General features: G+C 44.4%; 1 long non-coding RNA gene across 7 annotated transcripts; it reads right to left on the bottom strand.

The window, feature by feature from the left end:
• Nucleotides 1-16,672: 16,672 nt before the first annotated feature.
• On the bottom strand, nucleotides 16,673-109,330 carry LOC126042069 (uncharacterized). 7 transcript variants are annotated; one of them, XR_007507055.1, is made up of 6 exons: nucleotides 78,154-78,338; nucleotides 66,703-66,781; nucleotides 37,332-37,365; nucleotides 23,139-23,203; nucleotides 19,326-19,401; nucleotides 16,673-16,836 (listed from the first exon to the last, which is right to left on the bottom strand). It is a non-coding gene; the product is annotated as an uncharacterized LOC126042069 (long non-coding RNA). The 7 variants fall into 7 exon arrangements; XR_007507058.1 differs by lacking the exon at nucleotides 78,154-78,338 and adding an exon at nucleotides 109,218-109,330 and having other exon boundaries at nucleotides 16,673-19,401; XR_007507057.1 differs by lacking the exon at nucleotides 78,154-78,338 and adding an exon at nucleotides 103,443-103,535 and having other exon boundaries at nucleotides 16,673-19,401.
• Nucleotides 109,331-144,179: the final 34,849 nt, after the last annotated feature.

Below are 144,179 nucleotides of genomic sequence, written 5' to 3' on the forward strand. Positions count from 1 at the left end.
ACAAATTTAACACAGAAATTCTTACATAGACTTTGAATTTCATAGAGGTGTGACTAGGAGAACTGCAAGTAAAAATAATGATCCTTTGTAAATGTGTTCACTTGAAAGCAGATCTGAAGCCTTCAAAAAAGTAGTGCTTTTGTCACATGGCAGACAAGACCCTCCATCATATCAGTTGCTATTTCCACATCTGTACCTTTTATCCTGCTTTACCTGGATGTAAAGAAAGCAATGCTAACTAAAAGTAACCACAAACTGTCGTTCATGCAGTTAATGCATTGAGAGAGAGAGAGAAGGGAAGTCTCACAGAGAGTTGTGGAGAGTCTCTCATGCAGAGAGTCTCACACGGGAGATTAGAGTGCACAGCTTGTATATCTGACAACTGAGAGGATTACTTGTCACAACTCTCAGTTGTCTGTGTGGACAAAGTTCAGTAATTATTGCTAGACCACGATGCCTTTCTGACAGCTCATTGTTCTCAAAGCAGTTCCTTAGCTGATGGCCTTTTCAGAGAGAGAGGTGGATTCTCCACCTGCAGCCTTTCCTGCTCCTGGTGCTTTTCACTGCTGTTGACTTTGTTCAATACGTGATTTAACTCAGCCAGCGCTCCCTGACAGCATCAGTTCTGGATGTTCTCAAGCAGTGATCTAAGTACAGCATTATGCCCTGTAAGTCGCAAATGACTTGGCATAGATGTGAGTGGGCATTAATCACATGGAATTTTCCCAGTTCAGGGATAGTTTTGTTTGGATACACTCACACACAAACACCCAAACATCTATTTTTTTTCATGGGCTTGAGCATCTAGCACACTGAACATCATTCAGTCCAGCCATTTCGATGGCAGGGCTCTTCCCATTGAGAAAACGCAGAAAATAGTGTCATTGTTTGTCATTCCACTTTTGATCATTTTTCACAAAGGCATTTACCAACTATTTCCATCCCAGTGAAAAAAACAGATATGTTCTTCTTCATCTTCCTTTGTCTGATGGTGACCCTAAAATGTTGCTCATAGAGTAAAATGAGTCAGAATAGCCAAAAGCTTAGCTTTCATCCCCAGGGAAAATTTGATTAAGTGGTGCTCAGCTGGGAACCTGTTCAAACCATTCTGGATCCATATATTGCTTATACTTGTTTGATTCTATTAGATAGAGACCACGTCTCACCCAGTAGACATCACCACTCACTATTTTAATCTTGCTTAAAAATGTATTTTTACTGTATTCTCATGAATGGCTACATTTTCCATGGCACATATATTTTTACGTGGATTTGAAGTATCACCTTCGTTTCGGTAACAACATGATGCATCATTTCTTCAGTTCTCACTAAAGACCACTGTAAATTAGTAAGGTCAATTTAACATTTCAACACATCCCTTTAGGCCATTCTCGTTTCATTCTATAGATGGTTCAAGTCTTCTGCATCATCAGCCTGTTCTCTGACCGAAGTGGGTAAAACACTTCCCAATTCACCATTTCATACTTGAAGATCTCTCCCCATCAGATTCACAAGTGTAACAGCCTTGTTGAAAGGTCTCATTCAGCATTTCTGTTTGGCAGGCTTCAAGCTTTCTTACAAGCCCTCACACCCAGTTAATTTGCAGCAGTGCTGTCTGAGGAGTAGATTGTAGAGAAAGCAGTGGCTGAGTCTTCTCTCACTTCCCAATACTCTACATTATAATACCATATTTTCTCCCACAATGCTGCTGTGCCCACACTTGATGAATGGGAGTGATGAAGTGATACACCATCCATCCCATGCTCTTCTCGTATGCCTGGAAGGCAAAGTCAGGGTCCTATCCTGGTTCATTCCTCATTTGCACTGAAATTTCCGGATTGACCTCAGGATGAATAACAGGGCTCACTAACTCTTTTCTGTCAAAGCCCAGAAAGTTAGTGACAATTTCACCCTACATTAAAAAGGCTGCGGATAGGATAATTACCTCATAGAAGCCACAATTAATCTTCCCAGGTGTCCTCCAAAGCCAGTGATAAGACATGTGCCTACAGTATCTGGGTCATGACACTGTCTCAAGCACTTCTCCATGACAGTTGGTGCTTCACTGTTAACACTCCCTGGTGTAACTTTGGCCCATGACAGACAGCAGCATCCCAGACACCGGCCAGGTTTTGTTCAATGGCAACAGCATGGTAGCAGTTTGGAGACAGTCACCATGTTTGAACGGGAGGAGGGTTAGGGTAGGTAGTGCTCAGCAGGGTTGTTCTGTCTAATGAAGTTTTAGTGGGTTTATTTACTTGCATGTGGGGATGGACTGTCTTCCAGAAGGCATAAACTCCTGCCTTGAACAAGAGAGGATGCTTAATCTTGCAGGACTAAAATTAGCCTTTGTGAACACCTCCACTAGTATTTTATCTGAACATCAGGCAGTGACTGATCTTTTCTTATAAGCCTGCTGTGATGATGCACCATAGGTAGCAAGTATTAAAAAAAAAAAAAAAAAAAATCCCTTGTTTTGCTAAGCTATTTCATGTGACATGTGACAAGTGGCTATTTCTGTTGCACTGCCATGTTTGGCGAATGTATTAAGTGCCCCAGCAAGACTTCTGCATCATTGTCATCCATTTGTCTTCTAGCTATATGTTCATGAATTTCTCTTTCAGTTTGCTAGTAGCTTGTAGTGTCTGACACGAGTGCTTTTATTGAAAGCCTTGTTATGTATTCCTCGAACTACTGCTACTGGGCACCAACAAACATCACTGACCATCTTCATTTTATGGTGTATCTATCTCCCTCTTTTCTGGCTACTCACTCAGTCTTTCATTCATTTATTACTGTATACTTCATCTCTGTCTTGTTTTGCCTTATTAACTGCATGAATTCCTGTTTTCTTATTGATTGCTAACACATTTGAGAAGCAAAATTTTCAGCAGATCCATCTCAGTCTCTCATTAACCACAAAGTCACTTTTTATTATATTCAGGTACTTTACTTGATGAATTGCTGCTTATGCAGAAAGGAAGCTGCCAAGTCCAGTGGGCTTTGGGATTGAAAGGATCCTTCCTTCCTGGCCCATCCCAGGCTGTCATGGGGCACCCTCACACCCAGGATCTTCTCCTCCTTAGCCCGAAGGACACGGCTGCTGCTGGCTCCCAGCCCCTCTCATCCCCCTTCTCTCCATTTTCCTCGGCTCCTTCTTCTTCAGCCTTGACCGCTGCCCCTCTCCATTGTAATTGCCACCCAAATAAACATCCTGCCCCCTATTACTTTTTCTCTGTTAGTTCTGGTCTTGCAGTATCTGCACCCAGATTTGGCATTTCTGATATTGTTACCAAAGTGAACACAAAGCGAACACCAAAGTAGCACTTTACCTAGTGCTACTGCTAAGTTGAGGAGGCTTTGTTGGCCTTGCAAGATTACACCCTTTAAAAGTTCCCCATTGCTCCCCTCCTGTTATCTGTGAAGCTTTATTATCTCTCACATTACACCCCTGTGAAATACAGCCGTCCCTCCCAGCACTGTCTGTACCTCTTGCACTACCTCACTTTGTTATGTGCTGTGTCCAGGAATTTTTCACGTCATGTCAAGTTGTTTCCCAGGGCCTGCTCATTTAGCTAAACCTCAGGCCAGGGCGAAGTCATCTGCCTGCATACCTTAACACTTTATAAACTCTGGTAACTGCTCAAATTAACAAGCTTAGCTTTACAGCGTAGCTCTACAACATCTGTGATCTTACCTGGTTTTTTTTTAATATCTGTTTTTGTAAATTGCATTATTGCTTAAATCCTGGAATTAGTGTCTGACTGCGTAGTGATTTACAGTTCTTCACGCACTCCCATAGAAAGCTGCACAGATCTTTCGTGCCTCTACATGTTGCACTGTGGATGATCTCAACTTTTCTGATTTCTCTGCAGCGCCTAACCCTTGGACACTCCAGACTGTTACTTGCCTTTGCCTGTCAGATTTGTTCCCACAATGACAGACATAGAAGATGCAATTTCTTCCATTTTAGTGAATGATTCAGTTCACATTCAACACCACCTAACAAAATTATCACTGATAAAAGTCCTGGTAAGGGACAATGAGGCTTTTACATGTTACTGTACCTTCAGTAACATTGCAGAGCTGTAAGGTGACCAGCAGAGCTGTTACACAGGTAACAGAAATTCCCTTCCAGAAATTATTAGAAGGTGCATGCAAACTCACCATACTTTGAATACTAACAGCTGCTTGTATTCCCCTATGGCATGTCAGAAATGCTTTGAAATCTAATAAAAAGGCATATTCTAAAAACAAAATTATGCAAAGGCCACCTTTGTTTGCACACAATATTAGCCAGTGCCTAGGTGATTCTGTTCACATTCTGGTAGATTGCTTTAACATAGCACTGTGTGGAGTATTTAAAAGTTAATATTTCACTGAAGGGCCAAATACCTGTATTAACCTATGCTTTATAATAGACTTTAGTTCCACAATTATAGTTTCTACCAGTTTCCTGATTCATGATGCTAAGTCTAAAAAAATGACACTGTGCTAATTCATCTGCATTATAATGCTTCTTATGACCAGATGCATTATCTTCCTCATTGCTGCTGCATTGCTTTACAACAGTCTTCTACCAAGTTATAAATGGATGTTTTTAATTTGTCCTGGTTTTGGCTGGGATAGAGTTAATGTTCTTTCTAGTAGCTGGTATAGTGTTACGTTTTGGGTTCAGTATGAGAAGAATGTTGATAACACACTGATGTTTTCAGTTGTTGCTAAGTAATGTTCAGACTAAGTAAATCAAGGATTTTTCAGCTTCTCATGCCCAGTCAGCAAGAAGGCTGGAGGGGGACAAGAAGTTGGGAGGGGACACAGCCAGGGCAGCTGACCCAAACTGGCCAATGGGGTATTCCATACCATGTGACATCATGCCCAGTATATAAACTGGGAGGAGCTGGCTGGGGGAGGGTGCATACAGCTGCTCGGGAACTAAGTGGGCATCAGTCAGCAAGTGTTGAGCAACTGCATTGTGCATCACTTGTTTTGTATATTCCAATTTTATTATTATTATTATTGTTATTGTCATTTTATTATTGTTATTATTATCATTACTATTTTTTTCCTTTCTGTCCTATTAAACTGTCTTTATCTCAATCCACAAGTTTTACTTTTTTCCAATTCCCTCCTCCATCCCACTGGGGCGGGGGGGGAGGGGGGGGGGGGGGGAAGTGAGTGAGTGGCTGCATGGTGCTTAGTTGCCAGCTGGTGTTAAACCACAACACATATCATTTACTTTCTAAGCAAAAAAGTCTAAAATGTTCCAGAATTTATTTAGTGAATACATTTAAATCCACTGAAGACAGAAGAAGTTACTGTTATTGTTAAAATGTTTGGATGGTAGAACTAGCTTCTAATTTTAGAAAAATAAGAGCCATTGTCTGGACTCAACAAACCGAGTTCCTACAGAAGTAAGTCTGATAAATTGCTTCAAACTGTATTTTCTAATTACTTGCAGGCACGCAGTTTGCAAAGAAATGATATATAACATTTCAGGAAAAATGTATGTAAGTAATATATAGGTACATGCTTATATATAAGTAGAAACACATACATAAATAAAAATATGCACAAGTATATACAGATGTGTATACATACATAGGCAGAAAATACATGTTTATCATATCCTAGCCATTGAACTCAATAGTTCGGTAGCTCCTTTCACATCCATGGAATTGCTATATTCATGGATCTGGTCCTGTGACTTACATTGGATCACTTCATTTTTACCAGGTAAGGTGTGGTCCTTACAGAATACATAAAATTTATGAAATGCACACATGCACAAGTCCACACACATTATTTCAGATATATCCACATGCCATTACACACTAGAAGGAAACAAGTCTTTTCTATCTTAAACAAATACAAGTACATCAAACAAGTTGCAGAAGTACAGAGAATGATTCAATATTTAAACAAACATCAAGATTTGTTGCTGGATCTGACTTCAGGTCTCATAAATATTGCATAATTCAGGTGGATGTTTAGTCTGTAGTTCACAGAGAATGAGTATTGCAAAGCATAGGATTTGGCCTTCTTTTGCTTGGTACTCTATCTTTCCTATTAGATTGTATTTTTTTAATACATTGGCACGTACCAAAATTCTAAATAAAGAAAAGACAACAACCAGCAGGCATGTCTGTCTTTGCTTTTTTTCTCTGTCCTACATACCTCAGTTAGTCTTATCATCCCTTGCTTTTCTCCTCTCTAAAGCTTTTCATCATATAAGCTTCCTCCAGCAAATTCAACAGTTATTGTTCTGTCTGTAGCCTTCATCACATACCCTGTCAGAAAAGTGTGACATGTTCTTTCCCCACCATGCTTTCTCTGGAGCCCTCTATACAAGTAACAACCTATATATCCTCTCTTTTCAGTCTGGTAGTTCTAATTCGCATTATTTGGCCTCTTAGAACCCCACTTACACAAAATCTACACACATCTTTACATGTATTCTCCTAATAAATCTTACTGAACCCAACAGTCGTAAAACCAATAGGGAAAAAAAAAAAGAATGCTAATGCTCAAGGGGAATATTGATTAATTCAAGAGGATATTAAACCTGCTTATGGTAATAACAATTAACGGTCAGCATTTTTTGAAAAACATAACATTGCATATATTAATGCAAATACGGTTTGTGTGCTTGTTGCACGTGTTGTCGCTCCAAAACTGACATAATCCAGAAGTAGACATATCACTAATGTAGCAGAGCTGGTCTCACCTAAAGTAAATCTGAGCGCCACTGTGCATTAAAGAAAAGGCTTATTGGAACTCTAATCTTTTTAGAAGGTTGGTGAATTTCCTTGATGTGGAAACTATGGAAGAAGAAAAGAAATGTTTTTCCTGCAGAAATGTTAAAGCTGATTTTGATCATAAGTTCCATCCACTGACTGCCTGAATGTGATGAGAAACCTTCAACCATCCAGTCACTATCTCAAGCCTTCCATTTTCCTATTTGTGAAATAGAGACAGTGACAGATATCTGTGTTAAAAATATCTATAAATAAATAGGAAAAAATTGTACTCCCCTTCCTGATAAATGAGACAGGATCTGGTGACAACTGACATGGATAATGCTGAGGTACTCAACAATTTTTTTTTTGCTTCAGTTTTCACTGGCAATTGCTCTTCACACATCTCTTGCGTCCCTGAATTTCAAGGCAGAGACTGGAGAAATGAAGTCCCATCCATCATAGGAGAAGATCAGGTTTGAGAGCATCTGAGGAACATGAATGTCCACAAGTCCATGGGACCCAATGAGATGCACCCTAGGGTCCTGAGGGAACTGGCAGATGTAGTTGCTAAACCACTTTCTATCATATTTGAAAAGTCACGGCAGTCAGGTAAAGTCCCCACTGACTGGAAAAAGAGGAACATCACACCCATTTTTAAAAAGTGTAAAAAGGACTCTGAGAACTACCAACCAGTCAGTCTCACCTCTGTGCCCAGTAAAATCATGGAGCAGATCCTCCTGGAAGTTGTGTCAAGGCATATGGAAGGCAGGGAGGTGATTAGAGAGAGCCAACATGGCTTCACTAAAGGCAAATTGTGCCTGACTAATTTGGTGGCCTTCTAAGATGGATTGAGTACATCAGTAGATAAGGGAACAGCAACTGATGTATCTTGACTTCTGCAAGGCCTTTGACGCAGTCCCACACAACATCCTTGGAGCTAAATTAGAGAAATATGGGTTTGATGCGTGGACTCTTCAGTGGATAAAGGAATTTGCTGGATGTCCACATCCAGAGAGTTGTAGTCAATGGCTCAATGTCCAAATGGAAACCAGTAACAAGTGGTGTCATTCAAGGGTCTGTACTGGGACCAGTACTATTTAATATCTTCATCAACAACATAGACAGTGGGATGGAGTGCAGCCTCAGCAAGTTTATGGATGACACCAAGCTGAGTGGTGCCATTGATTAGCCAGAGGGAAGGGATGCCACCCAGAGGGACCTTGACAGGCTTCAGGAGTAAGCCCCTGCAAACCTCATGAGGTTCAGCTGGCCAAGTGAAAGGTCCTACACCCGGGCAGGGGCAATCCCCAATGTCAATACAGGCTGGGGGATGAAGGGATTGAGAGCAGCCCTGCGGAGATGGATGTGGGAGTACTGGTGGGTCGCAAATTGGACGTGAGCTGGCAATGTGTGCTTGCAGCCCAGAAAGGCAATCGTGTCCTGAAGGAGATGATCTTTAAAGGTCCCTTCCAACCCAAACCATTCTATGAGTCTGTGATTCTATGATTCCTAAATCAATGATGGATGTACATGGATAGCTGTAGATTAGGAGGTGAGTTTCTCCTCGGCTGTCCCATTGCCATGAATGATTGTCGTGGTTAAACCCCAGCCAGCAACTAAGCACCACGCAGCCGCTCACTCACACCTCCCCCCCCAGTGGGATGGGGGAGAAAATCAGGAAAAGAATTAAAACTCGTGGGTTGAGATAAGAACGGTTTAATAGAACAAAAAAGAATCTAATAATGATAATGATAACACTAATAAAATGACAACAGTAATAATAAGAGGATTGGAATGTACAAATGATGCGCAATGCAATTGCTCACCACCCACTGATCGACACCCAGCTAGTCCCCAAGAGGCAATTCTCCACCCCCACCCCCCCCCAGTTCCTAGACTAGATGTGACGTCCCATGGTATGGAATACCCTGTTGGCCAGTTTGGGTCAGGTGCCCTGGCTGTGTCCTGTGCCAACTTCTTGTGCCCCTCCAGCTTTCTCGCTGGCTGGGCAAGAGAAGCTGAAAAATCCTTGACTTTAGTCTAAACACTACTGAGCAACAACTGAAAACATCAGTGTTGTCAACATTCTTCTCATAACTAGCTCAAAAACAGAGCACTGTACCAGCTACTAGGAAGACAATTAACTCTATCCCAGCTGAAACCAGGACAATGATGAAGACAACAGCCCTGTGTTGCCTGTCCAGGATAGGCTGACTAGATCAGCCAGCATTGGAAAACAGAGATTTCTGTCTGTTCATATGCCAAAAATTCAAGCAATGAGTCTTCAAAGTCTACCAAAATACACTACTACTGTGAATACTGAAAAGGACATGAGTAATAAGTGACAAATGCTAGTCACACCATGTAATGTGGACCTAGAAGGTGCTCGGACACTGCTGTTCTAAGCATTTATAGGAAACTCATCTTGTCTAGAACAGACAATGCAAAATTGGCTTACAGAGAAGCAGAACTGTCCCCATTACAGTTCAACAGCAGAGAGCACAATAAAATGCGAGAGGAATTTTGGACTGTGAGCCATAAAGTGTATGAATTTTAGATCAAATTTAAATTGAATTTTTCAGGTAGCCTTGAAGGCAGGTAAACAGTAGTAAGAAGAAATCAATATGATATCAAAAGTGTATTCAGTATTCTGAAAAGTAGTTTAGTGGGTATCAAAACTCTAGATTAACAATATAAGAGGTTGAGAAGGTTATTTTTTTCTTCTGGACTAGAAAATTAGAACAGAATTAGTGTGTTACAGTTCTTATTTATAATGTCAGGATTTACAATGCAGATGCATTTGAACTATCATCCAGTGATATCGGAATGCAGTAGAAAAACTCTTATTAGAGGTTTGCACTGTAGCTAACATAACATGACATGTAACATATGTGAATCTCTAGTGTCTTGCACACTGGGAAAGCATTGACATCTGTTCAAAATTATGTGAACAATACCAGAAGAAGGCATTACAATTTGCACCTGCTTAAATAGTTTTTTTCACAGGTTGAAATAAGAACACTCCATGCCCCAATTCAAAGCAGCTTTTAAAAAACATGCTGAGAAAAAAAGCTTATTTTACATCTTGTTTTAAATTAATACCCTGGATTGCAACCACCAACTCAATGTAGAGGGATAGTGTTATTAAAAAAAGTGGGAGGATTCATTTCGTCATGAAGAAATTAAAAAATGCAATGTATACATTGTCTGATTTGAAATAAATTTCTGTATTGGAAATTCCTGAATTGAAATGGCAGTGTTACTAAAATGTCACATTATTTTGGAGCTACTCAACAAATGTATTCACAGAAGTGTTTGGTAATTATTTTTTATAAGTTTGGGCTCACACTGGACCTCATCAATTCATTAGACTCTTTCACTTCATATCATTATCATAGCTAAATAATTTAAGAAAGTTAATTGAAAGCATGTTATGTGTAAAACTTCGATCTACAGATATGCTTATTTGTAATCATAATACATGTGCATATCACCATACATATATGTGTGTATATATATATTATTGCAAAAGATTTTGCAAAGCATAATGTTCAGCATCTCTGTTTTATCAATGGAGAAACAGAAACAAAAGGCAAATCATGTAACAGCCATATTCATTTTATTCTAGTATAGAAGCAGAAGGAAATATGTGGAAACGGGAGAACATTTAAAATCAAACCATATTTCTTCTGCCAAGCCTTCTCACTGAATCCTTTCCTGTCCTGACCATGCCATTGTCTACACACCCTTAAATGTTTGATGGTTTTTGCTCATTTTCACTCTTAATTTCCCTATGGCATGTCTAAGACACCTCCAGAAAAAGACAGATAATGAAACTGCTGTGGTTTAATGAAAGTATTTCATGTGGTGTTGAACAAAGTCTTCAAAATAGTTCAGCTACAACCAATACTTACCCATGCAGAATGTTCCTTTTCCTCCATTAGCTCCTTGCTGTGTTGCTTTTTGATCAACTCTTACAGCTTTTTAGTTGTAATGAAGAAAATTGAGGCTAATGAGTCAAAAGGGCAGCAATGATTGATTCATAATGCAATGCCTGACCTTCTGGAGACAATCTTTACTAAAGGCATTGACAAAAATAGGTTAGGCTGTAAGAAGGAATTTGAAGACTGCAGTTTGAAGCAATTCAGAAGTAGGCAGATAGGTTACACAAAGGGGTTTTATCTAAGAGGTTAACAGCACTCTGAATGCCTGTTGATATGAAAGAGACTGGTTCACCGGGAGAGTTTGATGAAAAAAAACAACTACAAACAAACATTCTTTATTAATATATGAGGCTGAAAGTATTTCAGAAAGAGATCTTTAACGAGCCCTTTAAAGGTTTGGGGATTACAAGATGATGCCATGCAACACACACACACACAAATGTTCTTTGATCATTTAGGTTTCATTTTGCTTGCAATAGTGTCTCAAATCCATTTTCACACTCATTCACCTTGTCAGTAACACAGCTAGAACACCTCAGCAGGAACTATCCTGAAACCCCATTTCACTCAATCTCTTGTAAGGCCAATTGGGTGAAAACACTACAAACTGAGGGGCATCAAGCAGCATACTGCAGAAGGGATGTTAATCTCTAAACAAGGTTAACTTGCTTTCTTCGTACTTCTTTAAATATCTATTAGTGCAACATCTGTTGGAGACTGCTACCATTTTACATTCAGCAGAGATGTCATTAGGAAGACAAACCTGCCCAACGAAGGGAGGCTGGGCTTGGAGGGACATCCATAGTCTGGTTCTGGCCCTTAAGCAATCACAACTGTTAAAAAGAGTACGGTGGTGTCCCTTTTCCCAGAGATATAAGTAGGGAAGATTTCCCTGACACCAGAGGACTCCTCAGGAAGCCAGGTGAGTGTGAGACAAAGAGAGGGTGACAGCAGGGATGAATTAGGCCATTTCAATGCAAATCATTGCTAAACAATGAAATTATAGCAAGAGCAACAGAGTTTTCAAAAGCTGAAGAATCCCATTGCAGAGGTTACCAAAAAAGTAGTGTTTTCTCTACTTTCTCTACTCTGGGAGACGAAGCATTTCTAATTTCCGTTTTGACATCTAAAAGAGTGTTCATAATTAGTTTATTGTCCAAAAATAAGATAAAATGCTCTAAGAACTTAATCAAACTAAATTAAACTTAATTTTTGCAATAGTAATAATAGATTTCATTTTTCAAGTCTCAAAATCTTTGTTTGTTCCAATTGGAAGAAGGCTCTTGACCACTTCAAAAAGTCAGATACCACTGCCCTATCTTTTCATCATTGTTAAATCAGTGCCAATGAACTTAAAAAAATACTGATTTGGGATAAAGAGATGTGAAAATCTCTTTTCCTGGAAACTTCTCTTTATATTGGCATGCAGTACTTTCAATCATCACTCGCATATTAAAGTATATCAGCTTAGTTCTGACAGCAATACCTTTTTTATGGCCAGATGTTAATTTACAGAAAAGCAAATGCAGGAAAGGTTGACCTGACCTCCTAAATGATTGACTGTCATGATTGGGAAATGTGTCATGAGGCTGCAAATCTTTAATGGACAGTCTCTTTAATTATTTAGATAGAAGTGTCAGCTGAGCAGGCCATACAGTGCCTGCTCTCAATCTGAGGTTAAACAGAAATGTTCCCAGAATTATCTCACAGAATTATATGAGACAAAAGTAAATAAGGAAGAATGTGGGAGGGATCAATAAATGTGGAGACAGAACCCAAAATTTCAACTCTAAACTCAATACATTTTGTTTCATGTCCTGTTGTATGATATTGAGGATAGAAATCCATTTTTTTATCAAAATCTGTTTAAAATATTTCATGAAAATGTTCTCTAAATATCAAACAAAAAGAATACAGTGAAGCAGACTCCAATGCTTAGTGTATTTGATTAAAATAATTACCTTCCTCCTTCTAGTCATATTATTCTCTAAAAAAATTTGCTGTGGAACAAGTAGTTAAATCTCCAATGACTGATAATGACATTGAGGAAAACAAAACAAAACAAAACAAAACAAACAAAAAAAAACAAATAAGAAAACAATGTATCCATATCTGAGGGACATTGTAGCTATTCTCAATTTGTTGTGTTGTGAATCTGCAGGTTTTCAGCTTCCCCAGATATAACAAGAAATCATAATACTTACATGCAATTTTGCTATAAACAGAGTAAACTTGAATTTTATCTGGTGTCATTTCATTATGCAGATACACAGCGGTCATGACGCTGGTGGATTTGACAAACAAAATATTGTTGGAAGGTTGTTCTACTTGTTCATGTCCTATCTTTTTTCCAAGGGAGACCACTTAAAGTTCATTTTTATGCTTTTCTGGATAGAAAGCTTAATATGCTGTTGGAGAAGAGTAATACCTCCCCCTATCATAGTGTCTGCCTATGTTATTATGCTTTCTGGGGTTCACAGAGAGGAAGAACTGTTCTGTACCACATGATGCTACAGTTTCCAAACTGAAAACACAAGATGGTAAAGCAAGGAGTTACATTTTTTCTCCTTTCCTGTTGTTTTCTCTGTATTTCTTGTTCTCTACCTGGATGAGATGCAAATATATGAAGTTGTGCAAGAGTTTATCCTCATAATACGGCAGCTCAAAGCACAAAATTCCAAAGAATGCAACAGATCCCACCACCACCAGCAGTATTAGAACTTGCTACCTAATTACAGATACTTGAATGGTTATAATCTTCAAATAAGTATGACAAAATTCAATGAAAAATATAGTTTGCTTACATGGAGTTTATTTTGAAATTACAATTTTTTTTATAGGGGAACTGATTTGCAGCTACCAGATGCACAGAATTTTAACTAGTCCCCCTTTTTAATTGCAAGTACCATAAATGCAGTTAAGAAAGATGGATGAAATTTGTAAATTTGTCATTCTCAAATAGTGGGATCCATGCAGTGAACACTCAAATCATCACAAGTAACATTTTAGCTTTTCATTGTTCATCTGGGCTGAACTGAAACCAAGGATTTTCCAGATTTGAGTTTGTTTTGAGGGAGACTCTTAGGAAAATTAATATTGCAAAAGGCATGGGATATGGTGCTGTTAGAAATATAGTCAAGTTTTGGGAAATTAAACCATTTAAGCAAAAAGGAAAGCACATTTTCCACTGCTTCTCCCACTCCTCAATTTTCCAGTAAATTGTCTACTAAGACAGCTTTTTATGCCCTTTTTATGCTGCTTTGGTAGCATTTTCTACACTTAACTCCATCACATCCTCTAATTTTACTGCAGCAACATCAAAATGTAATGAACTTTTTGCCATAAAGCAAAGTATTCTCATAAAGACATCTTTTCACAATTTGAAAATGTTTAAGTAGGGCAAGCAGGCCAAAAGAAAGTTTCCCTGGCACTCAAAGGCAAGGCACAAACACTAAACTCACAAGAAAAGCTAACAGCTTATAGATAAATGACAAAAAAAGGGTGAAAAATTCAAAGGACTTAATTCTGGGGTTTTTTTTCTGTTTCCTTTATCTCCTTCTTTCCCATTTTCCTAGATATCCAGGACACCTCTTTTTTCATAATAATTAGTTATAATTCACAAATTAGCTTTACAATTCACATTCCTATTTCCCACAGTGGCCATGTACTTCACAGTAAATACAAAATAAAATGCTATGATGAAAACTTTAAGTTATTAAATATTTGCAGTGTGAATCAAAGTTAAGAAAAATGTGTTCTCACCACCATCATCATGAAAACAATGCAGAAAAGAAACATGAATCTTTCAAATTCCACTTGCAACTGGGAGAAACTGCTGCTAATGTTGTGAAAGAAAGCATACTTCTTCCTACTGTGATACCGCACAAAGCATAAGAAAGACACATGAGAAATTGTGGTAGATTCTTTTTATTTGGTTTTTTTTTAAGGAAAAAAAAATTATATAAGGGTAAATAATATAACCAGAAATTGTATTTTCTATATGACTTTGCAATCAATCTAGACAAACAAAAAAGAGAAGAAAAAGCAAAAAAAAGCTATTATTATTTGACATTACTTCAACTTGTGATTTAATATGTGATATTTTTTTCCAGAAAAATTTACCAGCTGATATGATATTAAGGATGAGGTTTTCCTAGAGCAGTTTGGCAGACTCCTTCCAGCTCCCTAACAGAATGACTCTCAACGAAATGCCATCCCTACCCTGGATCTGACCATGATCAGAAGAGACTCTAGATACAGAAGAGACAGTGCCCAGTGGTGACCTGGTGCTCTCCCAGTCTTGTCTTTTCATGAAACATTACCAAGCAACAGTACGAAGAGAGGTATGGAAAGTCAGTGGTAATTCAGTCGGTGACGCCTTGCAGCTCTGTAGCTCAGTCAATATGGCCTTGCTGGTGCTTGTCTGTAGCTATTTTGTTACTTGTTTTTGCTTTTGCTTAGCTTTGTACAATTGTGATATATAGAGACTTGTCTAACTAACAGAGAGTAATAACAGAGAATAAAATGCATCACACAAGAATACAAGCACAGGATGACAGCAGGTAACTTGAAAATACAAACACAGGATGATACTGGAGGCCCCAGGACTATAAAGACTCATCAGCAGCCAGGTCTTGGTCACCAAAGAAACACAAACTCAGGAGCTAGGTATAACCAGCTTTAGGGGTAACAAAGACAAAAGAATAAGTCTCCAAAATCTGTAAATCACACTATGTAGTAAAGACATACATACTGTGGAATAGCAAACCAAGAGCAAGTAAAACATCTGCATTAGCAAATGCTTAAAAATTAACTTAAGTGGACCCAAAAATGCAGAGGAGGAAACACCTACCATCAGCAAGATACACCTCTTGGCAAAGAACGTTGGATGCTGACAACTCACTGTAACTCTCCTGTCCGTGGCTAAAATCATCAACCTCAGGAGTCAAAGGGACACTAAGAAGAGGAGCGTAACATCAGAGAAAGGGGAAAAGAAGAAATCTATCAGCTTCAACCATATATACTGTGACCTTTCAGTGTTAGCTTCATTGTAACAGAACTAATAATAATTCTTTGATTAGACTATTAAGACTTTAATTAAGCTAACAATTAATTCTTGGCTTTGCATATAAGGTGTATTCCTTTGGGCCACATAAACTGCACAGGCAGTAATGCAACAAATTGATGGACAATTTGAGCAATGTAGTCTGTAAATCGGATGCAACAAACTGGTAACAGATTGGTAGACGATGCACCATTAACACAGACTGTTTAAATTTAACACAACAAATTGGTAGCAGCCGTGATATACAAACTTCCAAGAAACAAATCATGTTCTCTGCAGGGGCACCATTGAAGTAGTTACAGTGAGTTAAGTGCTGGTTCCTTCTGTACTCCAGGTAGGAAAGCAACTCCCTATTAGCTCTCTTTCAATAAGGCAGATTTTCTTCCTTTCCTGCTGTCCTCTCATTGGAAAGACTCCATCCATATCTTGCCCAGCAGTACAGAAGGTTCAGAAGGATGGTGAATTTACTGTCCATCCAGACTGAAATCCTGATGCACGTAACCTCTTCAGTAAATCAGGGTCAGCTTTTCCTTTACAAGGTTCAGTAACATGATGATTTGAATTCTAGTCTAATATTAAGCACAAACCTTCCTGAGTGGCTTTGGAGTGGCCTTTGAAACTGTGCAAGATGGAGTTAAATTGGGATATATTCCTGATTCTTCCTTTTCCTTTGTTTCTTCCTGACATCTAGCTCCTTCTCCAGCTGCTTTCTACTGATGTACTTGATACCCTAACAGCTTCTTTGGTTCTACTAATGCTTTTTTTTTTCCTTCATTCTGTTAGTAGAGAAACCAAATTAAACTGTTTGCATTATATATGCTTCATGTTTTTTGTGGAGGTTTTTTTGAGATAAGAGTTACAAACAGAAATGTTTAAGGTTCTTAACCAAGAAGTTAGTGGAAAATCACTTGTTCATATACTGACCTTTACTCATTGTGATTTGTCAGACTGAACAGGACTTTGGACACTTTACATTCTCTTCCTTCATTCAGACACTGCTTTTTACCGCAGATTACAACATAATTTAACTCCTTAGGGGTGGGGGAACCTCTTCCTTTCTCATAGGGAATGATCATTTTCTTATATTCTGAAAGCAAAGACATGCTTCTTCCAAGACTCTATATAATATTACAGTACTTTTAAAATCATTAAATTAATTAGTTTACTCAATTAGCCTATTAACTTATTAACTTAATGACCAATGCTATTTTTGTTGTTTTCTACATATATTTCCAATCTTTCCTTCTGAATCTCCTTGGGCCCTCAAAACAATGTTGATCAACAAGTTCTGTTCCTGTGTCACTCTCCACTTCCCATGTCATCTTCTGTGCTTGCTTTTGCAGGGCAAGGTGTTTCCTTCCCTCTCTCTGCAACAGCCACCTTTCCCTGTCATCAGGCCGTCCTTAGCTTTCCTTTGGTCAGAAGGGGTAACATCCATGTTTATATCTCTCTGTATTCACTACCATGCATATTTGTGCCATGCTCTTTCATTTGTCACTTGTCCCACTCCTTATCAAGCAAGGAGTCTTGATCTTTTCAATCTTGCTTCACACAGGAGTGTCACATGCTCCTAATCAGTTCGAAAGATCTGACTGGCAAGCAGAGAAGTTATAGGATGGCCAAGCTTATGTGTTACTTTAAACTGCTGCCGTGTTGTAAAACAGCTCATTCATGAGCATCTGAGCTGACCGTGCACCGTTGGTGCTACAGACAGATAGAGATGATAACTTTGTCAGTCAGACGATATTATTCCATCTCCGTGTGTCAAGCAGAGCCCTGATTCATATCTCTAAATGTCTTTTACATTTCTTGCGTAGTTTTGAGATGGAGAGGCCTGAACTGAACACAGCCATCCTAGGGCAGGCATTTACTCTTTGCTCTGAGATGAAATATCTCTGATATGAAAGTCAGCATTGTATCTGATTTTTAATCCCAGCTGAAAAATGAGTAGATACCTTCAGAGATATCTCCACAAATGACTGTCTTGATTGCTTCCTGAATATGGTCTCTGAACGCACGCTTAATGTCCTGAGTTTCATATCAGAGACAATTCATCTCAGAGCAAAGAGTAAATTCAGAAGCTCCAAGTTTTATTTTTCCTTTCCCAAGCCCACCAAAGTAGCTTTGGTGCAGACTTCAGACATTTGATAAGAATCTCAATTACCTAAGGAAGTCTGTAACTGACCAGGAAATACAAACAATTTCCTATTGTCTGGCAACAAGTTAATTTGCCAGATCGGAGTTCCACCTCTTTTCAGGCTGAAGTGTCACTAATTGGTACACTTCAGAAAGGCTACACAAAATCCTGAGGATAATTACTGCTGCACTGATATTATCTTCAGTAGTAACCTCTGGAAAGGCAGCAGTGTTACCCATCTGGCTTTTCTAAATTGTAGATCTTTACTGTAAGCCCTATGTGATAAAGCGTATAGCCTGAGTAGACTCACAAAACTGCTCTATTCTGAGGTTTAAAAATGAGGATTTTTTAAAAAATCACTAAATCCAGGAAGTGGCAGGTTTTTTATTCTTGGGCAAAGTCCATCTGTGCTGATTTCCACTACTCAGAAAAAGATTATATTAAAATAAATGAAATTATAATATCCACCTATTTTAAAATATCATTATTATTATCAAGAGCAATAATAATATAATTTTATGTTGATAGATGTCCAAGCAGTTTCCTGACTAAATACTTTATTACAGAAAGCTTTGAGAATAAGGACTGATAACTAGACAGTGACAAGTCATACAAGATTATTGTAGTTGACAAAAAAAAAATTGGAATCCTCCCCAAAACTGAGTTAAAATTAATTTCAGATGAAAGTCATATATCTGAAAGCCTAGAACAGTGTTGTCAAAATATCCAAGACCCCCTTGCTCTGCCCCTTTAGGCAGAATAAAGATTTTTTTTTTTTTTTTTTCCTCCAGTTACTATAGAGTGGAGTAGTAGTCCTCACTGGGAAACTATTTATTTAAAAATTATTTTAAAGCACATTTGGAATGGAGAAGGTATTTTCTCAGGGTTGATTTTTTTCATGATGAATGCATCAATATTCTGTCATTAACAGTGTCAGTATGCATAAGTAGATCTTTAAATTCTTGATATTCACAGGGCCATCAAATGCTCAATTAGCATTAGCTGTTACTTATTTCTTCTAAAGATCAAAAACAATGATTTAACTACATGAGATTAACACTAGCCATCCCCCCTGCCCCAACCATAAACTGTTTTCTTATCACCCTTTCTTCATAGAAAAGATTGATGAAAATGATGCCAGTAGCATCGTATAAGAACTTAGTGTAGTATGCAAGGAAGTACTTTTCAAACTTGTAGAACTGTTTCTTTACAAGGGATATTAGAATTCTGAATTTTGGATTGCTGCATTCAATTATTTGGAATAGATCAAATATGTAACAAAAAAAAACCCCAAACAATAAAACAGTAGATACCTGTACCCAGTAAATTCCCTAAGACTATCTCACATGAATATTCATTTCAGTAATAAACACCATAATTAATTGTTTTACCCCAACCATATTACTCTTTGAGACCACTGTGACTGATATATATCTTACTACAAAATTCTTTATCAAGATCAGGATTGTTCCATTGATAGCATCAGTGGAAGTTTGTCTTCTTTGAAATTCTTTCCTGTAAGAGAAGAGAAGCAAGTATAACATTTTCTTCTTGAAGAAGCTTAAAATACAACATTGAAACAAAAGTAAAGAAGAAATCATTTATTATATGGGAAAAAAAAAAAAAAAAAAAAAGGCAAGAAAAGTCAAGACATTCTGCTTTCCATGAAAAAGCCCATACTGAAGTTATAAATACACATGGCCAGTTTCCACTACAAATCCTTCTACCAAAACAATGTACATCTCTGATTTAATCTTATTTACATTTGAATATGGCTTGAATGTACTTCACTAGACGTCATGTGAAGATAGGCTGAGAAACTTACTTTGCCGATTAACTGAAAGTTTTCAGGTACTCAGCTGACCATATTCAAATCTGGCAAAGATTCTACAGTACCTACCTGCAAAGTTTAAGCGTAGGGCAGTGCCCTGGTTTCAACTGTGATAGAGTTAATAGTCTTCCTAGTAGCTGGTACAGTGTGGTTTGGATTTAGTGTGAGAACAATGTTGATAACACACCGATGTTTTAGTTGTTGCTAAGTAGCACTTATCCTAACTTAAGGATTTTTCAGTTTCCCACGCTCTGCCAGTGAGGAAGTGCACACGAAGCTGGGAGGGAGCATGGCCAGCACAGCTGACTCGAACTAGCCAAAGGGATATTTCATACCATAAAACGTCATGCTCAGTATATAAACTGGGGGGAGTTGGCTGGGGAGACACTGATCGCTGCTCAGGGACTGGCTGTGCATTGGTCAGCAGGTAGTGAGCAATTGCATTTGTATCACTTCTATTTCTTTGGTTTTATTTCTCTCTCTTTTTGTACTCTTCCTTTTCATTACTATTACTACTACTACTATTACTACTATTACTAGTATTAATATTATTATTATAACAACGATATTTTATTTCAATTATTAAACTGTTCTTATCTCAACCCATGAGTTTTACTTTTTTTTTTTTTTTTTTCCGATTCCCCTCCCCATCCCACTAGGGGGGAGGACTGAGTGAGCAGCTGCATGGTGCTTAGTTGCCAGCTGGGGTTAAACCACGACAGACAGCTTGATAATTAATCAGTTTGTCCAGATTGATTCAGCCCGTGATTAAGCAATACTATGACCTCAGGCTGGGAAAGCTCAGATCCATGCTCAAAGGCAAAAGAAAACTATTATGAAAGTCTGAGAAACTTGACATAGTGTGTCTAGGAAATTATAGCAGTCTTTAGAGAATTAAGCTTCCTAAAATGAATGGCTCTTGAAAGGTCATTAGTCCTCAAGCTCTTACAACAAAGAAAAACAGTATACACAAATCAGTGGAAGAATCAGTAGTCTGTTACTGTCTTCTTGTATTCCAGGAGTGCAACAAGAACTGAAAATGAATACAATGAAGATCCTGACATCAAACTTTCAATTACAGTTTAAATCTCTATCTTTAGCCTGTTCATGAAACTTTTTTGCCAGAAATATTGTGCTAATATTCTTAATCACTTTCTGTCTTGAGGTAGATGCTGAGACAGGGTAGGTTAAGTGTGGATAACAGGTCTGTAAGGAGAATGAGGCCAGGAACATTAATTTTCTCATGTTAATTTTTGTTATATTTTTTTTCCCAGTTTGTTCTGCCACTAGCATTATTAGTATTTCACCTGGACTCCATCAGATGGACACACAGTATTTTCTAGTCATGAAGCACTGGAAGGCTCAAAGCTGTTTGTTTGCTAAGGACAGGTATCAACTGGCAGCTTTGGGGAGAAACGCACATGCTGTGAGGACAGGGTTGGATTTCTCTATTTGTCACAACTATTGGATATTTCATCTGTCTCTCCTTTATAACTCCTAAAGCTTCAATCCCCACCCACGTCAGTTGCAGAAGAACTGGAAATACTGCAGGGTTTCATGTAACTTTCTGGAAAAAAATACACTTTCCACCTCTTCTGGCAAGGCTACCCCCCTAAAAAGTACACTAGTGAAATAATTAAAATAGAATATTTTGCTTCTCATAATGCAAAAGCAAGTTTGGCTTTAGAAGAAGGAGGGGTTTTATTATTTTTTAATGGGATATATCAGTAACACTGTAAAATTTCAGTTTTCCCAGCAACAGAATCAATGGAGTATTATATCTAAAATCTTTTGAATTCTCTAAATGTACCAAGTGATTCATGTAAGTCATTTTAGATGGCAAACTACTGCAGAATCGCATTCCTGAAAAGTTCATAATGCCAGCCTTACTCCCTCTCCAGTTATTGAATTCTTCCATAAGAGATATGAAAACACAAAGATAGTGTCAAAAAATAGTAGTTGTATAGGAAGTTATTGCCAACCAATCCGTTACTGAAGCATGTGCATAGAAGAAACTATTACTCCATCCCATCTCCCAGGAAAGTGAAAAGATTTTCCACACACTGAGGCAACCTTGAACATACATGAATCATCAATATTATTTGCAATTAAACATATCAAATGAAGTACACTTGACCACACATTCAACAGTTATTACAAACCAGGACACTAATACTTATTCTTTGCACTTAATTGTCCATTCCCGCCACATAACATACTTAGTTGTAAATCCTTTGAAGTGCAATGACTTCTTTTAGTAGCTTTACTGCAATTCAATTTTAATTTGCTTTTTATATAGCATCTTTGATACAATGTATCTTGAATTGTGTGATAGTAAGGTAAAAATAATGAGAACGCTTTTCAGAGTTGCACACCACTACTCCCATTTTAGAGCAGTAAGGCAAAATGATATATGGACATGAGCTAGAGGAAAAAAAGAAAATGAATGTATATTTTAAATCAGAAAAAAAAGCAACATTCAACTACAACTCCATTAGCTTTCATCTTTCCTTCATTAAATGCTTTTGGAAAGGCATCTTATAAATTAATAACACTCAGAAATGCTTGTACTGCTCAGAAAAAGGAAGACACTTTATCTTTCATGAAGCTAATTATTTTGTTCCTGGTTTCATTCTGTGTAGGAGACAACATGGAAGGCCTGTAGATGAAGTTGAATTGCTAAATTCACCATCTTTCAGGCAAGGATGTCAGAACATTTTTCTTACATGGGCTAGAAACTTCAGGGCTTTGTAACTTAGATGATGATGCAATTATCTGTATTCTGTGGTGTGATAATGACCTTTGTTAAAGCAGCCCAGGTCATGAAGTCATGTCAAGAGTCCAGCAGGCATTGTGTTTCAAGCAGGAATGAAGCCTTTGAGATCTGCAGGAGACTGCTGGTTGCAGCTCACAACAAGGTACAGACTTGCAGAAAGTGCAGGGAAAGGATGAAACATGCCATTTGAGATTATGCTTACCACCACTTCGGCATCCTGGTCCACTATGTCTAAAGACCATTTGCAAAGTGGGAGGGAGGAAATTCAGGAAAATGGAACTTTTAAGGAAAGCCCAGTTTTATTTGAACAAATCCTAGCGGATGAAAATCATCCTTGTGTGATTTAAAACTTTCCTAAGTCCGAAGTCCACTTGGTTTCAATCAGATTGGAAATCAAGAAGATATCTAAGATGCCTAACAACTTGGAAAAAACTTTCCTTTCACCGTTCTGACAAGTATAGGGGGTTTTGGTTTTGGGTTTTTTTTGAGGAGCTGACCAGCTTCTACCCTGGCCAATCAATTGTTACTCTCATGTTGGGTCACCAAAATTCTGATAGCCCTTTAAAAAAAAGGAGGAGGAGAAAAAGAACATAGAGAAGTAGCTGTGTTCCAATGCAGGCCATAGTTACAAGCAGTGTTACTTACTATGCAACAGATTGTATAGCTGCTTTTATACACTCTGAGGGCTCCTCAAGTTCAGAGAATGCCATCTAGGAAAGAAAGAGTTAAACCATGTAAGTTTTTAATTGCATACAGTTTCTTAACTAGACTGTTAAGTAGCACAAGGCACACCCTATACATCCGCAACTCAAAGTTATAAACGAACAACAACAAATCAATGAACAAATAAAATTAACAACATCAACAAATTAATCAGCTTTCTATGCTGGTAAAATATCAAATGCATCAACAATTCCTTGTAATGTCTATGCAATATATCTTCCGCCTCATCCCCCAAAGTTGGCTGACTCATTCAGTAGTCAGTCCCAAAAAAATGACTGGGGAAAGGCAGTCACCTGCCAAATGACACACTTCAGATCAAAATAGATAGTACAGGGAAGATCACATCCCTTTTAGGCTGAAGGGACAGCAGCTCTTGTGCTAAGCAGTCTTCCCAGAATAGAGGTCACTAGTTACTAACCAGTCTTTTGTGCCGTCTGCCAACCCAATACACAGTTTCCAGGAAACATTCTGGTGTTACATGGTATTTACCACTTAATCTTAAAATAAAAAAACTTTGACTCCTAGGCTATGAAATATGCATGTGCAGTCCTTGTTTGACCTACGGCCAATTCAAGTATCTAGTGAACGGCTCCACCAACACTAGCCTCAAATAAATTACCTGTGCATAGAAGATTTATCATGGACTTCCTACCAACTATTTTCTGGCATTAAAAACAAGTGCAATAATCCTGAAAGGAATAGTATTGACAGAAATGAACAACACAGAACCACACTGAATCAACATACCCATTATTAATGAAGACATTGTTACAACTTCCATGTTTTCAATCAACTTCAGGAAGATGCTACATGTCTAGAAATCTGTAATACTGATCGACTGAAGAACTTAAGTTTTGTTGATATGAAATACTCAATAATCATGTTAGTAAATTCTGATTTAAAATCATACTGAAGTGGTTAGGGGTGTAGAAACACAGATTCCTTTCTCTGTTATAGTGGGGTGCCCTGCTAGAATAAAAAATGCTGCAAGGCAAGCTAGAACCCTATTTGACATGGCTTCTTATAACCCAGAAAATGCAATGCAATCGTTGTTGAATAAGAAGGGGTCACTTCTGAGGTATGAAAGAATATAGATAAAAATACGATTAGGTCACTTCTGTGTGACCATAGTCACAAATGTTAAGTATGCTTTTCATTAAGATGCTTTTTTCTGTGATGTCGAGACCTTCATATTAAAGATAAGCCAAAATTATCTTCAAAAGAAAAATATCATCTTCCTTCAGAACTGTACTTAAACTTTGGGAGAGGTGTGTAAGTATCTTGGTTGAAATGTCAGCACTCTATGATTGGTCAGAGAAGTATTTTTTCCTAACTGATACCTGAAGTACATAGCAACTTAGAAATCCTTCCATTTTCCCACAGCAATCAAGGAATGGACCTGTATTTCTGCCTGAGATGAAAAAAAGGTCAGTTGTAAATGCTGTGGCCATGTGGCAATCTTGTAAGTATTTATCCACCCTACTATTGATAAGAAACACTTTTCCTGTTTTAATAAGAGTCAAGATTGTGACTGAAAAAAAACTTATAAATTAAAATGAGAGCTACTCTTGTTTAAGTGTAGGCAATTTATTTTCGTTGGGGAGACTTTTTTTTTTCATTTATGCAAATAAGATCATGGAGCTATGATGACAGCAAAAGTATGGAGACTGAAACATATAGAGAAATGAAGAGTACTTTTTTTTTTTTTTTTCAGAAGTAGAAATGAACTTTTTTATTCTTTAGCAAATCTTGAAATTTCTTATAGACTTACTGATCAGTGGGATGTCCTTACAAGTTTTCTTGAATAGATGTAGATATTGAGTTTTGTACACTCGGAAATGATATGGACTACTTATTAGACTGAAGACTTTAATATGGCTGTTCAATCTGTACTACTATAAGCCCCTCATTTCTGCCAGATCAGAGCAGCTTTTTCTTTCTTTATCTGTATTTTATACTGACAGAAGAGATCGTTGCAGTAGATACATACTATTCCAACTCAGGTCTCGATCACGGCAGTAGTTTCACACTTCTGGTTTACATATTCCTTGCAAGTGATATTCCTTGTGGAGGCAATGTGCAACCTACTGGGATGTATTTCTGAGCTACAATTGTTAACCACAAAATAACTGTATGCAGTCTGAAATGAAAGTGAAATCCAGCTAAAGTCAAACAAGAGAAAAAAACTTTTATCTGTCTGCTACCAATAACAATATTATGATCCTTCCAAAAAGCTGACTGTTTAATAAGTAGCTATTTTTTCCAATACCTTACATCTGGAATATAATTCTTTTATTCATTTTGGTGCTCTCACTGCACGAGAATTCCCACTGACTGCAACTATAGCAGAATTTGGCTCAGAATTGGTACTTGGGAATAAACCGTATCTGATTCCCTGTTTCAGAACATGATCTGTGTTGATAGAATGACACTGTTCAGAAAGCATAGTCACTAATCCTATCACTCTAATCTGTAATTCAATTAACCCTCAGGCTTTCTTGGTGTTTTAGAATCTTGTTTTTTTGTTTGGGGGGGGTGTGTATTTTTAAAAATACATTATGAATGCCTTGAACACTGTTAGTTTTGCTAATGTTATTGTTATTATTCTGAGCTGGTTTTCCTAGGAGCCTTCTTATGACCTTGGCTGTAGGGTGACTGCAGTGTGCAAATATAGACCAAAAATATTCCTGCTTTTCTGAATGCATCCTTAAAGGATGTGCTTTATTCATCTCTATGCTCTTATTTTCTTTAAAGCTTGATCTTACCCCAGCTAAACAGCTTTTTTTTAAATTTACACATCTCCATGCAATTTCAGACATGAGGATTTTCACCCATTAATTTGGTTCTCAGGACTGCAAGAACTGCCCCTTTGATCTCATTAGCATACAAAATAAATCAGTGATCGCAGTCACCACAGGTTATTCTCTATTTATGTTTGAGAAATTCACTACAAGATTAATGATCTTTGGTCAGTTTGTTTGCCCACTTTAGCTCTTTTGTACAATCCTGCTTTGTATACTATGTAGCCTTAAAAAGAGTTCTTGTACAAGGAAAGCATTTAGTGTCATAACAACAAAATAAACTGAGCTCAGGTTGATTCCAGGATGTTATTGCAAGTCTGAAAAAACACTTCAATAATAAGATCTGTTAAAGTCTGCTGGTTGTTGTGTAACTTCTCAGTTTACATCTGTCAAGATACTGGACAGTCTACTTAGAAGAAAACATTGCTTACTCTCAAACAAGTTGGGCTCAGTCAGAGAGAAATGGTGAAAAAAATTGTCAGAGCATTTGCACTGGCAGACAATTTTGATGCCTTGAACCATTCTTGTTATGAATGTTAGCCACCAGTCCACTTCTATTTTCCAACTGACAGTATATTTTGATAATGCTAATGACAAAGCATGGTGACATCAATTTAAAGGTTAGGTTTATCTGGTGAAATGTGGAATGCACCACAGTAGTATTTGTTCACAAAGCAAAATATACATTGTTAGAATACTTAAATTAAACAGCATCAACAAAACAAACAAACAAACAAAATTACAAGAATGCTTCCATTCCTAGAATGGAACTACAACTTTTCTACACCTGTGATCAACATTAGTGAAATATTAATCCATCTTGCTAAATTTTTCATGACTTGCTTTTTGCTAGTGATTTCTTGACACGTACACGCTAGAAACAGGGAGATAAAGCAGATCAATACTCTAGCTAATCTGAGTTTCCAAAGGCAGTTTGGTTTTTCCATGTAATTTTCCTTTTCTCTTGATAGTCCATAGAGCAGATTAATGTAAAAAAATAAAAGTCTAAAATCCATAACAGCAAGAAAGGAAGCATTTCGTAATCAGAATTTTTTTCCTGGACAGAATTTTTCCTATCCTACTGCAGGATCTGAAAAGTTTCCAGTTTGTTTAACACGAATATTAAAGTCATCTAGAAAAGCATGATAGCAATAGTGACATTGCATATGATGATAAACCATAAAGCATGTTAATTTCTTCCCTCTATTTTTAATTCCAACCAGCCATGAGCCGTCCACTGTTCAGCACAAGATTAATGAATCACACACTAATTGCTTTTTACATGTCAAACTCTACTCTGAGTCTTAAAGTTTCAAGAATCTATTGTCAAAACACTTTTGGCTAAATCGCAGGAAGCTAACTCCATCAAATGTGGTGATGCAGTAGCAATGCAGAAGGAGGTACGCTAGCCTAACAGTAATGCTCTGTATGAAACCAATATGATCGTCTTCTAATTGTCATTTCAGCTAACTTTCTACATTAATAACTTTTGTTCAGCAGACAGGCTTCTGGCATATGATTGCTCAAACTCAGTGTGTTGGGTCCCTGCATGCACAGTACCTTGGAGAGCTTTTTTTATGGGGTTGGATTCAGTTCAATGACTTTGCTACTGTTAATCTGAAGAAGTTTCTTCTGTTACTCCTTCATACTGACAATGAGCCATGGCAGGAAGGAGGACTAGAGGTTGACATCTTTATCTCACTGATACCAACATGGGGTTTTGACACTTTGCAGATGACAGCCAACACTTTAAATCAAACCAGCTTTTTAGATCCTTTAGCATCCTTGCTTGCTGCATTGTCTAAATGCATGGCTGAGCCGTCTGCCACATTAGCACAGACTCTTCTCTATTGCTCATGCCTTTTATATTTCTTATCTGTACATGGTATGCAGCTACACAATTTACAAATAGGAAATATGAGGCCAATAAGGTGGAAGTGTTTTTAAAATCCTTTTCCAGTTTTGTAGACGTGACCATATAGTACAGCCAAATTCTAGTGGTTGCCTTTTTTCTTATAGGTAAATGATATGGAAGTGACATAAATATGAAAAAGTGATTGCTAGTTCATGGAGTATCAATTATATTAATTTGACCAGAAGACTCTGGAGACGGAATTGCACTGCCTACTCATCAATAATTTACTCTTTTTTTGCTAGAGCCTAGAATCAGGCAAGCCCCTTAAAGAGCTTGTTATAAATGCAGCTCAGGCCTGCAGAAACTCATTCCTGCCCAGGAGTTTGAAAATAACTATCTTCAACTGAATTAAAAATTTCTCTAAATACATCATGACATTCCAAAATATCGAGCTAGTTCAGATATGCTTCCAGATTTACATGGCCCTGAATAACTATTTCTGTCTATAGAGTTTTCTAAGTTTATAGTAGGCTAATAATTTAAGCCTCAGAGTCATTAAAATATTAGCAGTATTTTTTCCTATAGAAAAGGAAATGCAGAAGTCCATCCTACTGAATGAACATCCCAGTGACATTTTTGCTGTGGGAAAGGTATGTATACCTGGCTAGCGAGCATACGTTGCACGACCTGTTGCAACAGGTACAGCTCTGTCAGCACAAACCAGAAACAGGAGAGACACGGCAGCAGCCTGATAGCAGCCTTCAAAAATATGAGTCCATTGTTACTGTTACCTGACTCTGTGTTGTCCCACTTTCAAAGTGCTTCATGAAGTCAAATCACATTGAAAATGAATGAAAATTGGGCAGGTAATTCCACCACTCCTCTGGAAAACAAGGGCTTGTGCTTTATAGGAAGCAGTAGAGGAGCATGTAAGCATTACGTGTGGTGCTTGAAGTACTGCAATTGACAAAAGAAAACCTATTGGCTGAGTTCACGGTCCCAAATTTTCTTTTATTTGGACTCTCTAGGGCAATCTTCCAAGTGAGAGGGGCCAGCTGCTAGGATCTGAAAAGTACAATCTTATTCTATCAACGTACAGTCTCCCTTTGCTTTTCTCCTTGTCATACTGAATACAAGAAAGGGCTATCAGAAGGCAAATTAAATTAAAAAACCCCTTCAGCTTGGCACTGGACTGAGCAGTGTTTTGGACTCCATTTTATGGCAGGGAGCAGCCATTTGGTTAAAAGTGATACCGCTCTGTGATTGGCTGATAGCCATTTCTTGACACCTTCATAGCCACACGCTCTCAGGCAGCCCTGTGATTGTCTGCCCACTTCCTTTGGACCAGGAAAAAAAATGTCAAAAAATGGAGTCCAAAACAAAATGACGCCACCCCATGTAGGCAGGGGAAGGGCATCCCAGGCCTGATGTGCTTCTGGGTAAACTGGACAGCATGGCTGGTGCTGCCAGCCAGTCACAGCAGAGCGTGTGACTGGTTGAGGGACTTTGGGGGCGAATGTCCCCTAAGGCTGCTGGGAGGGGGTGGCCTTTCTCCTGTCACTTCCTATCTTGTCTGTTGGGGGTACCTGTACTACAGAGTTTCAGCTGCACATGCTATATTGTTCTCTATGACCTAATCAAGCTTTCTGTAAGGTGAAAGCAGTTTTTATAACTGTTTTTAGTGCCTAAAAAATGTATTTCTATGGTTACATGGGCAAGCTTAGCTGCGGATAGAATGTTTCCAGCACTGACACGATTACTGCAGGGCTTCCAGGCTGAGAGTTAAGAGAGTTGCTATTTCCCGGCTCTGTGATACATTTACATAGCAGAAGGAAATGACTCAGAGTTTGCTCTTATACTTGCTGCCTTTTGCAACTTGTCTGCTAATAATAGCGAGATAGCACTCCCTTATGCAATATCTTGTATATATATGTAACTTGAAAGAACCATCTAACTTTGCACATAGCTGCCTTCAGTGAAGTAGCATAACTCTACCCTCCTCTTCTTTTTGTAGATGTACTCAGAGAAATGACTTCTCATCCGTGTTTTTCCCCCTGTTGCTTCATATACTTCTGGGCAGCTGCGGGCCAGCTGAGCTAGTGACACCCTGCCTCATGACACCCTGCCCTTGACCAGTTAAGGGCAGCATAGGGAGGATGTCACCCACATTATCCACGTCAGGAATGATTCTCTCCAATCACACTGCCCCTGGTGGAGCCAAGGAGCAGCGCAACCCTTGCCCACATTCAAAGGGCATTTGCACAATTGGCTGTGGCTGCCAGATGACCCGGACACCAAGTGTCCCTGGCAGTCCACTGGAGCCATGGCATTGCTTATGATCCTGTGTTTGGTGTCGGTGATCGGGTGAGTTTCAACAGAGGCACATCGTTGCTCATCTTTCCTACTGCCTGAGTAAAGCTTTGTTTTATAATGAATTATCAGACTCCATTACTGTTGGGACCACAGCTAGCCTCATCTTTAGGCGTTGTGAAAAGGGTATTGAGTTGCACGACCAAGATGAGTTTCACGCAGGGTTTGTGATCAGAGGAGGCCCATTGGGTCTGAGCTTCTTGTCCAAAAGCAAAGCTTCCCTTCAGCTCCTCCATCCAGTGATTGGGGTAGAGCTTAGCACATACCTTTAGTCCACTCTCACAATAACGAGATATTGTCCTCAAAGGCTTAAAATACATTAAAGTATGGCGATTTCCATGATGCAAGTCTGAAAACTGAAATTCAGAGGCTCTGAGTTCATCTGAGGGGACGATGTCTGCAGGAATCCAACCACGACTTGAGCAGTAAGGTCAAGGTCATCAAAAAGAGCTAACACAGCCTGCCAAATGTGATTTATGAAGGTGACATGAGAACAGTGAAACTAGTTACTGGTGTGCTAGGAAGCCTTTCTGCTGTGAAAATTATCTTACCCCTTTCTCACCAAACCTTTTCAAGTGCTGCCAGCAACAAAGGGTGTAACTCATTTTCAGTTTTCTACTCAGAGGTCCCTGGGGAAGGAAGCCTATCTACTAATAATGTTCATATGGTGGTTTTCACACAGTAATGTTTAAGTGTTAAGGGAAATTCTGTATTTATTATCTGTAGTAAGAATAGGAAATACAGTATATATGGCGCACATTCAGAAACTGAAATAATAAAATTCTCCTCTTCTGGATGCCATTCAGTGTCAGACACAGCAACTTATTTCTGAGTCCTCTTATGAATGACAGTAAATTTGAAACCTGTTAAGAAACCATTTTGCTGATTCACTAAATCCACATCTGGATGCTATCTGTTAACTTTGAAGAATACAGCTTGTAATACGTCTTAAGGTGTTGCATGATTTTCAAGAGGACATGCAGTGATCACAACAATCACTGGGTTCATTGCACCACATCATTGATTCTTGTACCACAATACAGTAATTTATCGCAGAAGCAGAAAGAACCAAACCATAATTCTATATCAATCTGTCTGACACAGTTTTAAATGAAAACGATGACTTCTTATGGTAACTGCTCTTTGGACCACCATGTAGAAGGAATGACATATATTTGGAGGAAGCAAGGGCTGTAAGGTTCAACAAACATTTAAAACATGAAACACATTATAAACAAAGTTCATTAGACCAACAAGGCCAGTATTAATGGATTCATTTTCCTCTGTGGCATTTGATGCCTGGTTGCCCGGAAACAACAGTGAAGATTTATGCAGTGAGGGGCAATCAGACTTCTTTTCTGACATTCTTAATATGAATTCCTAGTGATAATGACATGCTACCATATCCCTGTACTTGCTTTCCCCTTATTATCAAATAAGCATTCAGAAACAATACTTTAACAAAATATGCTATACTACATATATATAACATAGATACAGTACTTATATACAAAATATGTATATATAATATATATACTCTATCACTATGGGTCTGTGGACCACAATCTGAAAGCCAGTGGACTTAAATATAAATATGCAAAGACTGATATTGTCCAAGAAGCATAAGATTTAGGGTTCTAACACATACCATTATTTATTAGTAATTGTACAAATCATAATTAGGTCTTTTTAAAAGCCCACATTGGAGGTTTCATTTCCATTTATTTACAACAGCCCTTTATAAATCATTCATCTGGAGATTTCCCTCCCATGTGTCGTGAAAACATTTCTGTAAAGTCCTCTTAATGGAGTCTATGAATCAATGTGTAGTAAGTGTCACAGGTTGAATCAATGGCTTAAGAACTAAGAAGGCCTTTTTATAGGCAGGTGTCAAAAGCACTGACTAAATTAGAAATTTTAATCTATGACAGTCCATGAAATTTATGCTCCAGTGAGTTGTAAAGTCCTACCTTCTTCACCGCTATGGATATGGAGTTCTGTCAGGACCTAAAAGAAGGGCCATAGGAATGAGAATTCTTTGATCTAGAAATGAGAAGACTGAAGGGATATATGATAAAATTATACCAGTCCTCAAATATGTAAAAGACAACTGAAAAAAAAGAAGAGGAATTCACAGTGCTATGGGGCTTAAAATGCAGAAAGGGATGCAGAGGTTGGATTGTTGGGAACACTTTCTAATAGTGAAGACTGTTGAAATACTAGTGAAATACTGGAACAGATTATATGGAAGCCTGTGAAATCTTCATCACTGTTTTTTTAAGTCCAAGCCAGTCAAACAATGTAAAGAATTATTACATTGCCACAGATTCTTCCCTTAATCTAAAAAAAAAATACTGTCTCAAATTCTGTTAGAAACGTTTATGATTTTTATTACCTTGACAATGGGGAGGACTCAATTGCTGCTGTGACTCATGTCTGTAATACCCAGCAGCTTCTGAAACACCCACACTCTATCACTAGCTCCTACTTTGGAGTCCTCTTTGAACCTATTTTTGGACCTACTTGAAGGGTCTTTTTCTCCTCATGTCACATCTCATAAGGCAACCCCTGAGTAAATGAGAGTTTGGTAAATACAGTATGTATTTAATACCTGAGGCAGGTTTGAAAAGCAGATTAGTTAGGTGAAATTGTAAGAACCAGAAAGAAAATGTAGGCAGGGGTAAGAATATTTCAATGTTAATGAAGAAGGTAAAATCCAAGACACAACCTTATTGGTGAAAATGACTCCCCTAAACCAAAATTCAGTTATTAAATAGAAGTGACCTCATCATCAGTTATTCCAGTATCATGAGTTACAGCCCCATTATCTCCTTTGAATGACAAGTATTCAGTGAAATAAAAAGTACATCACCTTGGTGCTCACTTATCCATGGAAATGCTGGTCAGATTACAAACCCAAATGAAAGCAGCCCTCCAACCACTCTGTGGCTCTGCAGATTTATTACAGTTGCCAGTGGTCTCTTAATTGTAGCTCTACTCTCCCATGAAGTTCAGCTTCACATGTCACTCTGGCTGTAATAGGCCTGTTAAATATAAGGAATTTCTTAACATTGGCTTTCAAGTTTTTGGCTATTTCCTTCAAATTCCTTCTTAACCCTGATAATTTCAGTTAGCATTTCATATGCCCTAGTTTATGCTCTTTTTACTGTTTTCATTAATTTTATGATTTGGTGTTTTAAAGTAATTAGAAAATACCAGTGATTAAATATTTTATCACTTGTTTTGCCAAGAATTTATCCTCACTTACTTTTTAAGATAGTGAAATAAGAATGCTATATATGGAAAAAAAGATTTCTGATGTATAAAAGAGAACTTTTAACTTGGTACAAAACCTGGACTCTGTTTTTAGGAGAGCCCAGCATAATTAGCTGAATGGTGAATTAAGAGCTCAGACAATGAAAATGGAGCATACTGTGTATGTATTCAAAAAGCTCTCTGAAGAGTTGTAAAAACCTATTGCCATTGAATGTCACTTGATCATGAAAACATTAAAGCAATTAGATGCCACTCTGAGTTGTACAAAAATGGGTACAGGTGTAATTTAACACACAGTTTGTTTAATTCCTCAATAACTTCTATTAATGTTTATTAAAGGCACTTTCAGTTATAAAGAGCAGTAATGTTTCTGGAATCTATAATGTTAGGACTTGGTGACTGTCTAGGAAAATATACCTAGGACAGTCTACATCACTCCAAACAGTCTCTTCTTCAGTTTATGGCTATTTAACAGAGAGGAGAATGAGTCTGGGCTCCCGTAGAGCTGTAGGACATAAGACTGTCCAATGGTTTTAATGAGCATAGCAGGTCAGCTAGAAGGAAGGCCAAGCTTTTGTTAAGTTGCCCTAGGTTTCTCACAGTCCTGAGCTTCCTAGGGACTGAAGGGTGGAAAAGAAATTTTTTAAGACCTTGTTAAGGACAAAACATGCAAGCTTCTAGAACCCATTTTTTTCTGTATTTACCCTTCTTTTAGTTATTTCTATCAAATAAAAAATCCCAAGATAAGTAACATTATTTCATAGGCCTCTTAGAAAGTTTTAACATTACACAGTCTGAAATAAAAGCTTACAATTAATCTATAGTATCAGTTGCCTTATTTTTATTTTTCAGGAAACTAGACATTTTCAAGCAATACTTTATTCTTGGTCATCCTTAACAGTCCATTATTTCCGTATTCAGGATAATTGTTTGGGTCCATGAAGTCTTGGAAATAAAACAAACCTGAAGGGGGAAAAAAAATCAGTAAGCATCCAGAAAAGTGATTGTATTTTTAATTTTTAATTCAGCTTTTTAGAAAAAACATGGTATTTTCTCTTTACTATTTTTTACTCATTAATTAAAGCTGACACTTCCAAAACCAGTATTAAATTTAACTGTGATTTAAGAACTCATCTGTTAAGCTCATCTATTTTAAGTTAAGATGACTAGACACCAAGCCAGCTGCTGCTTCTAATGGAAAATTGAGTTTACAAATATGTATCACATGTAAAATATCATCCTTATGCGGAAATGTTCAGATTTGTTGATGGAAATACCCTTTACCTTTGAAACAATATTTCGAAATCAAACACCAAGAAATCTGTCTGTCAGCTTCTGGGTTTTTGGTTTTTATGTTGTGTGGGTTTGTGGGGTTTTTTACTGTTGTTGGGTGCTGTTTTTTTAATAAAACCCAAGTATTTTCTACAAAGACACAAAAATGTGTTCAGATAAAATAATGAACCAGTGTTTAGGCTGAGATTATATCATGGTATAACAATCTACAGATACAGGATATGGAACAGGTATGTGGTGATTTTACCTTTACTTTAGAGAAGTGTTACTGAGTTGGACTCAACACAACCAATTCCCAGCTTGTTCCGCACAAATTTTTGAAAATGCAGTTTTCATTATGATCCATCAGTATTTGCACCATCACATATAATAGTTTTAGGACTCAAAGTATTTAGGTGGGATTTTCTCATGGTAGATACGTTTTACAGAAAATGGAAAGGCTACACAAATCTTGGTAGGTTCTTTTTCCTCCCATGAACATGTTTGAACAAGGGTGGGGAAAGGAAGGGTTTTGAGGTTGCGTTTTGTTTTGTTTTGTTATTTTTCTATGTTTGACCACCTGGGAAGAATCTCCAAAAGAAACTGGAATTGTTTTCCAGGTTGATAATTCTGTGAGCTGCACAGAAATCTAATACATGGCAATTAAATTGATATTTGCAATGACGCTCATTTTTTGGTATGCTATAACTTCTATAAAGCTTCTTAAGAAATGAATTGTGTTGTAATACAGGTCTAATTTTAGCAGACTTGAGGAAAAAAAAATAGTCCATTTGCTTTAGAATCATACTGGCTGAAAGCAAGAAGCCATTTAAGTTGCAATTATTATATAAGTACTTTTACAGGGAAAAAAACAAACCAAACAAAAAAGCATGACAAAAACTATCACTACATAAAACATGACTAATTTTTTTATAAAATCAGCCTATTTTCACGTATATATGTTTAGACACAAATGTATGCATGTTGCATGTTGGAATTAGAAAAAAAAAGACAGGAATGCAAGAGGCAGGGATATATGTTTCTTACTAATTAAGTTCCCAATCAACACCACAATCAGCAAAAGCCTAGAGCTACCATCAGTACTGCTCTGAAAGTGCCCGCAGTCCTACAGCAGTAGCTGACATCAGACATGCCAAGCCGAAAACCTTATGATAACACACTCCTACACCCCAGTGGTAAAGAAGGGACACATCTCCAAGCAAACCTTTTTATTCAATCAGAATAAAGCAAACAAAAAAGCAAAACAGTCTGATGAGCAGATTCAGACATGGGATTTTTTCCTTAAATATTTCATTAAACCAAAGGGGATATTTTCAAATGTTCTAGTATTTCTTTTTCAATATTGGGATGCCAATCAGAATTGAGGTTTATGCAGTGAAAAAGTATGTAAATCCCTTCATTACAAAGCCAATCTTAATATCAAAAAGGACAAGTGCTCCACGTTAGACAGGGTTACAACAGTTCAGTTCCTATCATAATTAATGAGAGTGTCATGGCTAAATGCCATCACACCATTTTAGATGTTCTAGTGCCTAATTCAATTCCCACTGAAAACAGTAGGGATCAGATCATTCAATTAACTTCAGTGGCCTTTAGATTGGACTTAAGACTCTACTCGGAATGAGATGAAGTTCTCCATTGAGAGACTGAGCACTTCCAACTCCTGTTGAGTTTGGCACCTTCTTACCAAAGCTGAGTATCTAAAAAGAGAGTAGGAGAGCTTGTCTTTTCTACACTTAAAATCAAATTGGGGACTTATGAAGGGACCTGGGAGATTTTGTCACCTAACTGCAATAATTTCCTTTTAAATTCTTGAGTAAATTAAGTGGAAAAAAAAAATAACCTTCTTTATTAAGATGAAAAAAAAATAAAATTCTAGACAGAACATAATACAACACATATGGTTCTATATTCAAATTTTGACTTTTTTAATGTACCACCCTGGGAAAAATTAACTGAGAGTTTATTTCTGTGGTTATAATATTATGCAGGACAATAATATTACAACTTAACTGGTACAATTCAAGTAAAATTTCTCAGAAGTATGTTCTTCCATACATTTAATGCTTGTTTATCGTTATGTAGTTAGTCCTAAAAAGGACACAATTCTGCTGTCATCTATCAGAAAAAACTTATGCAATACACATGTCCAAAAGTCAGCAGTAATTGACAGACATGATTATTGTGCCCTCTAGAAATATTTAGAATGACAGATGATGATAATTTCCTCATAAATCATGTCTAAAAAATGAAAAATGCAATGGAATCTCATTTTCTTAATATGATATTATCAGTACTAATGGAGGAGGTAAAATTTGGGTCTGCAATGTTTATCTGACTTACTTTCATGATAGAATTTTCCAGAATTTGCAATCATATGTGTACAAAAAATTTAAAAAAATTATTCAAGATGAGCAGCACAATATATTTTGCCTCTCCTGTGTTGATGTATAACTTTTACTGATCCTTGATGATTGACAGGAGAGCAGAGCTGCAGCCTACTATTTCAGAACAACTTACCAAGATAGCAGTGGAGTTTTTTTGTTCAGCAGGACTAGAGGAATAAAAGGAAAAAGAGAACATTTTAGACTCAGAGAATCCAAGGTAACAATTCTGCATTCTTTCCATGCTTTCAAGCTGGAATGTTTTCATTATTTTTAATATAAAGGAAACTTTTAAATATATTTTTTACTGAACCCATTGAATGTGAATAAGGCTAACCTCCCCCACACTGCATTTTTGTTCTTTGAAAAGCTCATAAATCGAAGTTCCAGTAACTTTTTTTTTTTCACATCATTATCTCCCCTATTCCACCTACATCTTCTATTCATTATAGAATGTGGCGCCAAGTTGATTCCACAGGTCAGAACTGTTTGATTTACAGGTAACAGTTTGGGGTATCTTGGTGAATAAGTTGAGAAGTTTGAGCCCTGAACAGATCTTCTCCGCATTTGGTGGCACTAGGATCCAAGGGGTTTGTTTGGGGCCATGTTTGCCTTCACACAGCACATTTTGTACTCCAGGATGACTTTACTAGATGCTCTTTTCAGAAGGACCATGTCAAAATACATTCTTCACTTCCAAATAGTCACCTGAAAATTTTTACATTCTTTCAATGCAATGCAGCTAGACATCTGGAGCATTCATTTGGACAGTAATAAGGGTAATTTTACCCCACAATAAATTCTTATATGTATTGCAGTCTTATAGGATTGATAACAGTTATTATGTTCTTTAGAGAGGAATAACAAAATAAATGGAGGCCTTCAAACTAGGGAAGAATTTTCTCTTCTTTCTCCCGAAAGGTGGCAGATGATATATGAAGCATGGAGAATCATTCAGCTGCCAAGAAGGAAATTACAGATATTACAACCAGCTTCCTGGGCTCTCAAGGAAGATACTGTTGTCAGTATAGCTCTGAGGCCAAGGAGAGACTATAACAACTATGTCTGTTTTGAAGAGACACCCACTATGTTAAGATTAGTAACTGTACATTGTTTAACATGGGCTCAAATTCCTCACTATTTTTTGAAGAATTCCTGTGGTAAATTTGGTATGCCTTGCAGAAAAAAGAATAGAAAGTTTTATACTGCAGGAAAACTGTCGGGCCAACACTCCCAAGTGTACGCCAAGTACTTTTGGGACTATAAATCCATCTCTGAGAAGCTCTTAGAGGAAAACATGAGAGATCAATACATGAATTGATACCAAAATGTCCTTAGCAAATAAAGTGCTTCTATAAAGGAACTATAGACCCAACTTGCTCACACAGCAGTTGACATCTGATTTCTCACCAAAATTACAGGTTCCACATCTTTATTTCAAAATCATTGATTTTCATGATTTTACATCGATGTAAAGTTTCCTAACAGCCTAAAGAATGAGATGGAATAACTGGAAGTATTATTCCACTTAGAAGGCAGATTATATCACTGTAATGTGCTCTGTCTTAAATGTGAGCTCCCTATAGAATTAATATCCTTGCTACCATCCTATTGCTATTGGTAAATAAAATTGTTAAGTATTACCACAGCTCCCATTTGGGCTGCAAAGTGACTGTTAATAAGGTAACTGACTACGCTGAATACTGGGGTCTTCTAAAAATCTGGCTGTAAATATTGCATTGACAACTGCTGGGCGATGAGCTGTTTTCTAGGAATTTAATAGGAACTAAAATCTGTTGAAAACAGGAATTGGTTCTGGGTACTGAATAGGTGACAAAATTCTTATGCTGGTATGTTACATCCAAAATTCCCCCACCACCTAACATTTCTTATTGGCTTTTAAGAGAATGTAATGATTCACAAAAATACTTGTAATTACTGCTCAAGTGGAGTAAGTTATTTGACTGGTGCTTTTTCCTAGCAGGTTTCTGTCATTACAGAGTTAACTCTGAGTCAGGAGGATTGCTTTAATTGTCTTAGAAACTCAAGCAACCTGTAGATATGAAAGACTTAACTCATACAGGTGCAAGCTATAAATAGGGGGTATAAAGAACAAAAGATACTACTGCTGTCCATGAGACTGTGGACTAAATTTGCCATCTTGTTTTCCTAGGAGAGGGCTAAATGCATGAAGACAAAAGTCTTCGAGTCATTAAATCACATGACACTTTCATTCCCTTTTTCTCCCTTCTTCCCTCACCAAGTCACAAACAAGACAGTCACTGGACTTTCTTTGCTGAGCTGCCTGATGGACATCATTGTTTCCTCCTTCAGTCTGGGTGAAGATCAGTAAAGACAGAAGAGAGGTCAGGACAACATGTTGTGGTGGGCTGACCACGGCTGGCAGACCCCTACCTAGCCACTCTCTCATCTCCCTCTTCAATAGGACAGAGGGAGCAAATAAAATGGAAAATCTTGATAGCGAGATAAAGACAGGGAGATCACTTAACAATTATTGTCATAGGCAAAATGGACTCAGGGAAAATTAGTTTATTTCCAAATAAAAATCGAGTTAGATCATGAGAAATAAAGACAAATTAAAACAAGACCTTCCCCACCCCTTCTTCCCAGGCTCGACATCAGTCCTTCACTACCAAGTGCTTTACCTCCTCCCTCACCCCTGAGCAGTGCAGGGGGATGAGGAATGGGTGTTATGGCTGGTCCATAACAGTTCCTCTCTGCCACTCCTTCCTCCTCACACATTTCCCCTGCTCTGACACGGTTCCTCTCCCTGGGCTACAGTTCCTTCAGAAAAAGCCTGGTCCTGTGTGGGTCCTTCCCATGGGCTACAGAGAAATCCCCACTCCCGTGCCTGCAGGACCTCCTCCCCCTCTTTGGGGCCAGGCAAGGCTAACCAAATTAGACATCAAGAAGAGACTGTTCTATTTTTTAAATAAAAAACTTTAAGGACAAATTGCTGACCGCTTTACTTTTCTCATCCAAACTGGAACCAAAAAGACTAAGGCCTTTGGGCAATAGCTGCTGCTTGCATTTGTGATATCCCAAAAAGACTCAGAGGGCTTATCATCATTAAATCATTTACATCCCTGGAGTACCGCTGCTGGGGACCACTACCTCCTCTCCTCCAACATCTTCCTCTGTCAGCATCTTCAATGTTCAACACCCCATTTACTCCAAGTTACAGCACTGGAGAAAGGAAAGAAAAGCTTTTAAATATGAATTGCAATTCTCCCCATTGTTTCTGCAAAACCCAAATTTGTTGATCTTTAGATATGCTGTGAGAAAAAGTTATTCCTAAGGACTTCTGCATAAAAATCACAATAATTGCAATCCCTTTTAGGAGGAAAACCAATTCTTGGATACTTAATCAGCATGGCAGCTACTTATATAACCTGAATTCAGCAAAAGTTTAATCGTATTTATGCATGATTAGAGCTCCACTAATATGCTCCATCCTGTAACTATAGGTTATACAATACAATGTTTCCTGCACAAATGCAGACTAGAGGGCTGAATAAATTACAGTTCAGCCAAAGTTTAAACAAATACTACATGTAAAAGCAGGTAAAACACCAGTTAAATCTATTGTGGGGTTTTTCAAATCTAATAAAGTGACAGACATCAGATAATTATTATAAGATACTAAAATTACAATAATTGATTGCACTACCCACTCCCCCCAACTCATACAGAGATAACTCTGAAATAAAATATAAGCAGGCTTTCTGTTTTAGTTAAAATCTCTATTACTTTACCATTATGTTGTAAACACCTAATTTTATGTAGTATGATTATAGAAATTTCATTTCTGAATGTCTGCTTTTCTGTGAGCACTAGTTTTGCATAACAGTAAAATAATAAAGCAACTGAAGGCATGCCGGCATTCAATCTGAACTGGAATCTCCACCTTTATATGGTGAAACCACCTGAATCTCCACACTCTAGACACAGCTTCTTTACACCAGACAAGGTACACCAGTGTCATCTACCTTTCAAGTTCCATTCACAGCCTGACCCTTAAAAGTGTATTAAAAGAAAATATGCTGTCTATACAGCTATGAACACACACACATCCATATAGGTGCCTTTGAGACAACCAACAAATGACGCAAAGTGAGGCTGGGCTCCCCTGGCCCCACTGGGTCCTTGCCCATCCCTGCGGCAAGGCTTGCTCAGTGCACAGTACCGGGCTAGGTGTAGTCTCAAAGGAAGATGGAGTCCATCTTAAATGGCCTCCTCTTCAAAGATTTCCATGTAAGATGTTGAATTCCCCAAAGTGGAGGGCAGCAAATGCAAAGATTTCAGAATAAAATCCCAGTGAAATTAGTTTCAGCTATTTAAAGTCATCACTGCTTTTGGATAAAAAGATTTTGGGGCGCTGAGCTAGATACCTATCTTCCAACTCAACCCACAGGAAGCTATAGGTGTACTCAGCATAAGCTGAGGAAAACTTTTTGAGTGGTTTGTTTATTTACTGAAAAGAGCAATTCAGGTTCAGAAGCCCCATGGCTTTGCATCAAACTCAGAGGAGAATCTCTGCTGAAACAAAAAAGTAAAGCACCTCTGAAATGCCCTAATAATTTCTTTCATAGCAAAAGTGAAACTGCTTTGATCTTTTGGAAGAATTAATATTCCAGCACTTGTTAGAAAAGCCATAACCCCAATCATTACCCTCTACAAAGGGATGAATGAGAATGATGGAGAATGTCCCTATATTAAGAAAAAGCTTAAGCAGTCATCTGGAAGGTAGAAGACAAAATATTGAGAGAGTCTGAAGGTCTAAGTGCAGAAGCACATATGAGGATGTGCTTACCAGTAAGCCTACAAAGCCCTTAAGCACACCCATTGCAGTCTTTTAAGTCCACTCTATTGCAGCCTATATATAGGTACAAGCAGTTATGCCCTGGAATATTTTAACAGTAAAGGGAAGTGCTTGTCTGAGCATGCACTAATAGTTTGAGCAACAGAGATAACAGTAACTTGTCTTTTAGCCTGGAGAAAAAGGAGTATAACCACTTAAAAGAAAACAGCAAGTTGTGTGGCTCAAATTGCAATACAATAAAAGGTTTCGAAATACCAGCACTTTTACCTCCATGTAATGAAAACTAGCATAGGTCAACAGTGTATCTTCTAACTAGGTAGTAGTTCCAAAAATTACTCTGGCACTATATTTGCCAACATATTGGCTTCTCTGAGAATGAAAGGAATCTATAGCTGCGTGTACCCATGGGGATAAAAATTAAAATAACCACTAGAAATCACTCTGCTATTCAAACAGCTGATGTTCTTTCCTTTTCCGGCACCAGGCACATTTTTCATCAAGAATTCCCACCATAACAGAGGGGTACAAATTACTCTGAAAAGTATTTTCCTGAATTGATAATCTTCAATAAACTGAGCATGGGCTAGTAGTATTCTAGCCAATAAAATTCAACTGTTCCTCCTAAAAGGTTACTTACCCAGCAGACTATCTCTCAAAATCTGTTTATGTACATGTGCATATTGCATTGTGCTAAATGCAGTATAATAATAGATTATGTAAATTCCAAGTATAAGTAAAATAATAGCAGCACTGGTTTATTGCAAGTTGGGGTGGGTGGGTGTTTTTGTTTGTTTGTTTGTTTGTTTGTTTTACAAGTCAGTGGCAAAACTTTCATCAACTTGACCAGCAGAAGAATAAAATCTTCTCTCAGAAATGGCCTTGAAGTAAAAATTAGTTTTGCAACCCTGGCTCCAAGACAATGTAATTTTACCTTTGACTTCAAAAGGACCTCTGTCCTACCTGTGATGTACTTAGGCTCTATATTTGGATTTGCTATGAATTACTTACTCCTTCACCTTTGAGAAATCCATTAGATTCTTAAAGATATTTAGGAACCTAATTCCAACATATGTTCCTTTAATATTTATACAGCTTCAAAGGATTAAATTCTGTTCACACTTCTTTTTCTGAATACTTTCTCCATTTTTACTTTCCTCCATTTTTCTAGAGAAGTTTACTGACTGAGTATAAACATTTAAATGGCCTGTATTTCTGCAAAAATTGGATTCAGAATACAAGGATGTATAAAAGTCAAGAAAAATCAAAGCCAGGCCAAAAGTGGACTCTGTAAGATACCACCATATTATATGCAACAGTAGGTGACATATTTCCCTCCCTCCATGCTTTTGTACTCTACTGTAACATTAGCATTTGTGTTGTTAATATATGCAATAAATATACAGTAGGGCCTCACTTAAGATTTCTACAGAAACATTCTGGAATATTATGTTGTGCATATGTGAATATGAGTGTGCAAGTGTATGTCTGTGTGTATTTGCACAGAATTTTTATTATTATTATTATTTTACTTTAAAAGAGAAATTAGATTTTGAATTTAAGTCATATTAAAAACAGTCTTTATAAGTATAGCTCAAACTACACATAGCCATCTTAGTAATAAGCCACCTATTACTAGAATGCCATTCTGTTTATCAGTTTTGGACTTGAAGTGTCTTTCTTTTCTTCCCTGATGGCCAGTAGCAAAATATTTGCAATACTCAGAAAAACTTCTGTGAGACAAAAGCCAAGAAGAAATCTTCCATATACATTTTCTCTCATTCCCAAGTTTAAATCAGAACCTTTAGTGTTACTTTAACGTAGTTTGCATGTGTTAATCATATTGTTAATGTTATGACTGACAGATAGAAATTAGTTTAATGGAGAGTTCAGGGTTCTTAAATCAAGACAGGCTTTTGGGTTCTCATGATTAATAGACCAATACCCAAGCCACATATGCTCTAACTGAAAAGCAAGATGGATAATGAGTTCATGCATCCGTTGAAGGAATTTTAAAATATGTAGTGGACTATATTACACTGATAGCACATTACACTGGAATTAATGCATGATAATTTGTCTGTCATAGTCAATGTTAAAAAAGTGCAAAGACTAAGCAGGGATATCACAAATTAGACTGCAGGATATCTAATGAGATCTAGGATGAATGGAGGATGGCGGCGGGGAGGAGAAAGTACCACTGGATTACTTTAGAGACTCACAGAAAATTCCAGTCCCAAAGGGACGTTTTATGTCATGCAAGAGTCTCATGGCTTGTGCAGTCTTCACCTGACAAATACTCAGGTCCTCACCAGGCCTCTAATGAAACAAGTATGCCTATGTATTTTCCGCTTATTTCTTAAGAGGAATTGTATTTCAGACAGATATTGATACCCTGCTCTCAAACCTGTGATGAGGACATTTCAATGGAACTAATTGTAAGGATTAAGTAAAACACAAGTGATTTAAATATAAGTTGGCATGTATAAAGCCAAAGATAAGAAGGAAAGCCAGTAATTAATAAAAATAAAGAACCAAGAGAAGTTATTCAGGATGGTACAAAGCTAGAGTAGAACTCACAGAATGAAATAACAATAGGGAAGTTTTGGCTGAATAATCTAAAGACCATAGTGAGTTTTAAGTTTCTTTCATTAGCAAATTATAAGTCCCCAGAGATGAAATTTTAATATGAATCTAACTTTATAATTGGCATTTTATCACAGCAATCACATAGCTAAAAAGGTTGAGCTTTAATCTCACAAGTTTTGTCAAATTGGTACATTTCATCCTGATCCCCCCTCCTTCTCACCCCAAATACGGAAAAAAATACAGAAAATAAAGATTTGAACATAATTTCCCTAAATTTTATAAGCAAATATCAATGTATAAAACTCATACCATTATATTTTATTACTTGCTTATCTACTGAAATACAGTCCATCATTTCTGTTCTTTACTGGTTTCATAATTATTATGTAACACATTACAAGATAAAGATTTTGTCTTAAACTTATTACTTAAGGGAAGAATTACAGCACTTTTCTTTTTGTTTGAATGGGGCGAAAGTGTATAGGAATATAAATTAATCATACAACTTCCAACTAAAGCGAGCAACTCTGAGGAAAGCACTTGAGGTATGCTTAAGTGTTTATCTGAAATAAGGTTGAATTGAAGAAAGAAGAGATTTTTAGAATTTCCAAATGCTTAGGATGAAAACAGTGATAGTACCAATGAGAGAGAGGGCCTTTAGGCTCTCCCCACCATATGTGTGGGAATACAGGTCACACAGAGGGTGCTAATAGATAGAAAGGGAGGGGTAGGTCTCATTACCATATTTGCACCTGTGTGCTGCTAGTTATCTTAAGATCACTAACAAAAAAACCAACCCAAATCTCGGAGGAATAGAAGAAAATTACATATTTCTATCATTAGAAAATAAATACTGCATATATTGAAGTTTTTCCCCAAATAGATGATTCATATTGTCAAGAAATATCAAGTTCATTCCAAACTTGTATCTCTGCAACATACATAGAGAACAAGTACTCTTTGTACAAAGCCAGCAAAGTGTATAAACTAATTTACTGCATCAATGCCTGTAATTAATGTTTCCTAACTCATCTCAGATCATATATACTACATTACACCTGTAATTTTCCCAGGTTATTGGTAATAAATTACTGCAGCACTGCTAAAAATCCATTCACATGCTGTGTTTTCTTTCTGTAAAGCAAAGATTTCTGCTTATGCCATCATAGAACTTGTTTCCCTAGAGTACTGCAACATCACCAAAATCATAAATTCTTTAAAGTCTGTGTAGATTTGAAAAAGAATTAGGCAAATTACAGTAGAAATGGGAGAAACAGTGGTAGAAGAAAAATAGTGCATTGTTTTCCTCTGCATATAATACTCCTCAAAATATTCATCTTCTGAATGCATCATGGCACAGGAGCTGAAGAGCTGAAAGAATGTAAGAGGCTGCTTATAATCACATGAATGTTGGAACAAGTGCAAACATCCTTTTGACCTATGATCAGTGGCAGACCAGTCAAGAATGTTAATTAGAATCTCATCTTCTTCTGGTTTCAGTAAACACATTTAAAATGTTCAATGCATATTTGAATCCATTGTACGGAATCAAGAATAAAATTGTATTAAGGCCTATCCCAGCTGATTTTATTAAACTGTTCTAGTTTCAGATGTGAGCACAATCATAATTTTTGAGGGAAGATTCTCCAGCATAAGTAGGTTCCATGACTGCTGCTGCAGAATGACCAAAAAATAGGATAACCTCCACAAGAAGTACATCAGGCCTATAGAAAGAGTGCAAACTTCACTGTAGAATACTGTTGCAGCATATACACAGTGCAATGTGCCTGAGGGTGAAGCCAAAATAACAATCAAACTTCATCAGACAAATAGTGGGTGCTGCATGGGGATAGCACAGGTGCCACAAGACAAAAATGGGGGTACAGATGTGATCAAGAGACCCCAGCAATGTCTCCAATACTTTGCCTTACGCTTCTACATGATACTTCAAATATGCAAAACCTTCTATTGCCAGCTTATTTTTAGCATTACCTAAAATTTCACTAAGTCCAACACAAGAAGATGAAATTAGAAGATGACATTCAGCTGTAAAAATGTAACCTGAGCTGAGAAAGACCTTATTTAGTTTGTACTGACAAATAGTTTGTTTGAGATGCAACACTGAATCTGTACTGAAAAATGTTACACAAAATATTTCAAACTCAAAATAAGAATTCAGGTTTTTCTTTTTAAGAATTCACCTTAATAGTGTCTAGTTGATTTAGGAAAAAAAAAAGAAAAAAAGAACGCACCATTAAATGAAATCATTAGTGAAGGTTTCTATCTTGAAAAAAAGAGCATGAGGAGGGAAGGAAAACTTGAGGGCAAGCCAGTTACTTCTTGCACTAACTTCAAGAAAAGAAATATTGTTGCTGGGATTACAGTAACAATGAGCAGAGAAACACCCCATGAGTTGTCAGCCCCAGAGGTGATGAATTTGGATCACAAATGACAAAACTTATCGTACAATGAATACCATATTTGCTGAGATTCTCATGTAATGTGAAAGAACATTTTGATATACCCAGTGAACTGCTCAACTTCCACCCCCATCACCTGGCTACTGTTACATCAGGCTCAGTTGAATGACTGAGTAAACATGGTGACAAAGTGACCATGAAACTACTAAACTTGCCTGATCTATATTAGACAGTGATTCAAATGATAGGGGGCAAAGGGACATTACTGGCAAAAAGTCAGCTCTGGTCACTACCCTAGAAGAAATTTTGGATTGAAAGCTCTTCTGGTACCATCTGGAGTCCTCTCTGCAAAAGACATAATTATATCTTGAGCATTCTGCCCTTCTCTATCTGTTGCCTCAACAAAATTCATTATCTGCATTGGTCCAGGGGGAGCTTCATGATTTTTTTCATGGAACTAAAAAGAATTAGCATGTAATTGGAAATTTTGTTGGTTGTCCAATGAAAAAAAATTTCTCAGAAGGTTTTTTTCTCTCTGGCAAGTTTTTGAAAACCAAAAAACTCATACTGTTAAAACTTTTGATAGAAAGGGGAGAAGTCATTGACAACTGCAATAAGGCAATTATTGGATAATTTACCTTCAGGGGAATGTTTTTGTAACTTCTAATTGGAGATTTAGTTAAGATCTGAATCAAGAGGGTTTATACTCCTTCTGTATATTATATTTTAATTGCTTTTTACAGTCTGGCTGAAAGTGCCACAAGGTATAGAGTTATAATTTGAAGATATTATAAATTTTCCTTTGGGAAGTTTGAAGAGTCAGCAGCAGGGGGGAGCAGAGAGAAGGCAGTACTCCAAAGGAACTGCCTCCATCCAGGCAGATGCCTCTGGGAATTAAGTACATTGCTTCCCTTACCAATTTTAAACTTGTCCCTCTGCTGAAACAGCTACTGCATTATTTGAAGGTCCTTTTTTTTCCTTCTTTCTTGGTCTTTTCTCTTACTTATGGTTTACATGATCAGCTGATAGAGAGTGCCTTAAGAACTGTTAAGGGCAAAAATGTACCTTGGGCTTCACGCAAATGCGAATCAGGCTCCACGTTTTAAGGACTGATGCCTGTAAACTTTCTGCTTGCTCATTAGCAGAAAGATGTGTCAAGTTATAGAAGTGGTATGGATACTGACAGTAAATGAGTTTCAGGGGGTTTTGGTCTGCATCTCCTAACATTTTAGTTACTCTTTGCAGATTCTGATATGATACAGTAGTGATGATACCAGCTGGATTTTGCAGAAATTACTGTAAAAGCTATTAACTTTTTATAGTGAATCACAAGTTCTTACTACAGCTAGTAAGCATGCCCTTAGTTCTTCCATAGCCTGTCATAAAAAAAAATTCTGCATGAAGTTATCCTCTATTAAATTTTTAGACAACTTTTTATTAAAAGTCTGAAAGCTTCCTGGAAACATTAAAATAAAATACTGAGATTACTTTTAATACTGGACTGTCTCTTTGTAAGGTCACAGTTTTGGAGGATAACCTGTTTTACAATCAGATGCATTGCTGAGAGAGGGACCATGTTAATAGTGTTAGTGCTGTACAACCTGGAATGCCTTGTAAGAGAGTTTGGTGTGCCTCAGCAAAAATTCATTCCAGAAGAATTCAATCAGTTCTTGGGAGAATTTCCTGATGTGAAAAAATAATTGAGTGCTTGACATCTAGCTTTATAGGTCAAACACTGAAAAGGCAATATCTTGGCCACAAATTGGGATGAAATTGTAAAATTTTACTTGTGAGGTAAGTTTGTGGTTTTGTGGAACAGATGGTTTGGATGATGTGGGTTTCAGAGAGAGGTTTCCATTAGGACAACAGCAAACCAAAAGCAATGTATTTGTGGGGTTTTTCCCCAACTCGATAGATTTTAAATTAACCATTTTATACCAAGCTGAGTACTCCAGGAGCTATCTGACCTACAGCTAGAGCTTAACTCAGGAAAGGACATACCTGGTTTTGAATCAACCATCTTGGTCCACAACTTTGTGTGCTTCTTCTACAGAAAAAAAAAATGGCTCTAATAAAAGATTATCTCCTTCTCACAATATGGTCTATTATATGTATACTCATAAATGACTATGGCTGTAGCACATACACTAACTTAATTGCAAGTGTTACCTACTTTCTAATTTTGCTGACATACATTTTGATTGATGAGTTGGTAAAAAAAGTCTTAGTAATCAGGTATTTTAAAGGATTAATTTAGTGACTTTTAAACAAGTGGTAATCTAATGCTATTGCAAGACCTTTTTCACACAAATAGCAGCTTTAGCATCTTCCTTTGATAGGTTTTATTTTGCTTTGTTCCTTCTTAGGAAAGGGAACAAATAAAAGATTGAGTAATTTTTATTTACAAGCTTAAATGGGATTTCTACCTATACTGACACTACCTATTTATAATTCTGGAGGGGGGGGGAAGGAGAAAAAAAAAAGAGGAGGGAGTTGCATGACTCTAAATGAGACCTTGCATTTGTTTTGCTCAGAGTTTGCAACAGTGACATAGAGAGACAAGAGGTTTTAAACCACAGCTGTGTTTAAGAAGTGTCTACAAAACATTGTTTTTAAAGTTAAAAAGCCAGCTTGAACTCTAGATCCTCAGCACTGATCATCTGGGGGAAAATCAACAACCAGCAGCAAATCAACCTTCTTTAGCCTGTTGCACAATCAAATGGTGGAACATAGCTAACTCATTATGTTAGTGAAATATCACATATCTGTTGCTTATAGGTAGTTCCAATCCTACTCTGCATTAGTCCAGAAGGGTGAAAAGCATGTTTGTGTCTGCCTCTTGCCTCAAGGAAGACATTCGGACATATTTGACACTGCTTTTAGTAAACCATAAAAGCAACAACATGTAGTTATTCATGTTTTTCTATATTCAAAACCCCCTGAAAGGAATAAAAGAAGTTGCTCAAAACCAAGAAATCAGCATAGGTTATGAATACAGAAGACAATGACACTCAGATTTTGTATTAGTCACCTTGACAGTCACACTGAAAGGCCATAATCCCACAGATCAGGAAAATATTCTAACAAACAAATCCATGTAGGACATGAAGACTATTTAATCAATGGAAATTTTGCACAGATCCAGAAAGGTGATCCTGTGCTTTTAGGAAAACTGGTGTTTCTCAGACTTTTGGGGGTATAATTTTTCTGTTTTCTTTGGACCCTCAGGATGATTTGACATAACTGATTTGAGTGTTTGCTATTCCAAGTTTGCAGCTTTGATCTTTTAGTGAATATGAGATTAGAAGTTCACTTTTGGTTTTGTCTATTATTGCTTTCACTGTGCTTATAATGAAGTCATCATTGATCCTTACACAAACTTAAATGTGAATTTTGACTAGACAGCCATCATAATACCATGTGTGGCTTTTTTTTTTTTCTATTCTACTACTTAAAGCAATTACTTTGCCTTTTCTTGAAAAACATTTGAAACCACAGGAAAAGACCATACATTTCATTTTCTTAACCTTAGACAGAGGAGGTTGTTTCTTCTCCTTTGAGATTTGGCTAATGTTCAGGGTTCACACTTGTGACTTTTTTCTTGCAACTCCCACTGAAAAAACAGTCTAGGAGAACAATGTGGGAAGTTTGGTTTTTTTTGAGACCTCTCAATTCTTTTCCATGACATTTCAAGAATCCCATTATTCAGCTTTCAAAGCTTGTTGTATAATACAAACCCAGAATCTATCAGTGTGAATACTAGATCTAATTTTCCTATCACATTCACCTCAGTGAAGAAAATCAATCCATCACAAAGTGTAAGAATTGAAACCAGATGGCAGTGGTAATCCAATAAAGACATAAACAAATGGGGAAATACCCTGTATCGGTGCAGAATTTCAGATTTACCAAATATGCAGTGCACATGTATAAACAACCATGCATTGCGTTTTGGATGTGTCACAACCCGGGCTAGACAGACCAGGGCAGGGTCATGTTGAGCTCAGAATTCCCTCAGGTTAAATTAAGGTGAAGAGGCAACAAACAATCAGTTAAACATTTTATTCATGGCAGAAACAACATGAACTTGAAAGGTGTAACAATAGGTGGCACGGTTTCTCACTACAGAAATTGCCATGAAACTACCTCAGTGACCTGTGTAACCCGTGGTAACCATATACATCAATTCAGGGACAAAGGAGATCCTTCCTGTTGAGTCGTGAGGTTCAGAGCAGACCCCCTTGCTTTCTAGACTCCTTCTTAGAGAAGGGCCTGGGGCGGCTGGATCCACTCTTAGTCCCAGACTTGATCAACAGTTTTGTGTCTAGGTCTAGTGATTAAGGAAAGAGAGAGACAGAGAGAGAGAAAAAAAAGAGAAAGGTTTCACCGGTCTTGGGTCCAACACTGGTCCTACCAGACAAGGGGTGCAGTTCTGGTAGTTGTGCACACGTGGGGCTTCAGTTCATGTCCTTTTATCATCTCCTTGCCCGTCCTTCAGGCGGGCGCTCAAACTCATTAGGCTAATTAGGTGTCACCAGTGGTTTGTGTTTTCAGAACCTTCAGGAAATGTGGTGAGCTTGGGGGTCATTTGGGGAGTAACTTCCCCTTCCCTGCAGACATGGCCATTGTTTGATCTTTACCCATGCAGGCTGAGCTGCCCTGCTCAGCGTATCGTCCTCTGGCCCGGCCTCCCAGTCCAGTTGCTGATGTCCTGTGCTGATCTGTGCTGTCGGCTTCTTTTCACCTGGGGTTCGTTGCTATGCAGGGTTCGTCCTTATGCAGAACTTGCTGCACCACAATGTTTGAGACTTTAACTCTTTCAGTCTCTCACGGGATGGCATTGTGTTTTATCACAACTTCAGGGAGTTTGCGGCATATAAATATTCACCACTGGGAAGAGGTATTCACAGCATCTGATTAGACATATTTGATTACTTATTGCACCATGGTGTACTGCTGTAAATACCATATCATGCCACAAAACTAAAACTAATGTAATGATATATGAACTTGTTCTAAAAAGCAATTCTCTCCATGTAGAAAAGAAGTATCAAAATATGAAGTCCTGTTTCCAACAGTGAAACAGTCTCTTGAATGGAGAGACCAATGCCAACTTTTACATTTCTTCTTCAGTAGCTGATAGCTACAGACTCTCCTATATTCGGTCACAGAGAATTACAAAGCTGCCCACAGGAATCTGCAAAGGTGGTTTTTGATCTCTAGTCACCAGACTATCAGGGACTAGTTCTGGGTGTCCACAGGCAGGAATGAAGAAAAAACAACCTGCTGTTAGATTTAAATTCACAGTAAAAGAAAAATCAAAAAAACCCAAAAAAAATACAAAAGGTGTTGAAGCCACTGATAATAATAACCATTGCCATCAGGCTGGTAAATTTTAGAAACCTAATTACTAAAAAATATAATGGTAGCTACAGTTTTAATGGTTTGTCCAAAGATTTTTGCAGATAGCAGTGATGCTGGGGGCTTGTTTTGTTTGTCTGTTTTTTGTTCAAGAACTCCACACTATGCAGAAGAGTCCTCCAAGGATTCAAAACTGCAGACAGTTTCTGCTCCAAGTACTTCCAGCAATTGTTGGCATCTTTTAAGACTGTCTGGATAGAATTTATTAACATATATAGCCAGAGCTCTATCCTCTACTGAAAGGCAATATAACACACGTTCCCTGACAGATTAAAGCAAGCTGTACTATAAATTGTACAGATTGAGCCCTCTTACATGGCTTATCCTAATCATAGCTCTGCCATTTGCTTCTCATGACAGGATAAAAATAAAAGTCCCATAAAACTAAAATAAAATAGACAGTCTGCCATTCCTCCCTTAGAAAACATTTGTCAGAATCTCTTCAAAAATAATTGGGAAGAAAATGTGCTGAATTCTACAATCTATTGAGTCATTTTTAAAGCTCGTCCAGGCATGTTAAAAGGCGGCATTCTTTATGATCAGCTAGCTTGGGAGAGGATGTATTTTACATTGTCAAAAGCCTTTCTTAGTTTGCTTTTTTCACCCTTAAGAATAAGTTTCGCCTGACTTTAAACTTAAATATTTATCCAGTGAGCAAGAAACAGTGAAACACTTAGGTTCCCTTACTGTTCCAGTCTTCAGTGATCTAAACCATGCTTTACCCCACACTTTTTTCCTGCAGCCTCACAATTTACATTTTTTTCCCTCTCTACACTGTCTGCTCTTGAACTGTTGCTGCTTAATGAAAGCAGTGTGGAAGCCTTCTTTTGCTAGATATATGAAAAAAACCAGCTCATGGTACATTCTTCAGCCCTTTTCAAATACAACTGCTGAATGAAACCTGAACTTTTCTGGTGCTGTGGACTGAGGTTGTCATCTTCACCAATGGCAGTTGTTTCCCTTCTTGGTAAAGAAATAGCCTCTGCAATTATGGGCTACTCTGCAAAGGATGAAATCTGGAAACGCGCTGTTCACCTGTAATTACACAGATTGATATTTGGGAGGTGTTGTGACATTCCAGTGACACAGGGAGACAGAAATATTTAAAACAAGGATTGCTTTCTAGAGATGGTGTGGTAAAGAAATAAGCCACCAGCAGAAACTGCCTGTTTTCTGCACAAGTGGAGAAGGTGCAATGCTCTTTCTCAACTCTGACCACACAACAGGAGATGAGGAAAGTAGGTTGACCCATTTGACTTCAGGTCTGTGCAGCAAGGCCAGAGAAGAGTGACAGAACAACTCCCAGGCTGAACATCTTTCTTTGTATTTCTCCCTACCAATATGAAATAAACGTGTCTTGGTAAAGGGCAAAAAGCATGAGACACTGTGAGCTATTGCCCCTGAAAATGACAGACTGTGACATCTACTTTATGACACACAGGATAGCCCTAGAATAACAGTTACTATGGTTTTGATACAGAAAGGACCAAATTAAACACCTTTGTTTTGCATACACAGGGACTTTTCAACAGTAAAGAGTGGCTTAGTACTTGAGAGTTCATGATCAGTTGCCCTAATTCAGGATTGCAGGCTACTTCTACATAATTTTCTGTTTTCAGAAAGACTTGAGCTTTCCTAGAAGCTTTGTAAGCTTTTGTAATCCGAAAGATGCAGTTTAGTTGGCTACACTGAGTTTATTTAAAAGAATAATTTACAGCACTTGAAACTGTTTCAGCCACTTCTGAGGCACTTAATTTGATTTTTTCCACTATCCCCATGTTCAGGTATCTCTACTGGCAACCTTCCTTAGACAGGAATATTGTGACATTTCCTTTTGCAGATGCACTACAACGGCTGGTCCAGAGAAACTGAGCAGAACAGCTGATGCAAATCAGGGCCCAGTATAGTTAGAACACTGCAATTATACAAAATCAGCAAAATAATTGAAACAGAGAGTAATAAAGCTAGCCTTAATAGTGCTTGGCTTCACTACAATTTGTCATATCCAATTGGATTAATGTCTCAGTCAATAGCTACAGGCAACTCAGGTAGTTTAAAAAGCGTATCAGTTTTGAGATTAAAAAGGACTCTCTGCCTGATATGCAAAAATATGCTGACATACAGTAGATTCAGCTTATAAGTACACAGACTCCTGTTAGGCATTAGAAATTGTGCATATTGGCCAAGATAGGAAAACTGTAGGCATGAAGGATTGGTACTGGTAGGTACTTAGCACCTGCCACAGAGGACTGAATTTTCCCTTTGCCTCACAGTTCACGAGGAATTGAGGATTTTATCTTTTCCTTTTTCATACACTTGAAAACAGAGTCTTTCAGCCTATACCATTCCTCTTTTACATGACTACCAAAAGCAGCAGAGTTACAGCATTGTAAAACTGGTTTGCCACTCCATGTACTCCAGCTCCTCTGAGTGCCTAGCATCTGCTTACTGGTTAGGGAACCCATTCAGCTATGCACAGATAACATTTTAATTTCTAATTCTTGGAGGAAACATGTGCCTGAGACAGAAAAGATAAACAAAGCATATGCTTTTCTATTAAAAACAATTACAGTCAGTGTCCATCGTGGCATATTACCATATAATAGATTTTTTTATCTTAAGAATATGCGTTGCAAAGCATGTGTATGATTAGTCCTCTCAAGCATGTTGTCTCAGTAGATTTTCACTGAGGCAGAAAGAGCCAGATTTGCAAATGGATTTTAGTGCCGCAAACGAATCTTGAGGCACCTGACACACTGAGTGGAATCCAATCTCCTGGCATAAGCATCTGGGCAGGAAAACCACTATATGCCTCAAAATGATTTCCACAAAACAGACTGGGAAGCTGTCTCTGCTAACCAGCAGAATAGGGAGCTTTGGACAATCTAGTTGGCGTGGCTGAGAGCACTCCTTCTTTCAGTTTTCAATACAGAATGATCTCTGCACCTGTGCAGCTCTCTAGGAGAAAAACTGAATGGAAGAAGATGGGCTTTTGCATAGAAAAGAAATAAACTGAGTGGCTAGGGCAAAGGTGTGTAAATAGTACAAAGACAGAGAGCCATCATGCAGCTTCTCGCAATAAAAAGCAAGTAAAATCAATGGCTTTGAATGTGCTACAGCTTTAAAGAAGTATGTTTTCACATCATGCATAGCAGTTAAGTGGCAAAATGCATTGCTGCAGGCCAAAATATATTTATAAATAATTACAAATTATAAATAATTGTGGAAAAGGTTCAAAAAAATATCAAAGAGCATAATTTCATCGGTGTCTATTAACTATGATAATTGGAATGTATTCATGGCTGTTCCTAAATCACAAGGTTATTATGACAAGCTGAAGGGGAAGATTACTCCATACTCTTCTTGTTCTCTTTGCCTAAGCATCTGCTTTGTTTCCAGCAGAGGGGCAGAGGTAGCCCAGTTCTGAAAAAAAAACATTTCCACAGAATTTAGGGGAAAGGAAGGAAAGAGGACAGGACTGGGAAACCAAATAGGTTTGGGACACAGATAAATAAAAGAAAATTGGGTCGCAGGTTAGAAGTAAATAGGTATGTCAAGAAGACCATCTGTTGGTCATTGTTCATAATGGTTTCCAGTTGTGAGGATAGGCCCAGGCATGTCTGGGAAACATATTAAAAGCCTTCCCAGGAATGAGAGACCTCAGGATTAGGGAACAATATATAAATAGAAGACAAGTGATAAAAAAGATGAGGATAAGCTTTTAAAAATGAGGTAGCTGGAGTGATACAAAAACCACAATCCTGTGTTGTTTAGACACTCAATCTGTCAGGGAAAATAAACAGTTCTTATATTCCTACCAACTTTAAAATCCAGCCAGAGGTGATACTGCTCCTTTTTCCTCCAGTCAGCTAGTGTTTTACAGCATGTATCCCTAATACAGTTTGTCTTTGTTCCATCTTCCCCTGTGAGGATTCAGCCCCAGACACTTCAACACACTCTTTGACTGAGTCCACTTCAGAAGTTTACACCTCTATTTGGAATTTAACACTTCTCCTTAGGAGCAACTGGACCATCAGGAGTTTAATTTATCCTGCCTCACTTAGAAATGAGCTCAGAATAAAATATTGATTATCCTCTAAACTTTATCCCGCCATCCTCAACAGGGTTTGGAAGTTTCCATAGAGATGACATTTTCTGCTATGACATCTACCATTTTCCAGTTTCAGCTGGGCAGCAGAGCAGCAAAAGCAGTATAATAAAGGAATTACCTTCTGAAAATTTCTAGAAAAAAATTAGCTTCAATTTCTTTAAGATTTGATTGGGTGACAAATCATCCCCAAACCACTCAGTGTTTACAGAACTACATCTGGATGCATCAGGTAAAGAAAATACCTGATAAAGATAAAGGATCTGTTCTCACAGCTCTTGGGAAACAGAGAACCCAAATGTAAAGGTCTTTCCCTGAGCCAGAGAAGGCAGAGAGACTTAATTTACAGTTACACATACCCTCATGGGAGAATTTCCTTATTAAAAAAAAGGATAGCTGACCCACTAAAAAATGCAGAGTCTCTTACATGTAACATGTGGAACACTAAATTTACTATCAATGACTATGATGTGAAAATACTGTGCTAATTGGGAAGAATGTTTTTCTTCCTCCAAATTTAAGACTTCTATAATTTCCCCCTTTATAATGCAGAGTAAAACATAGGAGACCTGACACTTTTTATGAACCAAAGAAAAAAATTCTAGCTATGAGCCATTGGAATACAATTTCAAAAATGGCTGAAATGTCCACATAGGTCCAATTTAAACTGGAAAACTTCAAGAAGAAATAATAGTGAATATTCTATCGAGCTACAAAATACTATCAAATGTTTAATGTCAGTATGGAGAACTCAAGTACACCTGGTTAGAAAGTTCAAAGGATAACATTTAATGTACATACGTATGTTTGCACTTTCTCATGGTCAAGGAACAGAAGGAGATTCTTCTAAAAGGAAATCTAGGGATCATATAATCATTAAATATGAAGATTTAATGTGTGGTATCTACAAAGAATGAATATGAATTAGGCTGTATGTCATATTATACAGTAGGTATTAATTTAACAAAAGATATTTAAATGATAGTGAATTTACTTCACAAACCAACACTTAAAACTTCCTGAAAGTCAGAATGAAAAATAGTGAGTCAGATTTAGCTCTCTAAAAGACTACATATATTTTGTAATTTTCAAATTATAAACACATAGGAGAACTCACTGAAGCAAATTAGTAAGAACACAGCAATATCACCTAAAATTAAAGGATAAAGCAAAGGTACATTGAAGCCATTTGATATTTCCCTAAGTGAGTCAGAGAGATCAGCTGCACATAATGTTTTTAATGCATCAGGCATAGTGTGCTAAATGTTAATGATTACATTTTAAGGGTTTAATGGCTTACTATATTTTTGATGTGAGAAATAGCCATTCTAATGGGAATGTACATACCCTTTACTAGGCAGCTAGTTTCCCAGCTAAAGTTATAAAAAAAGATTCAGTGTTCCTGAGGGGGAACCACGAGTTATAAAGGTATCAGGGTTAATTGTCTGAATTATTGGGACACTTTTTTCATGAGCTTAAGTTATTAAAATGGGATGCTTTGTGCAGTGAACTTTAGATGCATACTTTTGTCTAAAAATACAAGCTGATCTTAGGCTAAAAGAATAATTTTTAAGATGTCTCTGATCACAGAGTTTTGTAAGAGAAAAAGCATGAAAGATTAAATTTTGGGTTCTTTAAGAATTCTCCTCTGGAATGCAAACCTTCTAGCAGGCAAGAATCCTCTGAGTGGTAGGTTAGGGATATCCTAATTCTTGATTATTTTTCTCCTGTACTCTTAATAGATTTGGGGCGAACCGAGGGAGTTGGAGTGAAAGAGGAGAAAAAGAGAGGGAAAAGGGGCTGGAGAGAAAAAAAAAAAAAAAATTAAAACACAAACATTTTATAAGTATCTTCTCCACCCCGCCCCTAAAATAATTCCAAAGGAACACAATGTTCAAGTTGGATTTTTCTTATTTGGCATAAAAAATTGTGGAATTTTAGGATTATTTTTCAAGTTCCATGAGAGAGAGAAGATGTGTGTAAGTCTATGTGCATGTTTGAGATGCCTTTATTGTAAATGGAAAGCACTGAACTGGAAAGGGATTTCTCTTCCTCTCTTCCTGGAAGATCTGGGGGAAAAAGCTGTCCTCATAGGCAAACAAGAAAGAATTGAAGTTTACTTTTAATTATGCCAAAGGAAAACAGGGAAAAGTACAACTGAATTCCTAAAGGAACCATGTGAGAAAGCACTGCCTAGAAGAAAAAGAAAAAAATGCTTCCTTGAAAACAAAAAACAGCTTCTCCAGAGAATAGTGTGGTGTCTTACACAGTTGTAGACGGTGTTAATCTGTAATCTTCAAAGAGATCTCTGTTTCTTACACAAAATTGGGAGACTTGGGGTTCGTTATTTACAATCAACTAATACATTAACTGACTTTTGTTCTTAGCTACTCACTTCTTTAAGGCCTTTCCAAAACTATCAGGAAATATGGTCCTGCTCTAAGGTACAATTAGGAGGCTTTCAAATAGAAAAAGGAATGGTAGTAACAAGCAAAAAGAATAGTCACTTATTATTCATTCATACACCCACATTAAAGGGACATTACAGCTGTGAAGTCTTTAACGTTATGAAATGCTAAAGTTAAGACTGGCTCACAGGCAAGCAAGAAAGGTTAAATTTAGTTCATGTGTGACAACTCTTACCTGCTTCTCCCACTGCACAAACACATCCTGCAGAACTCCTCACTGAAACTGTACTGTCCACCCTGAAAAACCACCTCTTACACCTATCAGCTGTACATAGGGGCTCACCTTTGGTGTGCAGCTGGGACTCCTGAAGGGCTTTGTCACAGCCGTGTGGGTCAGCAGCGTCTGGGGCCTGACAAGGTCCACATGTGGCTGGAGCAACCCGCATCTCCCACACAGGGTGTGCAAGGAGGGGAACACGCACTGCCAGGAGAGGGGATGTGTGCTGCTAACACATTCAGCCTGGTATGTGTGCATGTGTGCACACACACACACACATGCAGGATTATAATTTCTTGGGATTACAGAAGGGTGGTTAGGAATTTGTAGTGGTACATTATAATGTCGTAAGTGTCTGGCATTGTGGTCTATCTGTTGTACTGCTAACATTGATCCTGATAGTCCACTTACTGCTTGTTAATAACATGTAATAAAAAATAAAAAAAAAAAAGGCAGACATCTTGAATCCTCAGTTGATATAAAACTATGAGAACTGACCAATTTTTCCTTGCTGCAGTCCAGAAAGTGGCCTTTTCACCAGATACTGCATAGGACACTCAGGTCAGAATAAGGATATTCAGGTTTTTTACTTCTCTACCACCACTAGACAAACTTCATTTCTTTCATCCCTGGTTCCTGCAACCCAGCCTATTCTCATTGCTTTTTCTACTTTGACTTTTTTTTTTCATTCTCAGTCCCATTTATTGCTTTTCAAGACTTTAAGCACAGTCCAAACCCAAGCAATCGTACTACTTCTCACAGCTTCTCTTATTTGTCACTCTCTTCCTTCACATGCAGGATCAGCCTCTTTGCCAGGCTGCCTGAAAAAAGGTGTTTAAGAACAATTCTACTTCTTCCTGAGGCAAAAACCTGACACTGATCAAAGTATGCTCATACTGCCCATCTACGCGAGTACATCTGAAGGCTAAGAAAAGCATTAAACAGGAAAGCTGAACCCAACTGACCAAAAGGATAGCCCATGCCATATGACATCATGCTCAGCAATAAAAGCTTGGGGAAAGGAAGATAAAAAGGGAATCATAGAATCATTTAGGTTGGAAAAGACCTTCAAGATCATTGAGTCCAACCATCAACCATGCCCACTAAACCATGTTATGGAATACGTTGTCTACGCGCTTTTTCCTCCAGGGATGGTGACTCAACCACTTCCCTGGGCAGCCTATTCCAATGTCTGACAACCCTCTCAGTAAAAAAATTTTTCCTAATATCTAACCTAAATCTCCCTTGCCGCAACTTGAGGCCATTTCCTCTCATCCTATCTCCAGCCACCTGACAAAAGAGACCAGCACCCACCTCACTACAACCCCCTTCCAGGTAGCTGTAGAGAGCTATAAGGTCTCCCCTCAGCCTCCTCCTCACCAGACTAAACAGCCCCAGCTCCCTCAGCCGTTCCTCACAGGACTTGTGCTCCAGGCCCCTCACCAACTTGGTTGCCCTTCTCTGGACACGCTCCAGCACCAAAATGTCTGTCTTGTAGTGAGGGGCCCAACACTGAACACAGTATTTGAGGTGCGGCCTCACCAGTGCTGAGTACAGGGGAACAATCACCTCCTTTCTCCTACTGGCCACACTATTTCTGATGCAGGCCATGCTATTTGTCTTCCCAAGCAAACACTACATGTGCTGAGGCCCTACTTTTCAGGAAGAGGCTGGACATTTGCCTGCTGATGGGAAGTAGTGAATAAACTCCTCTTTTTGCTTTGTTTGTGCTCGCAGCTTTTGCTTTCCCTATTGAACTGTCATTATCTCAATCCACAAGTCTTCTCGCCTTCCTTCTATTTTCTTCCCATCCCATGGGAGAGGAGAGCGAGAGAAATGTAGGGTGAATGCTTGGCTGGCGGCCAGGGTCAACCCACTACAGGTATAAAGATCACGTGGCACTCTAAGACCCTTGGGGACTTGGCCTAGAAAACCCCCAGGCAGATGAACCCAGCAAGGCTTTGCACTGCACAGACAAATGTACAAAGGTTTTGACATCTCAGAAGAGAGCACACAAGAAGCCAATGAGAAGGATGACAAAGCTTAAAGGGTAGGTAGCATGGAGGGAATGGGGAGAAATGTTAATCTTGACAATGAGAATACCTGGGGAAGTACAGAGCTTTATTCATCCTTGATTCAACACTGCACTTCTGGCTAGCAAGGAAACCTCTGCCTCTGGCTGTCTCATATGTATCTTTAACTGCACTTCTGGATAAAGATGCTTAATTTGAAGTTACAGTGATGTACTAAGGCTTTCCACTGCTATCCCTCCTGATGTAAAAATATTCCCCCCCAAAAGGTAAGTTGGGACAAACAAAATGTTTCATTAGAAATTCTTTTATGGTGTTGTCTTTTGAAAGGACTGTGTCTTATGGTCTATAGCTCATGTTGCCTCCTTTCTGTAGTACCACATGCAAGTCAACAGGGAAGATCTGTCTTAACTCTACTGCCAGCTCGAGAGACCTGCACTAGTTACACCAGAGCGAACAGTGCTGAGAGGAGCTGTTGTCCCAGGAGTTCCTCTGGAGCCTGAGCAAAAGCTCTCTGCAATCAAACCTGAAGTTTGTGAAGAGTACAAGTTAAAACACATAGAGGGTCTTCCAAAGTCTCACAGTCTGTGGAATGACTCTTACAGATTTCTGTGGTCTTTGGACCAGGATCACAAAGTGTTTTGAAAGGGGAAAAAAAAAAGGGGGGGGGGGGGGGGGGGGGGGCACCACAAACCAACATTTCCAGTGCTTTTAGGCTGCAATGGCAGCCTGTTCACAGAAAACACAGGGAAAAAACACACTGAGAATTATTCTGAAATTGCCACTATAACTCTCAGTCCTGAATCCTTCTTGTTTGTCTTGCACTTTTGTTTACTCTGTATGTCTATTTGCAGATTGTATATTAAAATTTATAAACTCAGGTGAATAGGGGGTAAAATAAAAAGAAAAATGGTATGGGAAAAGCATTTGTGAGAATCCCTTGAAAAAAATAGTACTGGTATAAGAGGTGGGGTGATTTTCTTTCTTCTTGCATAAAAATAAAACTGGAGTGAAGAACATCCAGATTTCATAGTAAAAATCCCCATGTACAGCTCTTTGACAGAGATTGTAAATCCTGATCCTGGAGAATTGCTCCGATAATTACAATGAGTAGAAAGACAACATAGTCCTGTTGACTGGGTGTCTCAGCTCACCCAAGGGGTCCACCCAGGAGACAGGACAGAGAAGATGAGGACCAGCATCCTATGGCATCACTACAGCAAGATCAATGGTCCTGGGCTGGCTGTAATGGGACTCCTGGCCCCATGGGCAGGGTGGGGGGTACAAGTAAGGCTGGGCAGGGTCACAGGGTCACAAAGGCCTATTAACTATCTGGGTATGATACCAAGATTGGAAAACCCAGGCAAAGCATCACCATTTCTGTGCTGTACAGATTGTCTTTTGCTGGGGGCAAATGTTTCTCCGCCTTCTTAAAGTAATTGCTATTTGTAGCATCATGAAAGACAGCAAATGAGGGGGAAGAGGTTTTTGTTTCATTTCCTCCTCCACCTCCTGTTGTTGTTTCTAATGTAGCTATATGTGCAACCCATTGAACTGAGGCTCTGAACTCCTGCAGACAGTCCATCAGGCGGCTCACTGTCTATTCATCTCTCTCTAGAATAGACACGAATATGCAAACCATGTCAGGCCTGAGTCTCCACTTCCAACTCTGAGGCGCTCGCATATAGATGCAAGCCAAGTAGAAAGGAGAGGAGGTGGCCCAATATTTTGTCTGAAAGCTTACTCAGAAGCCATGGATTCAGTGAAATCACTAAACACGACTGATTTCAATTTGTTCTTCTATTTTATCCTCTTTGAGGAGGGAAAAAGAAAAAAGAGGAGGCTCACCCCCTCTTTTTTTTATTTTATTTTTAAAAAGCTGGAATCAAAGAGATGTGAGAGAAAGTAGTTCTGAAAAATAAAGCTGGGGCAAAAATGCTACCTTTCCTCTTTGTCCAATGAAGCTGACATTAGAGAACTGTAGTAGAATATGTCCCAGATCTGGGAAACTGTTCAGACTTAAGTAAATTATATATGCAATTCACATCTTAGCAAAGCCACATATTAAAATGAAGTAATAGATGATAAAATGGATTTTGTAGGGTATGACTGTATAAAATTCAGAGAAAATGTAAAATATTGCTTTTAAAAATCATTTTTAAAGTTTTAAGTAGGCTTGCATATTTATGGGTAGCTATTCTTCAGCCCCCATCTTGGCATGTCTTCTACTGGCATCTCTTGCAAATCTTCAACTCTACAAAAAATTCATGTCTCCAGGAGTACACTGCCAGCTATCACGTTTCTTTTCATAGTCACTGTATTAATCAAAGTTCAGGCAGAAACAATTCTGCTGCTTTCATTTATGCCCTTGAGAAATCAGGCTTCTTTGAGGCCCATACTTTCATTAGTTTCCGATAAAACCTCTGCCACCTTTTGTCACCTCAGTTGTGCTTTCCCATCCTGCTTTCTTGAGCCTCTGAGAGACGCAGGAGTCTCTACGGTTTCAAGGTGTAATCCCACCCAGCTCCATTTGGCTGATCAGGCTATGTCAGCCACCTTCCTCACCTGATAAAATGAATGTCACAAGGTCTAAAGTATTTGAAGGAAGCCTTTACCTGCACTTAAGACAAAAAGCCTGAATGCCTCTGTAAACCTGATGCAAAGAGAACTTCGTTAGCAGCTGTTTATATTGTGTAAATCACTTAAACAAATGATGTAAACCTGAAATAGGATTATTCAACTGCCTTCCAGTGAACCACCTTTTCAGTACCATTGAGTACCTCATTTAAATACAGGGGCAACATTGCTCTTCTGAAGCACTGGGAACACCAGAGTACATAACACATGGGGCAGGCCTCAAAAAATCCCAGGCTAGCCCACAGAAGTATGATAATTCAATTAAGTGGCACATTTACCTTTTTGCCACTTGCCTTTCCATGTTCTGAGACTTTGAAACTGGAAATATGACTGCAGCTTACTTAATTTTGCAACTGTGAGAGAGTGAAAGTAATTATTAGGTTGCTCTATGCTCAGATATTTTTAAGGAAAGAATATTATAATGCTTATGCAACCATCATATTCAAAGGTTCTACTTTATCACAATGCCAAGTATCACAAAACTTACAATAAAAGCATGGAAACTGGAAACATTGGGAAGTAAACACAGAAATGGATCCTGAAAGGCCTGAAAACCCAGTGTTCATCTTTCTAGAAAGTCACCTTAAGCAGGGTCTATGTGTACTAGCAGTCCATTTATGGGAAAACAAGATGGATGTGAGGGATGAATAAGCAGAATTTCCTCTTCTGAAGAAAAGCTACTTTTGCTTAAAAGGAAATTAAGATTAACAGAGCAAAACCTCTTTGATCTTTACCCAATTCTTAAGAGTCTTTTCTCTCCTTTTTTTCAGATATATTTGGTATTTATGTTTCTTATATTAATAAGGTCTTCACAGCAGGTCCTGTCTACCTATAGTTGTACGATAGCTAGCACAGCAGGGTCACCTGAGTTCATAAATAGGGTTTATAAGAGCAGTGGGAATACACCTAAATAAGCATTTCTAATTGATTTTATTTCAGCAATGCCCCAGCAGCAATCACCGTGCAAAGCTCATATAACCAATGGGAACATTTTCAGTGACACTTAAGAAGATACCATAGGAAAAAATAACCACGCATGCACCAGTTACAGTGGTATCAAGAAAAATGAGGTGTAAGCTCAAAGGCCCAGTCAACCCATTAAAAGCTGAGACCTGAACTCAGGTCTCCCATACCCTCAGCAAATGCCCTTATCATCATGCTTCTGCTGTGTTGGTAAGGCTGCCAGACATTTCAGCTGATGCTCTCCTACTTTAAAGAACTAATACACTAATCAGACCTGAAAGAATATGGTGAAGCAGTTTCTGGTTTTCATCAGCTGGAAGCAAGACTGGGCGAGCTCCTAGTGAGTGCACTAATGATCACTGCAGTGATGATCACAGCACCAAAGGTACAAGGGCCATTTCTAGACTGACACTACTACTGAATATCTATGCAAGTCCAGCCTAGAATACACGATAACTCTGTACCAAAAGCAGAAGCCTGAAACATCTATAAGTCCAGTAATCAGGATAGAATTAGTATTAGCTTCCATTCAATCCAAATATAAGCATTTTAAAATAACGTAAGGAACAACAGTATCCAAGTATTTGGCAACACTGCGACAGCATAGCCAGGCACAATGCGCAAGGACTTTACATAAGTGTCTGAGAAATGTGACAACCAAACTGTGAATATGCAGGGCATCCTGCTCAATAGACAATGATGACTGTCAAAACCAAAACCCAAGAAAAGTAGCATGGGCAGCAGATGAAACCACTCTTCTGGGAGGGGGCAAGCAGCATAAAATCATCAGCATTTATTTCCACAGAGGAGACAGAAAACAAGCCCACTTCAGTCTTGATTTCTCTCTTCAAAGAGCTCTCCAACTTGTCTTTGGCTACTAAGACCACCAAGGACCATAGCCATATCTGCTACGTGGAATCAGCTCTGATATTTTATACCCTTAGATAATTTAGAATACAAGCATTAAAGATCAACAGTTCTGTATATGTAGTGACAATGTTAAATAATGTCTAGGATCTAACCATTGTCATAAAGTAATGAATTCACAAGTGAATGAATTTAGCATAATTTTGTTTTAAAGTTTAAAACTGGCCTGATTTATTGGTCTTCTAAACACTACCATCAAAGCAATCTCTGCATCTCTGATACACATACATACATATATATCTTCATATATTCAGCTGCAATTAATTTAATAGCACAGATTGTTGTTTATAACTCATTGACCAACTGACATTAAACACAGGTTTACTCTGTAAGCTCCAGTGAATGTGTTATATGACTTGGGCATTCAATAGCTGCTACTCTAAGACTTAAGATCCAAATCAGTTAATTTCTGCAAGATGTAGATGGAGCCCTCAGAATCACTGAACTAAACAAGCAGGTTACAAACAAGGCCACTTGGACAGTCTCACTTCTGCCAATTACAGTGTTTTGTGACAGAGGGGTTTTTCATGAAGACTGCAGGGAGGAAAATGGTTATTTCAGTTCAAAGAGCAAGCAGAAACATTCAAGTTAAGTATTTCTGAGCCTGAAGTAGAGACACAATAAATGTACCCAAGCAAGGCAACTTTCTCATTGCTCTTTGAAAGGGGAAAATTAGGTCTGAAAAAGTGAGCTGCATGCTGAACAAATAGGAGAAAATTGGATGCTCTTTTTAGAGACATACAGAATAGTCCTCAAATACTGCATGTTAAGTGGCAGCAGTAATATAAGTTTTTCAGAATAACAAGCATCACTTGCAAAACTTAAACTAGATTATGACCAACCCCCGCATGGAAATATAAGGGAACATACAGGTTCAGAGGACTTACACTTCCATACAGGAACTTTAAAGTCTTCATTGCAGAGCACAAGTCCCTTTCATTTCCTGACATACTGTAAGCCAGGAGTCTGAAAAATAATTTGGTAAAAGATGAAAATCTGTCTGTTACTGTGCCTGAAATTCTACCAGTCTGTTGCTTGCAAGTGAGGCAGGCCAGGTAACCCACTGTCCTGGGTTCAGCTGGGATAGAGTTAATTTTTACAGGAACCTGGGAGGTGGGGGCATAGCCGGGGCAGCTGACCTGAACTAGCCAAGGAGCTATTCCATACCATGTGACATCCTGCCCAGTATATAAATGGGGAGCGGGCCGGGGGGTGGGCTCTGTTTTCGGTGGGGGAAGTGGCGGAGCGTCGGGTCCCGGGTGGTGAGCAGTTGCACTGTGCATCACTCTTTTTGTATACCTTTTTTCATTAGTGCCGTTGTTGTTGTTGTAATCTCTTTTGTGTTTGTCCCAGTAAACTGCCTTTATCTCAACCCTCGAGGTTCCAGTTTCTTTTCCTTTTCTCTCCTCCGTCTCCTCCCCATCCCACCGGAGGGGGGCGGAGGAGTGAGCGAGCGGCTGCGGGGTCCTTTGTTACCGGCCGGGCTGAAACCACGACAGTCCTTTTTGGCGCCCAACGTGGGGCAGAAGGGTTGAGATAACGACAGATCTGGCCAGAGCGTGTTGAAACAAATTTGCCAAACGCATTTCTTAGATATATAGATGTTAGTCACAATGTTGTTTCATTTGTTTACATGGTGGCGTTTTGTAAGCTCTTATATGCTCTATGTATTGCCTGTAGTTGCGTATCTCATCTCTGGGAGAGTGATTGGGATTATCATTTTGCTGTACTGGGCAATGTCGACTTATGAAATGATTACATCACTGGTCATGAGGTTAAGCTGGTATCTGTATGAGGCAGTGATATCATTTCCATACTTTGGGCGCCTTCTGTCGGATTTTATTGGTAATTACACCCAATCCATGGGGAAATTAGGGGGGGATACCTCCCCCCGTCCGTTCACCTCCCTCTTCTCCTTCCGACTAATTACAACAGCTTTTGAGAATTTTGAATATCCTTGGGATGCGCAAGCCAGTGTGCTGTTAGTGCTATGCCTCCTGAATATGTTTCAGGTCTTGTTTAGGGCTACAAAAACGCTCTTTAAGAGTACCACTCAGAGATCTCCCCCAAAGCTGGAGACTCATGGGTGGCACGGCATGTGGGAGCATATGGGCAAGTATCTAGAGAACTTCTCACCGCCAGTGACTTGGAAGTTCACTCCCGAACAACTACAGAACCCTTATGAAGTGACAGAATATTTGAAAGAAAAATGCTGTGGCTATTCCAAAGACATACAACTCGCTGCACTGTGCTGGGCTCTGGCCAATATCTACCAAACACTGCTTGATATTATGCAGCACCCTCGGGGGGAAAAGGGGGAAAAGATGGAAAACAGGACAACATGTACCGTGGCTACCCAAACCCTGACAACAGACACCGTGGCTGCCCCTACCCCGACAACAAGCACCGTGGCTGCCCCTACCACGACAACAGGTACCATGACTACCCCTACCCCGGTGACAGACACTGCAGCTGAACCAGAGAACCAGCCTGTGCCAGTATCAGTCGCCCCTGTACAGAAAAAGAAACACACAAAGAAATCAGTTCGCTTAGCGAGAGATGAAGATGAACCAGGGTCATCGCGAGAACAGGAGGTAGAGGCAGAACCTGAAATAATTACCCGATCTCTATCCATGAGTGAGTTGCGTGACATGCGAAAAGATTTTAGCCGCCACCCAGGTGAGCACATTGTTACCTGGCTGCTCCGATGCTGGGATAGCGGGGCTAGTAGTGTGGAATTAGAGGGTAAGGAAGCCAAGCAGCTGGGATCTCTGTCTAGGGAAGGGGGCATCGACAAGGCGATTGGGAGAAAAACACAAGTCCTCAGCCTCTGGAGGCGACTTTTGTTAGGTGTAAAGGAAAGATACCCCTTCAGGGATGAAGTTACATGTCACCAAGGCAAGTGGACCACCATGGAGAGAGGTATTCAGTACCTGAGAGAATTAGCCGTGCTGGAGGTGATTTACAATGATCCAGAAAATGCGCAGTCACCCACAGATCCAGATGAAGTCCAATGCACACAACCCATGTGGCGGAAGTTTCTACGAAGTGCACCACCAACCTATGCCAACTCATTGGCAGTAATGTCCTGGAGAGAAGGCTATGGACAAACGGTGGATGAATTGGCTGTCCAACTCCGGCAATACGAAGGGAGTCTCTCTTCCTCCCTACGGGCCTGTGTCTCAGCTGTGGAGGAGTTGTCCCGAGAGTTCCAGCAATTCAAAGTGGATCTGTCCTCCTCCTCACCTGTACAGGCCCGCATCGCAGTTATTGGGAGTAAGCGTTCCTCTGCCCAAGAGAGAGGAGAGAGAAAGTACACTCGACGGGCTAACCTGTGGTTTTACCTGCGTGACCATGGAGAGGACATGAGGAAGTGGGATGGAAAACCCACTTCAGTCTTGGATGCACGGGTACAGGAGTTGCGAGAAAAAGCAACCAGAAAAGAGAATTCTTGGAAAACTGCTGCTCCAGTTTCCCGTGAGCAGTCCCCCAGACGCAGTAGATGGGCTGATCTCATTTCTGATCCCCTTGAAGGGACTTCCGATTTACGTGTGCAGAAAGTGAGTAACGGATGTTCTATCCAGGATTAGAGGGGCCCTGCCTCCAGCCAGGTGGAGGAGAGGGACAACCGAGTCTACTGGACAGTGTGGATTCGATGGCCTGGCACATCAGACCCACAGGAATATAAGGCTCTAGTGGACACTGGTGCACAATGTACCCTAATGCCATCTAGTTATAAAGGGGCAGAACCCATCTGTATCTCTGGTGTGACAGGGGGATCCCAAGAGCTAACCGTATTGGAAGCTGAAATGAGTCTAACCGGGAATGAGTGGCATAAACACCCCATTGCGACTGGCCCAGAGGCCCCGTGCATCCTTGGTATAGATTATCTCAGGAGGGGGTATTTCAAGGACCCAAAAGGGTACCGTTGGGCCTTTGGTATAGCTGCATTGGAGACGGAGGAGATTGAACAGCTGTCTACCCTGCCGGGTCTCTCCCAAGACCCTTCGGTTGTGGGGTTGCTGAAGGTTGAAGAACAACAGGTGCCAATTGCTACCACGACGGTGCACCGGCGACAATATCGCACCAACCGAGACTCCCTGATCCCAATCCATAAGCTGATTTGCCAACTGGAGAGCCAAGGAGTGATCAGCAAGACTCACTCACCCTTTAATAGTCCCATATGGCCCGTGCAGAAATCCAATGGGGAATGGCGACTAACAGTAGATTATCGTGGGCTGAATGAAGTCACGCCACCGCTAAGCGCTGCTGTGCCAGATATGTTAGAGCTTCAATATGAACTGGAATCAAAGGCAGCTAAGTGGTATGCCACAATTGACATTGCTAATGCATTTTTCTCCATTCCCTTGGCAGCGGAGTGCAGGCCTCAGTTTGCTTTCACTTGGAGGGGCGTCCAGTACACCTGGAATCGACTGCCCCAGGGGTGGAAACACAGCCCCACCATTTGTCATGGACTGATCCAGGCTGCACTAGAAAAAGGTGAAGCTCCAGAGCACCTGCAATATATTGATGACATCATCGTATGGGGCAACACGGCAGAAGAAGTTTTTGAGAAAGGGAAGAAAATAATCCAAATCCTTTTGAAGGCTGGTTTTGCCATAAAAGAAAGTAAGGTCAAGGGACCTGCGCAGGAGATCCAGTTCTTAGGAGTAAAATGGCAAGATGGGCGTCGTCAGATCCCTGTGGACGTCATCAACAAAATAGCAGCTATGTCCTCACCGACTAATAAAAAGGAAACACAGGCTTTCTTAGGTGTTGTGGGTTTTTGGAGAATGCATATTCCAAATTACAGTCAAATTGTAAGCCCTCTCTACCAAGTTACTCGGAAGAAGAACGATTTTAAATGGGGGCCTGAGCAACGACAAGCCTTTGAACAGATTAAGCAGGAGATTGTTCACGCAGTAGCTCTTGGGCCAGTCCGGACAGGACAAGATATTAAAAATATGCTCTACACTGCAGCTGGGGAGAATGGCCCTACCTGGAGCCTTTGGCAGAAAGCACCTGGGGAGACCCGTGGCCGACCTCTGGGGTTTTGGAGTCGGGGATATCGAGGATCCGAGGCTCGCTATACTCCAACTGAAAAAGAGATCTTGGCAGCATATGAAGGAGTTCGAGCCGCCTCAGAAGTGGTTGGTACTGAAACACAGCTCTTCTTAGCACCTCGACTGCCAGTGCTGGGCTGGATGTTCAAAGGGAAAGTTTCCTCTACGCATCACGCGACTGACGCCACGTGGAGTAAGTGGATCGCACTGATCACACAGCGAGCTCGCATAGGAAACCCCGGTCGCCCAGGAATGTTAGAAGTGATTACGGACTGGCCAGAAGGCAAAGATTTTGGAATGTCGCCAGAGAAAGAGGTGACACGGGCCGAAGAAGCCCCGCTGTATAATAAACTGCCAGAAAATGAGAGGCAATATGCCCTGTTCACTGATGGGTCCTGTCGCATTGTGGGAAAACATCGAAGGTGGAAGGCTGCTGTATGGAGTCCTACACGACTAGTCGCAGAAACTGCTGAAGGAGAAGGTGAATCGAGTCAGTTTGCAGAGGTGAAAGCCATCCAGCTAGCGTTAGACATTGCTGAAAGAGAAAAGTGGCCAGTGCTCTATCTCTATACTGACTCGTGGATGGTGGCAAATGCCCTATGGGGGTGGCTACAGCAATGGAAGAAGGGCAACTGGCAGCGCAGAGGTAAACCCATCTGGGCTGCCGCACTGTGGCAAGATATCGCTGTTCGGATAGAGAAGCTAGTGGTAAAAGTACGTCACGTAGATGCTCATGTACCCAAGAGTCGAGCCACTGAAGAACATCAAAACAACCACCAGGCAGATCAGGCCGCCAAGATTGAAGTGTCTCAGGTGGACCTGGACTGGCAACGTAGAGGTGAGCTATTTATGGCTCAGTGGGCCCACGATACCTCAGGCCATCAGGGAAGAGATGCAACATATAGATGGGCTCGAGATCGAGGGGTGGACTTGACCATGGACACTATCTCACAGGTCATCCATGAATGTGAAACATGTGCTGCAATTAAGCAAGCCAAGCGGCAAAAACCCCTGTCGCATGGAGGACGATGGCTGAAATATAAACAGTGGGAGGCCTGGCAGATTGACTATATCACACTCCCACGAACACGCCAAGGCAAGTGCCATGTGCTTACAATGGTGGAAGCAACCACTGGGTGGCTGGAAACATACCCTGTGTCCCATGCCACTGCCCAGAACACTATCCTGGGCCTTGAAGAGAAAATTTTATGGCAACACGGCACCCCAGAAAGAATCGAGTCGGACAACGGGACTCACTTCCGAAACAACCTCGTAGACACCTGGGCCAAAGAACATGGCATTGAGTGGGTGTATCACATCCCTTATCACGCACCAGCCTCCGGAAAAATTGAACGGTACAATGGACTGCTGAAAACTACATTGAGAGCGATGGGGGGTGGAACTTTCAAGCATTGGGATACACATTTAACAAAAGCCACCTGGTTAGTTAATACTAGAGGATCCGCCAATCGGGCTGGCCCCGCCCAACCAAGAGATCCACATACTGTAGAAGGGGATAAAGTCCCTGTAGTGCGCATGAGGAGTATATTAGGAAAGACAGTCTGGGTTAGTCCTCCCTCAAGCAGAAGCAAACCCATTCAAGGGGTTGTTTTTGCTCAAGGACCTGGGTACACCTGGTGGGTGATGCAGAAGGATGGGGAGGTTCGATGTGTACCTCAGGGAGATTTGATTTTGGGAGAGAATAGCCAGTGAATTGGGCTGTATGATATTTAACTGCTAAATAACCTGCCAATGCATGTCATTGTATCTATAGTGTCTATATGCCATATCAAGGGTATTATTGTGAGAATTATCCAAATGACTACAGGATGGACTTTTGAAACTGAGCCAAGTACAACAGCAATAGAACTTGAACTGGCACCCACCAATTTCCTCAAGATCAACATCTTCGACCTGCAGACCAGGGGCATGAGTTGCACCAAATGTACTAGCCACAAGTTCCAGAGGCAGCGTACAACAACCCAACATCTCACACCATCTCTCTCTTATCCTGAAGAACTGTTACAACAGATAGAGCCCCAAAATTGATGGACACATTAGAGGGATAGCCCATAGGCTAAAGGAACACCGTGTGTGTGTGTGCGAGGTCAGGGGGTGGAGTCCATATACTTATATATAAGACAAGGAAAGTTGTAGTGGTTGATTGGAAAAAAATAAAAAAAAGTAAGATCTGGGCATGATGTAGATGGTATAGAATAAGGGGTGGATAATGTCCTGGGTTCAGCTGGGATAGAGTTAATTTTTACAGGAACCTGGGAGGTGGGGGCATAGCCGGGGCAGCTGACCTGAACTAGCCAAGGAGCTATTCCATACCATGTGACATCCTGCCCAGTATATAAATGGGGAGCGGGCCGGGGGGTGGGCTCTGTTTTCGGTGGGGGAAGTGGCGGAGCGTCGGGTCCCGGGTGGTGAGCAGTTGCACTGTGCATCACTCTTTTTGTATACCTTTTTTCATTAGTGCCGTTGTTGTTGTTGTAATCTCTTTTGTGTTTGTCCCAGTAAACTGCCTTTATCTCAACCCTCGAGGTTCCAGTTTCTTTTCCTTTTCTCTCCTCCGTCTCCTCCCCATCCCACCGGAGGGGGGCGGAGGAGTGAGCGAGCGGCTGCGGGGTCCTTTGTTACCGGCCGGGCTGAAACCACGACACCCACTTAAAAAATAATGCAGCTCATGCCCAACAAGAAATCCTGAAGCAAAATTAAAGTGGATAATTTGATGAGAAATCCACCTCAAAGACTTATCTGCAATGCAACACTTACTGATACATCTCCTAAAGTGTCTCAAGGTTTTAGAGCCAATTTTTTTATTATTATTATTTTTTCTTCAATTAAAATGTCCTATCACTTTTGTCCAGGACCTGATTTTGGCCACCTAGAACTGCAGCTTGGATGATCATTGGATTGGTTGCATGTTACCAGTGAAAGGCTAAACCTCCATGCTGCACTTGTGCTCTCTCACTCTTGTCCAGGACCTGATTTTGACCACTACTACCAGACTTGCAGACCATTTGCTTGTGTATTTGTCACAGGTATATTGCAGCGAGACCAAAATGTGCAACTCATTTCTACTTCTAATGTATGTGATAATAACATAGTCTAAGTTATTTTCACAGTTCATCATCAGTTTAAATGATAGATCAGCTATCAACTAGATCAGACAGCACTTCTTTAAGTAAAAGCAACTGGCATGGTACCTGTTGTTCCTCTGGAGTGTATCATATATGAACGTCCAGCAAGGAAGCTACAGAGGTACTTCTAGCTTCCTCCAAGTAATAATCATTTTCAGAATGCACGGCGAAACTCTGCATCAAAATATGTATGAATATTCAAATGAACACAAGCTATAAGAAAAACACAACTGTCTCAGCTTTGACAAAAAGCTGTAGAAACTATAGGTGACCAAATTCATCCCACCCTATGAATGAGGATCACAGCTGATCTGGGCTGCCTGTGGTTATAAATCAGCTCAAAATAAACTGGGACATTAAACACTGTATGATTTCTTCACAGTAAATCAGAATAGCTATATATTATGTATTGAGTAAATAAGCATCTGTGACTTTCAGGCTCATTTTCATGCAAGCATGTTTTTAAAAGTTATTCATAAAACCTTTAGATATGATACATACTTACATCTCTCAAAAGTTGTTCAGGAATTTTTATTATACTCCTTGAGGCAAATTAAATACATCCTTGTGCTTAAACTTTAAAAAAAAAAAAAAAAAAAAAAAGAACACCACATTGGGCAGAATCCTACCTCCATAAGCAGTTCTACAAGGAGTCTGCAAAGATGCATCACTAGACTAGCCCTTATATACACTGGCACCAGCACCCATCCCATGAACCATGCCATGGGACACCTCAGCCCGGCCTTGGGCCATCCCCCAGCCCAGCTCTGCTGCCCAAAGGTGGCCCGGAGCACTCCCATAGCAGAATGGCTACAAGACAATGCTGTGGCTGTTCTTTATCTCATCACCAAGGGAAATTTCACTCCCTTGCAGGGAGCCCTCCTGTCTCTGGCATTCCTGCTTCCAGCCAGTTTAATCCATTCTTGCAGATGGGCCTTCTTGCCCTCCCTGCCAGATCATTCCTCTGTCACAAATCACCACTGCTGAACAGTTAACGATTTTAATTTCCCCTTCAATTTTAAAGCACATCCCTTCCCAAAGTTACTATGAGTTAGACCACTGAAAGCTCCTGTAAATCTTTTTGTTTTACAGATATACAAGAACTGTTCAAGCATTTGCTTAGAGTTTTATAGAAAGCTTGGTAGAATCTGGCCTTTAAAAAACCCAAACACATAAGACTTGAGCCATGTCCAGAGAATTAGGCAATTTCACTTTTTCTGCAAAGGGCAATGAATTATATATGCCTGTCCTTTCTTCTAAGCATTTAATTCCACATTCATGACACTTGGCACAACCAGCTGGTATCCTACTCCTCTTTCTTCTTTGCTAAAAAACTCTACCTTCCTTTTTTAGTCACTAGCCATGAGTAGTTCCTAAATGCCAACTGATGGTGTATTGGCCAAACATGTTATTAAAAATCATCACTTACAATCCTAGCAAAAATTTTAATGAGGCTGAGAATGGCCACTGAACATGCAGAAAAAGCAGGTGATACCACGGAGGAACACTGGCAATATTATGCAGTACACATTAGTAGAAACTTAAAAGATGGAAAATAGGAGGGAAATGTCTTTCATCAGCCACCACGAAATCACAGACAACAGGAGGCTTCACGTCAAAATACACTTCTTTTGCCAGTCTTCACCTTCTCTTTAGTCAACTTGCAAGCTTAATGAAACCCTTTCCGAAGTAGAAAAGTCTGAGGTAGGTCTTTTTTAAAGAGAAATATCTCCTCTTCTTCTGTGTCCCTGCAGACCATTCAACTTTCCAGGTTGGCAGTGATCTGAGGCTGTGAGCACCTTAGTGATAAATGGGTAATATTTGCTGGCCTGTTAGTGCAAGAGTGACTGCAGAACTCAGATCTTACCAGCTTTCTATTATTCTTTCAGTTCATTTTAAAGATTCCAAATGCCTACATATTTACGCTGACAATTTGAAGTCTGGCAGGAAGGTGGGACATGAATATCACTTCTGATTTGGGAAAAGTACAAATTTCTAAATGCTTCTATTTCTCATTTATTTTTTCTTTCTCAGCACAGCTTGTCCTTGGCTTGCTGCCCAATATACCTACTGCAAAACCACCACGCCACTCACTCATCTCACCATACCGCTCAGAAGTACTTTCAATTCAATCCAAACAATTTAAACAAATGAAAAAAAGAGCTGGTTCTACTCTTACACTGCTGGGTAAAAAAAACCAAACCAAAACAAAAAAAAACCTGTAAGATGTGTTAGTGTGCAACAACTGAGGACTGTAATACATGCAGACAGAGGGAGAGAATTAAACTTGCAGAGAAAACATTCACTAACTCACCTTGGAGCCATAAATACATTCTTTCCAGGCAATTTTGAGGGCTGTAACATATAGTTAGAGCAAAAAGAGAGAGTATTTCTTATGAGGAAAAAAAGATAAAACTAAATTGATATTTTGTTCTTAGTGCATCTACTTTATCTTACTAGACACATTAGCATATGTACTTTAAACCAAACCAACTTTATATTTTATAAAGACACGCTTACCAATTAAAAGGGTGAACAACAGTATTTGATTTTATAAACATTAAGCAGGTTACAGAGTAACACCATTATTTTTTTCTCTCCAGGATTTAATAGTAATATAACACATTTATGCTATCATTGACTGCAGTAAGAGTTTTAATTGAAAAAATTTAGAAAGCTCCAGAAGTACTCAGCAACTTTTCATAGAAGATCTCCTGCAAACATTTTAGGAGAAATCCTTCTCCTATTTATGCCCATGCAGCCTACTGCATTGCTGGTGATTTACAAGTGTTATTAAAAGGAAAAATCATCTTCTAAGGCAGATCTCAGCACACATGCTTTCCAATACAACCCATGGGGACAGGATCATATTAAGAAAGGACAGTTCCTCATTCCCAGTCCCTGCACTGTGCCTTCACCTTTCTGCCTATGTCTAAATTGGCCTATATGTAGCTGGTGATGAGGACTCAAGGTTCACAACAGATGCATTTCAGGGAGTTTTATCTTGGACCAGCTTTGCTCTAGTCTTGCAGACCAAATACCCATTAAGCACCGGAATATTTCAGTGTCTCTTCCAGTTTAGTTTAATCCAAAAGGAACAAAGTTCATCACTCAATGATGCACACCAAAGCACAATATGATAAAAAAAAATTTAAAAATAGGGGTTTCCTTTCCAAAGTGATTATAAATAAGACACTTGAAAGTGTATTTTTTCCTGGTTGTATCTTTTACCTAAGAATGGCAGAATTGGTTCATCTCATGAAAGGTACAAACTGCTGAAATGCTGTGAATTGAAGAGAAGTCTTGGCGGAAGCTGAATTTTGAAGTGACTCTGGTCAGGATCTTTTTAGGGTCTGTTGCGAACTTACATTAACTGATATTCTATGCTTGACTTCAGAGCAATACCAGTTACACTAGCTAAAGGATTCGGTCTTTAAATGCTTATCAATATTTCACCTCACTCTGCCTACTGTATTTATAGGCAGAGGTGTAACTACAGGTGCTTGTGAGGCAAACTATAAACTGGGCAAATTTCTGTTCCCATTCATGCCTTCCTTGCAAAACACTGGTATACATGTTTGTTTCTGTTACAAAGTGGTTTTCACAGGCTGGACCCCCCCGAGCTTTGATTACGATAACAAAAAAATCATTCCAACTGTTCAGAGTAGAAGAAGCATCTGCTCCAGTGATGAGTAATCACTGGATCAGTTCACTAGAAGTATGTCTGATCAGGTAATAAGGAGGTTAACAGCCAAGATTACGATAAATGCCCAGTCATTTCCTCTAAGCTTAATGTTGAATTGTACACGTGCACACAGAGACACAGAACTTTGCTTACTTAAACTGCAATTGGTAATGTTTAGTCATTCAGACAGAAATGAGGCCATTGATTAAAAGAATATATAGATTCTAATACAGCACCTTCATACCACAGGTAGGCTGAAGTAAAAGGCAAATAAAGTCTTTATTCAGATGGCAGTTCTGGTGGGTTGGCCTTGGCCCACTGCCAGAAGCTCCCCCCTCCCCTCCGCCCCCAGCTGCTGTCTCATTCCGCCGCCACAATAGGGCAGGAGGAGAAAGTAAAATGAAAAAGCTCGTGGGTTGAGGTAAAGACGGGGAGTTTACTTACCAGTTACTGTCACAGGCAGAACAGACTCTACTTGGGAAAAATTAATTTATGGCCAATTAAAATAGGTTTGGACAGTAAGAAACAAAGAGGAATTAAAACACTGCCTTCCCCCCACCCCCCTTCTCCCCAGGCTCAACTTAATTCCTTCATTCCCAGCTCCTCTACCTCCTCCACCCCAGCGGCGCCGGGCGGGGGAGCGGTGCCGGGAATGGCGGTTGTGGTCAGTCGGTAACAGCTCGCTCCTCTCTGCAGCTCCTTCCTCCCCACATTTTTCCTCTGCTCCAGTGCGAGTCCTCCGCAGGCGGCAGTCAGGAACACCTGCTTTACTGTGGTGTCCCCACGGGCTGCAGGGGAACCCTGGCCCCGGCGGCCAGCCACCACCTTCTCTCACCTGGGTATCATAGGGCCGTTCCTCACACTTTTTCCCTCATTGCTGTGTGGCGTTTTGCCCTTTCTTAAATATGTTTTCTCAGAGGTGTCAGCAGGCTCAGCTGTGGCTGTCCTGGGGCCATTGTGGAGCCAGCTGGGACTGGCTGGGACCGGCTGTGGCCGGCACAGGGCAGCCCCTGGGCTCCTCTCACAGAGACCCCCTTGCAGCCCCCCCCATCTCCCGCCAGCCCCTTGCCAAATACACCCGATATCCAGTCTTTTAGAAAATTGTCATTACCAAAATATATTGAATCAGTAAAAAACCTCGTAAGGGGTGTACTGATTGTGAAAAATTAAAATTAATTGCTGCAGTTGAGCAGCCAGTGATCTGAATTGCAAAAGCACGGGCTACCTCCATTTAGTCCAGGGCTATGGCTGACAGGGAGAAAGGCAGGATCCACAGCAAGTACCATCACAGCTCGTGTTCGATTCTTGATTGCTTTTTCTGCTGCAGACTTCCCTCATCAACCTAAGCAAGGTGGTTTCACTCCCTCAGTTCCTTACACTTAAAGTAAGAATAAGGGGTGGAGGAGGGTAGGATATATATAAGATGGTGCTAACCCATATAGTGGGGGGTGATGTCTCGCTTTACGTCAGAAATGTTTATCTCACCTACATGAGTTCACTGGTCAGTACACACACGGGAAATATACCCAAGTACTGTACTTCATGTCTGTTTTTAAAAACCTGGGCCTCAGTACTTGCTTCTTGCCCTGTCTGAGATGAAACCAACTGTTTTCAGAACCCAGAAGTAATGCCATGAAAAACAAGAAAACAAATTAGGGAGCACAGTTGGCTATACAGATGAAAATCTGCAGTATATTTGCCAGCTATAATTGACTGTGCTCAGTCATCTAAGAGCAAGATAGAGAGTTGCCTAAAGGTTGTCAAGAACTTGATGGATTTTTTCCTGCACTAATAAAGAAAGGATGGCTGCTATGCTCAGATATTATTAGAGAACTCTGGTTTTAAAATTGAGTGCAGAGATATTTTGGCTCCCCAAAAAAGTTAATTGGGCTGCCTGCCATTTGTTGGGGAGTTTAATGGAGGTTACCTTAAATAACAAGGCTTTTTGTAGCGGTAGTGCCTGGATTTTTCTGAAAATGGAAGAGTCTCAGAGCCTCTGGAACCCATTAGGTGATCCAAAAATCAAGTACCCTAATGTTGTTAGTCCCTTTTGGCCAAATGAAAGAACTGTCATGAAATTTAATCTCAGACATGCAAAACCACTGTGATACTAGCAAGAAAGTCACATAAATAATAATAAAAACCCCATATAGATAAAGATATAAAGTCATATAAATAACAAATCATAACAATAAAAGTCAGATCTTTTAATACCCTGATCTGTTTTCAGTCTCCTGGACAAATGGTTCCCAAATTGCAGTCTGCTAGAAATCTGCATAGTAAGTAGGCACTAGGAAGCTCATAGCATCATATTACATACAGCACTATTTTCATGATCTTCCTAAGACTTCCAGTGACATGCTTCATAATAAAGTTAAGTGCTGAAATGGAAACAGTTGAAACACACTGACAAGCTGAAGAATTTAGGAAGCATTGCACTGAAGAACAGTGGTGCCTTCCTTTTGAAAGGCAGCCTCGCATCTCTGATGGGTGGACTGGGTATGATGTAGTAACTTTTCAGTTTGAAATTCTAGCTGCTGCTCCTTTTCAGAAAGTTCTAACATTCATTAGGGGACAATGTGCTCATCTGAGATACTTCATGAAGCTAAGATATATGATTCAAAAGCTCTACATTATCCAATAATATGGTCCTGAAATGAAGATGTTAAAAAAAGAGAAAAATGTTCATTTTATAGTTTCCCCGACTTGCAAATTAGTCTGATATTCATTCCCATTTATATCATATATATGCAGAGACCTGTGTACTCTGATGTTTCATGTCCCATTTTGGATCAGTTTTATAATGAGAATAAAGGGAGAAAGTCTGTAACTGTGGGGCCGATTTTCAAGGCATTTTGGGGACATAAGAGCCTACATGTCATTAATCTTTAACAGACTTGGGCACCTGCCCATCTGTTGTGCCTTAGAAAGCCTTTCCATATATATTGTGTAATTACTTTGGAAGAACAGTTTTTCTTCCTCTTTCTTCATTTCTTTAGCAGGGTCATTCGTTACTTTATGCTGCTGCCAGGTGTGTGGGAAGACACAACAAAATTACACATCTATCCATGACTTGTTGACATGCCTTCTAGGGCATTTCCACTACCCTAGTAGGACCTTTTAATAATGATATCTTGCATTTAGTTGTGCATTACTGGAAATTTGTCATCACGCTAACTATATATTATTTGTAGTCCTTATGCTCATTTGCTAGATATCATTTGTAGTCCTTATGCTCATTTGCTAGACAGCTAAATTGCCTAAGCACTGAAGATTCAAAATGCAGTGACCTGAAATATTAACAGGTTACATCACCTCATTAAGCAAAAGAAAATGCTGTCTTATTCAAATCTTGCATATAGGCTGACAATGCATTTTTCCAAGAAATCCTTCATGCTTACTGAATCAGAAATGTTTTCTTTAGCTTAAGAACATGCTAGAAGTCCTGTTTTACAGTTAAAAACAATTTTTCATGCAGCAAAATAAAGAAACTTTCTGGGAGGTGAAATTATCTTCCCTGTTTCTCCCTTGTTTTCCCAAAAGGCACAGAAGTCTGGCCATTGCTCTTTCAGTAACAACATGATCCCAAAGGTGAGGAGCATCAGGCAGGACCTGCTGAGATACTTTGGCATTTGCTCCCATACTCCAGCTCTTTCACCTCCATAGCTTTCCTGTCCATAACATGTTTTGAACTCATGACCAGATCAGGATGAAGGAGTTCACCTGCTTTAATGTAGTGACTGTGACCATTGTAGGTGTGAAACCATGAGGACTCGGGACAGTACTGCTGTGAGCTACACAGCCCAGCATTTTGCTGAACTATAATCCTTCATTGGTAGGCTCTACCTGATTAGGCTGGCTCAAAGTTAGCTTGGGTACAGCCATCTGAGCTACCATCACTATGCTGTAGACATCCTCACAAAAAGACTGCCTGCTCTTTCCGGCCTCTGCTCTCTCTGTCTCTGTCTCTGTCTCTGAAGACTACTGAAGGCATTAAAAAGTCCAAGATTGTCCCTTTTTCTACTTTCTTGTCATGACACTCTGCCTGCCTTTCTACTTCCAGAGGAGCAAATCTTCCAGTGACGGTCACTGCAGAAGCTTCACAATTAATGAGGCATGCTGGTGATAAGTGGGTTTTTCCTCTCCAACTCATTATCATGGTGCAGTACCCTTCTACCAATTGACTCCTCAGGTGTCCGCAACCTCTCTCGTATCTTCACTCTCTGCATATTCTTCTCTCAGTTTTCCTGACTCCAGTTCTCTGTTCTCATTTCTGATAGCTCCAGACCTATTCTTTTGCTCTTCTGGACACTCACTTTTATTTTGCATCTAATGTAGTTATATCTCGGGCTCAGTCTGCCTGGGTTTATGAAAGGCAGGTCCTGCTTGACTAACCTGATCTCCTTCTATGAGAAGGTGACCCTCTTAGTGGATGATGGAAAGGCTGTGTCTCTTGTGTAGTGGACTTTAGTAAAGCCTTTGATACCGTTTCCCACAGCATTCTGCTGGAGAAACTGGCTGCTCACGGCTTGCACAGGCATACACTTCACTGGGTAAAAAACTGGTTGGATGGCTGACCCCAAAGAATTGTGGTGAATGTTGACAGTGGGTCACAAGTGGTGTTCCCCAGGGCTCAGTATTGGGGCCAGTTCTGTTTAATATCTTTATCAATGATCTGGATAAGGGGATCGAGTGCACCCTCAGTAAGTTTGCAGATGACACCAAGTTGGGCAGTAGTGTTGATCTGCTTGAGGGAAGGAAGGCTCAACAGAGGGATCTGGACAGGCTGGATGGATGGGCCGAGGCCAATTATATGAGGTTCAACAAGGCTCAGTGCCAGGTCCTGCACATGCATCACAACAACCCCATGCAGCTCTACAGGCTTGGGGAAGAGTGGCTGGAAAGCTGCCCAGCAGAAAAGGACCTGGGGGGTGTTGGTCGACAGCCAGCTGGATATGAGCCGGCAGTGTGCCCAGGTGGCCAAGAAGGCCAACGGCATCCTGGCCTGTATCAGAAATAGTGTGGCCAGCAGGACCAGGGAAGTGATCGTCCCCCTGTACTCAGCACTGGTGAGGCTGCACCTCAAGTACTGTGTTCAGTTTTGGGCCCCTCACTACAAGAAAGACATTGAGGTGCTGGAGCATGTCCAAAGAAGGGCAATGAAGCTGGTGAAGGGTCTAGAGCACAAGTCTTATGAGGAGCGGCTGAGGGAACTGGGGTTGTTTAGCCTGGAGAAAAGGAGACTGAGGGGAGACTTAATTGCTCTCTACAACTACCTCAAAGGAGGTTGTAGTGAGGTGGGTACTGGTCTCTTCTCCCAAGTAATAAGTGATAGGACAAGAGGGAATGGCCTCATGTTGCACCAGGGGATGTTTAGATTGGATATGAGGAAAAATTTCTTCACTGAAAGGGTTGTCAAGCAATGGAGCAGGCTGCCCAGGGAAGCGGTTGAGTCACCATCCCTGGAGGTATTTAAAAGATGTGTAGGTAGATGTGGCACTCAGGGACATGGTTTAGTGGTGGACTTGGCACTGTTAGGTTTACAGCTGGACACAATGGCCTTAAGGGTCTTTTCCAACACAAATTATTCTCTGATTCTATGATTCTATTTTCCTAAGGTCTGGTACCTTTGGTCTAAATTTTTGAAACAGAGCTTTTGACATTTAGTAGCAACCGGAAGTGTAACTTTTAGTGCCAGAGATAGAAGCACTATTTTCAGAGACCAGTTTGGACCTCAGCTTCTTACTAAGTTGACAATACCAGACTCCCAAAGGATGAGGTTTTGACTATACACTGCAAAAATCTGATCAGGGCAATAATCAGCTTCAGGGAATGGCGGAAATCTAGGAAAGAAGATTTTATTTTACTGCTAACCTTAAACATACTCTGAAAATTAGGATAGAGGGGGTTTAGTAGCATGTGGTAAGTGGAGCAGAGATTTTTTTTTCCTAATTTAATCAGAAGATTATTTTATCTGAAGTAAAAACCTCTGAAAGGCAAATATGCATGAGATGCAGGAACTGCTGGGGATGGATGAGTCAGGAAAAGAAACAACCAGTCTGCAGGGGATTTTCATTCTACTCCATAGTGGCTGAATTTCAGTCTGAAAACTGAAAATGAAGAATGACATTGGATTGATTGGCAAGGGAAACAACAGATGTCTTAGGACAGGAGTAGCTATCTACCTATCTGAGCTGTTAGAAACCAAAGACTGTTTTTTACATACAAAGACTAGTTTTACACATTTTGGAATATTAGGACAGAAAATGTAGGTCAAGATATAAGATACAGAAAGAGGCAGAGGATAAACAGAAGGAGAAGGGGGCATGTGAGAAGATGATATACAAAGGAAGACACTGCTTTCATATGAAAGCTGTAAAACAGCAACCCAACTGGGTTAGCACTGGTAGCGATAAGGAGACAGGTGTGTTAGTTTTCTGAGGACTGATGCTGAGATCAGCAGTGGGTTGTTTCATAATCTGTTCCTCTTCTGCTTTGTTTTTTTCCTCTTTATTACTTCCCAGAGCATGTGTCAAATATCCCAACTGTGATAATAAAAAAAATGGGGCAGTTGGTGTTTCAGTGTGAAAGTCAATGCCATAAAGTCAAAGCTAAAGTTTTATTTCCCAGATAACTGCTAACAAAATGTAAATGCATCTACCCTGATATACAAGGCAGCTTCTTGTCTTTATTGTATTAGAACTATATTCAATAAGCTTGAATGTTTCATTGAAGCTATTCTGCTGTCTTGTGGAGAAGCATGAGGGTCACAAGTTTTCTGTTGGTTTCTGTTCTTTCCTACTATAAATGACAGTGGCAAATTGATAGCTGGATTTTTCCTAGGCCTACAACTTAAAATAAATAATCATACTGGGATAAGACTCTTAATGAGATGGAAAGAAGGGATATTTTTGACAAAGAAAGCGATTAAAAAAACACTTATTTGCTAAGGTGCATCAAGATCTCTGTCAACTCTACATAACTTCAGAATAAAATGATGTACCCTTTTTTTCTCCCTGCCCCCCTAAAAATGCGGATTGTTTTCTTACCCATAAAAAGTTGCCCAACTGGTTCCCTGCTTAATTCTCAGGAATTTATATCTACTTACTACTATAAACATGCTGAGTGGAGCCTGTATCACTGCAAAGGCAGAAAGAAGTTAATTCCTTGAGCTATCGCATCTTAAGGGAAAATTCAAGACTTCTGTTTTTTTCACCTGACCAATCCTTCTGATATATCACTTAGAAAAAAAATAACACCTTGAGGAAATGTGTCTTTAAGCATAAGCTCTAACCCAGAGTTACAAAATTTCAACTTTAAATACCAGAAAACTAAAAAAAGCTTTAACAATCATTAAAAAAACAACATTCATGGGTAAACTCTGCATATTTCCAGCCCTCTAGGCTTATAGACACTTTGGATTAGTTACTAAAATTCTTTCTAGTATTTTACTATTCAGTACTCTGGATTTTGACCTGAAAACGCAAAATATTTTTGCAGATACAGACATGGTGAAAATCCACACAAAAACCCCAAACTTGGAAAAAGTTACGCTTCTGTACACAGGTTACCCAGTTAGTCTTAAAGACATAAAGCACTGTAGTTCAACCTGCTTCAAGCATTGGTTCAGCAAATGCCACACTAGCTAAAATTACCTACTTTGCCTTTGCCAATAAGACTGGAATGGCCTCCTGACTGCACAACCAAAGGTGCTAGCATGACCAGAGGATATATTTAGAGGACAGGTACTGTTCCAAACCTGTAGCCTTTCCAACAAAACAAAAAGGGCTCACCAGAGAAGTGATCTGGAAAGCAGCTCGCCATGGCTCGCTCACAGTGGTGGGAGTGCTGCCGGGAAACGAGGGTTGCTGTCCCATGCCTGTAGGAGCCCCCGAGGCCACAGGCCCTGTCCTGCTGCTGGTGCAGACCGTCCCACACCCCCCTGAGCCGGACGGGACTCCCCTGGTCCCATAGCCGACCCACCGTGCTCTCACCACTAGAGACACCCAGGGCCTCGCACAGCCAGGGCTGGCCGGCAGACACCCGCTCACCCCCTTGCTCCCAGGCCACGTCACCTGCTCAGCGGCCCGTGCGGCTTGATCTTCACTGGTGCTCACACTCTCTCTCTCTGGCACACCCGCACTCGCTTCAGTCGCTGCCCCAGGGACACAGGAGCCCTCCGCCCCGTGCTCTGACCCCAGCTGCTGCGCTCACAGCCCCCCCGCACACGCACGTGCACACAGGACAGACAGCCCTCCCCCAGGACAGAGCCAGGAAGGAATTTCGTAGGGAGACGGGGCAGACTGCGCTGACCAGGCGCAGGGCATGGCCAGGCAAGCACACTGACCGGCCAACTGTCGACACGCGACTGGCCCTAATTTTTATCCCCTTGCCCCTCTGGTTTTCCCTACTCCTGTTCCTCCCCAAACCACCCACACCTCTCTCTTGTCCCGCCTTTGGTTCCTCCCCTAAACATCCCCAAAGAAGTCCTGTGCCACCCGCAACCGCTTTTCCCGTGCAGCCCAGAATGTGTCCCACTGTTTGGCAGCAACTGCCTCAGTCTGAGAGATGGTCCGGAGAGCTGCTCCCCGTGGCTCACGGTGGTGGGTGTGTCGCCTGGACGCTGGGGCTGAAGGCTCTGCCGGGACAGCCCTGGCAGGAGCCCGAACAAGGTGCTTGTGCCCTCCTTATGTATTAAAAGGCTGCAGTAAGGTCTCCCTGGAGCCTTGTCTTCGCCAGGCTGTACAACCGCAACTCTCTCAGGCGTTCTCCATAGGAGAGCAGTTCCAGCCCTCTGAGCATCTTTGTGGCCCTTCGCTGGACCGGCTGGGACAGGTCCTTGTCTTTCTTGTACTGGGGACCCCAGAGCTGGATGCAGTACTCCAGGCGGGGTCTCACCAGAACAGAGTGGAGGGGGAGAATCACCTCCCTCAACCTGCTGGCCACGCTTCTTTTGTTGCGGCCCAGGACACGATTGCCTTTCTGGGTTGCGAGTGCGCATTGCCAGCTCACGTCCCATTTGCCACCCACCAGTACCCCCACGCCCTTCTCCGCAGGGCTGCTCTCAATCCCTTCATCCCCCAGCCCATATTGACATAGGGGATTGGCCCTGCCCGGGTGCGGGACCTTGCACTCAGCCAGCTGAACCTCGTGAGGTTCGCACGGGCCCATCCAGCGTGCGCGGGCAGCACGGGCAGTCCCACAGACGGCACCGTAGGGAGGGCATTCCTCTGTGCCGCCGGGTCCAGGAGAGACTGCGCCCAGGCACAGTGTCCAGGCTTGGGGTGGCCAGGTCCAGGCTGACATGGGCCACCTAGAGCGTGTTAAAATGGGTTCTTTGCCAACCGAGGAGAGAGACAAGGATACTCAACACAGAATTGGACGTGGCACAGAGGAAAAAGCTTCCCAAGCTTTTATGTAGAGCAGAAGGCGGCCACAGACAGGCTGAGGCCGGCAGCAGGACGTCCCTGGGGCAGCTGACTGCCTTAGGCACCCTCCATCCATCGCGTGCCTCCCCGCGCCGTGCCCTCTGGGAACTGTGCATCCTCAGGGCCAGCAGCCATCTCTGGGGACCCGCTTGGTTCTGGCAGCTGGGCCCTGCTGCTCTCCCTGTCCCGTGAGGCAGCTCCAGGAGAAAGCCCAGCGCAGAGCCCGCCGGGCCGTCCTGATGACGGAGTGCCATCGCCGGCGAGGCGGGGGGTGCGGGAGGGCACAGGTGGCCGTGGGGGAAGGACAGTTGTAGGCGACGGGCTGGGCAGGCACCGGGCAAGCCCCTGCCAGCCCCCAAGCCACTGAGGGCTTTTGCTGGGGAGTGGTGGCCTGGGCACGGCTAGCCTCCGCGCATGCTGCGTCGGCCTCCTCCATGGGGTCTGCAGGCAAGGCAGAAGCCGACAGCTTTGCATCTTCTGGCACTGCTGCAGGGATAGGTGCTCTGTGCCCCTCGTCCCAGGAATCTCCGGCCAGGCCAGAAGCTGCTGGCTCTGCCTCTTCATCTTTTAATGGGGCAACAGATGCAATCCACGGGTCGCTGTCTCCTTCTCCTGCAGCCTCTCTCTCAGAGACCTCTTCCTCTTCCGACTCTTGCCACAGGTCCTCCAGAAGAGCATACAAGGCCATGAGGCCATCAGAGGCAGACCCTTGGCCTTCAGCCCTTGCTGCAAAGTCCTGGTCATTCAGGATGCCCCGAGCAGTGCCAGCGGTTTCGGCACCATCATCTGCCACATGGGGCACGGCCACAGGCGTGGGAGGAGCCAATGACTCTGCATCTTCGGGTGCTGATGCAGGGAGACTCGCACGTTGACTCTCCTCACAGGAGCTTCCCAGCGATGGAGAAGTTGAGAAGCCGGTGTCCTCGGGCGCTGATGTGGGGAGAGGCTCACTGTGCTCCTGGTCCCTGGCAACTCCGGCCAGGGGACAAGCTGCTGGCTCTGCATCTGAGTCTTCTGACAGGGCAGGAGACACAGGCTCTGAGTAGCCATCTGCCTCTCCTGCGGCATCTCTGGCCATGCTACCGGGCGAGCTGGGCGCCTTCTGGGGGCCTGCATCAGAGTCTTCTGACAGGGCAGGAGACACAGGCTCTGAGTAGCCATCTGCCTCTTCTGCGGCATCTCTGGCCATGCTACCGGGCGAGCTGGGCGCCTTCTGGGGGCCTGCATCAGAGTCTTCTGACAGGGCAGGAGACACAGGCTCTGAGTAGCCATCTGCCTCTCCTGCGGCATCTCTGGCCATGCTACCGGGCGAGCTGGGCGCCTTCTGGGGGCCTGCATCAGAGTCTTCTGACAGGGCAGGAGACACACACTCCAGGAAGCCATCTTCCTCTCCTGTGGCGTCTCCGGCCATGCTGCCGGGCCAGCTGGGCCCCTGCTGGGGGCCTGCACCTGACTCCTGGCTGAGTCTTGGCAGAAGTGGGATGCCACAGATGGTGCGGAAGAAGATGTCTTCCTCCAGGTAGGAGAGAACCTCTCCTAACAGGTCTTCATACATTTCAGAATCACTGTCTTCCTCCACCTCCTCCAGATCCTCTATCTTGATTTGCATGACCGCACAGCGCTTCGGAGCATCCTCAGGCCCTGTGCGCAGCGGCTTGCCATGTGGAAGTTGCAGGGGTGGCAGACGGCCCTGCCTTGCCATCGACCATTCCCAGAGCCCTTCGGTGCACCTCTGCAGGGCAACTGGTTCACAGGCCTTGCCAGCAGCCCTGCTGCCCCATTGTGCAGGGGGATCAGGCCCTGTCTGAGCTGCCGGGGCCTTGCAACCCCACGCGGCCTGCACCTGGGTTGTTCTTGCCGCTGACTCCAGACCAGCGGTGTGTGCAAGGTGCCCCCGTGCTGCCAGCTGCTGGCCGGGTTCCCGGCTTGCAGCTATGGCGTGACTCGGGACCCCTGACACAAATGCCTGGACTGAGGACTCCAGAGCAACGTCATGGGCTGTGGGGCTGTGTGGGGCAGCCCCCCACCTCTCAGCCCTCACTGGCATGCTCCGCTCATCAAGGATCCTGCTCCAAGCAGGTGGCACAAGCTCTCGGTGGCTGCCGGCCGCGAGGCCCACGGCATGTGCTCTGCTTGTCAGAGAAGACCTGGGGGCTCCTCCTGTCAGAGCAGGCAGCTTGGTGACATTTGCAGAGCCTGCTGCTGTTGGAGCTGCAAGTGCATGCCAGGGTGCAGCTGCCTGCGTCGCTTCAAGCCTTGGGAGAGACGACGGGTCTGACATGGGCGCTCTTTCTCTCCCTGTGACCCTGCTGCAGGGCAGTGCCTGCCCGCCCTCCAGCCTGTCCGTCTGCAAGAGAGGATGTGGAGGAAGGCCGTGTGACTGTAGTCCTTTTCCCCTGCATCCCAGCAGGAAACCCCCTGCACCCAGGCCGTCCTGCCAGCTACGAGGGCAGTGCTGAGCCCTGTGGGTGGCTGCCGCCCTGCTCCCAGAGCCAGCTTAGGAGAGGGCTGGACCCCACGTGGCCCTCACCAGCTCCAGGGAGCACCCCTGACATACCTGGGCAGCCTGCCAGGCACAGCATGGTGCCCCTCAGCTTGCTGGGGGGCCGGTCCCACCTGTCCCCTCCGGTACCTCCCGCCTTCCCAGGGTCGGAAAGGTGTTCGGCCAAGTATCCCTCGAGGCTCCCTACCTGTGTGCAGAGGCTCCGAGTGCTCTGTGAGCTCGCTGGGCTGGGGAGCTGTGGCAGCCTGTCCCCATGGAGGGACGAGACCGTGGTCCAGCTGGCAGCCGGTGGCGGCTGCCTCTGGCGCACCTGTGGGGTGAAGGACGAGGCGTGGGATGGAGGTGGCTGCGCTGGCACAAAGGCCCCCGCAGTGCTGCCAAGCCCGGCCCTGGCATCGAGGCAGCTCCTGGCCACGACAGCCAGGCTGAGCTCAGTTCCGAGCTGCTCTCTGCCTCTGGGGCATCGCTGCGGGGCCGCGCGGGCCTCGGCCATCCCAGCGCCGGCTCTGCCCCAGAGAAACCCCCGGAGCCGGGCATGGCCGGCCACCTTCCCCCCCAGCCCTCCCCCACCCCCCCACTGCCAGGCTCTCCCTCCCGCCAGCCCCAGCCCTCACCTGGCGGCGCTTGTGCAGGCGTGGCAGCCCCTCATGGGGCTGGGAGCGGGCATTCGCCTCCTGCTTCTTGGGCATCTTCGGGGCCCTCTGCCGGACACCTGCCACGGGCACCCAGGGGAGACACTGGCTCCTGATGGGGCCGCTCTCCTGGGAGTGGGCACCCTAGGGCTCTGGCCCTATAAGAGGCCCCACGGCCGCTGTGTGGACCCTGTGTCACAATGGCCTCTGGGCAAGATGCCGCCCCTGGTCACAAAGGCCTGGCGGTCACCACGGAGATGGCCCGCCCGTTTGCTGGCAGCCCCCTGGGGACAGGGACTCACAGGCCCACAGACTTGCTGACAGGCGGAGCTGGGGCTGTGCTGGGGCCGCTGCAGAGCCGGCTGGCACCGGCTGGCACCGGCTGGCACTGGCTGTGGCAGGTACACCTGCCCAACAGGAAGTGAAACTTCTCCAGGCAGGGAGGAGAGGAAAAAACAACCAAACCCTAGAGGCCGCAGGGTGAAAGCCGAACTGACCGGTCCGACACACGCCAGGTACACGGAAGTGTGGACCTTTTGGCCAATGGGGATGAACAGGACCACAGATCAGATTCGACGAGGCTATAAACGGGGCCCCGCCGGAGGATGTTTTGAGTCAGTCCTCCTCGGAGCAGCGGGTCTGCAGTGGGGGACTCTCCCTTTGGGTCGGGACGCCGCCCTAGGTAACTCCTCAAGGTTGAGAGCCCTCATCTTTTAGGTGGGTGATATGCGCATTTTGAGTCATCATTTCTAAACCTTAAGAATTCTTAAGTCGGCTGTGTAGTACCAATTGCCCTTACATCGTCGAGCCTCTGGTTCACTAATGCTACTGGAGTTTTAACTAACTTTTTCTACTGAAGGATAAATCTGATTTTTAACACCTGTTGGATTCGATTGCGTGAGCCTCTGTAACGCCGGCACGGGGCAGCCCCCGGTCTCCTCGCACAGAGGCCACCCCTGCAGCCCCCCACTGCCAGCACCTCACCACATACACCCCGTCCCAGTGGCCCCCCCAGGCTACAGTCCTCTGTTCATTTAGCAACTCCCAGTGTCACCACGAGGGCCTTTATTCCCAGAAGGCCACTAGTGAGACTGAACGTACACACATGGGCAAGGCAGAGCCCTCCAGCAGCTGGGCTCAGGCTCTCAGCCTGCCCAGTAGCTGGCCCCCAGGTCCCAGTCTCCCCAGTTGCTGGCCCCTGCGTGTAGGAGCCCCCGAGGCCGCAGGCCCTGTCCTGCTGCTGGTACAGACCGTCCCACACCCCCCTGAGCCGGACGGGACTCCCCTGGTCCCATAGCCGACCCACCGTGCTCTCACCACTAGAGACACCCAGGGCCTCGCACAGCCAGGGCTGGCCGGCAGACACCCGCTCACCCCCTTGCTCCCAGGCCACGTCACCTGCTCAGCGGCCCGTGCGGCTTGATCTTCACTGGTGCTCACACTCTCTCTCTCTGGCACACCCGCACTCGCTTCAGTCGCTGCCCCAGGGACACAGGAGCCCTCCGCCCCGTGCTCTGACCCCAGCTGCTGCGCTCACAGCCCCCCCGCACACGCACGTGCACACAGGACAGACAGCCCTCCCCCAGGACAGAGCCAGGAAGGAATTTCGTAGGGAGACGGGGCAGACTGCGCTGACCAGGCGCAGGGCATGGCCAGGCAAGCACACTGACCGGCCAACTGTCGACACGCGACTGGCCCTAATTTTTATCCCCTTGCCCCTCTGGTTTTCCCTACTCCTGTTCCTCCCCAAACCACCCACACCTCTCTCTTGTCCCGCCTTTGGTTCCTCCCCTAAACATCCCCAAAGAAGTCCTGTGCCACCCGCAACCGCTTTTCCCGTGCAGCCCAGAATGTGTCCCACTGTTTGGCAGCAACTGCCTCAGTCTGAGAGATGGTCCGGAGAGCTGCTCCCCGTGGCTCACGGTGGTGGGTGTGTCGCCTGGACGCTGGGGCTGAAGGCTCTGCCGGGACAGCCCTGGCAGGAGCCCGAACAAGGTGCTTGTGCCCTCCTTATGTATTAAAAGGCTGCAGTAAGGTCTCCCTGGAGCCTTGTCTTCGCCAGGCTGTACAACCGCAACTCTCTCAGGCGTTCTCCATAGGAGAGCAGTTCCAGCCCTCTGAGCATCTTTGTGGCCCTTCGCTGGACCGGCTGGGACAGGTCCTTGTCTTTCTTGTACTGGGGACCCCAGAGCTGGATGCAGTACTCCAGGCGGGGTCTCACCAGAACAGAGTGGAGGGGGAGAATCACCTCCCTCAACCTGCTGGCCACGCTTCTTTTGTTGCGGCCCAGGACACGATTGCCTTTCTGGGTTGCGAGTGCGCATTGCCAGCTCACGTCCCATTTGCCACCCACCAGTACCCCCACGCCCTTCTCCGCAGGGCTGCTCTCAATCCCTTCATCCCCCAGCCCATATTGACATAGGGGATTGGCCCTGCCCGGGTGCGGGACCTTGCACTCAGCCAGCTGAACCTCGTGAGGTTCGCACGGGCCCATCCAGCGTGCGCGGGCAGCACGGGCAGTCCCACAGACGGCACCGTAGGGAGGGCATTCCTCTGTGCCGCCGGGTCCAGGAGAGACTGCGCCCAGGCACAGTGTCCAGGCTTGGGGTGGCCAGGTCCAGGCTGACATGGGCCACCTAGAGCGTGTTAAAATGGGTTCTTTGCCAACCGAGGAGAGAGACAAGGATACTCAACACAGAATTGGACGTGGCACAGAGGAAAAAGCTTCCCAAGCTTTTATGTAGAGCAGAAGGCGGCCACAGACAGGCTGAGGCCGGCAGCAGGACGTCCCTGGGGCAGCTGACTGCCTTAGGCACCCTCCATCCATCGCGTGCCTCCCCGCGCCGTGCCCTCTGGGAACTGTGCATCCTCAGGGCCAGCAGCCATCTCTGGGGACCCGCTTGGTTCTGGCAGCTGGGCCCTGCTGCTCTCCCTGTCCCGTGAGGCAGCTCCAGGAGAAAGCCCAGCGCAGAGCCCGCCGGGCCGTCCTGATGACGGAGTGCCATCGCCGGCGAGGCGGGGGGTGCGGGAGGGCACAGGTGGCCGTGGGGGAAGGACAGTTGTAGGCGACGGGCTGGGCAGGCACCGGGCAAGCCCCTGCCAGCCCCCAAGCCACTGAGGGCTTTTGCTGGGGAGTGGTGGCCTGGGCACGGCTAGCCTCCGCGCATGCTGCGTCGGCCTCCTCCATGGGGTCTGCAGGCAAGGCAGAAGCCGACAGCTTTGCATCTTCTGGCACTGCTGCAGGGATAGGTGCTCTGTGCCCCTCGTCCCAGGAATCTCCGGCCAGGCCAGAAGCTGCTGGCTCTGCCTCTTCATCTTTTAATGGGGCAACAGATGCAATCCACGGGTCGCTGTCTCCTTCTCCTGCAGCCTCTCTCTCAGAGACCTCTTCCTCTTCCGACTCTTGCCACAGGTCCTCCAGAAGAGCATACAAGGCCATGAGGCCATCAGAGGCAGACCCTTGGCCTTCAGCCCTTGCTGCAAAGTCCTGGTCATTCAGGATGCCCCGAGCAGTGCCAGCGGTTTCGGCACCATCATCTGCCACATGGGGCACGGCCACAGGCGTGGGAGGAGCCAATGACTCTGCATCTTCGGGTGCTGATGCAGGGAGACTCGCACGTTGACTCTCCTCACAGGAGCTTCCCAGCGATGGAGAAGTTGAGAAGCCGGTGTCCTCGGGCGCTGATGTGGGGAGAGGCTCACTGTGCTCCTGGTCCCTGGCAACTCCGGCCAGGGGACAAGCTGCTGGCTCTGCATCTGAGTCTTCTGACAGGGCAGGAGACACAGGCTCTGAGTAGCCATCTGCCTCTCCTGCGGCATCTCTGGCCATGCTACCGGGCGAGCTGGGCGCCTTCTGGGGGCCTGCATCAGAGTCTTCTGACAGGGCAGGAGACACAGGCTCTGAGTAGCCATCTGCCTCTTCTGCGGCATCTCTGGCCATGCTACCGGGCGAGCCGGGCGCCTTCTGGGGGCCTGCATCAGAGTCTTCTGACAGGGCAGGAGACACAGGCTCTGAGTAGCCATCTGCCTCTCCTGCGGCATCTCTGGCCATGCTACCGGGCGAGCTGGGCGCCTTCTGGGGGCCTGCATCAGAGTCTTCTGACAGGGCAGGAGACACACACTCCAGGAAGCCATCTTCCTCTCCTGTGGCGTCTCCGGCCATGCTGCCGGGCCAGCTGGGCCCCTGCTGGGGGCCTGCACCTGACTCCTGGCTGAGTCTTGGCAGAAGTGGGATGCCACAGATGGTGCGGAAGAAGATGTCTTCCTCCAGGTAGGAGAGAACCTCTCCTAACAGGTCTTCATACATTTCAGAATCACTGTCTTCCTCCACCTCCTCCAGATCCTCTATCTTGATTTGCATGACCGCACAGCGCTTCGGAGCATCCTCAGGCCCTGTGCGCAGCGGCTTGCCATGTGGAAGTTGCAGGGGTGGCAGACGGCCCTGCCTTGCCATCGACCATTCCCAGAGCCCTTCGGTGCACCTCTGCAGGGCAACTGGTTCACAGGCCTTGCCAGCAGCCCTGCTGCCCCATTGTGCAGGGGGATCAGGCCCTGTCTGAGCTGCCGGGGCCTTGCAACCCCACGCGGCCTGCACCTGGGTTGTTCTTGCCGCTGACTCCAGACCAGCGGTGTGTGCAAGGTGCCCCCGTGCTGCCAGCTGCTGGCCGGGTTCCCGGCTTGCAGCTATGGCGTGACTCGGGACCCCTGACACAAATGCCTGGACTGAGGACTCCAGAGCAACGTCATGGGCTGTGGGGCTGTGTGGGGCAGCCCCCCACCTCTCAGCCCTCACTGGCATGCTCCGCTCATCAAGGATCCTGCTCCAAGCAGGTGGCACAAGCTCTCGGTGGCTGCCGGCCGCGAGGCCCACGGCATGTGCTCTGCTTGTCAGAGAAGACCTGGGGGCTCCTCCTGTCAGAGCAGGCAGCTTGGTGACATTTGCAGAGCCTGCTGCTGTTGGAGCTGCAAGTGCATGCCAGGGTGCAGCTGCCTGCGTCGCTTCAAGCCTTGGGAGAGACGACGGGTCTGACATGGGCGCTCTTTCTCTCCCTGTGACCCTGCTGCAGGGCAGTGCCTGCCCGCCCTCCAGCCTGTCCGTCTGCAAGAGAGGATGTGGAGGAAGGCCGTGTGACTGTAGTCCTTTTCCCCTGCATCCCAGCAGGAAACCCCCTGCACCCAGGCCGTCCTGCCAGCTACGAGGGCAGTGCTGAGCCCTGTGGGTGGCTGCCGCCCTGCTCCCAGAGCCAGCTTAGGAGAGGGCTGGACCCCACGTGGCCCTCACCAGCTCCAGGGAGCACCCCTGACATACCTGGGCAGCCTGCCAGGCACAGCATGGTGCCCCTCAGCTTGCTGGGGGGCCGGTCCCACCTGTCCCCTCCGGTACCTCCCGCCTTCCCAGGGTCGGAAAGGTGTTCGGCCAAGTATCCCTCGAGGCTCCCTACCTGTGTGCAGAGGCTCCGAGTGCTCTGTGAGCTCGCTGGGCTGGGGAGCTGTGGCAGCCTGTCCCCATGGAGGGACGAGACCGTGGTCCAGCTGGCAGCCGGTGGCGGCTGCCTCTGGCGCACCTGTGGGGTGAAGGACGAGGCGTGGGATGGAGGTGGCTGCGCTGGCACAAAGGCCCCCGCAGTGCTGCCAAGCCCGGCCCTGGCATCGAGGCAGCTCCTGGCCACGACAGCCAGGCTGAGCTCAGTTCCGAGCTGCTCTCTGCCTCTGGGGCATCGCTGCGGGGCCGCGCGGGCCTCGGCCATCCCAGCGCCGGCTCTGCCCCAGAGAAACCCCCGGAGCCGGGCATGGCCGGCCACCTTCCCCCCCAGCCCTCCCCCACCCCCCCACTGCCAGGCTCTCCCTCCCGCCAGCCCCAGCCCTCACCTGGCGGCGCTTGTGCAGGCGTGGCAGCCCCTCATGGGGCTGGGAGCGGGCATTCGCCTCCTGCTTCTTGGGCATCTTCGGGGCCCTCTGCCGGACACCTGCCACGGGCACCCAGGGGAGACACTGGCTCCTGATGGGGCCGCTCTCCTGGGAGTGGGCACCCTAGGGCTCTGGCCCTATAAGAGGCCCCACGGCCGCTGTGTGGACCCTGTGTCACAATGGCCTCTGGGCAAGATGCCGCCCCTGGTCACAAAGGCCTGGCGGTCACCACGGAGATGGCCCGCCCGTTTGCTGGCAGCCCCCTGGGGACAGGGACTCACAGGCCCACAGACTTGCTGACAGGCGGAGCTGGGGCTGTGCTGGGGCCGCTGCAGAGCCGGCTGGCACCGGCTGGCACCGGCTGGCACTGGCTGTGGCAGGTACACCTGCCCAACAGGAAGTGAAACTTCTCCAGGCAGGGAGGAGAGGAAAAAACAACCAAACCCTAGAGGCCGCAGGGTGAAAGCCGAACTGACCGGTCCGACACACGCCAGGTACACGGAAGTGTGGACCTTTTGGCCAATGGGGATGAACAGGACCACAGATCAGATTCGACGAGGCTATAAACGGGGCCCCGCCGGAGGATGTTTTGAGTCAGTCCTCCTCGGAGCAGCGGGTCTGCAGTGGGGGACTCTCCCTTTGGGTCGGGACGCCGCCCTAGGTAACTCCTCAAGGTTGAGAGCCCTCATCTTTTAGGTGGGTGATATGCGCATTTTGAGTCATCATTTCTAAACCTTAAGAATTCTTAAGTCGGCTGTGTAGTACCAATTGCCCTTACATCGTCGAGCCTCTGGTTCACTAATGCTACTGGAGTTTTAACTAACTTTTTCTACTGAAGGATAAATCTGATTTTTAACACCTGTTGGATTCGATTGCGTGAGCCTCTGTAACGCCGGCACGGGGCAGCCCCCGGTCTCCTCGCACAGAGGCCACCCCTGCAGCCCCCCACTGCCAGCACCTCACCACATACACCCCGTCCCAGTGGCCCCCCCAGGCTACAGTCCTCTGTTCATTTAGCAACTCCCAGTGTCACCACGAGGGCCTTTATTCCCAGAAGGCCACTAGTGAGACTGAACGTACACACATGGGCAAGGCGGAGCCCTCCAGCAGCTGGGCTCAGGCTCTCAGCCTGCCCAGTAGCTGGCCCCCAGGTCCCAGTCTCCCCAGTTGCTGGCCCCTGCGTGTAGGAGCCCCCGAGGCCGCAGGCCCTGTCCTGCTGCTGGTACAGACCGTCCCACACCCCCCTGAGCCGGACGGGACTCCCCTGGTCCCATAGCCGACCCACCGTGCTCTCACCACTAGAGACACCCAGGGCCTCGCACAGCCAGGGCTGGCCGGCAGACACCCGCTCACCCCCTTGCTCCCAGGCCACGTCACCTGCTCAGCGGCCCGTGCGGCTTGATCTTCACTGGTGCTCACACTCTCTCTCTCTGGCACACCCGCACTCGCTTCAGTCGCTGCCCCAGGGACACAGGAGCCCTCCGCCCCGTGCTCTGACCCCAGCTGCTGCGCTCACAGCCCCCCCGCACACGCACGTGCACACAGGACAGACAGCCCTCCCCCAGGACAGAGCCAGGAAGGAATTTCGTAGGGAGACGGGGCAGACTGCGCTGACCAGGCGCAGGGCATGGCCAGGCAAGCACACTGACCGGCCAACTGTCGACACGCGACTGGCCCTAATTTTTATCCCCTTGCCCCTCTGGTTTTCCCTACTCCTGTTCCTCCCCAAACCACCCACACCTCTCTCTTGTCCCGCCTTTGGTTCCTCCCCTAAACATCCCCAAAGAAGTCCTGTGCCACCCGCAACCGCTTTTCCCGTGCAGCCCAGAATGTGTCCCACTGTTTGGCAGCAACTGCCTCAGTCTGAGAGATGGTCCGGAGAGCTGCTCCCCGTGGCTCACGGTGGTGGGTGTGTCGCCTGGACGCTGGGGCTGAAGGCTCTGCCGGGACAGCCCTGGCAGGAGCCCGAACAAGGTGCTTGTGCCCTCCTTATGTATTAAAAGGCTGCAGTAAGGTCTCCCTGGAGCCTTGTCTTCGCCAGGCTGTACAACCGCAACTCTCTCAGGCGTTCTCCATAGGAGAGCAGTTCCAGCCCTCTGAGCATCTTTGTGGCCCTTCGCTGGACCGGCTGGGACAGGTCCTTGTCTTTCTTGTACTGGGGACCCCAGAGCTGGATGCAGTACTCCAGGCGGGGTCTCACCAGAACAGAGTGGAGGGGGAGAATCACCTCCCTCAACCTGCTGGCCACGCTTCTTTTGTTGCGGCCCAGGACACGATTGCCTTTCTGGGTTGCGAGTGCGCATTGCCAGCTCACGTCCCATTTGCCACCCACCAGTACCCCCACGCCCTTCTCCGCAGGGCTGCTCTCAATCCCTTCATCCCCCAGCCCATATTGACATAGGGGATTGGCCCTGCCCGGGTGCGGGACCTTGCACTCAGCCAGCTGAACCTCGTGAGGTTCGCACGGGCCCATCCAGCGTGCGCGGGCAGCACGGGCAGTCCCACAGACGGCACCGTAGGGAGGGCATTCCTCTGTGCCGCCGGGTCCAGGAGAGACTGCGCCCAGGCACAGTGTCCAGGCTTGGGGTGGCCAGGTCCAGGCTGACATGGGCCACCTAGAGCGTGTTAAAATGGGTTCTTTGCCAACCGAGGAGAGAGACAAGGATACTCAACACAGAATTGGACGTGGCACAGAGGAAAAAGCTTCCCAAGCTTTTATGTAGAGCAGAAGGCGGCCACAGACAGGCTGAGGCCGGCAGCAGGACGTCCCTGGGGCAGCTGACTGCCTTAGGCACCCTCCATCCATCGCGTGCCTCCCCGCGCCGTGCCCTCTGGGAACTGTGCATCCTCAGGGCCAGCAGCCATCTCTGGGGACCCGCTTGGTTCTGGCAGCTGGGCCCTGCTGCTCTCCCTGTCCCGTGAGGCAGCTCCAGGAGAAAGCCCAGCGCAGAGCCCGCCGGGCCGTCCTGATGACGGAGTGCCATCGCCGGCGAGGCGGGGGGTGCGGGAGGGCACAGGTGGCCGTGGGGGAAGGACAGTTGTAGGCGACGGGCTGGGCAGGCACCGGGCAAGCCCCTGCCAGCCCCCAAGCCACTGAGGGCTTTTGCTGGGGAGTGGTGGCCTGGGCATGGCTAGCCTCCGCGCATGCTGCGTCGGCCTCCTCCATGGGGTCTGCAGGCAAGGCAGAAGCCGACAGCTTTGCATCTTCTGGCACTGCTGCAGGGATAGGTGCTCTGTGCCCCTCGTCCCAGGAATCTCCGGCCAGGCCAGAAGCTGCTGGCTCTGCCTCTTCATCTTTTAATGGGGCAACAGATGCAATCCACGGGTCGCTGTCTCCTTCTCCTGCAGCCTCTCTCTCAGAGACCTCTTCCTCTTCCGACTCTTGCCACAGGTCCTCCAGAAGAGCATACAAGGCCATGAGGCCATCAGAGGCAGACCCTTGGCCTTCAGCCCTTGCTGCAAAGTCCTGGTCATTCAGGATGCCCCGAGCAGTGCCAGCGGTTTCGGCACCATCATCTGCCACATGGGGCACGGCCACAGGCGTGGGAGGAGCCAATGACTCTGCATCTTCGGGTGCTGATGCAGGGAGACTCGCACGTTGACTCTCCTCACAGGAGCTTCCCAGCGATGGAGAAGTTGAGAAGCCGGTGTCCTCGGGCGCTGATGTGGGGAGAGGCTCACTGTGCTCCTGGTCCCTGGCAACTCCGGCCAGGGGACAAGCTGCTGGCTCTGCATCTGAGTCTTCTGACAGGGCAGGAGACACAGGCTCTGAGTAGCCATCTGCCTCTCCTGCGGCATCTCTGGCCATGCTACCGGGCGAGCTGGGCGCCTTCTGGGGGCCTGCATCAGAGTCTTCTGACAGGGCAGGAGACACAGGCTCTGAGTAGCCATCTGCCTCTTCTGCGGCATCTCTGGCCATGCTACCGGGCGAGCCGGGCGCCTTCTGGGGGCCTGCATCAGAGTCTTCTGACAGGGCAGGAGACACAGGCTCTGAGTAGCCATCTGCCTCTCCTGCGGCATCTCTGGCCATGCTACCGGGCGAGCTGGGCGCCTTCTGGGGGCCTGCATCAGAGTCTTCTGACAGGGCAGGAGACACACACTCCAGGAAGCCATCTTCCTCTCCTGTGGCGTCTCCGGCCATGCTGCCGGGCCAGCTGGGCCCCTGCTGGGGGCCTGCACCTGACTCCTGGCTGAGTCTTGGCAGAAGTGGGATGCCACAGATGGTGCGGAAGAAGATGTCTTCCTCCAGGTAGGAGAGAACCTCTCCTAACAGGTCTTCATACATTTCAGAATCACTGTCTTCCTCCACCTCCTCCAGATCCTCTATCTTGATTTGCATGACCGCACAGCGCTTCGGAGCATCCTCAGGCCCTGTGCGCAGCGGCTTGCCATGTGGAAGTTGCAGGGGTGGCAGACGGCCCTGCCTTGCCATCGACCATTCCCAGAGCCCTTCGGTGCACCTCTGCAGGGCAACTGGTTCACAGGCCTTGCCAGCAGCCCTGCTGCCCCATTGTGCAGGGGGATCAGGCCCTGTCTGAGCTGCCGGGGCCTTGCAACCCCACGCGGCCTGCACCTGGGTTGTTCTTGCCGCTGACTCCAGACCAGCGGTGTGTGCAAGGTGCCCCCGTGCTGCCAGCTGCTGGCCGGGTTCCCGGCTTGCAGCTATGGCGTGACTCGGGACCCCTGACACAAATGCCTGGACTGAGGACTCCAGAGCAACGTCATGGGCTGTGGGGCTGTGTGGGGCAGCCCCCCACCTCTCAGCCCTCACTGGCATGCTCCGCTCATCAAGGATCCTGCTCCAAGCAGGTGGCACAAGCTCTCGGTGGCTGCCGGCCGCGAGGCCCACGGCATGTGCTCTGCTTGTCAGAGAAGACCTGGGGGCTCCTCCTGTCAGAGCAGGCAGCTTGGTGACATTTGCAGAGCCTGCTGCTGTTGGAGCTGCAAGTGCATGCCAGGGTGCAGCTGCCTGCGTCGCTTCAAGCCTTGGGAGAGACGACGGGTCTGACATGGGCGCTCTTTCTCTCCCTGTGACCCTGCTGCAGGGCAGTGCCTGCCCGCCCTCCAGCCTGTCCGTCTGCAAGAGAGGATGTGGAGGAAGGCCGTGTGACTGTAGTCCTTTTCCCCTGCATCCCAGCAGGAAACCCCCTGCACCCAGGCCGTCCTGCCAGCTACGAGGGCAGTGCTGAGCCCTGTGGGTGGCTGCCGCCCTGCTCCCAGAGCCAGCTTAGGAGAGGGCTGGACCCCACGTGGCCCTCACCAGCTCCAGGGAGCACCCCTGACATACCTGGGCAGCCTGCCAGGCACAGCATGGTGCCCCTCAGCTTGCTGGGGGGCCGGTCCCACCTGTCCCCTCCGGTACCTCCCGCCTTCCCAGGGTCGGAAAGGTGTTCGGCCAAGTATCCCTCGAGGCTCCCTACCTGTGTGCAGAGGCTCCGAGTGCTCTGTGAGCTCGCTGGGCTGGGGAGCTGTGGCAGCCTGTCCCCATGGAGGGACGAGACCGTGGTCCAGCTGGCAGCCGGTGGCGGCTGCCTCTGGCGCACCTGTGGGGTGAAGGACGAGGCGTGGGATGGAGGTGGCTGCGCTGGCACAAAGGCCCCCGCAGTGCTGCCAAGCCCGGCCCTGGCATCGAGGCAGCTCCTGGCCACGACAGCCAGGCTGAGCTCAGTTCCGAGCTGCTCTCTGCCTCTGGGGCATCGCTGCGGGGCCGCGCGGGCCTCGGCCATCCCAGCGCCGGCTCTGCCCCAGAGAAACCCCCGGAGCCGGGCATGGCCGGCCACCTTCCCCCCCAGCCCTCCCCCACCCCCCCACTGCCAGGCTCTCCCTCCCGCCAGCCCCAGCCCTCACCTGGCGGCGCTTGTGCAGGCGTGGCAGCCCCTCATGGGGCTGGGAGCGGGCATTCGCCTCCTGCTTCTTGGGCATCTTCGGGGCCCTCTGCCGGACACCTGCCACGGGCACCCAGGGGAGACACTGGCTCCTGATGGGGCCGCTCTCCTGGGAGTGGGCACCCTAGGGCTCTGGCCCTATAAGAGGCCCCACGGCCGCTGTGTGGACCCTGTGTCACAATGGCCTCTGGGCAAGATGCCGCCCCTGGTCACAAAGGCCTGGCGGTCACCACGGAGATGGCCCGCCCGTTTGCTGGCAGCCCCCTGGGGACAGGGACTCACAGGCCCACAGACTTGCTGACAGGCGGAGCTGGGGCTGTGCTGGGGCCGCTGCAGAGCCGGCTGGCACCGGCTGGCACCGGCTGGCACTGGCTGTGGCAGGTACACCTGCCCAACAGGAAGTGAAACTTCTCCAGGCAGGGAGGAGAGGAAAAAACAACCAAACCCTAGAGGCCGCAGGGTGAAAGCCGAACTGACCGGTCCGACACACGCCAGGTACACGGAAGTGTGGACCTTTTGGCCAATGGGGATGAACAGGACCACAGATCAGATTCGACGAGGCTATAAACGGGGCCCCGCCGGAGGATGTTTTGAGTCAGTCCTCCTCGGAGCAGCGGGTCTGCAGTGGGGGACTCTCCCTTTGGGTCGGGACGCCGCCCTAGGTAACTCCTCAAGGTTGAGAGCCCTCATCTTTTAGGTGGGTGATATGCGCATTTTGAGTCATCATTTCTAAACCTTAAGAATTCTTAAGTCGGCTGTGTAGTACCAATTGCCCTTACATCGTCGAGCCTCTGGTTCACTAATGCTACTGGAGTTTTAACTAACTTTTTCTACTGAAGGATAAATCTGATTTTTAACACCTGTTGGATTCGATTGCGTGAGCCTCTGTAACGCCGGCACGGGGCAGCCCCCGGTCTCCTCGCACAGAGGCCACCCCTGCAGCCCCCCACTGCCAGCACCTCACCACATACACCCCGTCCCAGTGGCCCCCCCAGGCTACAGTCCTCTGTTCATTTAGCAACTCCCAGTGTCACCACGAGGGCCTTTATTCCCAGAAGGCCACTAGTGAGACTGAACGTACACACATGGGCAAGGCGGAGCCCTCCAGCAGCTGGGCTCAGGCTCTCAGCCTGCCCAGTAGCTGGCCCCCAGGTCCCAGTCTCCCCAGTTGCTGGCCCCTGCGTGTAGGAGCCCCCGAGGCCGCAGGCCCTGTCCTGCTGCTGGTACAGACCGTCCCACACCCCCCTGAGCCGGACGGGACTCCCCTGGTCCCATAGCCGACCCACCGTGCTCTCACCACTAGAGACACCCAGGGCCTCGCACAGCCAGGGCTGGCCGGCAGACACCCGCTCACCCCCTTGCTCCCAGGCCACGTCACCTGCTCAGCGGCCCGTGCGGCTTGATCTTCACTGGTGCTCACACTCTCTCTCTCTGGCACACCCGCACTCGCTTCAGTCGCTGCCCCAGGGACACAGGAGCCCTCCGCCCCGTGCTCTGACCCCAGCTGCTGCGCTCACAGCCCCCCCGCACACGCACGTGCACACAGGACAGACAGCCCTCCCCCAGGACAGAGCCAGGAAGGAATTTCGTAGGGAGACGGGGCAGACTGCGCTGACCAGGCGCAGGGCATGGCCAGGCAAGCACACTGACCGGCCAACTGTCGACACGCGACTGGCCCTAATTTTTATCCCCTTGCCCCTCTGGTTTTCCCTACTCCTGTTCCTCCCCAAACCACCCACACCTCTCTCTTGTCCCGCCTTTGGTTCCTCCCCTAAACATCCCCAAAGAAGTCCTGTGCCACCCGCAACCGCTTTTCCCGTGCAGCCCAGAATGTGTCCCACTGTTTGGCAGCAACTGCCTCAGTCTGAGAGATGGTCCGGAGAGCTGCTCCCCGTGGCTCACGGTGGTGGGTGTGTCGCCTGGACGCTGGGGCTGAAGGCTCTGCCGGGACAGCCCTGGCAGGAGCCCGAACAAGGTGCTTGTGCCCTCCTTATGTATTAAAAGGCTGCAGTAAGGTCTCCCTGGAGCCTTGTCTTCGCCAGGCTGTACAACCGCAACTCTCTCAGGCGTTCTCCATAGGAGAGCAGTTCCAGCCCTCTGAGCATCTTTGTGGCCCTTCGCTGGACCGGCTGGGACAGGTCCTTGTCTTTCTTGTACTGGGGACCCCAGAGCTGGATGCAGTACTCCAGGCGGGGTCTCACCAGAACAGAGTGGAGGGGGAGAATCACCTCCCTCAACCTGCTGGCCACGCTTCTTTTGTTGCGGCCCAGGACACGATTGCCTTTCTGGGTTGCGAGTGCGCATTGCCAGCTCACGTCCCATTTGCCACCCACCAGTACCCCCACGCCCTTCTCCGCAGGGCTGCTCTCAATCCCTTCATCCCCCAGCCCATATTGACATAGGGGATTGGCCCTGCCCGGGTGCGGGACCTTGCACTCAGCCAGCTGAACCTCGTGAGGTTCGCACGGGCCCATCCAGCGTGCGCGGGCAGCACGGGCAGTCCCACAGACGGCACCGTAGGGAGGGCATTCCTCTGTGCCGCCGGGTCCAGGAGAGACTGCGCCCAGGCACAGTGTCCAGGCTTGGGGTGGCCAGGTCCAGGCTGACATGGGCCACCTAGAGCGTGTTAAAATGGGTTCTTTGCCAACCGAGGAGAGAGACAAGGATACTCAACACAGAATTGGACGTGGCACAGAGGAAAAAGCTTCCCAAGCTTTTATGTAGAGCAGAAGGCGGCCACAGACAGGCTGAGGCCGGCAGCAGGACGTCCCTGGGGCAGCTGACTGCCTTAGGCACCCTCCATCCATCGCGTGCCTCCCCGCGCCGTGCCCTCTGGGAACTGTGCATCCTCAGGGCCAGCAGCCATCTCTGGGGACCCGCTTGGTTCTGGCAGCTGGGCCCTGCTGCTCTCCCTGTCCCGTGAGGCAGCTCCAGGAGAAAGCCCAGCGCAGAGCCCGCCGGGCCGTCCTGATGACGGAGTGCCATCGCCGGCGAGGCGGGGGGTGCGGGAGGGCACAGGTGGCCGTGGGGGAAGGACAGTTGTAGGCGACGGGCTGGGCAGGCACCGGGCAAGCCCCTGCCAGCCCCCAAGCCACTGAGGGCTTTTGCTGGGGAGTGGTGGCCTGGGCATGGCTAGCCTCCGCGCATGCTGCGTCGGCCTCCTCCATGGGGTCTGCAGGCAAGGCAGAAGCCGACAGCTTTGCATCTTCTGGCACTGCTGCAGGGATAGGTGCTCTGTGCCCCTCGTCCCAGGAATCTCCGGCCAGGCCAGAAGCTGCTGGCTCTGCCTCTTCATCTTTTAATGGGGCAACAGATGCAATCCACGGGTCGCTGTCTCCTTCTCCTGCAGCCTCTCTCTCAGAGACCTCTTCCTCTTCCGACTCTTGCCACAGGTCCTCCAGAAGAGCATACAAGGCCATGAGGCCATCAGAGGCAGACCCTTGGCCTTCAGCCCTTGCTGCAAAGTCCTGGTCATTCAGGATGCCCCGAGCAGTGCCAGCGGTTTCGGCACCATCATCTGCCACATGGGGCACGGCCACAGGCGTGGGAGGAGCCAATGACTCTGCATCTTCGGGTGCTGATGCAGGGAGACTCGCACGTTGACTCTCCTCACAGGAGCTTCCCAGCGATGGAGAAGTTGAGAAGCCGGTGTCCTCGGGCGCTGATGTGGGGAGAGGCTCACTGTGCTCCTGGTCCCTGGCAACTCCGGCCAGGGGACAAGCTGCTGGCTCTGCATCTGAGTCTTCTGACAGGGCAGGAGACACAGGCTCTGAGTAGCCATCTGCCTCTCCTGCGGCATCTCTGGCCATGCTACCGGGCGAGCTGGGCGCCTTCTGGGGGCCTGCATCAGAGTCTTCTGACAGGGCAGGAGACACAGGCTCTGAGTAGCCATCTGCCTCTTCTGCGGCATCTCTGGCCATGCTACCGGGCGAGCCGGGCGCCTTCTGGGGGCCTGCATCAGAGTCTTCTGACAGGGCAGGAGACACACACTCCAGGAAGCCATCTTCCTCTCCTGTGGCGTCTCCGGCCATGCTGCCGGGCCAGCTGGGCCCCTGCTGGGGGCCTGCACCTGACTCCTGGCTGAGTCTTGGCAGAAGTGGGATGCCACAGATGGTGCGGAAGAAGATGTCTTCCTCCAGGTAGGAGAGAACCTCTCCTAACAGGTCTTCATACATTTCAGAATCACTGTCTTCCTCCACCTCCTCCAGATCCTCTATCTTGATTTGCATGACCGCACAGCGCTTCGGAGCATCCTCAGGCCCTGTGCGCAGCGGCTTGCCATGTGGAAGTTGCAGGGGTGGCAGACGGCCCTGCCTTGCCATCGACCATTCCCAGAGCCCTTCGGTGCACCTCTGCAGGGCAACTGGTTCACAGGCCTTGCCAGCAGCCCTGCTGCCCCATTGTGCAGGGGGATCAGGCCCTGTCTGAGCTGCCGGGGCCTTGCAACCCCACGCGGCCTGCACCTGGGTTGTTCTTGCCGCTGACTCCAGACCAGCGGTGTGTGCAAGGTGCCCCCGTGCTGCCAGCTGCTGGCCGGGTTCCCGGCTTGCAGCTATGGCGTGACTCGGGACCCCTGACACAAATGCCTGGACTGAGGACTCCAGAGCAACGTCATGGGCTGTGGGGCTGTGTGGGGCAGCCCCCCACCTCTCAGCCCTCACTGGCATGCTCCGCTCATCAAGGATCCTGCTCCAAGCAGGTGGCACAAGCTCTCGGTGGCTGCCGGCCGCGAGGCCCACGGCATGTGCTCTGCTTGTCAGAGAAGACCTGGGGGCTCCTCCTGTCAGAGCAGGCAGCTTGGTGACATTTGCAGAGCCTGCTGCTGTTGGAGCTGCAAGTGCATGCCAGGGTGCAGCTGCCTGCGTCGCTTCAAGCCTTGGGAGAGACGACGGGTCTGACATGGGCGCTCTTTCTCTCCCTGTGACCCTGCTGCAGGGCAGTGCCTGCCCGCCCTCCAGCCTGTCCGTCTGCAAGAGAGGATGTGGAGGAAGGCCGTGTGACTGTAGTCCTTTTCCCCTGCATCCCAGCAGGAAACCCCCTGCACCCAGGCCGTCCTGCCAGCTACGAGGGCAGTGCTGAGCCCTGTGGGTGGCTGCCGCCCTGCTCCCAGAGCCAGCTTAGGAGAGGGCTGGACCCCACGTGGCCCTCACCAGCTCCAGGGAGCACCCCTGACATACCTGGGCAGCCTGCCAGGCACAGCATGGTGCCCCTCAGCTTGCTGGGGGGCCGGTCCCACCTGTCCCCTCCGGTACCTCCCGCCTTCCCAGGGTCGGAAAGGTGTTCGGCCAAGTATCCCTCGAGGCTCCCTACCTGTGTGCAGAGGCTCCGAGTGCTCTGTGAGCTCGCTGGGCTGGGGAGCTGTGGCAGCCTGTCCCCATGGAGGGACGAGACCGTGGTCCAGCTGGCAGCCGGTGGCGGCTGCCTCTGGCGCACCTGTGGGGTGAAGGACGAGGCGTGGGATGGAGGTGGCTGCGCTGGCACAAAGGCCCCCGCAGTGCTGCCAAGCCCGGCCCTGGCATCGAGGCAGCTCCTGGCCACGACAGCCAGGCTGAGCTCAGTTCCGAGCTGCTCTCTGCCTCTGGGGCATCGCTGCGGGGCCGCGCGGGCCTCGGCCATCCCAGCGCCGGCTCTGCCCCAGAGAAACCCCCGGAGCCGGGCATGGCCGGCCACCTTCCCCCCCAGCCCTCCCCCACCCCCCCACTGCCAGGCTCTCCCTCCCGCCAGCCCCAGCCCTCACCTGGCGGCGCTTGTGCAGGCGTGGCAGCCCCTCATGGGGCTGGGAGCGGGCATTCGCCTCCTGCTTCTTGGGCATCTTCGGGGCCCTCTGCCGGACACCTGCCACGGGCACCCAGGGGAGACACTGGCTCCTGATGGGGCCGCTCTCCTGGGAGTGGGCACCCTAGGGCTCTGGCCCTATAAGAGGCCCCACGGCCGCTGTGTGGACCCTGTGTCACAATGGCCTCTGGGCAAGATGCCGCCCCTGGTCACAAAGGCCTGGCGGTCACCACGGAGATGGCCCGCCCGTTTGCTGGCAGCCCCCTGGGGACAGGGACTCACAGGCCCACAGACTTGCTGACAGGCGGAGCTGGGGCTGTGCTGGGGCCGCTGCAGAGCCGGCTGGCACCGGCTGGCACCGGCTGGCACTGGCTGTGGCAGGTACACCTGCCCAACAGGAAGTGAAACTTCTCCAGGCAGGGAGGAGAGGAAAAAACAACCAAACCCTAGAGGCCGCAGGGTGAAAGCCGAACTGACCGGTCCGACACACGCCAGGTACACGGAAGTGTGGACCTTTTGGCCAATGGGGATGAACAGGACCACAGATCAGATTCGACGAGGCTATAAACGGGGCCCCGCCGGAGGATGTTTTGAGTCAGTCCTCCTCGGAGCAGCGGGTCTGCAGTGGGGGACTCTCCCTTTGGGTCGGGACGCCGCCCTAGGTAACTCCTCAAGGTTGAGAGCCCTCATCTTTTAGGTGGGTGATATGCGCATTTTGAGTCATCATTTCTAAACCTTAAGAATTCTTAAGTCAGCTGTGTAGTACCAATTGCCCTTACATCGTCGAGCCTCTGGTTCACTAATGCTACTGGAGTTTTAACTAACTTTTTCTACTGAAGGATAAATCTGATTTTTAACACCTGTTGGATTCGATTGCGTGAGCCTCTGTAACGCCGGCACGGGGCAGCCCCCGGTCTCCTCGCACAGAGGCCACCCCTGCAGCCCCCCACTGCCAGCACCTCACCACATACACCCCGTCCCAGTGGCCCCCCCAGGCTACAGTCCTCTGTTCATTTAGCAACTCCCAGTGTCACCACGAGGGCCTTTATTCCCAGAAGGCCACTAGTGAGACTGAACGTACACACATGGGCAAGGCGGAGCCCTCCAGCAGCTGGGCTCAGGCTCTCAGCCTGCCCAGTAGCTGGCCCCCAGGTCCCAGTCTCCCCAGTTGCTGGCCCCTGCGTGTAGGAGCCCCCGAGGCCGCAGGCCCTGTCCTGCTGCTGGTACAGACCGTCCCACACCCCCCTGAGCCGGACGGGACTCCCCTGGTCCCATAGCCGACCCACCGTGCTCTCACCACTAGAGACACCCAGGGCCTCGCACAGCCAGGGCTGGCCGGCAGACACCCGCTCACCCCCTTGCTCCCAGGCCACGTCACCTGCTCAGCGGCCCGTGCGGCTTGATCTTCACTGGTGCTCACACTCTCTCTCTCTGGCACACCCGCACTCGCTTCAGTCGCTGCCCCAGGGACACAGGAGCCCTCCGCCCCGTGCTCTGACCCCAGCTGCTGCGCTCACAGCCCCCCCGCACACGCACGTGCACACAGGACAGACAGCCCTCCCCCAGGACAGAGCCAGGAAGGAATTTCGTAGGGAGACGGGGCAGACTGCGCTGACCAGGCGCAGGGCATGGCCAGGCAAGCACACTGACCGGCCAACTGTCGACACGCGACTGGCCCTAATTTTTATCCCCTTGCCCCTCTGGTTTTCCCTACTCCTGTTCCTCCCCAAACCACCCACACCTCTCTCTTGTCCCGCCTTTGGTTCCTCCCCTAAACATCCCCAAAGAAGTCCTGTGCCACCCGCAACCGCTTTTCCCGTGCAGCCCAGAATGTGTCCCACTGTTTGGCAGCAACTGCCTCAGTCTGAGAGATGGTCCGGAGAGCTGCTCCCCGTGGCTCACGGTGGTGGGTGTGTCGCCTGGACGCTGGGGCTGAAGGCTCTGCCGGGACAGCCCTGGCAGGAGCCCGAACAAGGTGCTTGTGCCCTCCTTATGTATTAAAAGGCTGCAGTAAGGTCTCCCTGGAGCCTTGTCTTCGCCAGGCTGTACAACCGCAACTCTCTCAGGCGTTCTCCATAGGAGAGCAGTTCCAGCCCTCTGAGCATCTTTGTGGCCCTTCGCTGGACCGGCTGGGACAGGTCCTTGTCTTTCTTGTACTGGGGACCCCAGAGCTGGATGCAGTACTCCAGGCGGGGTCTCACCAGAACAGAGTGGAGGGGGAGAATCACCTCCCTCAACCTGCTGGCCACGCTTCTTTTGTTGCGGCCCAGGACACGATTGCCTTTCTGGGTTGCGAGTGCGCATTGCCAGCTCACGTCCCATTTGCCACCCACCAGTACCCCCACGCCCTTCTCCGCAGGGCTGCTCTCAATCCCTTCATCCCCCAGCCCATATTGACATAGGGGATTGGCCCTGCCCGGGTGCGGGACCTTGCACTCAGCCAGCTGAACCTCGTGAGGTTCGCACGGGCCCATCCAGCGTGCGCGGGCAGCACGGGCAGTCCCACAGACGGCACCGTAGGGAGGGCATTCCTCTGTGCCGCCGGGTCCAGGAGAGACTGCGCCCAGGCACAGTGTCCAGGCTTGGGGTGGCCAGGTCCAGGCTGACATGGGCCACCTAGAGCGTGTTAAAATGGGTTCTTTGCCAACCGAGGAGAGAGACAAGGATACTCAACACAGAATTGGACGTGGCACAGAGGAAAAAGCTTCCCAAGCTTTTATGTAGAGCAGAAGGCGGCCACAGACAGGCTGAGGCTGGCAGCAGGACGTCCCTGGGGCAGCTGACTGCCTTAGGCACCCTCCATCCATCGCGTGCCTCCCCGCGCCGTGCCCTCTGGGAACTGTGCATCCTCAGGGCCAGCAGCCATCTCTGGGGACCCGCTTGGTTCTGGCAGCTGGGCCCTGCTGCTCTCCCTGTCCCGTGAGGCAGCTCCAGGAGAAAGCCCAGCGCAGAGCCCGCCGGGCCGTCCTGATGACGGAGTGCCATCGCCGGCGAGGCGGGGGGTGCGGGAGGGCACAGGTGGCCGTGGGGGAAGGACAGTTGTAGGCGACGGGCTGGGCAGGCACCGGGCAAGCCCCTGCCAGCCCCCAAGCCACTGAGGGCTTTTGCTGGGGAGTGGTGGCCTGGGCATGGCTAGCCTCCGCGCATGCTGCGTCGGCCTCCTCCATGGGGTCTGCAGGCAAGGCAGAAGCCGACAGCTTTGCATCTTCTGGCACTGCTGCAGGGATAGGTGCTCTGTGCCCCTCGTCCCAGGAATCTCCGGCCAGGCCAGAAGCTGCTGGCTCTGCCTCTTCATCTTTTAATGGGGCAACAGATGCAATCCACGGGTCGCTGTCTCCTTCTCCTGCAGCCTCTCTCTCAGAGACCTCTTCCTCTTCCGACTCTTGCCACAGGTCCTCCAGAAGAGCATACAAGGCCATGAGGCCATCAGAGGCAGACCCTTGGCCTTCAGCCCTTGCTGCAAAGTCCTGGTCATTCAGGATGCCCCGAGCAGTGCCAGCGGTTTCGGCACCATCATCTGCCACATGGGGCACGGCCACAGGCGTGGGAGGAGCCAATGACTCTGCATCTTCGGGTGCTGATGCAGGGAGACTCGCACGTTGACTCTCCTCACAGGAGCTTCCCAGCGATGGAGAAGTTGAGAAGCCGGTGTCCTCGGGCGCTGATGTGGGGAGAGGCTCACTGTGCTCCTGGTCCCTAGCAACTCCGGCCAGGGGACAAGCTGCTGGCTCTGCATCTGAGTCTTCTGACAGGGCAGGAGACACAGGCTCTGAGTAGCCATCTGCCTCTCCTGCGGCATCTCTGGCCATGCTACCGGGCGAGGGGGGCGCCTTCTGGGGGCCTGCATCAGAGTCTTCTGACAGGGCAGGAGACACAGGCTCTGAGTAGCCATCTGCCTCTCCTGCGGCATCTCTGGCCATGCTACCGGGCGAGCTGGGCGCCTTCTGGGGGCCTGCATCAGAGTCTTCTGACAGGGCAGGAGACACACACTCCAGGAAGCCATCTTCCTCTCCTGTGGCGTCTCCGGCCATGCTGCCGGGCCAGCTGGGCCCCTGCTGGGGGCCTGCACCTGACTCCTGGCTGAGTCTTGGCAGAAGTGGGATGCCACAGATGGTGCGGAAGAAGATGTCTTCCTCCAGGTAGGAGAGAACCTCTCCTAACAGGTCTTCATACATTTCAGAATCACTGTCTTCCTCCACCTCCTCCAGATCCTCTATCTTGATTTGCATGACCGCACAGCGCTTCGGAGCATCCTCAGGCCCTGTGCGCAGCGGCTTGCCATGTGGAAGTTGCAGGGGTGGCAGACGGCCCTGCCTTGCCATCGACCATTCCCAGAGCCCTTCGGTGCACCTCTGCAGGGCAACTGGTTCACAGGCCTTGCCAGCAGCCCTGCTGCCCCATTGTGCAGGGGGATCAGGCCCTGTCTGAGCTGCCGGGGCCTTGCAACCCCACGCGGCCTGCACCTGGGTTGTTCTTGCCGCTGACTCCAGACCAGCGGTGTGTGCAAGGTGCCCCCGTGCTGCCAGCTGCTGGCCGGGTTCCCGGCTTGCAGCTATGGCGTGACTCGGGACCCCTGACACAAATGCCTGGACTGAGGACTCCAGAGCAACGTCATGGGCTGTGGGGCTGTGTGGGGCAGCCCCCCACCTCTCAGCCCTCACTGGCATGCTCCGCTCATCAAGGATCCTGCTCCAAGCAGGTGGCACAAGCTCTCGGTGGCTGCCGGCCGCGAGGCCCACGGCATGTGCTCTGCTTGTCAGAGAAGACCTGGGGGCTCCTCCTGTCAGAGCAGGCAGCTTGGTGACATTTGCAGAGCCTGCTGCTGTTGGAGCTGCAAGTGCATGCCAGGGTGCAGCTGCCTGCGTCGCTTCAAGCCTTGGGAGAGACGACGGGTCTGACATGGGCGCTCTTTCTCGCCCTGTGACCCTGCTGCAGGGCAGTGCCTGCCCGCCCTCCAGCCTGTCCATCTGCAAGAGAGGATGTGGAGGAAGGCCGTGTGACTGTAGTCCTTTTCCCCTGCATCCCAGCAGGAAACCCCCTGCACCCAGGCCGTCCTGCCAGCTACGAGGGCAGTGCTGAGCCCTGTGGGTGGCTGCCGCCCTGCTCCCAGAGCCAGCTTAGGAGAGGGCTGGACCCCACGTGGCCCTCACCAGCTCCAGGGAGCACCCCTGACATACCTGGGCAGCCTGCCAGGCACAGCATGGTGCCCCTCAGCTTGCTGGGGGGCCGGTCCCACCTGTCCCCTCCGGTACCTCCCGCCTTCCCAGGGTCGGAAAGGTGTTCGGCCAAGTATCCCTCGAGGCTCCCTACCTGTGTGCAGAGGCTCCGAGTGCTCTGTGAGCTCGCTGGGCTGGGGAGCTGTGGCAGCCTGTCCCCATGGAGGGACGAGACCGTGGTCCAGCTGGCAGCCGGTGGCGGCTGCCTCTGGCGCACCTGTGGGGTGAAGGACGAGGCGTGGGATGGAGGTGGCTGCGCTGGCACAAAGGCCCCCGCAGTGCTGCCAAGCCCGGCCCTGGCATCGAGGCAGCTCCTGGCCACGACAGCCAGGCTGAGCTCAGTTCCGAGCTGCTCTCTGCCTCTGGGGCATCGCTGCGGGGCCGCGCGGGCCTCGGCCATCCCAGCGCCGGCTCTGCCCCAGAGAAACCCCCGGAGCCGGGCATGGCCGGCCACCTTCCCCCCCAGCCCTCCCCCACCCCCCCACTGCCAGGCTCTCCCTCCCGCCAGCCCCAGCCCTCACCTGGCGGCGCTTGTGCAGGCGTGGCAGCCCCTCATGGGGCTGGGAGCGGGCATTCGCCTCCTGCTTCTTGGGCATCTTCGGGGCCCTCTGCCGGACACCTGCCACGGGCACCCAGGGGAGACACTGGCTCCTGATGGGGCCGCTCTCCTGGGAGTGGGCACCCTAGGGCTCTGGCCCTATAAGAGGCCCCACGGCCGCTGTGTGGACCCTGTGTCACAATGGCCTCTGGGCAAGATGCCGCCCCTGGTCACAAAGGCCTGGCGGTCACCACGGAGATGGCCCGCCCGTTTGCTGGCAGCCCCCTGGGGACAGGGACTCATCCAGCGTGCGCGGGCAGCATGGGCAGTCCCACAGACAGCTGTCTGGATTCCCCTGGTCCCATAGCCGACCCACTGTGCTCTCACCACTAGAGACACCCAGGGCCTCGCACAGCCAGGGCTGGACGGCAGACACCCGCTCACCTCCTTGCTCACTGGCCACATCACCTGCAGCTTGGTCCAAGAGCCATTCTGATTTTGAATTTATCTTCTCACTGGCTCAGGGAGTTGCAAAGTCCACATTGGAGGGATCATTCAGATTTGGCCATGTTACTGAGTGGATACAGATGAACACGGGATGGGGAGGAGGGTGCTTCACTGGGGACATGGTTCGGTTCTGAGGGTGGTAGTGCAGTTGCCTGGTGGCTCTTGGGAAGGTTTTGGCCAGGGCAGAGAAATGGGCCTCAACTGAACTCATGGAGTTCAGCAGAGGCAAGGCCCAAGGACCCCCATGGGCTGTCCATCACAATTGCATTTGGGCATAATGCTGCCCCTCATCACAAAGGCCTAGTGGTCACATGGGGACCTCTATACCCCATGTCCTGGCAGTGGCCAGGGGGACACAGATCTGCATGAAAAATGCCAAGTGTTATGTTCTGTTTACCTAATTGATTAACATGACTGTTAACATAATAGTGCCTTCCATAACTTTCTTGGGATTCTGGAGAAGTCCCAGTCGACTGGAAGCTGGCAAATGTCCCAGTTTTAAAGAAGAGTAAGAAGAAAGACCCTGCTAATTACAGACCTGTCAGTCTCACTTCAGTGGCTGGTAAAATTACAGAGAAGTTTATTCTGGGAGTTATTAAAAAACACTTGAGGACAATGTAGTTATGGGTCATAGTCAGCACTGTTTCACAAGGGGAAAGGCCTGCTTAATCAATGTAATTTCCTTTTATGACAAGGCCACCCATCTAAGTGACCAAGGGAAGCCAGTAGATGTGGGGGTTTTGGATTTTAGCAAAGGTTTTGATACTGTATGTCACAGTATCCTTCTGGATAAACTGTCCAGCACACATCTAGACAAGTCTGCAATTCGTCGGGTGAGCAACTGGCTGATGGGTTGGGCTTAAAGAGTTACAGGCTGCTGGGCAGTCACCAGTAGGGTTCCCCAGGGCTCAACTGTAGGGTCAGTGCTCTTTAATACTTTTATAAATGATCTGAACACAGGAATTGAATGTACATTACGTAAGTTTGCCAATGATACTAAACTAGGAGGAGCTGTGGATTCCCTCGAGTGTAGAGAGGCCTTACAGAGAGATCTGGATAGAATACAGAGCTGGGCAATCACCAACTGCATGAAATTTAAGAAGAGCAAGTGCCAGATTCTCCACCTGGGATGGGGTAATCCTGGTTATATGTACAAATTGCAGGATGAGAGGCTGGAGAGCAGCCCCATGGAAAGAGATCTGGGTGTTTGGGTTGATGGCAAGTTGAATAGGAGTCAGCAGTGTGCCCTGGCAGCCAAAAGGGCTAACCGTGTCCTGGGGTGCCTGAAGCACAGCACAGCTAGCCAGTCGAGGGAGGTGATTATCCCATTCTACACTGCACTGGCGTGGCCCCCACCTCGAATAATGTGTGCAGTTTTGGGCACCACAATGTAAGAAGGACATAAAAGTATTAGTGTGTCCAGAGGAGGGCAAGCAAGATGGTGAAAGGTCTTGAGGGCAACACTTATGAGGAGCAGCTGAGGTCACTTGGCTTGTTCAGCTTGGAGAAGAGAAGGCTGAGGGGTGACCTCATCACAGTCTGTAACTTCCTCGAAGGGGGCAGTGGAGGGGAAGGTGCTGATCTCCTCTCTCTGGTGACCAGCAACAGGACACAAGGAAATGGAATGAAGCTCCATCAAGGGAAGTTCAGATTGGACATTAGGAAAAGGTTCTTCACTGAGAGGGTGGTCGGTAACCAGAACAGGCTCCCCAAGGAAGTGGTCACAGCACCAAGCCTGTCAGAGTGCAAGGAGCATCTGGATGATGCTCTTAGACATATGGTTTAGTTTTAGGTAGTCCTGCAAGGAGCGGGGAGTTGGACTTGATGATCATTATGGGTCCCTTCCAACCTGAGATATTCTATGATTCTATGATTCTTCCTCTCCCCTTCTTCTCTGTGACATTTACAACTAATGGGTAATTACAGTGATGGGAAGTGAAATTCTCATTCTTACATTGAGACTGCCTGGACTTTTTTTTTTCCTGGTCAGCTTCAACCAGTCTCTCTCTGGAGTACACCTGGGCTGTGCCACCAAGGGTGTTAGACTGCCAGCTCTCCCCAAGCCTTCATCTGCTCCTCACCCACCTCAGGCAGGACCTGAACTGGGCTCCAACACAGAGATATGTTCAAGTTCATGAGCTCATGGTCAGGTGCAGCTCTCCATGATCAAATCTCAGGTGAAACTTTCTAGACTAGTTAGGCATTCAACAATTTTTTTATTTTTTTTTCAACAAGGAATTGGCCTCTCATTATTCAAAGATGAAAAGTGAGGTAGATTTCAGATGACTTTTGGCCCAAACAGAGTGTAAGACTATGAGATCATATGGAAACTTTTATGTGCTGTATCGATGGTGTAGCATATTACCATCTGGTGAAAACTTAATGTAATTGCAGTTTGAACTTCGAGTGCTGTGGTGAGAAACTGCTTGTCCAGGTATTTCTACCATAATCGCCACTGTGATCTCTCAGCAGGATGGACCCAATCAGAGACTGTCTAAATGGACGTAGAACCTCTTTGCATTGATACATACTCTAATGTTATTATGTGTTAAAAAGTCTGATTTCAGACACTGACTTCTCCACTTTCTGAGTATTTCTTGATTAGCGCAAGAAACATCTATGTCAGGATATGTTTTGGAGCAGCCCTTTGCCTAAATACCTGTTATATACCAGCTTGGAGACTAAGACAAATGTGAAACTATTTTAAATATATAGATTTCTATAAATAAAAAGGGAACAGGTAAGTTTTGTATATGACTAAGAAGCAGCTTCTCAAAGTAATTATTGTATTTTAGTGGTATTTCTACAATTGGAATGATTTCTTAGATGTAATCTTCAGATTTGAACAGAACAGCTTTCTTTTACACTGACGTAAATTGGGCAGCCAGCATCAGCTCAGCTGGACTATACTAATTTATCAACATGTGCATACCACACTTTTTAGCCATGTTTTTGAACTCCTGAGCAAAGTGGGAACCTTCTAGTTGGAGACCTTACAGAGTCCTACGTAATCCAGGGAATACCTTTAGGATTAAGTAAATCACTCTAGAACAACATGTTGTCTTCCTTTAAAACATTTTCCCATTAAAATGACATGCACAGCTATATATGAATGCTAATTTTTAAAAAGGTTGTTTATGAGAAACAGCAATAAACCCCTATTAAATTAGCTTATTACTGAATTAATGTACTATCTTGATTCTGCCAGTAGCTGAACAGATGTTCCGGAGAAAGGTGCATGAATATCTTTTGATACCAGTCATTACATAGCCAGCTACCTGAGGGAAGCCTTCTTTACATACACAGCCAATTACTGCAGATTATCCCTTTCCAAAATGAAGAAAGCCCTACATCTAAATTTATTACGTTTTCCCTTATTTTTGCTGCATAAGCTCAACAATTCTAGTAACTGGTCACTAGCAATATATCTACTATGACATAAGATGATAAATGAAGTTTGGAGTCTTATTTAGTGTATTACAGAGTATTTTTCTTATTATAGAAAAGCACAATGTTCTGGACTGTAAAATGAGAATCTATTTCAGTTTAACAGAAAAGCTTGTGATACTTCACAATTAAAGATGTCTTGCTGTGATGCTTAAGCAGATGATCTCAATTCCTCTAGTTTTGCTGGTTTTCTTTGAGTAACATGAATAGCAAACCTCAGATGTGAAAACTTGCTCTTTCAAGTCTCTTAGGAATGTTTTTTGCCTTAATTTGAGCAAATGATTTCTTTCTTTTCTGACAACCGTCACTTTTAATTCACTACAGAGTGTCAATTATTTGGTTTTCCAACATGCTCTATTCCATCTGTATTGGCTTTGTGTGGCAAGGTTTTGGTAGTGGGGGGAGTTACAGAGGTGGCTTCTGTAAGAAGCTGCTGGAAGCTTCCCCTGTGTCCGACAGCCAATACCAGCCGGCTCTGAGACGGACCCACTGCCGACCAAGGCCGAGCCAATCAGCAATAGTGGTAACACCTCTGGGATAACATTTTTAAGAAGGAAAAAAAGTTGGGACAGACAGAAATGGCAACTGGAGAGAGGAGTGAGAACATGTAAGAGAAACAACCCTGCGGACACCAAGGTCAGTGAAGGAGGGGCAGGAGGTGCTCCAGGCGCCAGAGCAGAGATTCCCCTGCAGCCTGTGGGTAAGACCATGGTAAGGCAGGCTGTCCCCCTGCAGCCCAGGGAGGTCCATGGTAGAGCAGATATCCACCTGCAGCCCATGGAGGACCCCACGCCGGAGGAGGCTGTGACGCTGTAGGAACTCTGCCCTGGAGCAGGTTCCTGGCAGGACCTGTGGATCTGTGGAGAGGAGCCCACAGAGCAGGGTTTCTGGCAGGACTTGTGACCCCGTGGGGGACCCACGCTGGAGCAGCGTGCTCCTGAAGGACTGCACGCCGTGGAAGGGATCCATGGTGGAGCAGTCCGTGAAGAACTGCAGCCTGTGGGAAGGACCCATGTTGGAGAAGTTCATGAAGGACTGTCTCCCATGGGAGGGACCCCATGCTGGAGCAGGGGAAGAGTGTGATGAGTCCTGCTCCTGACGGAAGATGAAGTGGCAGAGATAACGTGTGATGAACTGACCATAAACCCCATTCCCTGTCCCCCTGTGCCACTGGGGGATTGGTAGAGAATCCAGGAGCGAAGTTGTGCCTGGGAAGAAGGGAGGGGTGGAGGGAAGGTGTTCTGAGATTTGGGTTTATTTCTCATTACCCTACTCTGGTTAATTGGTAATAAATTGAGTTAATTTTCCCCAAGCTGAGTCTGTTTTGCCTGTGATGGAAATTGGTGAGTGATCTCTCCTGTCCTTATCTTGACCCGCAAGCTCTTTGTTATATTTTCTCTCCCCTGTCCAGCTGAGGAGGGGGAGTGATAGAACAGCTTTGGTGGGCACCTGGCATCCAGCCAGGGTCAACCCACCACACCATCTTACTTTCAGGCACCCTTTGAAATCCATATGCTATATAATTTAGAAAGAAGCTTATTACATGTGTAGTAAGTAACAAGGAGAGAATGGTAAGGGCTTCTTTCCATACCCAACAAGACAAAGCAGGGAAAGGCAACTCTCCTCATTATGCTGCAGTATATGCCTTTTTTATGAAGTTTTACTAAACTTATCAGCATACAGCAAAAAGCTCGTGTGTGAGCACACTCTGATCTATTAATGATGACACCAAAACCTGACTCTTCCATCTGCTGTTGCATACTAAAAATTAATGTCTCAAACGTACATTAGTATTTTAGAAATAATTTTTCTAAACAAGAGGGAAGTGATTAATTTAAGACTATAGTCTACAGTGAACCTTGAATGCATATTTAACTAAAGAGCGTGCATGGTACCACTGGTCTGGTTTTGTAGAGTTTCCTTGCATACTGTGCTACCATAACAAAGTGAGTATTTGACAAATATACTTTTCCCAGTGACTAACTGGCTCTTACAAAATCATTAAACATTATTTTTAAGACTTAACAAAAATGATCACCTAGTTTTTATATATATATGTATCTATATCTATATCACAAGAGAAACCTCAAATTGCAAAGTACTCTAGAAAGGCAAAAGTGATTTGACAAACTACACTTATAAAATCATGTCCAACATACTTCTAACAAATATAGACTAAATCTGCAGGGAGACTAAGTTTTCAGGATATTCAAATGAAAGTGGCACAGAATTTCCAGCTGAGAAGTCCAGACAGTAGTGTTCTTCATTGCATGAGAGATTTAAATGGTCTGGAACCATCTAACCACTACCCAGCTGGATTTAGAAAGAACGAATGGTTGTTAATGTACTTGTCTGGCTTCTGGTTCATGTGAGAATCCAAGAAAGCATGGCAATGTAACATGGGCTGCAAACACAACCTACGGTAAATAGGACCATTCATTGCTTCTCAGAAGTTAGCCACAATTCCACAAGAACTTCACGACCTCTTTTCAGAGGGAAGCTTAAGCTGAGTCACTTGGGTGCGTTTGAAATATGCACCATCACAGAACTGGTACCTTTCCTAGGGAATATCACATTGCTTTGAATGTATCCCTGATAATTCAGCAACGCCTCTGGTGGTCAAAGGACTTCTGATGTACATTGTTAAATAGCTTACATTAGGTTAAATAGTTCACTATGGAAGGACAAACAAGCTTAAAAGAAGAGCAGATGGCTACTTTAACAGAGCAGAACACATTGCTATACTAAGCAGTAATTAATCCAATTGGAAACTATTGCTTAGGCAATGGCTGATCTCCAAAAGAAAAACTGGTAGACCTTAGAGCAGGCACTGATGTATTGACAACTGACAATGTGAACTGCTTAGCTACCGTCATTCATAAACACTTGCTATTTAAGGGAATTCACAGAGAAATAATCCAGACCACGTAAAAAGACTACGCACATACAACAATCTCTAAACTCTTGGAGGGCTGCGAGGGGTAAAGGGTTTGATCCAGGAAAGAAGAGATAGGCTGACTGGCATGAACCTTCCCTAAGGGAAGAACCCCTATTCTTATACTCGCTCTATTAAAATTGTAAGTAGAGCAAAACAAATGTATGTAACATACACATACTAGCTCAAAGGGGAATTAAAAAAAATGCTGGCATAAAACTTACTTATCCTTTGAGACATATACAGGCAAAATGAGAGTATGTCTGCCTAATGGGCTATAAAGTGCAAATAAAACAACCTGTATAGATACATATGTCTAGCCCACAACTTATTTTATTACATGATTTTTGTTTGCTTTATTTTTTAAATTTAATTTCACCTCCAGCAGTTGTTTGTGGGGTTGGTTTTTGTTTGTTTTTTCCTGATTATATTGCTTTTAAATTATCATTGTTGGTTTCAGCCACTTCTGTTAGCTTCTAGGGGTTTTGCTGCTTGTAGCTCCAGTTTCCAGTTTGTCCAGTTCTTGATTAAAAGGGTCTTTAAGTGCTGCTGATTAGATAGTGTTGGGCTACCAGGCAGCTGCTGTGGGGACAGACAGTGACTTAGCTGCTAGGATTGCAATAATTCAGATTTTTGCAGTTAGCAGGGCAACTGGTGCTAAGGGGGTGCAGAAAGAAATCTAGATGCTGCTCCAGACAGAATGGTACCAAACAACAGTGGTGGCAGTGCCCTACACGGGTTCAGTCCCCCATTGCTGTATGGCAAGTATGTGGAGAGAGTAACCTACTGCAGCAGCCTCAGCCCTCAGGGAAAATGCCCCCATCTGGGTCTGGGGCTATAGGGAATGCTGGGGACTCTCCCTGGGACTGGGGGTGACAGTGACCTTCCCTATGGGAGGTGTACTCTGGCCAAAGCACTGAGCCACCAGGTAAAGGTGCTACCACACAGAGGCTGTTATCCATGAGAGTGTAGCCTGTGGATTGAGAAACGTTATTATCCTCCTCTACTGCATCCAGTTTGGGGGCACCCACTACAGGAAAGGTATCAACAAAAAAGTATCAATTGCAGCAAGGTCAGTGGAGGGCCCCAGGATGTTTGGGGTTGGAGCAGGAGTGGGGCTTGTTCAGCTGAAGGGAAGGAAGGTTTTGGGGGCACCTGACAGCAGCCGGCTGTGCCTGCAGGCAGGCAATTGAGAATCACAGGACAGCTGAGGTTAGAAGGCACCTCTGGAGGTCATCTGGTCCAACCCCCTTTCTTAAGCAGGGCTATGTAAAGCCAGTTGCCTAGGACTATGTCCAGACAGCTCTTGAATATCTCCACAGAAGGAGATTCCACAACCCCCCTGGGGCAACCTGTGCCAGGGCTCAGTCACTGTCACAGTGCAAAAGTGTTTCCTGATGTTCAGAGGGAACCTCCTGTGTTTCAGTTCCTTCCTGCCCATTGCCTCTGGTTCTGTCACCGGGCACCGCTGAGAAGAACCTGGCTCCATCATCTTTACAGCCTTCCTTCAGGTATTTAAATAGAATGATAGAATCATTTAGGTTGGAAAAGACCTTCAAGATCATCAAGTCCAACCATCAACCATGCCCACTAAACCATGTCCTGAAGTGCCTTGACTATGTGCTTTTTGAATATCGTGATAAGATCTCCCTGAGCCTTCTCTTCTCCAGGCTGAACAGTACCAGCTCTCTCAGCCTTTCCTCACAGGAGAGGTGCTCCAGTCCCTTCATCATATTAGTGATCTTTCCCCTGGACTCATTCCAGTATGTCCATGTCTCTCTTGTAACTGAGAAGCCCAGAACTAGACAAGATACGCCAGGTGTGGCCTGACCAGTGCTAAACAGAAGTGCCTGGAGAAGGTGGAGCCAGGCTCTTAATGGAATTGCACACTAGGAGAATAACAGACATCAGTTATAAACTGAAACAGGATGGTCTCCAGCTGGATATATGGAAAAATATTTTAGGATAATCAAGTGACAGAACAGGCTACCCAGCGAGGTTGTGCTGTCTCTATCCTGGGACTTTTTCAAAGCCGAATGGGATCAAGGCTTGAGCAACTTGGTATGTCCCCAGAGCGGACCTGCTTTGAGCAGGAAGTTGGACAGGGACCTCCTGAGGTCCTCTCCAGCCTGAATTATCCTATGAAAAGCATGAACTTTTCTCAAAATAGTGCTGAATACAACCCCCACCCCCAGCTTTTCCCTATATAGGAAATATGCATGCGGACATCAAGATACTTTGAAAGAAAAAAATGGTTTGCATTGTTTAACCATATTTAAGGTTTAACATTTAGTTTTAAATGCAAGGGAAATTTTTCCAGTGGAAATAAAACTTATCAAATAAAATTAGCAAAATATCATGTAGGATAGGATTATTTGGGTTTAAATCCTGAACCAGGCAGTATGGGGAAGTGAAGAAACTGCATCACCCACTTCGCACATCAAGTGTCTTATCTGAGGAACCTTTCTTTCTCTCCAGCTTTGCTAAAGGAAATCCAGCAAAATTAGTATGTTTTAATTTGAAATCTAATGCAGCTGTATTATTTTTATTATGGTACTGATAAATATTTTAATTAATCTGATGATGACTCTATTCTAGCTTGCAACGTGAACCAACTCAGTACAAAAAATCCATTAGATCCTAGAGGAGATTAGAAGACTGACTACTGTCCTCAGTGGCTACAGGGCCAAGCATACAACAGTTATTTTTTCCTGACACTCAAGAGATTGGTCATCTAATTACCTTTATTGCAGTGGAAACCAGGCACTCAAAATGCAAACCACTGAATTTGAAAAAGTCTTAAGTATAACAGGAAATAAATCAGCAAACATCAGAAATGAAGAAAACTTTACAATGACATCAATAACTTCAGCAGTTCTAAAATAATGACCAAGAAGGCAGAAAACATGTCAGAAGATTTATATCTCCATACTTACACATATTTGCTTATCTTGGAACAATACACAATCTTTCCAGCTTTGCACAACAAATGTATTTTTGAGGAAACCTCATAGAAAAAAGCTAAGCTTTAAAACCCTGTAAATGGAAAATTTCCTTCAGCACTAAGCAGACAACATGGCTAGAGGGTTTAGGTTTTTTTTATTTTAAATTCGTTACAGGGAGACAATTCATTAGAGGCAAGGGAGGTTAGGAATATTTTCTCTTTTAAGGCTATTAATTGTACATTACAGTAGTGGGGCTGAACAGTGGGTACAGCTAGCTTAGACTATGTCATTTAAATTTAATTGAAAGCCTAAGCTTTTTTTTTTTTCATATCCCCAAAAAAGAGTTCTACTTAGATTTTTGGATGGTTTCCCAGGGATAGAAGTTCTCTGTATAAAATATATTCTGCTTTTTTCAGAAAAACCCTTTTACTATAAGCACAAAACCAAGGATTGAGTCAAGTTTAAGAGGGAAAAAAATAAAACACTCCGGAGTCCAACAGCCCTTCTGACAGTGGTTTCCTTCAATGAAGCACTGCTGCTGATAAAGCCTGCAGCACTAGAAGATAAATTCTGCAGTATTTACTTCTTCACTACAAAAGTAATGGTGACCATAGGAGGCCAAGCAAGTCTTCCTGACTCAACCCTCACTCAACAAGGGGAGTTTAGGAAAAGAAGGACAATAGTTCAAGGACAGAGGAAAAAGCAGCATCTAATTTAACATGGATACATGAATCACAGAATCATAGAATGGTTTGGGTTGGAAGGTGTGACAGTCTGACAAATTCAATGTCTCAAACATCCGTTAAAGAGCTTTGGTGGAGAAAATGGCCTCTGTAAAAATGTTTGAGTTTTGTCAACAGGACTATGTGGCCAGAGGAGAGGGCCCCACGGAGGGTGGGAACACACTTCTCCAAAGCTGCAATTCCTTATCTCAAGTGACCAGGAGAAGGAACACAATTTATGCCTTCCTGGAGGAAGAAGGTCCCACAGAAGTTGGGACTATGCTTCTATCTTAAGTGGTCATGCCAGCAGGAAAAGAGAGGCAACTCCACAATGAACCTCCCCCCCCCAAAGCTCACTGACCAATTCCAGTGAACCCCAGGTGGGGAACTGTGCATGTTGAGATCATCAACCAACACACTATAAAAGAAGAGAGAATGAGTCCTCAGTGCGTGCCCTCCAGAACTGGATCTCTACACTGGCTGGACCAACGCTGGACCCAGAACTGGTGAAACCCTTCTCTTCTCCCTTTCTTTCTTTCTCTCATTCTCTCTCTCTCTTTTCCTTCTCTCTTATCCACAGTCCCTACACCTTATCCTTTTAAACATAAACCCTTGACCAAGTCTGAGACTAGGAGTGGATCTAGCCGCCCCTGGGCTCCTCTTTGAGAAGGAGTCCAGAAAGCAAGGGGGTCTGCTATGAACCTCGTGACTCGACGGGAGGGCTCTCCTGACACAGTTTCATGTTCCTTTATCCATTTCATTTTTCTATACTTCCCTCCTCTTCTCAAACAGCAGCTTAATGACACGTTGCAAGGTTCATATTAATAAGTTCATGTGTACTTGGATAAAGTTAGCCAGGTTGAATAAATGTTGATTGTTGTTTGAACTCCCCTGGTGTCGTTTCACCTTAATTCTGACAAAGGAAATCCACGAACCTGAGTCATTCCAACCTTGGGACACAACAGAAGGGACCTTTAAATTTCATTTTAGACCCTTTAGATGATCTTTAGAGATCATCTAGTCCAACCATCTAGTTCATTTATCACCATGAACATATATCTCTCTGAGACATGGGAGAGTAAAGGGGAAATAGAGGAGTATGGTAAGGAGAAGGACAATGTAGAAGAAAGGGGAGCCCAATGAGGAAATGAGGGATGGAATTCACAGTTGCACCTGCATAAGGCATTTATGCATATTAATGACCAGCTAAAAGAAGTCACACAACATAAAGCTATTTCCTCAGCTTTCTTCTAAATTACATGACTTGGAGTCAACTGTGAAAAGGAACAAGACAGTCTGGCTTAAAGGACACTGCTGCTTGCGCATCTTCCAGAAATTCTGGGGTTTGGTACATAGCAGATGCAGTACTTTATCTCACATCAGAAAGCAGGACTTTTAGAAGAAGACAAAAGAGCATTGAGACAAAAGCAGTGCCAGTAGCCAGTATTGCATTCTAGAGGAGTGAGGGAAGGGACAAATGTTGATGAAAGATTTCAGTGGTGCCCAATACCTCTACGAAAAATGGTTCCAAGATGTTTAGTTAGCAGTTTCCTGGGGCAGCTTTTCCACTTCATGTTAGAAAAAGACAGCCTATAGCTCCTGCTATTAGTAGTCATGCATCGAACATCCAACATGGTTGTCATGAACATGAACACCAATGCCAACAAATCAATCTTTCTCAGGATGTTTTGTTAAGGACATTGATTTGAAAATGTGGTGAAGTATCAGCTCTTGGTATTTTTTATCATTTCTTTTCCCCTCCAGCAGCAAAAGAAGGCCTAGCATTTGCTTCCTTCTCCAGAAATGTAGCCTTCTGCCAGAAAACTTTAGACAGAATTTATCCTAGTGTAGAAAAGTAGATAAGTAAGATGACCTCTTGAAATCCCTCGAGTGGCCTGTCTAACTTCACATATGCATCCTTCTTTTTCCCTCTAGGCATTACAGAACTGTGGTGTATATACTAATCCATGTGAGATGGCCATTTATTATTTTAATGATTAATTTTTAGGTACCTAATCTAGAATAAAAAATATCTCTTTCTCCTATACTCTTTTGCAGTAATGGAGAAGTGTGGCTTTATGGGATGGAAGGCAATGTGAAAAATGAGAAAAGTATGTGTGGGGTGTCCCCTTTTTTCATCAGGTAGTGACGTACATGCTACACAGTTCAGCCCAGAGCTGTATCTGCCCCATTGGGAAATGAAAAATGATCAGAATATCAGCTGAAATAACAATAAACAGCATAAAAGTGATTTTAGATATGTCATAATGATTCACATCAACTTAAGAGGTTAACATTTTGTGTTGATACCTCAGGCAGTTTGGTAAAGGAAGAAATGAGACACAAGACCCAGTCTGCCTTTGCCACCATCCTGATCCACTTTGTTAACAGACATACCTCTAACATTGCCAGGCAAGTGCTGAGGCTGAGGGACTGAGCTTAAAGGCAGCTCTCAAGTAGCATGTGGAGGTCCCCGCTTCCTTCAGGAAAGGAGCAGCAGGACTTGGTACACTCAGGGCTCTGAAATGCCACCCAGATGACTAGGGCGCACCTGAGGGGAGGCTGAGAGAACAAGTTCAGCCTGGAGAGAAGGCTTCAGCATCAAATGTTACATCTACTTTCAACTACCAAATGGAAAGATTTGTGAAGATGGAGCCAGACTCCCCTCAATTTCCACAGTGCTAGAGTAAGAGGCAACACAGACAAATTGCAGCACAAGAAATTTCTCAGATGTAAGGATTATTTTTCTTCCCCCACCGAGTGGTCAAACATTGCCACAGATTGCCCAGTGAGGTTGTGAAACCTCCATCCTTGCAGATATCCATAACTTGACCAGAAAAGGCATTGAACAACCCTCTGGAACTGGAACTGCTTTGAATGAGGGAAGTGGTTTAGATGACATTCAGCAGTCTCACCCCATCTGCACGATTCTGTGACTCAAGCTAGGGAACCTCTTGCCCTGTCAAAAGGACTGATACTCCTTTGGGCGCAGCAGTACTGGATGGTGGTTAACTTTGTTTTGCTTTTCTTTTTATTTTTTAAATACCCACTTTGTTCTATAGAAATTGTTTCATGTAGTCAAGCCATATCTATCTATTTTGATGTTTCTTTACTTACCTTTAGACAGTTATCTCAGATAGGGACAGAGGTTTCAGTCTTGTTTCATAGTGTTTAAGAAGAATTTTGATGGTAAAAAAATTGTACTGCTTATCAATTCATGTGGCTCTACAGAGCTCACAGAAAAGCAAACTACATTTTTGTAATGCTGTTAAACTCTCTTTCTATGATTTCTTTACATTCCTATGAACTCAAATGTAAATGCTAATGTTCCGTAACATATGTAATTGTGATTTAAAAAAGAAACTGATTTCAAAGTCCAGAATCCAGTGCATGATGATACATGAATTTTTTTTCCTGTCCGTAATTCCACCCAGGAGTCAGCCCCACGATTATTAACAAAGGCTTTCTCAAGTTAATCATCTTCTTAGAAGACTTTTGGGACCTCAACTGGTGTTTACTGCAAGGCCTTTTGAAATGCAAATCACTTATGCAAACTACAGAAAGCCCCAAACTCTATTTGGATTCATTTATAAGTATTTAAAGATCAAAGTCACTCCTTCCCAGAAAGAAGATGCACAGTCTTTTTTCCAAAATGCTGATTTATTTTCCCCACAAACTTTCACAGAAGTGTTTTGTCTCATACTTTTTGGTACCTGCAAACAGCACTCAGAAATCCTGCTGGCCATTTGTCTAAAGATTAATAAGTTGTAAAATATGTTTCTTTATTTCATAACCTTTACTATTGCAAGAGGTCACTCAATCTATGAAGGTGACAGCTTTGGATATAACTTTACAACATTCAAAATGGGCAACCCACAGTAAATTATACAGCTTGTTCTTTTTTGGGCAGTGGCTGTCAGTGTTTTTCATCTGTGGCTTTTCTGCAAACTAGCTGAGGTCTTGCAGCCCTATTTGTCATATAGAAAGGACTCTGTGGTAGAGCCCATTAAAAAATTCTTATGGACCATGTTTTCAGAAGTGAAGTGTCTGAACTTACCTATTACAAAAAGTCAGAAGGAACTGTAGCTGCTCCAAAATGTATCAAGCCATTTTTATCCAGACCCCTATTTGAAACTATTACATTAGTTCTTAACATGCATTAGATAAATTATTCCAGATTGTCAGTTCTGATGCCATCTGGATGAATTAATTTCAACATTCCAACCATACTATAATCTCAAACGTAACGATTCAGTTGCCGATACATTGATTTTCTAGCTGCTTTTTCACTTTTAACACTGAAAAGGGATAGCCATGAAGATCAATATTTATAGTATAGATTCTTTCAAACACTGGAACTGCAGTTGCTACTTGTAACTGTTGTAACACACAAAGGTACTTACTGCTTGACCTGTGTCCTAGACTAACAGTCTAGGTGTCATAGACTAACAGTCAAACCTCCAAGCCAAAGGAGATTCAGTGATCCAAGTGCTATTCTCTAAATTCAGTCAAACATCTGACACAGTCAGACTTTACAGAAGAGACCTCACAGTAGGTATTAACGTCAGTACAAATACTTGACCTAGGATGTTGTAGATGTTTAAAGTATGCCCAAGTTCATAAGCAACTGGACAGATTCATGGAAGAAAAATCCAGATAGTACTATCAAATAATATTAATGCTACCAAATGCTATCAAATATCCTACTTCTGGCTCCAGGTATCCTTGGCTTTGAAGGTGCTGAAAGCCATGAAGGAAGTATATATAGCACTATCCTTAAGCAATGTCCTGGACATTTGCTGATGGAGGAGTCTGGGTTGACTCTAATTACCTAACTAGTGTCCATTAATACACACTGAAAAGTTGTGCACTGATGCATTATGCACATGAAATAGATGAGAACACCTATCAGCTTCTGACACTATTAGCACAATACCAGTATTGTGTCAGGAGTATAGCCTTTCTGCATGTCAACACAGCATTTTGGTGGCAAAAAAATATTGTATCAAACTTCAATATATGAAGGTTTTTTGTTTTCTCTTTTTTACAGCTTAACTGAAGAGTTAAATAGAAAATGCCAGGAATAAAAAAAAAACACACATAAAAATTCATTTTAAAGCACAATTTATCCTAACTAGAATTCAGTTACTCAAATACTGAATGAGAGGGGGTTTTTTTTAGTTATGTCCAAGCCAGAGATGCCAAACTCACTCGATAAAGCCAGCAAGAATTTCAGGAGACATTACAAAAGTCAGGTCAGAGACCAGACAAGAAAGGAAGAGAATATAAAACACAGGTCATTGCTGTGCATGGATAGGAACCTAAGGTACCAGCTATAATTAACTAGTACTAGAAAGCATTGCTAACTTTCCTGCTGAATTAAATGGGCACAGATTTAACAAAGTCAGCACACCTGTGACCCACATACCCACAGGTTACTTCAAACTCATTTTGGCCTACTAGCTACATAATTTTCATCCATTCTGCTGCCAGCCAAGCTGACTCCTGCTGCTGCCTTGCCATTCTCCCATCTCCCTGCTTTTTTCATATTAACCCCATTTACAATCTATATTTACCTTCTTTACTGGGGGATAGAGCAGGTGGATTAACATGATTCCAATCAGATAACTTCTGGGATACATCTCCTTCAAAGAGAAGATTAAAAATGGTGCAGTAGAGTTGGTAAGATTTTTTTTAAAAAAAAAAAATAAAAGACAATTACTGCTCAGCATGGGTGTAGGGAGGGTAGAAAGGTTAATACACTCCACAGAACAATTGCTTAAATTAAACATGTCCTTTGAATGATATCTAGCACTAAGATACACTGGATAATATCTCAAATTGCCTCAGTGTTGCTTTTCTCTTCTGTCCCCTTTTATCCATTCAGTGAGTCCTGACTCCCATCAAAGGCACCTGACAAAAAGCCTGAACTCCAAAGCTTTCTCAGAAAATAGCTTATATGTGCTTTCTCCCTTTCCACTCCCCTCTCCTCCCCCTCACATGCACACATTTTTCCACTCACACCTTGACTCCAAACTGCCAATTCCCATGCAGAAACATTTAGCCAGAGCTCTTCACAGAAAAGGCAAACACTGGCTGGCATCTGGAACATTAAGAAGCAAAGCAGCTCAAGAGGAAAAGTGAGCAAAGCCCTCTCACTCCGATTACAGAGATAATACACACTCGGCTTACCATTTATATTGAGCCACACGGCAAACCTAGTACCTGTAAAATGTTCTGCTTAATAGGGAAACATTGCACAGCATTTGTATAGTTACTGAGTGTTACTTTAGGGAAGGAAATTATCCAAGGCCCCGATTGCTTCCCAAAAGTGGAGAGCTGAACTTGGGTAACAACAAATTCTCAGAATACGTCTCTCTTCCCTTCTCCCTTTTCTTACTTCCCCTTCTCCCATTATTGCACAGAGGTAAATACTTAAAAAATGCCCCTTCATTTACACAACAAAGTGGGACCACCTGTTTCTGGGAACTCTTTAAAAGCAGACTGAACTGTGATCTTATTTATTCCCATGCAGTGACAAACGAGAAGCTTGTGAAGTTGCCTCAAAGTTAACAGTTTATATCAGTTTAGGCTCAGGTTTCAGCAGGCATTTTACCATGGCCATAGTTAAGACATACCTATGTATTTCAGAGTGTTTTGATGCTATCAGTGGATGCACAGATAAGAGTATCATCTACAAATTTGACCTCATATAAGTGTTGAATTGTGTAAGAGTGTTACACTGTGTTAAACATGAGATATAGAAAATGTTGGTATACTTATGTATACATATAGGCAATTGTCAATTGTATTTCCTTACATGTTAAAATAAAAGGAGATAAGGTCTTACGGTCAGATGAAAGTACTATCTGTAGTCCATATTTACAACACTTGCTTTGGGCCTATTACATTTGAACATTTCTAATTTTATTAAATATGAATCCAGAGAGTGAACGGTTCAGAATCGCAGCCCAAAAGGCCACAAGCTGAGGCAATCAGGAGCTTGGAAGAAGTTACTAATGATCTTCATAGCCTCAGACTTCACGTGGGCATCCAGGAGGAGGAGATCTGTACTGCAAGAGGTTCCTAAACTTGTAGGATTTCCAAGCATTTAAAAACTTCCTAATACCCACAGCATAGCTAGCAATTCAAAGCTAATTACGAACTGACAAACATCATAAAGTCCAATTTCTGGAATCTGAATGGAATAATCCATCTCTAATTCAAGAAAACTGCCATATTTACTCAAGATAATTAAATATTATGTGCATGTATAATTAATAGATGTCTAAGCCATCCAGAACAAATCCATCTTCATTTAAATTTAAAAAGAGAGGACATTTAGATAGAAACTAATCAATGCAATCATAATTATAACCTCCGCCCCCCTGCCCCCCAGTCCTTGAGAGTGATTGTTTAGAAGCTCTTGGCACTGAGAAACTCTGCTTCCATTGAAGTCAATGGTAAAAAACCCCATGGGACTAAACCTGACAATGGATACTGACAGCACATACTAAGGGCTTTGAAAACTTAATGCTAATGTTTCTTTCAGGATGTGTACTGGCTCCCGCAGTGGGAATTTTCATATGCAATAGCTTAGTTATATAACATTTTATATTCAAGCTATCTACAGTTTTAGAGTAGATACAAATATTCTACATATATTCATAGGAAAAACACCTTAGTAAGGTTACAGTTCAAACTAATGCAGGAAGCAGGTTGTCTTCAATTCAGACTGATTACATTTTAAATGGGGCTTCAGTGCATAATGATTAATATTTCACTATAATTATTTGTTCCAATTAAATGTAGCATGATTAAGTGACATTTTCCCCTGTGCAGCTAAACTGCATTTTTTTTAAAGTAATGATAAAATTAATTAAGGGAGGTTTGACTTGCTTATTTTGCAATTTAAACTGCTCTTCTTTTTCAATTGCTAATTAAGAAATTTTATTTCTCCAGTATAGTTCTATTGTAAACAAAAGTGACTGCAATCTGATAATTAAAAAGAAAAAGGAATGAATCTTTCCACAAACATAAAATAAAAAGAGATTCATAGTATTAAGACTAATAAGAGCTCCTATTGACTTGGTCACCAACTTTATATTTGATAACGATTTCTCAATATTTCATTTATGAAATACATTACATACAACAGCAGAAAGAAACACACTGTTTACAATCCCTGTAGTTGAAACTTCCATGAAATAGAGTAACATGAAGGATGCTGAAAAAACTATTTTCTTATTATTTTTCTTATGCAAAATTTGTCAATAGATTTAGGGACTTCACCTCTAAATTTTAAAGGAAAAAGCAGATGTGCTGAAGGATAATTAAGTGTATGGCTAGGAAAGAAAATGAATGAAAATAAACTAAACATTTCTCAGGGATAACAGCCACAAGCACATGTTATGAGAGAAAAACAAACAAACAAACAAACAAACAAAAACAAACAAAAAACCCCCGAACAACCACAACAAACAAAAAACAAACCCAAAGATCAGGTTGAGTACCAGCAGAAAAACTTGACCAAATGCTTGAAAGACACACGTGCACTATCTGATGGAGCACACGTATCCCCCTTGCATTTGTGCTTACTTGGGTGGTGGTGCCCACCATTCTGGCAATCTCGCACCATGTGTAGAAGCCATGAGTGCAAGGAAACCCACTGGATCCCGCAGTATTGCCAGGCTTACACTGAGATTGCCAAGGCTGGTCTAAAATATTCAGTTATTGTCATCTCATGTGGAGGATGCTGCAAGAACATCACAGGCCCATGAAATCTTTATATGATGCTAGTATAATATTCCAATACTGTACCAATGAAATCTGTGTGTCAGTGCTCACGCTTGAGCATTGCTGTTTGACTTTCAGATGCAACAAGCTGCTGCAATTTAGCACTGAGAAGCCACAGTTAGACTTACACTGCTTTCTTAAGGCATAATTCTAGTTGTTGATTCACTTCTGAAGAACTGTCAGAGGCTTGTTTTTTCTGAGAGATCATCAGTTGTGACTCCTGACAATGCAAAGCAACAAAATGGCTAATTAACAGGAGAACTTTCACAGCTGAGAAGTTCCATCTTGCTCTGGAATTCCCTTCCCTTGGATATTCATTATATTCTGGCTGATATTTTTAAACCTGCCTATGGGATGTGAATGCCCAATTCCCATTAAAATTAATGTAAATTAATGGGAAATGAGTAACCAAATTAATTAATTGAATTACAATTAATGAGAGCTGGGCATCTATATCCTTAAGGCAAGTTTTAAAATTTCAGCCAGTGAGTTTTAGGACAACGCACAGACATAAATATATGCTTTGGATATGCATTGACCTACAGGAATTGTCATGGGAAGGTATTTCTGCCAGATCTTTGAAAACAGTTAAAAGTTAGTTCTGTCAATGTATGACTGAAATTTCTCCAAACACTGACCGATACTAAAAAATGACGGTATTAAAACCCCCTATATATCTATATCCACATTCTAGCCAATGGCTGTTCATAATTCAGCTTAATTCCAGATAATAAGAGCTATCAGAATACGATTTACAGCTGCAGTTTGATTTTTAAAGAGGGATTGTCATAATGTATTTAAACATTAGTATATAGTATTATTCAGAACTTCCCACAGATTTCACTGTCACTTCTAGCATTATTATTTTATATTTCTAGAATATATTGATAATTTCCATTTAATATATTTAAAGCTACTGATTTCACCCACATACCCTGCACAGCTCTCCTGTAAGTCCATAAAGTTTATAGGCCAGCAAGAAGCTGGCTAATAAAACAAATAATGGATTTATATTAGCATTGGAAGTGGAATTTAGGTCTCCCAAAAGCATTTATACTTTTTGCGGACAACTGAAATCACACAGCAATAGAAACAGCAAAGTATCTGTGGAAATCTAACTGATTTGGTTTAACATTGGTTTGCAGTTTTTAGAGTGACGTTCCATTCACCAAAACAGATTCAACTGAGTTTTTAACTACATCACTTTCATTTTTACTATAGTGAAAAACTTATATATATTCAGGGTCCTCACTGCCACAGTCAGCCAATTATTAAAACAAATTCACTTCTTGTAAAAGCAAAGATGTCATATTTCACTGACACAGAATTCTTTTGTGAGATGGAGGTATGGCAAATGTGAAACCTGCATGTACCAAAAGAACAGAACTTTCTATAAAAAATAAATTATCTAAAGTAACTGCTTTGAAGTAGTATTGAAGTAAATATAATAGTTGGACTAAGCAATATATAGGTAACATCTTGACACTGAAAGTTCTCTTTTAATAAATTTTATAAGCATTTTAATTTACATAGGATGTCAGAGAATGAAGTTTTTCGTGTAGTTCAGAAATGGAAAAGTGCCACCTTATATAAAAAAAGAAGGCTTTCACATTACATCCTATGTACAGGACTGTCTTTATTCTTATGCTAACATTTTATAAACGTGACTTGAAACATGCTGTTTTCAGCACCCTTTCCAGATTCCTCAGATTCCAGGATTATACAGAATTTTAGGTTAACAAAGTATAACAGAATGAATGCTAGTTACAAACTCCTGCAAATTAGGATGTAGTCATGACACAAAGATAGGAGTTTTGTTCTTGCAGAAATCATTCTACTGTATCACAATTGTGACAATGACCCTACATTAAAATACTGCTAACTCCTCTTTAAACCATTCTCTCTTAGAAGAAGACAAACAGCTATGGTCATTTAGGTGCAGCAGAAAAATTTGTCTAGGTAGAACTTTAGAATCTCCTTCATGCCTTTCAAAGTCTGTTAATCCTATATGACTGAAAGGTACACATTGGCAAAGCAGCTCCAACTAAGTCATTGCATGTCCTAAAATCCTGGATGTGCCCACAGCACAACCAATTCTCATGTCCCGTAACAGAAAGCACTGTCTTGGGGGGACTCACTGCACATGTATTATACTATCAGATGCTGAAAACATTATTTAACCCTGCATGCACAGCTTGACTGCAGGGGAAATAAAAGGGTACAACTGGCCTAGCACTCCCTGGAAGTGTTAATTGTCTGGCTTGGGAAGTGCTAGCAAACTCCTGTCCAACAGGTAGCAGTAGGGTACTGCTGCAAACTCCACTAACAGCCTCTGCTACACAGTACTGACTGTGCCCAAAATACACTCTGCTCGGAATCAGAACTGAAAGAGGGAATTGATTGGTTTGTTTGGTTGTTTTTTTTTTTAAATTATTCCATATGGTAGACACTCAAGGGCTATACAAATAGGCCACCATATTATCCCACCAGATAAGGCGAGCTGAAATGCTAATTGCAAATTCGTTGTCCAGAATATTTGCCTATTTCTATGTTTGACTTCCATTCCTCAAAAAAACATCTCCTACTGCAAGTGTGATAAGTGATAATAGGTTGGTTGTTTTGTTTGCTTGTTTTAAATTATGTTGAGACAATGGCCCAGTGCAACACAGCCTATAGCTACTCTTCTTCCTGCTACATTCGAACACAAACAGAAATAACTACTGGTAGAAAAAATAAGAGTTAACAAAGTTATGAGAGTTTAGGAAAAAATTGCAAAGACGCAAAGGTTATTCACTGTCCCATTATGACCTGTAATACATATCGCTGTTGGCCAAGTCTGTTCACTACCCTGAAACTTTCACAGCTTTTTCCTTCTGCTGCATGTTTTACTATTTTCTAATTTATTACCACGCACATCTAAACAGGAAGTTGTGTAATATTAAGCACTTTAAAGGATTTACATTATACACTTATTAATGAAAATGGTGAGTGTCATTAATAAAACCACTGCTAATTTTAAATAAACTCCAGCATTTCACACAGGAACACAGAGAGATATAAAAGTTGAAACAAAATCAGATTTATAATGTCATAAAGGATAACTACTGAGAACATTATCAAGGCAAAATTTCTACTGTATTCCCTGTAATTAGTGTCCAAGGATCTATTTTAAAACTTCTGTTTCCTCTATGTAACATAACATAGCAGTTCAGAGGAAACACAGCACAACTTATCAAATTAGCTAGTGTATTCACAGGTTAGGCACGTTTTTGATGATGGCAAAAGATACACATTGGCTGTTGGAGCTTTTTCTACCATTGTAATTGCTACACAACTCTATGCTTTATTGTAACTATTAAATGACAACTTTTTAAATATTTATGCACTCTTAAGCAAGTTTTCCAAGAGAATATGGACAATGTACAGAAGCAGATACAGAAGATACAGCTCTTACAGTACTAGACAACTAGAAAATAGTGTCCCAAATAGCTTCTACCCACATCTCAGTTTTAGTAAGTATTTTTTTTTTTTCCAAGACTACCTGAACAGGAAACGTTGACACCCACTGACTGTAAATTCCAAAAAAATCCTGGCAATCATCAGGATCTAAGTTAGGAAATTACCATTTGAAAGGTTTCAATGAACAACTGTGTTCTAGGACTTTTTTGGCCAACTCTACAAAAGAAACATGGAGACATTCACCCTCCCTGTGCAGATTTTAGTCAGATCTTGATTTTTTTGTGTGTCAAGAAAGTGTCTTAAAAGCCCAGGGAATCCTCTACCTGCTTTCAGACAGCCTGCAGAAGCCTGAGGAGAGGAAAGAGCCTCATACTGCAGGCCTGAACTCCTCACCCTTCATCTTCTAGTGCTGCCATTTTGGCCTTGCCACACCCCCTGTGATCTCTGCATCCCCCTCTGATTGGCTGGAAGGGGCAGCCACGCCTCCTCCAGCAGGCCCTGAGGCAGATGCCCTCCCTCCACCCCAGGGTGCCGCCATGTCGTGACAGCCTTACACCACCTGAAAGCTGCCCTTTAACTGCTGTCCACAGGTGCTGGGCCAGTTTTTTTAATCACTCCCTTTTAATAGGCATTTTATTGGCATAAACATGTAAACAGATCCCACCTCCTCACTGATTTTCAGTTTTTAGCTGCCAGTACGTAACAGTTTTCTGCATAAAAGAAACAGATCGCTTAGTTACGGAAACAGGGTACAAAATGAGTGTTGTGACTGTCACTAAAACCTAAGTCTCCTTTTAAATCTCTGCAGTTGTATTCCCAAGTGGCTTCAGTTGTTGAAGATGTTGTTCATAATGCATGTGTTAATACTGAACACTAACTCGGCTGGGTACCGACATGTATTTTACATGTGATGTTAAGAAGAGGGGAAAACTACTTTTTCAACCAATTCACATCACCACTACCCTAAATTCCTGGGAGACGCTGGCAGGGCTAGGAAGTACAACAGCAGCATCTCCTGGGAAAGCTGTAGTTAAATTTCTATAGATGTTAAAATGTTCCAATCCAGCCAGATCTGTAGGGATGACACTGGCATTCACTAAGCTGTTACAAGCCTGCAACAAACCTCCAGAGACCTTTATTTACTACAGTATTATTCTTCCTGCAGCCTCGATAATTGGAACGATCCAATTTATAGTCTCTCTGACAACAGTTAGACATGTTGGGGTGTTATAGCGGACCTTTGACATGACATATCAGTAAACTGTATCTGTATTTGAGGAAAGGTTAAAACAAAGTCCAATCTACATTTTCCGTAGAGAATTTTATGTTACTTTCCAGACCAGAGGCCTGTCCCATATTTTACCCTTGCTGCAAACACCAAGTGATTTATTAACTGCATGTGCTGTTTAAATATTTCTTTCCAGCTGTTTCAGATGTGCATGTTGTTTTTCCATTAGCAAAATGTTAGACACTGTCCATGGGAAACCACCACAAAATCATTTCAGTGACCATGTTAGAAAGCCTTTTCTTATTGCTTGCACACTGAATGTCTAGCCCTGTGCACTGATGGTAGTTTCAATTTAATTTGGTCAAGAATATGCATTTGCCTTTTGCAGACAGCAGTTATTAGCTATTGCAGCTCTCCATTGAGCATGCTGGATTTCATAGGGGTTGGAAAAGTTGCAATGATATACACAGTCATAACTGTATTCACACATATTGTCGCCACCCTCAGCCTCTTAAAAAAAAAAGGGGGGGAAAAACAATTCCTTATGTGAGGAGTTATATTTGCTACAATGGGTCAGAGAAGTAGTGGCCTTTATTTAAGTACCTTGATACTGTTACTAACCACTGTTGGAGGTAGGATGCCTAACAATACAGATGAGACCAAGAATGTGATCTGCTCTTCATAGAAAACTCAGTAGGTCAAGATAAAAATCCTTAATGTGTTTTGGGGAGATCTAGGAAGTTAAGTACTGTTTGTCTATGAAATCTGAGTTTGGTATCTAAGTTGATCATCTGCTTGTTGTTCATGACTGAAAAGTCTTTGAAAAAAAGTCAAGGGACATTGGCATTACATCTGTCTAATATAGGGACCAAACTTAATTGTCTCTCAGTTTTCTTTTTGTTTTAAATGTATCAGTCATTCCACACTACAGAATTATTTACATTAATGTAAAGACCTTTTTAAACAGGGTAAACACTGAGAATTAGTCTTCAGTATTTCCCTGTATTGGTTTTATGTGGCAAGGTTTTGGTAGCAGGGGGTTACGGGGTGGCTTCAGTGAGAAGCTGCTGGAATTTTCCCCTATGTCCAACAGAGCCCATGCCAGCCGACTCTAAGACAGACCCACCGCCAGCCAAGGCCGAGCCAATCAGTGATAGTGGTAACGCCTCTGGGATAACATTTTTAAGAAGGAAAAAAAGTTGCGGGGCACACAGAAGCAGCAGCTGGAGAGAGGAGTGAGAACATGTAAGAGAAACAACCCTGCGGACACCAAGGTCAGTGAAGAAGAAGGGGCAGGAGATGCTCCAGGCGCCGGAGCAGAAATTCCCCTGCAGCCCGTGGGGAAGACCATGGTGAGGCAGGCTGTGTCCCTGCAGCCCAGGGAGGTCCACGGTGGAGCAGATATCCACTTGCAGCCCATGGAGGACCCAGCACTGGAGCAGGTGGGTGCGCGAAGGAGGCTGTGACCCTGTGGGAACTCCGCGCTGGAGCAGGTTCCTGGCAGGACCTGCGGATCTGTGGAGAGAGGAGCCCACGGAGCAGGGTTTCTGGCAGGACTTGTGACCCCGTGGGGGACCCACGCTGGAGCAGCGTGCTCCTGAAGGACTGCACGCCGTAGAAGGGACTCATGGTGGAGCAGTTTGTGAAGAACTGCAGCCTGTGGGAAGGACCCACGTTGGAGAAGTTTGTGGAGAACTGTCTCCCATGGGAGGGACCCCATGCTGGAGTAGGGGAAGAGTGTGATGAGTCCTGCCCCTGAGGAGGATGAAGTGGCAGAGATAATGTGTGATGAACTGACTGTAAACCCCATTCCCCGTCCCCCTGTGCCACTGGGGGGGGGGGGGGGGGGGGTAGGTGGAGAATCTGGGAATGAAGTTGTGCCTGGGAAGAAGGGAGGGGTGGAGGGAAGGTGTTCTGAGATTTGGGTTTATTTCTCATTACCCTACTCTGGTTAATTGGAAATAAATTGAGTTAATTTTCCCCAAGCTGAGTCTGTTTTGCCTGTGATGGAAATTGGTGAGTGATCTCTCCTGTCCTTATCTTGACCCACAAGCTCTTTGTTATATTTTCTCTCCCCTGTCCAGCTGAGGAGGGGGAGTGATAGAATAGCTTTGGTGGGCACCTGACATCCAGCCACGGTCAACCCACCACATTCCCATAAATGTATTTGATGGACAAGTGCTTAATATTTAAAAATTCCAAGCAAACTATTCAATAACAGAAAGGCTCAGTCTGATTTGTGCTTTACATTTGTAGATTTCTTCCCCAACTGTATGCATACCAAAATCAATAAAACAGCCTCATGTTGACTAAACTGTATGCTACCAAGACCAATAAAACAGCCTCACATTGGCCAATATTCATTACTTAAGGCATCAAATGAAGCTTCAGGTCCAGGTGAAAGCAGCAGTAGCCCTTAAAGTTGCATCCCTTGGAACACTTCTCATATATTAGCAAGCACCAGAAACTCCCTGAAAATAGTTCTTGCCATGCTTTCCTTCTGCTCTGAGGAGGTACTTGCAAATGACCAGATTAGCATGAAACTGCAAGACCTCCCCCTCTGTTAGGTCCGATGTATTGGTCAGCATACCCAGGCAAGGTACTGCAGAGGTTCCATTTATCCCTGCAAACTGACCTTCCAGCTGCTAGAAGTAGATAAAGCAAGAGAAGGCAGAGGGAGTAAAATAATTTTCACCAAGCTCTGTGCTAGCAAATGATCCATAGTTGGCCAATTAAAAAAAAAAAGAAAAAGAAAAAAGCATAGATTGCAAGGAGAAACGTTGTAACCTGATAAAGACTGCATACATTCATGACTACAACATGCATCCCATTAACCATAGCCCAATGCTCCAATCCATCTAGATCCCTCTGCAAGGCCTCCTGTCCTTCAAGAGAGTCAACAGCATCTCCCAGTTTGCTGTCATCAGCAAACACCCTAATGGTGCATTCAACTCCTCCAGCATCCAGATCATTGATAAAAATATTGAACAGATATTATTATTAATTATTGCATGTTTCTAGTTCAGTGAGTGCCTTGTCTATTATAAATGTGTTTTTCACTGACTGGCACTTTCCATTTACCACTGTTCAGTGGCACTATTGACTCTTAAAATAATGATCTTTCCATATAGAGAAGAGCCAGTAGCAAAAAGGAACTTTGATAGATTTTCCAACCTAGTGAACACCCATGTATGTCTGTAACTAAGCAAAAGTGTGTTTGCTTAACCTTAGACAGTGGTTTGACAATGCACTAAATCTGACTCTGGACTCCTAGGAAGGATTAAAAATACTGCAGTCATGTGACAAAAATTCTGTTTACTCACTAGCAATATTTCTTGAACAGTGTGAACCAGTAGAGAAGATTTTATGCCAGGTAAGTTTTTGCCTATGTGCTACACTAAACTTTACAATGGATCAGATATTGTCTTTCTGCAGCATAAAACTTTCAAATCATCTGGGAAAAGCAAGTGTACAAGTGCCTGATACAAATCACATTTTTACTGCTGGGTGACTCAAGTCACATATGGATCTGGTTTGGAGGGCTGTGGCTCTAGATGATACTTTACCACCATTCCCACTATCAAGCAGTGGTTGTAGAAGGACTCATCATTCAGAATGAGGCATTCAGTACAGCTGGCAATGTAACAGGGAATGATCCTTATTGTTCACCCACCTCCCTGATCCTTAAAATGCAGTAGTTGATCTTGCCATTTGCCTATTCATATGAAAATAAATAAGACTGGCATTTAAATGGCATTTGCAGTGTGAAACCCTTACCCTGGATATATACTGAATCCTTGTAGGTGGATGTATCAACTGCACTAAATCTGTTGCTGGAGGAAGCAGTGACATTTCTGGAAGCCGCAAGCCTGATTCAATGCAACTGGGGACCTTTGAACTTCAGGATACGTCTTTCTTGGTCCTGCTGTTCTTACATAGGTCACAGTAAGAAACCAAGTTTTCTGATGTCTTACTTGACTTACTTTGAGACCAGAGAAGTAATTTTTTTTTCCTTCAGCATTTTTCTTTTTCTGTTTACAAGCTTATCTAACAGTCAATTTTTTCCCTTCCACCTCCTTATGCTGTCACGTAAGACACAAGTTCAGTGTGAACATAAGACAAAAAGACTTTAAAAATTTATTTTTATTACACAAATGCCTTGAAGGCTCAGGAAATGTAAAAACTGCTGTGTAAATGCTGTAGGTATACATACTACCACAGTCACTATCTCAAAAACCTTATAAACTCAACGTAATGAAAAGTGTCATAAAATAATTTTATATAGGAGAATCTCACTGAAACTTTTTTTTTTAAAATAGTACTTCAATTCAGGAAGAAGTCAAATTTGAAGTTAAAGCTAATTAGATTATTCAAGTCAAATTGCTTGTTCTAGAAAACATGAATAATGAAAACACTAATTGTATTTTACTTTTTATACAAGTCAAATATTTGTTTCAGAAATTTCCCAGATGTAATAAAGAGGGATAAAGCTGGAAAGGAACTTTAGAAGCAATATTCAGTTGTCGAGAGGAACCTATTTCTTCTCTAGATTTTTGTTTGTTTGTTTTTCCTATTTTACCAACCATTTGTTTTTGGTTAAACCTCACCTCACTATTGCATGATTTTTCATTTTAGCCAATGAACCAAAACAAACAACAGCTTTATTGTCCTTCTAAAATCTTTGGAGTCTCACACAATTCCAGCCAGAGAAACTGAGCAACTTGCCCAAGGTCACAGAAGAAACTAGGAAATTATCTGAGTCACAGTCCAATGGCTTAGACATCCTCCCTCAATAGACCTCATTAATAAAAACTGGCTGAATTATATTAATAGAAAATAATTTTGTCCAGGCTGGAGATGAGTATGATAGGAATATAATACAACTGTTACAGATAGTTCTTTATGGCATTTCTAATGCTTAACTACAATATATATGCATAAGTCTGTGACACTATGACAAGTGAAAGGTCTCACATGAGCATTGTTATGAGAGAAAAATGAAATATGTAGGTTAACAGGCACTCAAGTACAAATCAGTTTCATGTGCATTTTGACCATGCAGTAGAAGTTCTAGTATTGTTTTATTTGTTTTGCCATGGCAGGGGCATTCATATAGGCTTTCTCTCATGTTTAGTAATTAATGAGTTTATGTTGTCATATTCCATGGGATAACAGATGGAAATCACTTAGCATCCTTTCACATAGCTTGAAACTCATATTTCAAAGCAGCAGGATGTATGTTGCTAGCCTATGAACTTTGTACATATACTTAAGACATGTGGTTTTTTGGACCCAGATTCTGTCTAGGTATGTTTTCCACAGTTTTATTATACAAGAGACAAGCAGAAAAGACTTTTTAAAAAAAAAGATAGAGGTGGTGGCAGCGCAGATTTTGCGCTACTGCTAAATAAACTGTCCCTTTTTAATGATTGCTGTTTGAGAAATGTTAAAGCAGTAGCTTTCAATGTTACCAGATAATATTGGAGAGCTGTAATCAACATACACTCAACTCATGAGTCTCAGCTTTTGTCTTTTGTTTAGGTCTTCCACATACAGTTTTCTTTTTAATAATCCATTCCCATTGTTTTTAGGACCTTGCTTGACAAGATTTTCCTACCTCAGCTCTGTACTGAGTCTACAAGGTATATTTTTTCAAACCATCAACTAAAATGAGGTATTGTCTGTTCCCTCTTCAGTTTCTATCCTCCTTTTTCTGTCAGCCAATGACTTTTCTACTCAGCAAATATTATCCATTCTGTGCCAATTAATAAGCAAATTAATAGAGTGATAAAGGTTGGTCAGCTTTAGTTTAGAGCCTCTTGATTTCCCTTATGGATTTCCTTTACCTTACTGTATTAGATGACAACCCTTATCAGATTTATTACTTTTCTCAATCAGCATATTATAAGCATTCATCTGAGACAAGAGTTACCTACCAAAGCAAATGTGAATTTGCATGTAAACAACTTGCTTAATTTCTAGTGATAGAGACTGGCTGGAAATACTGATTCATTAAGTTTGAGATTCTAGAACTGATGCCTGTTTTCATCCAAAATGTCATAATTCTACACATTTCCCATCCTTCTCCCCACCATTAATGCAAAATCACAAAATAGCTAATAACTTGCTGGCCATAGATTTTGCCTGATGCGTGTCTATAACCGGCATGATGTGTCTATAAACACTGCACAATGATACTTGTTCTAAACTTCCTGCTAACTCAAACTGAGTTTTCTTAAAAGGAAAAATATTTATGAAAATCAGCATAGAACACCCCAAAATTGAAACCAAGCAAAAACAAAGGATCAACTACAGTAGTCAACTGCACACGACTGAAGTAACAGGACTACTAAAAGTGTCCAAAATAAAGTAAAATCAGATTCCTCCAAGATTATTACTCTACAACCATTAGATGAAAGCTTGCATTTCCAAACAGTTTCCTACTATGATGATGTGATCTCCCTCACAACCACAACTCAAACAAAATATGTAGGCTACAGTTAACCACTACTAGTCATTACTCATCACTAAGTTAATTATCCAAAAC

The sequence above is a fragment of the Accipiter gentilis genome, chromosome 8, assembly GCF_929443795.1.
Source record: "Accipiter gentilis chromosome 8, bAccGen1.1, whole genome shotgun sequence".
Taxonomy (NCBI): domain Eukaryota; kingdom Metazoa; phylum Chordata; class Aves; order Accipitriformes; family Accipitridae; genus Astur; species Astur gentilis.